The sequence below is a fragment of the Natrix helvetica genome (assembly GCF_964273705.1).
Source record: "Natrix helvetica genome assembly, chromosome: 3".
Taxonomy (NCBI): domain Eukaryota; kingdom Metazoa; phylum Chordata; class Lepidosauria; order Squamata; family Natricidae; genus Natrix; species Natrix helvetica.
The window spans coordinates 151,093,424-151,226,718 of NC_138549.1; the positions used below are offsets into that span (position 1 = coordinate 151,093,424).

General features: G+C 39.2%; 3 protein-coding genes across 8 annotated transcripts; 1 reads left to right on the top strand and 2 right to left on the bottom strand.

Moving 5' to 3' along the window:
* Nucleotides 1–9,041: 9,041 nt before the first annotated feature.
* Nucleotides 9,042–81,257, bottom strand: STK4 (serine/threonine kinase 4). Its single transcript, XM_081947007.1, has 11 exons — nucleotides 81,070–81,257; nucleotides 74,749–74,829; nucleotides 71,826–71,954; nucleotides 67,712–67,826; nucleotides 67,241–67,405; nucleotides 65,848–66,015; nucleotides 63,498–63,635; nucleotides 62,913–63,041; nucleotides 59,588–59,774; nucleotides 44,665–44,816; nucleotides 9,042–10,067 (listed from the first exon to the last, which is right to left on the bottom strand). Exons 1-11 carry the CDS (start codon nucleotides 81,099–81,101, stop codon nucleotides 9,909–9,911), a joined length of 1,455 nt encoding a protein of 484 aa, XP_081803133.1. The 5' UTR covers nucleotides 81,102–81,257; the 3' UTR covers nucleotides 9,042–9,908.
* Nucleotides 81,258–84,326: 3,069 nt separating this feature from the next.
* On the top strand, nucleotides 84,327–96,630 carry TOMM34 (translocase of outer mitochondrial membrane 34). Its single transcript, XM_081947009.1, has 7 exons — nucleotides 84,327–84,559; nucleotides 88,706–88,805; nucleotides 89,786–89,938; nucleotides 90,661–90,827; nucleotides 91,477–91,624; nucleotides 95,238–95,364; nucleotides 95,803–96,630. Exons 1-7 carry the CDS (start codon nucleotides 84,439–84,441, stop codon nucleotides 95,905–95,907), a joined length of 921 nt encoding a protein of 306 aa, XP_081803135.1. The 5' UTR covers nucleotides 84,327–84,438; the 3' UTR covers nucleotides 95,908–96,630.
* Nucleotides 96,631–99,411: 2,781 nt separating this feature from the next.
* PABPC1L (poly(A) binding protein cytoplasmic 1 like) lies at nucleotides 99,412–130,861 on the bottom strand. Of its 6 annotated transcripts, XM_081947000.1 has the most exons (17): nucleotides 130,637–130,702; nucleotides 130,502–130,548; nucleotides 127,976–128,187; nucleotides 126,782–126,975; nucleotides 125,438–125,553; nucleotides 122,854–122,993; nucleotides 121,879–121,973; nucleotides 120,734–120,871; nucleotides 116,079–116,174; nucleotides 113,439–113,705; nucleotides 111,773–111,863; nucleotides 110,718–110,846; nucleotides 109,906–110,045; nucleotides 108,327–108,420; nucleotides 102,782–102,912; nucleotides 100,312–100,400; nucleotides 99,412–99,773 (listed from the first exon to the last, which is right to left on the bottom strand). In XM_081947000.1, the coding sequence occupies exons 3-16, from the start codon at nucleotides 128,166–128,168 to the stop codon at nucleotides 100,317–100,319; spliced, it is 1,908 nt and encodes a 635-aa protein (XP_081803126.1). In that variant the 5' UTR covers nucleotides 128,169–128,187; nucleotides 130,502–130,548; nucleotides 130,637–130,702; the 3' UTR covers nucleotides 99,412–99,773; nucleotides 100,312–100,316. The 6 variants fall into 6 exon arrangements, with proteins under 6 accessions (XP_081803126.1, XP_081803128.1, XP_081803130.1 ...); XM_081947002.1 differs by lacking the exons at nucleotides 130,502–130,548; nucleotides 130,637–130,702 and adding an exon at nucleotides 130,737–130,861; XM_081947004.1 differs by lacking the exons at nucleotides 130,502–130,548; nucleotides 130,637–130,702 and adding an exon at nucleotides 130,817–130,837.
* Nucleotides 130,862–133,295: the final 2,434 nt, after the last annotated feature.

Consider the following 133,295-nt stretch of genomic DNA (forward strand, 5'->3'; position numbering starts at 1 on the left):
GATACATTTACTTTAGAATATCTTCTTTCTTACTTTCATTCTAGCACACAGGCAGGGCAACATTCCCTCTCTCTGCACCAGTTTTTCTTCAGAGTATTTAGTTTCTGGCTGGTTGGTTCATTGCTTGGATGATGATTGACAGTGTTGTTGAAATTCCCTGGCCCAAATAACATGGAGTTTCTTCTTTCCAGATATCTTTGAACCCACCATTAGGGGGGGAAAGGCAGCCTTTCATCAAAAAATTAGATAGAATGGTCAAAATACAAGTTTCTGAAAGAACTACTGAGATTATTGTAGAAAGGTATATTTTTTGACCAAGGAATGGGTTAATGATCGTATCTTATATTTTTTTGATTCATTTATTTGTATCTCATCTGTATTACCGTATTTTTTACTAATAACTCCATACAAACCTTCTTCCTTAACCATTGTTTACATTATTATTATTATTCTATTTTGATGCACAAGATTCCATGCCTTGTGGTTGCTTATAATCACCAAACAACAGAAAACCTTATAAATAATCTTTCAGTAGTCAGGTTCTGTATTAACAATGAGTTTTTCTTGTACAAATAGTACAGCACAATTTCATCCTATGATCCGTTACCTATTATTCCAATTATTAATATAACATCTTTACTTTCTGAAGTTTTTCTTCTTCACTTTCAATACATTTGTGAATTTGCTCCTGTGATTCTGGTAAATTACTGATCATTAAGAGAGTTGAATAATTAGTAATGAATAGTGTTTCTTACTACCTTACACAGGAGTAGCAGAGAAGGCAGATTAGTACAAGAGCTCTGCATCCCAGTGCATCTCTTCAGCTAAAATCTGAAATAGAACTACACTATGGCTGTAGAAAGATGAAAGTATAAAATTCTGTGTGAAACAGAATCTGCCAGCCATAACACATTTATTTATTTATAATATCTACAAGACAAGTCACTTTTCAATTAAACAGATCCAAAATCCATGAACCATAGTAAAATTTACATGGAATGTCATCTTACTTATAGAAAATCTCAGAACTGGTACAGCGCTGAAAACAGACCAAAGACTGCCAGTGAATGATAATAGCACTGTGGCGTAACTCTTGGGAAATCAGTTCCACAGAATGCCATCATATATTTTAGCAACTAGAAATTTTATATGCTTTCAGTTGTGCCTGGAGTGCCTTTATATGTGGAGTTCTATTAAGATTAAATACTTTAGGGGTTCTTGATTTAAGCCTTATAAGAATTGTTATTCTAATAATAAAAGGGAAGATAAAGTTTCCCTCAATGTAGTTCATCTGAAAAACTCCCAGAATGTATTAAGGACGTTACCTGATTTTAAACCAAATGAGCTCTACTGATTTCAAACGTTAGTCTTACCCCTTCAGTCTGATCTTCACCATGTCATAGTGGAATACTCACTTTCTTTTGGAGAAAGCTGAACCAAAATAGAAGTAGTCCTCAAGTCACAACCGTAATGGAGGTGCTCCATTATGGTCGTAAGACATAATGGTCATAAAATGGGTCGGTCACCCGACCAACCTGATTTCACAATGTTTTCTGTGATGATGGTTAAGCAAATGTGCAGTCGTTAAAAACGCCATCATCACTATGGCACGGTTTTGCTGAAAACTGGAAGTGATGGTTTTCATCAGAACCGTTGCAAAATGCAGTCATGTGAACATGACTTGCTGCAAGCAGCCATTAATGCAGCCATGTTGCCAAGGACCCAAGGTTCTGTTGCATGAAAGAGGGGGAAATGGCCTTTGGGACTTCGGATCTGGGTCGCAAGTCCCTTTTTTCAGACAGGTTGTAACTTCAACCTGTTTTGTAAGTTATAGTTTTGTAGCATTCTATTTATAGAGTTTTATTTTTAATATGTTAAGCTGCCCAGAGTTATCCTGTGGTAAGATGGGCAACCTATATATTTGATAAATAAATAAAACCTATCATTAAGCAACTGGTCATAAATTGAGGACTACCTGTAGGTGTTAAATAACAGAGTGAGCTCCCGTTACTTGTCCCAGCTTCTGCCAACCTAGCAGTTTGAAAGCACGTAAAAAATGCAAGTAGAAAAATAGGAATCACCTTTGGTGGGAAGGTAACTGTGTTCCGTGCACCTTCGGCATTTAGTCATGCCAGCCAAATGACCACAGAGACTTCTTCTGGCTCTTCGACTTTAAAACAGAGATGAGCACCGCCTCCTAGAGTCAGGAACGACTATGTGCGACATATGTGTGAGGGGAACCTTTACCTTAAGATGGGCAACCAATATATTTGATAAATAAATAAAACCTATCATTAAGCAACTGGTCATAAATTTAGAACTACCTGTAGGTGTTAAATAACTCTTTTGTTGTCACTATTTTTATTGAACAACTATTACACTATGGTTTTTTCTGTTATTTTTAACATATCCAAAGAACTCTTACTTTTTGCATCCTATGCTAACCTCAGCTTACTCTGAGCTTTCACTTTCCTAACACCAGTTCTATAGGCTATTTGCCTCTATTCTTTGTGATCACTTCCTCTTCCCATTTCCTATGCCTACCCTTTTTTTGTTTGCACATTGTTTTTTTTTTTACAGTCATATTGATGTCTTCTATTGACCATTTTCCCCCAATAGGTGAAATTGTTTGCAATTGTGGTTTCATATTTTCTTCTTTAGGAACTCCCACCCATTTGGATTCATGAATGAAGACCTTTTATCTGGATTGTTACTTGTAATTGTAACCCCAGTAACCACCAAAACTTTTCACGATTCGTTCTTTGCATTGTTGTTGTTGTTGTTAGTTGTGAAGTCATGTCCAACCCATTGCAACCTATGGACAACGTTCCTCCAGGTCTTCCTGTCCTCTACCATCCTCTGAAGTCCATTTAAGCTCACGCCTACTGCTTCAGTGACTCCATCCAGCCACCTCATTCTCTGTCATCCCCTTATTTTGCCCTCCATCTTTCCCAAAATTAGGCTCTTCTCCAGTGAATCCTTCCTTCTCATTAGGTGGCCAAAGTATTTGAATTTCATCGTCAGTATCTGGCCTTCTAAAGAGCAGTCAGGGTTGATCTCCTCTAGGACTAATCAGTTTGATTGCCTTGCAGTCCAAGCGACTCGCAGGAGTCTTCTCCAGCACCATAGTTCAAAGGCCTCAATTCTTTGGCGTTCAGCATACTAATACATACTTTGCATACTAATGACTATATTTTGAATCTCTTTCAAACATCCTCCTATTTGTTCTTGCTCTACCTTGAGCATTGAGAAAAAATAAATCTGCATCCTCAAGTATTGGATGACTGCCATTATGGCTCCACTTTAGCATTCTCTTCTTTAGGCTAAACATAATAATCTGTTCATTTAAATATTCTTGTCAAAATTTATAGTCCAGGCCTTGCACATCTTTTTCACTCTTCTCTAGAGTCTGTCCACATCTTCAGCATCCAAAACTAGACAGTTTCAGGTGCAGCTTGACCAGTGTGAAGCAAAGCAAAACCATCACTTCCCATGGCCTTAATATTGTATCTCTGTTGACATAACACAGTTCCAGACTGCATCGTCTCACACTTAATTTGTGGTCTATCAGGACACTCAGAACCTTCACACAAGTACTATTGTCAAGCTAGGTACTACCAAAGTGTACCTGTGCATCTATGGGGTCCCCCCCTTATCTAAATGCAAAACCTTTAATTTCTTACTATTGAGTAGCACAATTTAAGATACTGTCCAATGTTCAAGATTATCAAGAATGTCCACTGAATATTGAATTCATTTTTCTTAGGTATTGTCGTTATTGTTAGTTGCAAAATCATGTCCAACCTATCGTGACCCCAAGGGCAACATTCCTCCAGGCCTTCCTGTCCTCTACCATCCTCTGGAGTCCATTTAAGCTCACGCTGACTGCTTCAGTGACTCCATCCAGCCACCTCATTCTCTTGTTGTCCCCTTCCTCTTTTGCCCTCAATCTTTCCCAGCATTAGGCTATTCTCCAATGAATCCTTCCTTCTCATTAGGTGGCCAAAGTATTTGAGTTTCATCTTCAGGATCTGGCCTTCTAAAGAGCAGTCAGGGTTGATCTCCTCTAGAACTGACCGGTTTGATCACCTTGCAATCCAAGGGACTCGCAGGAGTTCTCCAGCAATATAGTTCAAAGGTCTAAACTTTTTTGACGCTCAGCCTTTCTTATGCTCCACCTTTCACAGCCATACATTGCAACTGATCTTATGTATTAGCCATCTCCATTTCCAGTACTGTATTATCTATAAAACTCTCACTTGAGCTATTTACCAAAATGTACTTAAAATGTCTTTCCCAAAAGACACTGGGTCCGGGACAGAATCCTGGTACCTCTCTGCATAACTCTCTCCATATAATAGACCCATTAAGGACCACATATTATGTATATTTGTTTAACTGTGAATTCATCTGAGAGTGGAACCATCCATCCTTTTAATCAATTTTACCAAGGAAGAGACTATGGCAATTTTATCAAATGCTTTAAACCTCTTAACTAAAAAGGAAAACGCAGCTAACGTGCCACCAAAGTATGGCAGCAAAGGAAGCACAACCTGCAGCTGTAAAAAGCTTTCTACTTTGCCAGTGTATTTCTTGAACATTCCCTTCCCTTTATTCCAGATTTATAGTTTGCATTTTTTTTAAAAAAAAAAAGCTATGTTGGTAAAATGATTGATAGCCTCCGATGTAATTATTTCGTATTGCTGTCTTTTACGTATTCTACAGGATTTTGTTCATGCATGCACATTAATCATGAGATATAAAAATATACAATCCCTGACTAAAATAAGAGCGCTCCAAGGTTACATTTTGACCTGTGAATCATAAGACAAGCGGCGTGCAAAGACTGCTGATGCATTCTGCCGATCAGTGAAGGAAACTGGGACAGTGACCTATGAAAGCATGCTTCAAGTGAATATAGGCTGCGCCCACACCTAACACAACTAAAATTATTCCATTTTATTTTCTACTATGTTGAATGAATTTAAGATTTCATGGTTAGTTTGTGGTTCAGCGCATCATGTAATTCAACAGAGTTGGACTGAGCGAATCGAGATTAATTATGGGTATGAGTGCTATGAAAACAGCCATTGCTTGCAGCTTTCATTGGTTTATGTGCACAAAATTTCAAATAAAAATGTGCAATGTGTAAATTGGGAGAAGCAAAATCCTAGGTCTAGTTAGCAGCAGTGGTACCTGCTGAAACAAAAGGAGGATAATTGTGTTACCTGCAGGAAATTAGCACATTATTTACATTGTTCCTGATGCTTTCATTTATTTGGCAAGGAGATGGAATAGTTTAAAGAGGAATAGCTTAAACAGGCAACTAGCAGCTATGAGTCTAGGAGGACTCCTAATGAATATATTTTCAGTTCATCTAGACCAGTGGTTCTCAATCTGTGAGTCGGGACCCCTTTGGAGGTCGAACGACCCTTTCACAGGGGTCGCCTAAGACCACCGGAAAACACATATTTTCGATGGTCTTAGTAACCGAGACACCAATTTTATGGTTGGGGGTCACCATAACATGAGGAACTGTATTAAAGGGTCGCAGCATTGGAAAGGTTGAGAACCACTGATCTAGACTCAAAGCCAGGGAACTGCTGGTTTCAAATGATATCAAACCTGTAATCATATATTATAGGTTTGGGCCTGAATGCTGCTGATTATAACTTTCAGACACTGGGAACTCAAGCAATCCCAAAATAATGGGAGCATAAAGAACAAACCACAGGACCTGGGAGCAGTTTCCAAAATGCATTATCCAGTGGTGCTATAGAGCATTTAAATCAGATGTGCTGCAAGAAAACAGTTCTTATGATAGATAAAGACAATATTTTACAATAAGCAGAATAGTTTATTTTGTCCTATAAAACAAATATTTAAATCCAAAACAAGTTTCCTGTATTTAGCTAAATAAGATAAAAAATTATCTTCATTCATATACAAACTAAGGATTTAAACAATTATATACAAAAGAGCGAGATCTCTAAAAAAAAAGAGAAGTTCAAATTACAGCGGCGTAACTTTTATTACAAAACATTAAAGCTACTGGCTTCACATTTAATTTTTCACAGAACTAAAACTAGACAGTGGATTTAAGACTGAAAAAAGAAAAAGGTGAGAGTTTACTCAAAAGACTTCAGTTGGTACATATGATCCATGAGAATGGAATGTATATATACTTTGAAAATACAGCCTGGATGACAAATGAAGTGATATATTCTTGTAAAAGATTCCAAAATAGGAATCAGAATCTCCTGTTACTGCAGAGAATAGGCATTCTGAACATAATCCTCAATTCTTGTAGTTTTCAAAGTTGAGGAAGGAACTTGATTGCTATAATTGCTATACACTCATTCCCTTGTTTTTTTTTCTCTGCATTTTACTCACAAAACAGGCTAGAACCAAAATGGCGAACCTATGGCAAGCGGGCCAGAAGTGGCACACAGAGCACTCTCTCCAGGCACAGCAGCTGTTGCCCGTTGATGTTCCGGGTTCTGGAGCACACATGCGCACTGGCCAGCTGGACTTCACGTGTTTGGAAGCGCTGGAAACCGGAAGAACAGCTCCCTAGCGCACATGTGTGCACTGGGAAGCTGAGCCTCTGGTTTCCGGTGCCCGCAGGCACGACGGACAGTTGGCCTTCACGCACGTATGCGGGCCAGAAACTGGAAGACCAGGTGAACGGCGCGCATGCGCACGCAGGAAACTCTTGCTGGTGCTCCCCCACGTGCATGTGCACTCTCCCATTTCGGCACACTGGGCTAGAATGTAGTTTTGTCAGGCACAGATCTTTTCTTACCATTGCCTGAAGTGAACAATAATCACTGATTACTGTAAAGGCAAATATGTCCAACCAAAGGACCATATTTTCAATTTACATAGGCTTTTAAAGGCATGAGTCACATTCTGCAGAAAAGTCATTACTAAAAACAAAATGTTTTCAATTCAGAAGCTATTTATTTTAATAGTTTACTAAAAAAAATCTTCTCATGTTATTTGGATAGTGGAATTATACAGGAATGAGAACTCTTGGGGGGGGGGGATTGTAAGAATAGAGGTTAAAGGAATAGATGCAAAGAGAATTTAATCAGGAAACATGGTATGGAATTCAATGGCCCAGAGAGCATCGTTTTATTAATTTGAATAGCAAATTGCAATGTTTCTAGTTTTCATGGCAAATTTCTGTAAGCCAGATTGTTTAACTCAGAGAAATTGACAAGCTTAGCTCGTATGTGGTACCTGTCCAACATTGCTTTATATAGAACATAAATACTTCAGTTTATTATTTCACACTTCCTTTTTCAGCTGTGAACTTATACAAAAGGTTTGCTAATGGAAATAGATCAATTATCTTGGTTTTTCCTAAGTTCCAGGATGAATCAATGGTATTAATGGAGAAAGAGAACTTAGTCAAACTGTTTTTGACTGAGCCAATATAAGTATTTCCTTAATATCAATACTGAAAAAAACATGGCTTAATTAGAATTATCATTCTTCTCTGAGAAATAAGAAGGGCATGGCTCAACTCAACTTCCCACTTGACAGAAGGCAAAGTTGTAGAAATGAAGATTTAAAACATCTTCTGAATTTTTGGACCAAACAGTATTCTTCTTCCTAGCTCTGAGGGAACACAAAACGCAGTACATATATGTAATTTGCAATTTGGTGTGTTCACTATCAAATAAATGTTTCCAGATCTTGAACAGCAAAGACATAATCATATATTTCTATCTTGTTCTCGTAGGAAGTTAGACTGCAGAGTCATAAATTATAGACATTAATCAGAACTGTTAGCTGTAAGTCTTCCATACACAAGTATGATATTTCAACCATTCTCTATGCATCCTCTACAGGTCAAAAGAACTGCTGAGGATAAACGTACTAGGCACACGAGGCTGTTGCAAGAATAGAAGAATTTGAAGTCCTTTTTCACATTCTGAACTCCACTTAACTATATAGACCTCTCTTTGTAGTTTGGTTGCTACATTCCAATAGTTTCATATAGGTTGTAGGGGGAAAGAAGGAAGATTTCTGTGGACACTTATGAACTTGAAGCTCCCATTGTAAGTTTCCCATAGTACAAATCCAACCTTGAGATTTTCACAAAGTGCCGTGGTTCCCTGAAAATACAATCTACCCCAAAAGTAAGCCCTAGTTTGATTTTTACACATGCGCTCAATATAAGCCCTACCCCAAAATAAGCTGTAGTTAAGACCCAGCTCATTCCAGGGTGCACGGGGTAGGGTGAGGCGCACAGGTAAATATTAAGCTAGGATAGGGATATGGGGGCAGGGGTTGGAGCTGCCCTATTTACCAGGCCTTGCACATCCCGACACCTGCCTTGCCAGACCACTTCTGTGGCCACTTGCCGCTGTTTATATGCATCACCCCCGGCCTCCGTTTCACAGAGGCCTTCCAGAAAGGTCTCTGCAGTCAAGAAACGAGGTCCAGATTGTCTCCCCCGGCTTCCCTTTCGCCATCAGAGACCCTTCAGGAAAGGCCTCTGCCAGTGAAACAGAGGCTGGGGGCAATGTGGACAAGCGGCAACAAGCGGCCACAGAAGAAGTCTGTGGCTGGCAGCAGGTTCCTGTTGTGCGGGGCTACCAGAAAGTGGATCAGTGGAAGACACCCCCCGAAAATAAGACCTGGTACTTTTTTTTGTGGGAAAAAATATAAGACTGATCAGGGAAACATGATTTCTATTCATGAAGGCAATTGTTTTATCACAGTATTATAGTTTTTTTAAAAACTAAATGGTATTTTGAAAGTAATTTGGGTCTCAAGATCTTTACTTAGATCCTAACTGATACGTTTATTTTTCCAAATAAAAAGAAACGCTTACGCCAGTTTAAATTCAAAACCAGTACCACAAACCTTAGACAAATTCAGCTTGAAGTAGCAAAGAATACAAAATCCAGAATTCCTTAACTATTTTAAATAACATTATCATCAAAAGAGATACTCATTTTCCCTGATCTAGGGGGACTGACATTCTTTTGCTATCACAAAGTCTGAAAAAATACAGAAAATAAAAGATTTGTTATGGTTTTTTATCCAATAGACATCACTGAAAATATATTAGTATTCATCCAGAGTTATGATTCTAGTAAAAATAAAAAACGAAGAAAAAAATATAACACTGAAGAGTAATACTTTAAAAAAAGAAATAAAAAAGCATGGAGCTCTTAGAAGTTTCTAGACTAGATAAAGTTCATATTCCTTTTCAAATGCTGGAGCAGGATAGGTAAACTTGTTAATGAATTATTTCTCTTTTTTAACTCATTTCCACAGTTCATTATACCAATAGGGCAAAATGAAAGTAAGGATTGTTTAACATCAACTGGTTGTTACATTTCAGAGATGATGAATATTTTTTGGATCAATTTAGATAATAGATTAGTGTGTAAGGATTCTGATTTCACAACATTTGTAACAGTTTAATAAAAAAGCAAAAATTTGAATTTCTATACTTCATCCAAGAACAACGTCAGAATTATTGTTCTGTTTACTTGGGTTTTTCATACATAAGTGTACTATACATTCTGATAGATTATACTTGGAACTTCCAATTGCTTGGAACTGAACTGTAAAAACTGTAAAATCTGAGTACCAATTTTATTCAAATCCATTTCCTACTTTTCTATTGATTTGTAATACAAAGTTTAGCTCCCAGCTGAGTCAGGATTTCCCAAAAGCAACATGCAATGTATCTAAAATCTATCTACCATTCATACAGAGCATGATCTCTTCATGAGGATTCCATTCAATGGCATACCTGAGTTAGAAAAGGTGCTATAGCAAATAGAAATAGAAATCCACCTACACAGTAGTCATAGAACAGTTTATTGTAGAACAGTTTATTGTAAGGAATGATGGACATCTATTCTACTGCCAGGTTTTCCTCAGAAGTTCTGCTGGCGTCTTTTCTTTGCTTCAATGGCATCTAGAATTGGTTGCCGCTTTGATTGATATCTTTGGCGAACCTCTTCTATCTCCTGCTCCATCATGGGATCGAGTGTCCCAAGTCGTCTTTGAAGTTCATCAACTGTCCAGTTCCTCAACTAAAGAAAAACATAAGGCAAAATAAATAAAATAGAGTGAATTTGCAACAGACAAAAAGAAGAACAGAAAGAAATGGAAAGATTGAACCAAACATGCATTACACTAAATGGTTTGTTAAAGAGTAATGTGGAAGAATTTACTTTTAGCAAATAAGTGTAATGAAATTTACAGCTAACACTTGGACCTAATTACTGTTCCTACCTTCAACTGCCTTGCCAAAAATGCACTTTTAATCATGATCATATCGTAATACCTAATTCCCAGGTAGTGGGAATATTTTCCCTTTATTATATAAGAAATGATGCACTACTATGCCTTAATTCAGCAGAAAACAACTGCACATCATGTGCTATATATAGTACAATGAATATCCTAAATTGCTAACTAATATTATTTACAGGTAAGTTGTTGACTTACATCTGGTCATTTAACGAACTTCTGAAGTCATAAGGGCCTTAGAAAAAGTGACTTATGAACTGAATTTGCATTTGCAGGTACCTAGAGTCATGTGATCACAATTTGAGTGCTTGGCACCTGGCTTGCATTTACTACTGATTGCAGCATCCTACAATCATGTGATTACTATTTGTAAGTCTTTTTTGCCAATCCCTAGGAAAACATACCCATTAGAACAGGGGTGTCCAAACTTGGGAACTTTAAGACTTGTGGACTTCAACTCCCATGGCTGGCTGGGGAATTCTGGGAGTTGAAGTCCACAAATCTTAAAGTTCCCAAGTTTGGACACCCCTGCATTAGAAAACCTGAATTTACTTAGCAACTCTAGTGATTTGTGAAATAACCATAGAATTCACTTAACCACCACTGGGAAAATTGTATAACTGCAAGAACCGATGGCAGAAAGATAATATTATCAGCCATAACAATAACATGACTTTAGAAAACAATCCTTTAAGTATATTAGACCAGCTAAAATTTTACACTATTCTTGTAATATTTGCTTCAGATCTGACTCTTCAACATGCAACCCTCAGGAACTGAAATAATAGAATGAATTATAATGCAAAAAAAGAAAATATTAATTCAAGATTGAGTGGCGTGTTTTGATTAAAAGTCCCATTGTCTCAAATCACTAAAGAGCTACTAGATGCCTGGCTAAAATATCACCTTCTTCCACCCTTACAGTTTTTCAAATAAAAATACTGAATATTTCCAAGATTAAGCCAAAGGGTCCCCATTTAATACATGCACCGATAAATAGAAGGATTGTTAGATAGGAGCGCCATGCACACACAAAATGCAGTATTCAGAAAGAATCTTGAGTGACTTTTCATGATCAAGCTAATTAAAGTTTCTAGCTTTTTATTTTATTTATTTTTTCAATTTGCAGTGAGCCAGAAATTGCTTTAATGTTGATCTCCTGCAACAATAAGCCAGATTTGCAGGGAGCCAAATAACCATGGCGAGATTCTTGTCTATTTTCATATATTCATACAAAATCCAGATGGGCAGAAAACAAAAACAAACCAGGAGTAAGGAAGTATCCTGGTTTCAGACACAAAACTGAAAAAAATCAAAATAGTGTTTCAAAATTTCTGTTACTAATTGAGGCATTTCTTAAGTGAGTTTTGTCCCATTTGACCACCTTTCTTGCCACAGATGGCAAATGAATCACTCGTTATTAAGTTCGTAACATAGTTGCTAAGTGAATCTGGCTTCCTAACTGACTTTGCTTATAAAAGATGATCACATAAACCCTGGGACACTCCAACCATCATAAAGAGTCAGTTGCCAAGTATCTGAATTTTGATCACATGACCATGGGGCTGCCGCAATGGTCATAAGTGTGAAAAACAATCATAACTCTCTTTTTTTCAGTGTTCTTGTAACTTCAAATGGTCACTAAACAAATTGTCGTAAGTCAAGGACAGCCTGTAATTCATGTCCTCAAGAGCACTTCACTCAATAACATTAAGGTATCATGTACTATTTTGATCTCCAGAGACCATTTTATAACTGCAATATGGCTTTTTTCTCAAGATGGAACGGGAGTATTGAAAGTGTTGCTAGAACTATAATAAAATAGAAGAGCAGGAGACTGAACCATGGGTGTGTGTGTGTGTGTGTGTGTGTGATGCAGACCTCTCCAGATACAGATTAAGTGACACTACTCCATTCCAAATGTGCCATTAACATCTTCCACAGATTAAAGTTTTTAGATCATAAACTAGGTCCTGACAGAGGGCAGACACATTAGTCTATTTCCATTTTCTCAGTAGACATTATTCATACATAAGTTCATTCTGTCTGCTTCTACCCAGGAACAGCACAGAATAAAATACTCAACCAGACTTGGTACACAGATGACTTACTCTCTGGAAAAAAAATACGGTGGAGGTAAGATGCCCTAATACCCATCGGTGTGTATGTTCTGTTAAGATACAGCCTGTTGCGCCTCAAAATGGCTTCTACTGTACTGCCGTAAAATGGCTTCTACTGTACAGTGCAGTGGAGTTGCCATGGTAACGGCTTCACAGTACTCCACAAGGGACCTCCCTCTGGTAAGGGGGACAATCCAACATTAGAAAATAACTTTGGTCCAGATATTTTCCCCCTATAAATACATACTCGGGTAACACTGGGTTATAAGCTAGTTATCTTATAACCAACGGACAAATCTGGAAAACACAATAAAGCTCTTTACTTAATAACACATCCCAATTGTAATAATTGAGCACCTATTCCAGCAGTCAACTTTGTTAATTGTATGAGATTCGCAACTGAGCTCTAGTTGATGAGAAAAAGAAACCTAAAATTCTAGGCCAAGAAGTAACTTTACTGGATTGCCTAAGTAAGGATATATTGAAGAGAAGTTAATAGGCTCAGCTAAAATTGAAACCAGGAAATCTATGGGAAGATAGAATGAAGGAAAAGTTGAAGTTCGAATGAATTATTTATAGACCTTATAGTAAGCTCTACCAGGAGTTAGGCAAGTTTCAATATGTGTGGGAATTTATCTTCATGCTGTATTGTGTGGGATCACAAAAACTCTGTTCTAAAGCATAAACAGGCTGTGTCTAGCCTAGCATGCAACAAAAATTTGAAGCCTTAGTACAATCTCAACAATACAGGTGTGAAGCAAAACATGTTGTATTGAAAAGATAATAACATGCCTATGAGGACAGGTATTAAGATAGCTTAATTTTCCACTATCAGTCCTTATCTCATTGTCATATGGGGGGGGGGGGATTGCATAAGAGTTGTAAAATCATCTCTTTTTTTTTTTTGAAAAGCCTCTATAGAGAAATTTACTGGGTGAATATATTATGTTTTATTCCGAGGCAGGTAGAAATCTTTTTCTTTAAACATTTGCAATATTAAAAACTACGTGAGTGCTTTTACATCTTCCGATATTCCCCCCGTTTTCGTTTTATGTCTCAAATTACTTCCACCCCTTGCTATTATTTTAAATGTTATCTTCATCCACATATTTTAGTACCCCATTATTTTTTGGGCATTATATGTTTTAATGTACCTGCTGAGCATCCAGAAAAAAAGTGGTTATAAAGCAAGCTGGAACTACAATCAATAATTCAATAATGACAATACTTCAAGGACTATAAATGACACTGGGCATGTTTTAATTATCTGTGTTCTAAGTAAGCATCCACATTTAAATCTGCTTTTGAAAATTTTCAATTATGTCCTGAGTTGACTTCCAACATTAGAAATTACATTTGTTCCAACACTGATAATGACCTAAGCATCATACATATTTACCTGCATGCCTGGGAGGTTTTTATAAAAACAGTGAAAGCATTTCCAAAAAACACAAGGTTTCTTTGCCACAACAGCTACTGGGGGAGGGGGGGAGCCAGTGACTTTTAGCTCTTCACAGACTCATAAGCTTCTCTGGACCCAAGCATTGTTCTGTTGCCAAGAGAGCAGCTGGGCCAGTTTTCTGTACAAATTTCACTCAAGAGTTATTTACTTAACATTTGTTCTAAACATCACAGTCAGTGGCATAACATACAGTAGCTGATCTTAACTCTCCTTGGAAAATATACAATAGAGGTTAGTACCTGGATGGGATCAGGAAAACCCAAAGCAATGGTCTAGCCTTGGAAATTAAATAAAACACCCCCAAAAGTGGTAATAGCAAATCCATACTATTGTCAAGCAAACGACGACGACTATATGGCACCTGGTGTGCGGCTTGCCTTTACTATTTGTGAATATAATCTTCTCCAAATCTTTTATCATATACTGCTGTCCTGAAACAACACTGAATGCAAACCAAAAGAAGCATGAAGCCTAAGTTTAGTTCACCAGTTAGGCTTGCTTTATTTATGGTATTGAAGACTGTAACTTCAATCTTAGCCTATATTCAAATATACAGTATTGGCTTGCAGACTTGTTAATGTTATCTTTGCAGGTAGTTCTAGATTTATGACCACAATTGATCCCAAAGTCTCCATTGCTAAGTAAGGCAGTTGTTAAGTAAGCTGCAACCCATTTTGCAACTTGTTTTGCCACAGTTGTTAAGCAAATCATTGGAGTTGCTAAGTGAATCTTGTAGTCTTTAAGCAAATCTAGCTTCCCTCATTGACTCTGCCTTTCAGAACACATAAGCCCAGGACAGTGCAACTGTCATCAGTATATTCCAGTTGCCCAGTGTCTAAATTGGGGATGCTGACCAGTGAACATGGGGATGCTGCAACAGTCATAAGTGAGAGAGCTGGTCATAAATCACCTTTTTCAGAGCCGTTGCAACTTTGAACCGGTCACTAAATGGATGGCTGCAAATTGTGGACTACCTGTATCTGAAATGGTGAGCAGATATCAGCACTTTTGGAAAATACTGGGTTCATATTGTAGCCCACTGTGAGGAAATTTCATATGCTTGAGAAATGTAAAATCATCTTAATCACATATCCCCAGATTCCTATAAATGAGTTATAAAGCTCATCCTTTGAACCTGTTCCATTTGGATTACCAAGTGTTTTATACACAGCCTAAAGCAATTAATACTGGAGTAATCGACTGTACATGGACGGATGATACTTCGTTTCCCTTCATAATTAAAAAAACCCTCTGTACATAATATCCCACTAATTCATATTTTAAATTTTTCAAATTCAGGCACTGATTTCTTTTAAATGTAGATTCGAGTCAGTCATTCCAGTGGTGGTAGTAAGGGAGACCTATCAGGAAATTTCAAGTTTTATGACTGGATGGGAATTTAAAAAACAAACAAACTGAAAGTGCAGCAATAAAAACCTTCCTAAAATAGTATCAGAAAAACGCCATGAATTCTCTAAGAATGTAGCTACATTCAACATATTTTATTTTTATATACATATAAGAATCAGCTTGATGGTTGCCTAAAGCTATCAATATAAAACAATTCATTTTAGTGTAGTGCCTCTAGGCCTGTAACAGTTAAATGCATTAAGCATGTGACTGAAGGAAAGTGTTTTTTATGTAGGATGAAAGAAGGGAACCAAATCCATATCACTAGGAAAAGAAGCTCCTAATGGTTACTGCATATACTCCTACATGAGCCACATATAAGGTAACAAATATTTATCCAACACACTGAAAAATGCACTACCTGCAGATAAGCTAAGTCTCAATATTTTTCTCTGCTTTAATTTTCACCAATAGCTTACCTGTAGGTAATTCACGGATATCCATTTTCTACAGTATTTTGATTAAAAATTCAATGGTCAACTTATCAGTGGAAGGGCTTATACTTGAGGATAAATGGGATATATGGGTAACAAATATACTACCAAATACTTGTGAATAAGCTAAGCCCTATTTTTGGGAGGTGTTTTTTGGCATCTAACATTTTTGGTCTATTTGTGAGTAAATGCAATATGGTAAATAAACAACTTCATAAGGAAGAAATTTCTTAGTTATGCTTAAACATATTTATTAATGCTAAATTTGTGCAATCAATTATCGACCCCTGTGAGTACTTACGTACTCATCTAAATTTAGGTCAGTTTTCATTGCCTTTCTGAGGGCAAATAATTCTTTGCTTGTGTCCCAAAAGCAGAAAATATGAATCGGGAAGTTTTTTGAATTATCTAACTATCCTCTTTCATCAATGCCAACAGCACAGTATTTTTGACGTTCTCTAAAATACAGTTACAGATTATATTCTACAATTAGCAGCTACAAATCTAAACTGGGGATTCTGACTGATTTCCTTTTCGGAGATGGGAACTGCCATACTAGGGGCACTAGCAACTAAAACGGACTTATTTCAACTATTACTTAAGTTATGACTACAGTTGGGACTGGAATTTCTGTTGTAAGTCAGTGCAGTCATAAAGTCAGTCATGATGTGACCACACTCAATTTTACAACCATTTTACCATGGTCCTTAAATGAATCAGTATGGACAGTGAGTGAATCACCATGGATGTTAAATGAATCCAGCTTCCCAATTGAAAATGTCTGGAAAGGTCACCCACATCAAGGTCACATGACCACAAGACGCCACAACTGTAGTAAATGTGAGCTGGTTGTCAAGTGCCTAATTGATCATGTGATCCCAAGAGTGGTGTGATGGTTGTAACTTCCAAGACAAATTATAAATCATTTTTGTCCAAAGGCATTATAACTTTGAACTGTCATTAAATTAGCATGTGCAAATTGAGAACTATCTGTATTGAAAATGTTGCCCCAAATAAAGGAATATTAAAGCAAAGGTGCTCTGGGAAATAACCAAGCATGTTAAGCAACCTTCCATTGACATACTATATGGTTTTTGTAAACTGGGAGTTACAATTGTTTAGTATATGAAAGAGGCTAAAGGAAATCCATGTATAGAACAAGTTGCTAACAAATTAACCCCCAACCTGAAAAATAAGAGTTGAAAAATAAATTTAACAAAAGACAATAAAAATAGTAAAATCATTAACATTTATCATTCTATGTGCTGTTGACTCAGAGACTGCACTGATTTTCCCCCATGACAACTGTCATTCTGACCAAACAGGCATTCCTTAATTGATCTTTTACAGTAAGTAGTACAAAATACAACTCCTCAAATACACAGAAGAAGGTCCTTCCCTGTGCATACCAATAAATAGATTTCTGAACATAGGGGTTTCTTCAAAAGAATCTCTCCCACTGATATCCTTAAAATTCTTCCAGGTGAAACAGGTTCCTCAGATAGTAGGCAGTAAGCCATTTTAGGGTTTCAACATTTAATGCTGTAATTTTAAATTGGGCTTGAAAAGTAACTGGGCACCAGTTGAAAAAATTATTTCAATCTGTGACTTAAATTAAGATTAAATGGTGAAAAAAATTTCCTTGGAGGAGTATTGTGTCTTTTGTACACTATTATCATTGTTAAAAGGAGGTACAGCTTGTTACTCCCAAAGCAATATTCTCAAAAGTTTGATGCACAGAGAAACCAACTCTTCCTTCCTCACAAACATTGTTTTGTAAACATTCAGTCTGAGAAAAGCTTGCTAACTGTTTTTTTGCTATGAAATTGAAACTGTGCATTATCTTTAATGCAACAGGCAAGGTACAAATGACATACCATTATCAAAAGAGAATTTGGTCCAGCTCATTTGCATCACAATGCACGAAAGACAGGACACGTCATTAACCAGGGACTCTACAATATTAACAGGTTTTAGGGATCATTATTCTACTAAGTAAACATTTTTAAACCTTTAGTACACAATCATGAACAGGGGAGGATGTCTGAATCTCCTAGAAACAGCATCATACCAAGTATGAAGTTGCTGCCACATTTGAATATAGATATGACTTAATTTTTGTCTTCGGTGGAAATATGACTATTGCTTAATGTCTACATATCCCCTTAGGGTGAAAAGTATTTTGATTACAAGATAACAGCGGTTCCTGCTTCAGTCACTTTAACTACAAGACTTTTGGAATCAATACATATAATCTCCTTTTCAAATAAACCTATTCTCTTCTAGCAGGGTACGTGCTATAATGTTAGGGAATTTTGGAAGCCGCAGTGCCAACGCAGTTTGATGCCACCAAGTCTGAGACAGTTGATCAAGACTACATGTTCAGTTCAAGTATTGGCAAACAGGTTCAAAAACATGGTCAGCAATTAATATGAACTTAATTCACATTCCAGGAAAAAAGACCAATCCTCAGTAGCACTGAGCCAATTTTTTCAGACATAGATGAGCAGATGCAGAAGTACCTCTGTTTCTTCAATCATTGCATTAGATTTAACTGCTGAAGGACTGCAAGTCATCATTAAAGATACTGTATCTCAGACTGTTTAAATTAAAATTTCGGTCACTAGAGACAAAGGACTCTAAATAATATTGGATGAGATTAATTATCAGAATTATCAGAATCAACTTCCATCAGATTTCATCCTTTACAGAGAAACAGCTTTAACTACTCTTATTAACTAAGTTAGGAGACAGACATGGAAGCAATAATTCTGGAATCTATTCTTGTAGACCTCTCAGCAGTTGATAGTTGCTTTCTTATTCTACACTGCCCTGGTTTTTTAAAACATTGAAAATAAATTTTCTGAAATTTTCTGATGTCACATTTTTCAAAAGGCCAAATTAGTTATTTTAGCCAACAGGATCAGGTCTTAAATATTTATTTGTATATATCCCTTTGTTACAGAACAAACTATGAAATAAGATGATGTGACCAGAAAGTATCACAGACTAGAAACAACTGAAAAGGAACATCAAGTGCTATGTGGGAATTCCTGTAAATTTACAACATGGAAAGCTATTAATATTTTAGAGGATCTAAAAAGTAAAAATCTTAGCATAAGCATTTGCTCTTAATGCAGCTTAATAATTTAGGCTCATTGGGTGAGGAGATACTGTAAACAGCCACACGGAGTGCATTCATAACACTGTACATTGCATTTTGGTTCAGGATATTAGAAAGTGGTGGGGAAAACTTCTTCATCCTAAGCTGCAGTCCCCTTATCAAGGACTGGAAGACTTGAGAGATTTTAATATATGTTAAAATGTGGCATGAAAAACATGGGAATCCATTTAACATATGTGAAAAGATTGTCTAGAATATTTAGTTTGGGTTAAGTAGCAGCTCTCTTTAGAAGACAAACAGCTACCTAATCAGTAATGTGGAGGCACATAATTCTTTAGGCTCAACTAAGCATCCTGATGTTTAAACAAGGGGAGGGACTCCAGATATCCTGGGAAAGAAGGAAAATAGTGTCTGGAGAATTCCTTATGATGAGTTATTTTGTTTTGCTACCAGGCAACTGAATTAGTGTTTCTTCATTCACAGGGGCCCAAGGAGAAAAAAAGTATTAAATATGAACATTTTTTTCCAGTTATATTTACCCAACCCACCACAGTGAGGAGGCAGGGAATGCTACAGGTCCCCGCTCCGAAGGAGTTCCATTTGGAAGATCAAGGATCTTCTCCATGGTGGCTCCCTTCCTGCTGAACATCATCCCTGCAGAGATAAGATTGGTCTCCACTTTGACATTCTTTTACATGGCCCTGAAGGCAGAACTATGCCAACACAGCTGGGGAATCCCGGAGTGATTCAGAGCCCATCAAATGGCTTGGCTGATTGTTGTTGCCAGGGTGGTGGTAGGTTATTGCTTTTTGTACTGGGAGTTTATTATTATTAAGTCACCAGAAGTGAGATTGGCAACCATATATATATTTAAAATAAATAAGCATCATCTAGCTCAGTGATGGCGAACCTTTTTTGGCTCGCGTGCCCCAAGTGGGGGGAGCGCAGGGGGGTCATGTGTGGGCGTGCCGCACCCATAATGCAACGCGCGACCCCCCAGTGCGCATGCGCACAAAACGCGCGACCCCCCCATTTTTGCATGCTTTTTTCGCCCTCCCCAGGCTCCAGAGGCTTTATAGGAGTCTGGGGAGGGCGAAAAGAGCCTCCCCGCCCCCCCGGAGGCCCTCCGGAGGCTTCAGGGACCGTCCGGAGGCTTCCCTGAAGCCTTCGGAGCGCTTAAAACCACCCTCCGAGCAAACCGGAAGTGACTTCCGGATTGCTCGGAGGGTCATTTTAAGCGCTCTGAAGGCATCAGGGAAGCCTCCGGACAGTCCCTGAAGCCTTCGGAACGTTTAAAACGACCCTCCGAGCAACCCGGAAGTGACTTCCGGTTTGCTCAGAGGGTGGTTTTAAGCGCTCCGAAGGCGTCAGGGAAGCCTCCGGACGGTCCCTGAAGCCTTCGGAATGCTTAAAACGACCCTCCGAGCTACCTGGAAGTCACTTGAATCCAGGCACATGAGTAAAGTTACTTTTAGGTCAAATTTAACATGGATTTTGAGAGCAACTTTGAGAGATCCCAGTCATCACTAAGAAATTTCTCAAGATATATTCAATTTATAGGATATCAAATGTGATACTCCTGAAATGTAGCTAATCCACTGCCTACTCCCAAGTTCAAGGAACCGATTTCTCTTGCTAATCCAATTTTGAGAGACACCCTAATATAGTGGCTTACTCAATAAAAAATAGGACAAACAATATGGTTCATTTGAATTTTATGTAGCATGCTACATAACCACTGTTCCAAAACAATGAGTGCATGAATTTGTACATAACTATGTTGAGCTATGAAAGGGCATATAGCACTGTGGAAATTCACACTTCTGATTGTAAACTGAACTGAAATCCTGCTGTGTTTCTGAAAAGAAAACATGATTTACTAAAATCAAGTCATAAAAAGAAAACAGCAAATTAATAGAATATTTATTCTCACTTAAACAGATTGATGCTTCTGTTCTATTTCCTTTGCCCAATTCTTCTGCACAGAAATGTAAATATTAGAATCTGGATTAAAGAAATCATCAACATTTAGATTAAACAGTCACTTATAGTCACCCATGTGATCCAGAGTCATCCATACGTATGATTATTTAGTATTTTGGTTTACCCTCACCTCAGCTGTTAACACAAGTAAAGCAATTATAATACATAGCCTAATTTTGCATTAACAACAAATTGCAATGATAAATAAATTGTCTAGTGTTGTCATTATTCAGCAATCCCAAAGAGCTGCAGGTAGCATATGCACCATGGCCATGCTTTATTTCTTTATTTATCAGGCATTGCCTCAGGAAAAGCAGCAGTGAGTTTTGAGCTCCTGTCTTTGTACCTTTTCATTCGCTAATGAAAAATAGATATCCTAATTTCATTCTCACAGAACTAGAAAGATTTTAAAGTGCATGCTCTCATGACTCATTTCCTTTTCATTTGTAACATAGGGCCCAGACTTTTGATACCTAGGTTTCATTGCAATTCTATGCAAAGAAATCCCAAGAGAATAGAATTTTCTATACTATATTTTTGTATACTATATGAATTAAGTTAAGGCGAAGGCTAATTGTTAGCATTCAAAGATATATTATAGGAATTTTGCCTGGTCTGAACTACCTATTCATAACTACTTCACCTTTACAAATTATTTAACTAATATCAAATTAAATGTCCCTGCTTAGATGCAAAAGTCTATGGAGATTCTTAGTCATCCAGGTCATGGTTGTCCCAAAGGTGCTTTTTTCAAGAGGCAACTGGACTTTCTGATTTTTCTTTGAAGACGTTTCATTCCTCAACCAAGAATCTTCTTCAACTCAGAGCGAAACTTCTTCAAAGAAAACCTAGAAAGTCTACTTACCTCTTGAAAAAAGCACCTTTGAGTTAGATGTAAAAGAAAATAATAATTTTAATACAAGTGTTCGAGGGGAAAAAACGATGAAGAAATGCATGTAAATCCCACATTTTGGAAAACACGTCTTCAATTTGCTCATGCTAGAATATTTTTACATCTGCAAGTACTACAAATTTAATTTCTGCTAGCATTTTGATTTTGATACAAGCTTTCTTGGAAGGGAAGAAATGTCAGGGTGCCTCAACTGTCTTGTTTCACAAAAGCCAATTACAAATATTTCATCTAATAAATCTTTAAAGAGCATCAAAAGGCTTTGATAATTTAATCTAATAACACACAAAGGATGCTGTTTTTCTTCCATTACTCCTACCCTGTAATTGAATTAAAAAAGCAAAGGTCAGCATCTCAGGATCAACAAAAATGAAACACAAACCTTGTTCATATAGCCATTGATTGCACTTGAAGCCTTAAAATACTTACAAATTGAGAAATTGTCGGCTGTTTCATATGGGCATATTTTCTCTTCAAAATAAATACTTCATTTTCTGATTTTAGACAGCAAAGTAGTTAAACTTAACGAAGCAATAAATCAATTTACTAAGCTCTGAACTCCATGCACATGAACTACTTTTAATAACACAACCCTGAAAGAGTTTAGCCTTCAAAAATTTCTGCCCCTATTTGAAGAAAATCAATTTTCTCGGAGTCCTTGAGAAAAATGTTTTTGCTTTACTTGTATGTTGTAGTTATTATTGCTATTCTACTATGCTGTTTACTATGAATTTTATTATTTTATTTATTTATTGTTGGTTTATATTGTATTTTTGTATACTGTTATAAGTCATCAGGAGTCAGTACCGTACAAATTGGACAAATATATATCAGTAACGTAAACAATATAAGCTTTGTGCATTTAAATTCCCTTTCAACAGACAATATTAATCTTCATTTTGTTATTGGGCAGTGCTGATAGATATAGATTATACAAATACTGAAAAGCAAACTTTTAATAGGGGTATTCATAGGACACAGGATATTTAAGCCATAGAAGACTTTGTAAGCTGCAAGAACTGATTCCATAGCATTCACAATTGATGAGAAATCAAATCTTGCAGTTTCAATTTACCGACACATTAACCATATTGAGCTTCTAAGAGCCTAAATCAATCCTCTGCAGGAAAAAAAAAATATCTGGCCCATGGGATAGTTTCACTGAATTGGATTACATTAATACATTCTGAATTACGCATGAGTAATTATGCTTACAGCTGACAGTAAAAAGAAGTCACAGCTAGCCTAGCTTTCAAACTTAGATTTAAGAAAATTTATTTAATGCACATATTTTAAAGATCTCACATTATTTCATATACTCTTTGTTGCAATACTTTTCTTGCAATAATTCTTGAACTACATTAGAAGACAATATTTGTAGCTCAGGGTTGAACTGGGGGGAATCTTTGGTGTTCTCTGAGCTTCATTGTTTTTGTGCAGACATTTCATTTCTAAACAAGATAACATCATAACTGCTGCTTACACGGATGATATTACTTAGGTTGGTAATGAAACATCTGCAAGAAAACAACCAAGCTCAGAGACCATCAGGGACCCCATGGAACTATTATTAATTTCCCAAAACCAGAAGCTTGAAGCGGGGAAGAAATGGGTAAAAATACTTAGGAAAATCTACATACATACAACATTGGAATAAAGACAAATAATCACACTCCTTGAAAATGCTTCACAAAAGGGGGACTTCTGGTTGACGTTGTGGCGCAATCGTATGCAAGGAGCAAGGCTCCGGGAACTTGTGTCGAATCCCTTGGTTGGAGGGCCCCCTAAGGTGCTAAAGTCACCTTGTAGGGGGGACGAAGAGTGGAGGGCTGCCCTGCAGGTTGCGGAGAGTGGCAGCTCCCTGCTTGACCCAGGGCTAATTTCCTCTCATCCAACAATGAAGAGGCAGCCATAATGGCTGCCATGAAGCTGGGGTGAAAAAACAAAAAATGAGCTGGAGCATTGTAGATGAACAGTGATTGGAACTGAGTGAGGTTATTCTTTTTTTAAAAAAAAACCTAAAACCTACCCTAAAGAAAATAAATTCTGGAAAGGAGACTCTTTGAAAAGTCTAAGTGGAGAACAAATACAGAGAGAAAAATCACAGAACCGAAAGAAAAGATTCTAAGAGGAGAGTGCATAACCTTTAAAACATAGAAAGATTGGATTTCTAATTTTTATTGGCAATAAGACATTGTCTGAATTATGATTATTTGTTTGAATAAATACCAACAGAACCTGTCAGACTTGGTGGAACATTCAAAGTTAAGCTGAAGGTGAATGGAATAGACCAGTGATAGTGAACCTTTTAGACACTGAGTTCCCAAACTGCGCATGCAGCAAAGATCCAAAGACCAGCCAGCCAGTGGGAGGTGGGCCATCCCAACACTGGCAACAGAGCAAGAAGTAAGATTTTTTTCTTTCGTGAGTTTCTGTTTCATCATTTGCAGAAAACAGAAGCTCACTAAAGAAATGCCATGGATCTAACTTAGGGTGACGGTGCATGTGCCAGCAGAGGGAGCTCTGCAGACCACCTCTGGCATACATGCCATAGGTTCGCCATCACAGGAATAAACATTATATTCCTATAACCCTGGGAAAAATACTGATAAGACAGAGGAGAAAGTGGAAATAAATAACATCTGGAGGACTGCTTGTGCTATCTACTGTTCTATATTTATCTATCTCATGACTACTGGAGTTCTAATGGTGAGAACACGGGACATCTAAATAAAGTGACTTTCAAATATCAGACGTTATGATTGAACTTATAGAGTGGACTTAAGGAGACATTAGGAAATATTCCTGGATTACCTAAAAATAGCTAATTGTGGGATATAAAGAATTATAATTACTGTACTTCCTGAAGAGCAACGTCAGGATTGAGTAAATGGTTTCCAGCAATGTTCCCTCTAATTTTTTTTCAGTGTGTACTGAAAAGTATAGTGTTTGAGCGGCACATTTTGATGCCTGAGCACCTGAATTTTTTTTTAGCTATAATTGCCATCAGAACAGATGTTGGGGAGGGGGGCAACGAGGGTCCCCTCCCTCTCCTTCAGACCCCCAGGAAGGAAGGAAGGGAAGGAAGGGGGAGGGAAAGGAAAAGAAATGGGAAAGAAGAAAAGGAGAGGAAAAGAGAAAGGAAAGGAGAAAGGAAAGGAAAAGAGATAGGAAAGGAAAAAGGAAAGGAAAAAGGAAAGGAAATGGGAAAGAAGAAAGGAAAGGATGAAGAAGAGAAGGGAAGGAAAGGGAAGGGAAAAGAAAAAAGAAGGGAAAAGGAAATAAGGAAAGGAAAGGAAAATGGAAAGGAAATGGAAAAGAAGGAAAGGAAAAAGGAGAAAGGAAAATAGAAAGGAAAGGAAAAAAGAAAGGAAAGGAAGATAGAAGAAGGACAGAAAGGGAAAGGAAAGAGTGGAATGGATTGGTACTGCTCAAAAATCAAGTCTCAAGATCCCGTGGACCCCTTTGGCTCAGGCGATCCAACTCCACGCTGCTTCCCTCTCTCTGCAAAGCGAAGGGATCGCAGAAAGACTGCCAAGCCCAGAACGGGGCTTCAGACAACACAATGCCCGAGAAACCCCGGATGTGCAGAGAAACACAGGCTACAACCAGCGAATCGTGTTTTCCCAGGAACTGACGAAGCCCCAGAGGACCAATGGGAATTCTCCCTTCTGCAGCATCGGTCTCCGGGCAGAGTCTTCCTTGATTTCCCCAGCACCAGATGGAGGAGAGAGTTCAGTGCAGAGAGAGAAGGAAGGGAGGGGGGATATTTTCAATCATACTTTAAGACATTAAAAAACACTGCGTGGCGTTTGAAATTTGTGTGGTGTTTTCTTGTTACGTGCGCGGCCGTGCGGCCACACAACTTAGAGGGAACATTGGTTTCCAGATCGACTTTCTGAGGTGAAAGATAATTGAGACTCTCAGGTGATGATAGACCATTGACAGACTACAGAGCAATATTTGGACTTATCAAAATAAGACATGATGTTTCAGCAGGGGGAAATAAGTGGGTTGCAAAAGAAATGGTCTTGATGTTTCAAAGCATTTATGATATTATGATAAGGAATCACAGGGAGATAAAGGATCTAACAAGGGATAATGAACAATGATCAAAAAGCCCAAGAAATAGATGAGATAATAGAAAGGAAAAGATAGAACAGACAAATCAACAAATAAAACAAGAAGATGATAAAGAGAAGGCAATATAAAACAATTCAGGGAAAATTCATACTAAAAGACAAAAAAAAAGGTACTGGATAAACAGAAAGATATTCTTGAAAAGAAGATAAGAGTCTTGGGCAGACCCTCTGGAGGCTTGGCAGCAAAAGGTAGTAGCAATGGAAGAAATACTTAGATTAAACAGGAAAGATGTAGATAGAGATAAAGACCCAAGGGAGGAGTTTGGGTGGCAAGTCAAAAAATGAATAAGAATTGAAATATTGGACTTCCGGTTCCGGCGGCTACGGCGACGGGCAAGTTCCTTGCCCGCTCCCGCTCCCCGGTGGGCTTCCCCCGTCGCTGGGGGGGCACAGGACGCCCCGGAGAGGCGTCCTGCCGAAGGAGCGGCTCGCGGAGGACCCTGGCATCGGCGGCGGCTGGTGGGGGCTTCTCCGCTTTGCTCCAGGCATCGAGGAGCAGTCTCGGAGGGCGCGCGTGCGTCTCGCTCCAGGCTGATCGGACGATGCAAAATTGAACGAAGCAGCGGCGGTGTGGTGAGATGCTTCCTCTCTTCATTCCCTTTCTTTTGATTTGATGGACTTTTCAGCAATTTTAAAGCTAAACTTTCGGATTTCCTTGGAGGTGCAGCTGGAGGGAGGGGGATTTCCCCCCCCCCTTGGACAAGCGGCTTGAGAAAATTTTGCTTTTGCCCCCAGGGGAAGGAGGAGGGGGGAGAGCCAACCAATGATGCCTCACCCCTGTAAAAGTGATTTTCACTGGATCTAATTCCAGGACTTATTGATGACCTGAGAACTTTGTGAACTTTTTAAAACTTTACTATGCCTCTGAGCCCAAAGCTGGCAGGGCAAGATGGCACACTTCCGTTGTCTTCATGAACTGTGAAACCTGACTCCACCTGTAAAATTCAGGCTTCCGGTCTTTGTCTCCGTGTCACCCAAAAGACTCTCTTGTGGATTGTTATTTCTTGAACTTCCTGGGGGGGAAAATTCCTCTCTATTGCTAGACTGACTAAAGGAACTCCCATCTACTTGGATCTTCTGCCTTCTGGACTCATCTGTCGGCTCTACTTCTCCAGCTGTCCATTCTCTATACTGACTGATTTCTCTACTTTATAAACTATGTCTCCAAAAAGACCACCCCCTGGAAAACCTGGCTTTGCTACTTCTGCACCGACATCTGCAACATCCAGTCCTGCTACACAGTCAAAGATTACAGAACTGATGCAACCTAAGAGTACAGAGATGGATTTGCAACAAATGCTCCAGCAACTTATACAGGGCCAGGAAGAAATTAAGAAACAATTAAAGGAAATGAAGGAAGAAATTAAAGAGAATCAAGTCCAAATTTATAAGAATTCACAGAGACTGGACCTTGTGGAGGGTGGGGTGGCAGAGGCGAGGGGGGGGGGTAGAAGCATTGCAGAAGGGAAACAAAGAACTTGATATCCAACAAATGAAAACAGAGTTTGAGAGAATGTCCTTTTATCTTAGATTTCAAAATGTTATAGAAGCGGATGGGGAAAATATAAGGGACATTATGACTAATATTTTAGCTGAATACATACATAAAGATAAACAACAGATGGAATGGGAGATAGATCTGGTCTATAGAGTGAATTCAGCATATGCCAGAACACACAATGTACCCAGGGAGGTCCATATTAAATTCCTTAGGAAAAGCACAAGAGACGAAATTCTGGGTATACAAAGGGGGCAAGCATTGACATATCACGACAGGGAGATAACCATCTTGAAGCAGATCCCCCAAAAAATTAGGGAGAAAAGGAAAAATTATTCGCAATTGGCGAATAAATTATACCAGAAGGGGGTGTGGTTTAGATGGTTGATGCCTGAAGGTATGCTGATATTCTGGGAGGAGACAAGAATTAGAATCAATACACCCATAGAGGCACAGGCCTTTATGGAAAAAAACAAAGCAAACCTAGAAAAAACAGAAGACTCTACAACGGTTATACAGGACACGGGAGGGGCCGGAGCTCTGCCAGCGGGGGGAGAAGGGGCAATACCAAGAAAGCTCAGATCACAAAAATGAATAAGAAAAACACATTGTTATAAACAGACCGAAAGTAATAACGAAATTATATGTAGACTTTATATTATAATATATAAATTGATTGAAAATGTTTCTAGAACTATAATGCTTTTTTATATGATTATGTATTAATATTTCATTCTTAGATGTACTTAATGAGTTTGGAGGGAGGGGGCGTCTGCCACACTTGCAACTGCCAAAATTTGTACACCATTCCACCTACCCTTTTCCCTATAAATGTTTAAAAAAACCAATAAAATTTTTTGAAAAAAAAAAAGAATTGAAATATTAAAATGGGCAAGAGTTGATGGACAGAGGAAATGTTTTGTAACACTAGGTTGGCTTTACTAGGAGCTAGAAAGAAACAGAAACAAGAGGGGGAATATTATTATACATATTTCTATATAATATACTAAAAGTAATATCTAGATGTAAAGATTAAATGTTGCAAGATGGTGATACTATATAGCAGCGGTTCTCAACCTGTGGGTCATGACCCCTTTTGGGATGGAACGACCGTTTCACAGGGGTCGTTGAGACCAGCACAACTCTAAAGTTTAGACTCCACCTCGCGTTCCTTGAAATCCCTGCGGATGGGCTCCGGAATGGCCGCACAGAGTGTCGCCACGGCTCCATGTCGTAAAAAACATAGGTGCACACGCACACCCCATAGAATTAGCCTCAGAGACTTCGTAATGGCGGGAAAGTGTTCCTGCGAGGGAGGAAGGGGCTTAGGTTCTGCTCCGGGCTGTAATTGTGTGGGGCATGCGCGCAGCTATGTTTTCCACGCCGCTGCCAGCTATGTTTTCCACGCCGCTGCCAGGTACAAGACCCACCTATTCCAAGCAGCTGGCCTGGCTTAACTTTGATTTAACCATATCGCTCCTGATGGGTTTTTATTGGGTATTTTAATTATATTTAATTATCTAGGGGTTTTTAAATACTGTATTTTAATTGTTTTATTTGTCAGTCGACCTCCTCCTTGTGTATGTCTCGGTATATGTCTTTGTTATATGTTTGTTTTGTCCACATATTTATTTCATGTTTCGTTGTACGCCGCCCCGAGTCCTTCGGGAGAGGGTGCGGCTAAGAAATAAATATTTTATTATTATTATTATTATTATTATTATTATTATTATTATTATTATTATTATTATTATTATTATTATTATTATTATTATTATTATTATTATTTTAACTATAACTAAATCCACAACCAGACCTGTCATCAAGAGCCAAGCTCAGGAGCCCGAATTGGCCCCATTCACACAATGAAAACCTGTTTGCTAAAAGTACCATAAACCATGCACAAAGGAAAAGAGCAAAAAAAAATGCAATGCAAGTAAACAATTTAAAAAATGATACAAGTGGAATTATTAGAAATAAAATGTAACAGAGAAAATGATATGTATGAAAATGTAAAGTTGGATTTCCTGAAATGCCACCCCGAGAACCCATCAGAGTAAGTAAATAAGCAAGGGCAACAATGGAAAGGAGGAAAGATGAGGAGGGAAAGGAAGAAAGGGTAAAGCAGAGGGAGTAAAGGAGGGGAATCAAGTGTAGGAGAGAGGATAAGAGGGAGGAAGAGAGGAGGGGAGGAAAGAGAGAGGAAGAAGAAGGGAGGAAGGAGGAGGAGGGAAAGGAACAAAGGGTAAAAGGAGAGGAAGTAAGGGAGGGGAATTAAGAGTAGGAGAGAGGGTAAGAGAGAGGAGAAGAGAGGAGGATGGGAGGAAAGAGAGAGGAAGAAGGGAGGAAGGAGGAGGAGGGAAAGGAACAAAGGGTAAAAGGAGAGGAAGCAAAGGAGGGGAAATAAGAGTAGGAGAGAGGGTAAGAAGGAGAAGAGGAGGAGGGGAGGAAAGAGAGGGGAAGAAGAAGGGAGGAAGGAGAGGAGGAAAGAAGAAGGCAGAGAAGGGAGGTAGAGAAGATAGAAGGAGCAAGGTTGCTGCAAAATAAAATGGGGTGGCAAGAAAGTGACCCAAACTATATTCTATATATTTGTAAGAAAATACCTATAAAGTGTATATTTGTGAATGAACTTGAAAGAGAAAATAAAAAACTTTTTTAAAAAAGAATAAAAATTAAAAATAAACAATGCACAACGTTTGCCCAATAAATTAAGGTTAAGCTTACCACCACCAAGGTTAAGAGCACTCCTGCAAACAACCCCAAACCAGGTTGAAGATCCATCCAGGAAGGGTAAGCAAGTTTGTGAATGTTACTGTATGTCTCTGTGTATGTGTGTGTATGATTGTGTAGCAGCCGAGGTTGTCCAGCCTCCAGGATGTGATTCTTTTCAGACCCAAAATTTAGGAGCAGACAAGATGTTGGCTTCCTCTATAAAAAAGATGTGAAGACTCTAGTCTAGAAAAAGTGCAAAGAAGAGCAACCAAGAGGATTAGGGGACTGGAAGCTCAAACATATGAAGAACAGTTGCAGGAACTAGATATGTCTGGTTGAATGAAAAGAATGGTGATATAATAGCAGTCTTCCAATATCAATATCTACATTACGATTCATAACAGTAGTAAAAGTACAATTATAGAGAAGCAACAAAAGCACAGGTGGCATGCGGAGCCATTTGTCAGGGCACGCGCACGCTGGCCAGCTGAGTTCAGTCTTTTTTAAAACCATTTTTCGCCCTCACCAGGCTTTAGAGGCTTTAGAGGAGCCTGGGGAGGGCGAAAAGAGCCTGCCCCGTCCCCCCACTCCAGAGCACAAAAAACCGGCCCTATGGGCAAACGGGAACTTTGGGAACAGACTTCCAGTTTGCCCGGAGGGTTGGTTTAAGCCCTCCGGAGGCTTCAGGGAAGCCTCCTGAAGTCCCTGAAGCCTCCGGAGGGCTTAAACCGACCCTCTGAGCAAACCGGTTGTTTTTTGTCCTTCAGAGGCTTCAGGGAAGCCTCCTGAAGGTCCCTGAAGCCTCCAGAGGGCCTCCGGGGCGGGGAGGCTGTTTTCGCCCTCCCCAGGCTCCTATAAAGCTTCTGGAGCCTGGGGAGGCGAAAAAAGCATGGAAAAATGGGGGGGTCGCGCCTCTCATGCACGCCTGCGCACTGGGGGGGTGTCGCACGTTGCATTATGGGTGTGGCACGCCCATGCACGACCCCCCTACGCTCCCTCCCTCATGGCACGTGAGCCAAAAAAGGTTTGCCATCGCTGACATATACCATAACATTTGGGACCAGCTGTGGCTTCTGACTGCTTTTCAGGGAAATTTCATATAGAACACACTTCAATAATACATGCATTAAGAAAATATTGAGAACAATATTGCTCTGCCATACCACCCATCTTGGGGGTGTGTGTGTCAAATATTAAGTCAAAACTGATTTATAAAAGCAGAATTCTAGAATCAAGTTAAATTCAGGACAATGATCCACTCTGCAGGAAAGCAACTTTTTTGTACTAAATAAGTTAAAATATACCGTTCCCATTCCCGTTCGTACTGCTCATTTACAAGATATCCATTTCAAGAATCATTATAGTCCATTTATCAAATCAATGTTTTAAAAAAGTTGGTCTTGAGTCACTCTGTATCTGTAAGATTGGCTTATTTGTAGAAAAAGAAAAGGGGAAAACATTAAAGTAACTTAAAGTTCATCTGAATGAAACAAATGTTACTGCAACAGCACTCTGATGTTATGGCAACAAGAAATGCTGTCTTAAACATTAACAACTGACTCAAAGGTTTTAGACATTAGTTAAAGCTATAATTAACCTTTTTACTAGGGATATTGGGTACTTGGGGAAAATTTGCTGTAGTGGTTAAGGTGCTGATCTAGAAACCAGGAGCATGTGAGTTCTAGCCCTACCTTAGGTATGAAAAATTGGCTGGGTGACTTTAGGCCAATCATTCTCTCCAAGGTAGTTGTGGGGGGGAAAAGGAGGAAGAAGTATTGAGTTGTGTATTATTAAAAACTGGTGGAATAAAAATCTAAACCATGCTTAATAATGGGGTAGGGGGGAAAAGCAATTATTTCAGTAGCACTGCAAAGGGCTAATATTGCTGTTGGGTAAAACTTGCATTCCCACCAAAATTTCTAAAACCCAAGAAATAGAAGACTAAATATTTCCAGTATGGTAGCCAAATGTGCAATGGCACCAGTGGTGGGATTCAAAATTTTTTACTACTGGTTCTGCAGGTGTGGCTTTGGTGGGCGTGACATGGTTTGGTGGGCATGACAGGGGAAGGATATTATACAATCTCCATTCCCACCCACTCCAGGGGAAGGATACTGTAAAATCTTTATTCCCGCCCCACTTCAGGAGAAGGTTACTGCAAAATCCCCATTCCCCCCCGCCCCAATCATCTGGGACTTGGGAGGCAGAGAATGGATGGGAGCGGGGCCAGTCAGAGGTGGTATTTACTGGTTCTCTGAACTACTCAAAATTTCCACTACCAGTTCTCCAGAACTGGTGAGAACCTGCTGAATACTACCTCTGTCGCTCATGCTTGCGTGGCCAAGAGGCCGCATACTGGTAGTGGTCCACAGAGCAGGACTCCTGATTTATGGTGAATGTTTTAAAAATGAAAGAATACCAACGTTTTCATCAGACTGGTTCAGAAATGGGGAAATGCAGTTTGGTGTAAGCAAATGTAAACTGCTGCATAATTAGGAAAAGGAAAAAAAGAAACTTCGGACATCTCCCATATATTGATAGTGATTGTGATGGAATGTGCACCTGAAAATGTGCATGTGGGGGGGGGGGGGAAGGGTTGTGGCAGCAGCACAGCAATTTCCCAGGGAGGAGGCAGTACATTGCAGAGAGAAGCCCAAATAAAAAAAATGCAAAGTCCTGAACTTGATGGGGGAGGAAGGAAGAGATCCAGGGAAACCACATCGCAATATCTCTCAGAATATACCCATTAGGTTAGAAGGTTATAGCTTCAGTCTGGCAAGATTCTGTCTGTTAAGTATAACTCAAATATATATTGAGTTGATTGGATTTCACATGTTGTCTTTGGATTTGGGCCTGACAGTAATTAACCAGGAAAACTAATGTGGATTTTTGGTGGATAACCTGATAATCCATGTTGCTATCATGTTGGGAATACCGTGCACATGACTGTTATAATATGCAAAACACACTGAAGAGCAGAAAAAAAATACTCTGGAGGAAAACTATAGTGATGAGTTTTTCAGACACCAAAATTACAATATTTCAGAATAAAGAGATGGCAAAATAAAGATATATAAAAGTAGGCAATGTGTGAAAGTAAATAGAAAAAAACCTTATTCCTTTCTCAGTACCATTCCTAAAATCTTTTAATGAAAATGAATAATGCAAGACAATTTTGTGCCAGTAAACTTTCAAAAGGACTTAACAAATATATACAGGCTGAGACTACCAGTGACTACCAGTTATTATAGTGATACATTGCATCCAGAATCAGAAATAATATACTTCTGACTACCATTTACTAGGAAGCACAAAAATGGTAACAGTTTTGTTGTTTGCAGCCTAACATAAACATCTAGTTGGGAAATCTGAAGAGAGAAAGTTGGTCTAATTAGATCTTTAGTCTTATCCAGTTGTTTTTGGTTTATATTTCATGTTGCATTCAACCTTACTTCATTTTGTACTTTCTTTTGTAATTGATGGAAAAAGCTGGACTCCGATTACATTTTAAAAATTAGATCCTCAATCATGAAACGCACTGAGTTGGTTTTGTCAATATTCTCATTCCAAACTATCTGGGAGAGCTTTTGTGAGAAATATAACTACCAAAGCCTGCTCTGACATTGCCATTAAACCAAGGAAGTGGGTGGCTGGATTCCTTTTATCCTTTTATATTAGTGATGGTCTTAAATGATTTACAAAGGAAGTAAAGAGTCATCTTTTCAAGCAAATGTCCCTGCTTAGTGATTAGAAGTTCACTGTAAGACATACAGCCAGAATGAGATCACATTTCTCAAGCTTGTAGAACACCTCAATGACACTGCTTCACAAATACAGTAGCTAATTGGAAGCTAGATTCACCGAGGTCAAGAAAAGAGTCTATTTCAAAAATTGATTGGCAAACATTGCAATCAAATCCTGTTAGTCAAACCTATTTTGGAGGCTTTTGCAAGCGACATATTTTGTACCTTTTCTAATTTTTAAAAATTTATTCCTTAGCTTTTTTTTAGATTTTATTATTTTTATACGTATCTTAAGGTGTCAAACATAACATTGAAGAATATAATCTCACTAAACTGAGATCTTAAATTGAATCAGTTCAGCTATTCAAACTAGATTTATAGGAAAACAAAACATTCTTAAAATGACCTGTTATAAACAATATTTAAACACTAAGGGTCTTTATAGTAAGTTGTAAGCAAAAGTAAAAAAAAACAACCCTCAATGAAAAACAGATTATATTTTTGCAAATCGTATCAGTGCCTATCTTCAAAAACCCCCAAAAGTGTTAAGGAAGCACCCCAAGGTCATATGACAACGATTTGCCATCTTCCTTGCCAGGCTTTCCACAAGCAATTAGGGAGAAGCTCGTAGGGAAACTCACAAATCACTCTGTTAAGTGTCCCTGGCTCCCCTGTGCTCACACCAACCCACAAGCAGACAATCTGCTTTGTCTGGCCTCCCTGTACCACAAGCACAAACACAAGTCTGCTTCTCTTGCCCTTCCCGCACTTATGCAGAGCCTGCATCCGTACCCCCACCCCTATTCTCCTTACCTGGTGCCCCCGCTGCTTCCTGTTTTAACAAGCCCCTTGGGGTTATACCAGCAACCTGGATTGTTGAGACTGTTGCTGCTAAGCAATGGATTGTTTGACTTGTGCTTTACGACTGCATTGCTTAGTAACAGCAATGCCAGTGCCACTTGCCATTGAACCCGAGGACTACCTGTAAATATGCTAGTTTTTAAAAAAATGTTTTTAAAAATTAGACATTCATTTTAATCTTATGGAATCCATAAAATTATCCATTAGTATGGAATATTGTTTTCTTCTAATCTCCTAATCACGGTATCTAACCTTTTCACGATCTGCCAATGTTATGAAATGCTATGGGTTCTGACTCTGAAGGATCTTTTCAACTGTTACAAGCTCAAATCATATTCCCATGTCACTTCCGGTCACTGAAGGCGACGGACGTTGTTGTCCGCTGTTCGTCTCTCTGGTGGGCTCCTTTCAAGAGCACAGGGGGCCTCAGAGGGGCCACCTGCCGCAGGGCGGCTTGCTGAAATCCCTCGGATGCGGCGGCAGCTGGCGGGGGTGTTTCCAGCCTCGCCCCAGGAGCCGGGGAACGGAGGGGGGGCAGGGAACAGCATTTGGCTCTCTGCCCTTTCGCTGAATGGGCTCCGGGAGGAAAGAGTCAATTAATGGAGGAGCGGCTGGAATGTGGGTGGTGAGAGATCCGTCCTAATCTCCTTAATTATCATTGATGGATAAGCAGCAGACTATTGTAAGTTCGTGTTCAATTTATTTGAAGCTGGAAGATTAGAGGAGGGTTCCTTTTTTTTCTCCCCCCCCCCCCAGAATAAAGCGGCATCTGAATTATCTCTCTCTCTATTGGAATGGAGAGAGAATAAAGGCTGACTTGTCACCTGCATTAACTATGTGAGAAAGATTCATATCACAACTGCAAGAGGTGATTGCTGAGCTGTCTTCTTAAAGGAAAAAAAAACTTTATGGAAACCTTTGTTCTTCTCCCTATGAAAGGAGGAGCCAAGAGTCTTTGTTTTTGTACTTACAAATGAAGTCTGCCTTTTGAAACTACCTTTGAAAAAATCCCTGGCATTGTATTATCACCCCCCCCCCCCCGAAGTACCTCTGGACCTCTCCTGTTATATGGTCTTCCTGTATTTGATTGTTTGATTTTCCCCTTTCTGGTGTGCCTCCGTGTCTGGGAACTGTGAGGGAGAACTGATTTTTCACTTTCGGTTTTGCCTGCCTCCTTGGATCAGCACAGCTGCGCACTCCACTGACGCCATTTCTTTTGTAAAAGATTTATACCATCTCTGAACTCAGATAAATGGGGCCCAAAAAACCACCAATGGACAAGTCATTGTCGGCTCCCATATCTGCCACCTCCAGCCCAAGTATGCATCAGACGAAAATTACTTCATTGTTACAACAAGAAGGGTCTGGAGAGAGCTCAAAAGACTTATCCGTTACCCAAATGTTTCAAGAAATTATGAGGGGTCAAAATGAGCTGAAAAAGGAGGTGACAGATCTTAAAGAAGAACTCAGAGGTGCACAACACCATATAACAGAAAACAAACAAAGGATTAAGGTGTTGGAGGAGGGGGCGGCTGGGCTAGGAGAGGAGGTTAAGGCAGTCCAGAAGGGGAATTTAGAATTGGAAAATTTTATGGCTAAGATAGAACTTGAAAGAATGTCCTTTTTTCTCAGATTCCAGAATCTACCAGAGACAGAAAATGAAGATCTTAAGGATATTATGAGTACAATTTTAGCAGAATATATTAAGAGAGATAAAGAACAGTTGTGGTGGGATATGGATCTGGTTTACAGGATTAATTCAGCATACGCTAGAACACATAATGTTCCAAGAGAGGTACATGTTAAATTTCTTAGGAGGATCACGAGGGATGAGGTGCTAGGGGCTCAAAGGGGAGGGGACCATTAAAATATAAAGACAAAGAAATTACCATTCTTAAGCAAATTCCAAAAAGAATAAGAGAAGGAGGAAGTATTCCTCCTTATCAAAGAAATTATATAATAAAGGAGTTTGGTTTAGATGGTTATTGCCAGAGGGAATGTTGATCTTTTGGGAGGGAAACAGAATTAGAATTAATACAGTGGGGGAGGCAGAAGCCTTCATTAAAAAACACACCTCTCTCCTAGAGGACGAAAATATGGGAGGTAGTGAAAAAGGTAGTAATGTACAGGATATGAGGGAGGGAGGGGCTGTGGCTCCAACTGGGGACAGGGAGGAGGGAGCAATATCGAAAAGGCTCAGGTCACAAAAATAAATACCTTTGAAATATTATTGTAATTGTTGATATACTAGAAAGTGACAAAAAAGAGATGATTGAACACATGGTTGATATATAACGTAGAACAAGATTCTGTTTTTGCTTATCTTTTATCTGTTATCTTTAACATTGTAAAAATTGTGAGATTTGGGGGGATTTCTACCACTAGCACGGGAGCTGCCAAAATTTTCCATGTACCCTTTTACTTTTCCACATAAATGTTTAAAAACCAATAAAATTCTTTTAAAAAAACATATTCCCATGTATGGTCAGTTTTATTCTAAAGGTAGAACAACATACACCTTTTGGATCTTGGAACAAAACGTCATCGATCTGGAGGATTCTAAATGCAGCAAATGAAAAAAACCTTGTTCATTATGGACATAATGTTCAGCCCACATAAACAACTAAAGCAGGATCACTTACGTCCGGGTGAAATCAATGTTATTAAACCGTTTTCCTTGTTTAAAATATTAACTTTATATTAAAGTTAATAATAATATTAAAACGCACTTAAATTTACAGGAGGAAAACAAGAAAAAATAGTTTTGGGCCGCTGCACGGCCCGTTTTTGTCCTCACAGGCCCCCAGAAGCACTTGGGAGCCCCAAAATGAGCCTATTTTGAGCATAACGGACCATGCGGAACACTGCAGAGTGCTTCTGGGGCCGGGGAGGGCAAAAACACAACGCGTGGAGGGTTTAGGAAGCCAAAATCACCCATATTCAGTCTGTAAGACACACCTAAATTTTTGCCCACTTTTAGGAGGGGGAAAGGTGCTTCTTATACTCTGAAAAATATGGTATTTGAAAAACTACTGTATTTAAGTGTTTGGGTTACATTTTTTCTCTCTCCTTGTAATCAGCCACAGGAAAGGACGAAGACAAAAAAATATCTATCAGTCAGTTACAGTCCTGCTCCCCTCCCCACCCCCGCCTCTCATGCAACCATTTCACATAGGTTGAGATTCTTCCACGATGCTATAATTTGTCTTAGTGGCAGGAGGAGAGTTCCAAGACCCTTTGTAGGAGAACATAAGAGGTAGAGGAAAGGGAAAATCTTTATAGCTTCATTTACTTCTTCAATGCTGATTTCAATGGAAGGCCTTCCCCCAAACTAAGCCTAGAACTAGGAAGAAATTTCCTGACAGTTTAGAACAATTAATCAGTGGGACAACTTACCTCCAGAAGTTGCGAATGTTCCAACACTGGAAGTTTTTAAAAAGAGATTGGGCAACAATTTGTCTGAAATGGTATAGAGTTTCCTCCCTGAGCAGGAGGTTGGACTAGAAGACCGTAACCCTCCAAGGTCCCTTCCAACTCCGTTATTCTATTTTATTCTAAATGAAGTAAGGGAGAAAGGATTTTCCAAGAACTGGATATTGCCATTTTTAGCTATGCCATGCTCATCTGAGAGTGCTGTTTTCCAGTGGGTTGTCATTTGATGTTTTACTGTTAATTACCCAGACCTGACTGACTGGGGCTATAAAATAAAAATTATCTAAACTGTGATTCCTTCGTGAATCACTTCTCTTTGCAGTAATCAGATTTGGAAAAAAAACTTGTGTGGCATCAAACTGTCCTCCAAATTTGATTGCCGTCAAGGAGGATTAGAAGGAGAAACATCAAGTTTATTTTTTAAAAAATACTATTTGAGTGGTGTGTATAAAAAGAAAAGAAGCAAGATACCAAAGCGTTGCAACACACACACAAAAAAAAAAACCACCAGCACAAAAAAGTAATACATCATCAGGCAAGTTGGACATTGTAAACCAGAACATATTTTCATTAATCAATACACAGTAAATCACTTGGCATCTTAAAAGGCACTATCAATCATTTCCATAAATAATAATAGATGTTTCCTCTGTGCAACTGGTAAGACTATTTACATTCTTTGGAGCTCTTCTTAAGCATTTAATATATCAAATCTTAGAAAGTGAAATATGCTTGAGGAAAATGAAAGTTTCATCTAATTGACCTTCGTTACAGGCGGATTCTGTTGTAAAAGTTTTCTACAGAAAACACACACTACTAAAGATTCAAAACTTGGCCTTCAGCATCTGATGTAGTAGGACTAGGAAAAGCTTTAGAGTTGCTGTTGGAGAAGAAACTAGTAGGGACACAAGAATTACTTAATGATCTAATATAAAAAGTGCATAATTTAGCCTGGAAGTTTACAACATATGTTAAAAACCTATAAAAACTCAAACACTATTTAATATTTTCTACAGCCATCTAGGGATCTAGATTGATTAGATGTAGTATTTAATAACACAATACAATACAATAGCAGAGTTGGAAGGGACCGTGGAGGTCTTCTAGTCCAACCCACTGCCTAGGCAGGAAACCCTGTACTGTTTCAGACAAATGGCTATCCAACGTCTTTTTAAAGACTTCCAGTGTTGGGGCATTCACAACTTCTGGAGGCAAGCTGTTCCACTGATTAATTGTTCTGTCAGGAAATTTCTCCTCAGTTCTAAGTTGCTTTTCTCCTTGATTAGTTTCCACCCATTGCTTCTTGTTCTGCCCTCAGGTGCCTTAGAGAATAGTTTGACTCCCTCTTCTTTGTGGCAACCCCTCAAATATTGGAACACTGCTATCATGTCTCCCCTAGTCCTTCTTTCTATTAAACTAGACATACCCAGTTCCTGCAACCGTTCTTCATATGTTTTAGTCTCCAGTCCCCTAATCATCTTTGTTGCTCTTCTCTGCACTCTTTCTAGAGTCTCCACATCTTTTCTACATCGTGGCGACCAAAACTGAATGCAGTATTCCAAGTGTGGCCTTACCAAGGCATTATAAAGTGGTATTAACACTTCACGTGATCTTGATTCGTTCTCTCAAATGTTAAAGCACTAAACTCTCTGCAATAAAGTTCCATGACTAGTCACAGCTTTGATGCTACTGCCTTTTGCAAAGCATTGAAGACCTCGATATACCCCATGGCATCAAGACTGGAGGTTAGTTTTCATGAGACGTTATTGTTCTGCTAAATGACCATGGCATCGAGATTGGTTTTTTGCATTGTTTATAACGTGTTCTTAGCTGCCCAAAGCCACATCTGCAAGATGCAGGGACACTTAAGTTGGTAAATGAAAAATGGAATGTGTAAACGTATAGGTTACTGCAGATTACTTCTGCTGAATGCTGACTGCCAGGTGTCTGCAATTTGGCAGTTCAAATCTCACCAGGCTCAAGGTTGACTCAACCTTCCATCCTTCCGAGATTGGAAAAATGAGGACCCAAATTGTTGGGGGCAATATGCTGACTCTGTAAACCGCTTAGAGAGGGCTGGTAAAGCACTGTAAAGCAGTATATAAGTCTAAGTGCTATTGCTATAGCACATATACACTACTTTCAATATTTTGTAAAATAAGAGCACAAATGACTTTTTTTATAACTGCTGTGCATTTAAAAACATGAACTGCACCTTAGCTCTACAATGTCCAGCGTGGCCAACACTAAGACTACAAAAAACTTTGGGTTTGAAGTAGTAGCTCTATGAGCTAGACCAGATCGGAAAATTGGCTCCGTGGGAAGGCCAAAACTGCATTTTAGTGAGACAGAGCCATGAGGGCGAATCTGTGGCACGTGTGCCAGAGGTGGCACACAGCACCCTCTCTGATGGCATACAAGCTGTCGCCCAGTTCAGCTCTGCCGCACATGCGCGCGCGCAGCCCACCAGTCAGCTGGGATTCGGGTATGTCACACATCTGGGGGGAGGGACGTGTATGAGGGTCATGCATTCATGCGTGTGGGGCATGTGGGCGGTCACACGTACATGCACAGGGGTCGGGTGCATGGGGGGTCGGGTGCACATGCGCGAGGGTGGGATGCATGCACAGGGGGTGCACATTGCATTTGGGGGGGTTCATGTGTGCAAGTGCGCGCCTTGGGCACTCGATCCAGAAAAGGTTAGCCCATTGAGATAGACCGTTGCAAGTCTGCTTAGTCAGGAATGAGTCACTCAAGTCGCTTCCTAACAATGATCTCCTTTCCTTCGGACTTCAAGAATGTCCCTGCCCTTGATGCTTCTGTATATTCCCTTCAAGGCCGTCTCTATGGCTCTCTACACAATAAGAAGCATGTATTTCAGAGCATGGCACTTGGCATGTCTCAGCAATTCCTTAAAGGATCTTGTAGCAACTATGGATGGCAGCCATTCAATCCAGAAGAAAGGATGCCTCCGTTAAAGCAATAGCTGACAGATGCAATAGGGGTGCCTCCCTGTAATTCAAAGCCACATTTCTCCTTCAAATCTGAAGTGCTGCATTGCCACAGGAACCACCAGACCAGTGCTGTATTTGTGCAGTTGAACCAGTATTTAATATTAGTTATTAAAGGTGAATTAAAAGTAATATGCAGCATTGAAGATGTGTAATATTTACAGCATTTATGTAAACATCTAAGTGACTTTGCTGATCTTTTTGGTGGAAATCTCCAAGGAACCTCAGAATTGAAAGCTAGATGAGAAGTCAAAAAACTATTGTTAAAAAAGGCTTAGATTAATGGCAAACAAATCCTGTACTGTTGTCAAGAGAACTACATAAAAATGTCCGGAGTTTAAATTGAATCAAAGAAAACTACTTTTTTTAACTGATGAAATGTAATAAAAGAACACCAGCAGTCTTTAATGTGTTTCAAGGGCTACAAATTTTCTAGAAATGAAGGTAGTTATTCGTAATGGCCTTTCCCAAAAATATTTTTGTCATGTTACAATAAGGAAAATGAAATGGCAAAAAAACCCATCTTATAAAACTAACTTTATGAAATAGAACTTAAGGTAATAAGATAATAACCATAGTTTCCAAGTTCATGTACACATCTAAGCATGAATATTCATAGTGAATACATTTTTCCATCACTATTTTGGGTAAAACTGCACTGTTTCCCAATCCTCTTACATCTCTTTGACATCTCCCAATTTAAAAATGAAACGGAGTAGGCCAAGGTTTAAAGCAAATTAGAAATGCAATGTAAAACTTTTCTATGTTATAAAAATCTGAGAAGTTTAGGAAAGATGGGAAGGAAACACTTACCAACAAAACCTAGTAAATTAAAATAATTTGTTCAAAACTGCAAGGCTGTAGTAATTTAATAGCAAGGCTTGACTAGCATTATATCAGGTTGTGCAATTAGTGTCACTAATTACATAACCTGATATAATGCTAGTCAAGCCTTGCTATTAAATTACTACAGCCTTGCTATTAAATTACTACAAGTGCTCTTCATTATTGTGATCAGTAATTCTATACAGAGAACTCTTCCACCCAACACTTATCACCTACAAATTTTAATGCTAAAGTTTTTCTGTATTTCTTTAACTACTAGCTATAAAAAGTAAAGGTTTGCCTGTCAATCATGTCTGACTTTAGGCACAATGCTCAACCCTATTTCTTGGCTGAGGGAACCAGTGCTGTCCAAAGACAATTTCTGTGGTCATGTGGACAGCATGGCTGTACACCAAAGGCACACGGAATGATGTTACCTTCCCACCAAAGTGGTATACACAATATAACAAGAACATGGCTTAAACAACAGATTTATTTCAGTAACAGTTTAGGTCAACAAGAATTCTGTTTTTAAAAGTTAAGCACTAAGTGGTAAACAACACCTCTAAGAAAGGCATATGACTTTGAAAGAGATGCTTAGATTTTTCATGCAGAACTTGTAAGTAATATCCCTGGTCTGGAGGAGCAGATGAAAAGTTATCTGCCGAAGTGTTAATAAAAATTACAGTCTGAGCAACCAGAAATCTTGATATACAGAATAAATTCTGCAGTTCACAATAGAAATTTATCCACATATAATCAAAAGGGTCAAAAGCATCACAACAATCTTATTCAGATTCTTAAACACTTAGCTTGTCAACACAGATCTAATTTCTTACACCAGCTTCTCACAATCTATCAAGGGTACACAAATTTAGGATGATTTTCCAAGCTCTGTCAATGTCAAAGTAATTATTTATTTATGGCATTCATACCTTTCTTTCAGCCACAAAGACTCCAAGAAAGGCTTACAAATCAATAAAAACAAGAGACAGTTCCTGACCTCAAGTTTACAATCTAAAAAGAATAGGCTGAAAGAAAAAGAAAAAAAGAATGGGGAAGGAGATGGAAAGCAACTAAATCCAGACCCAGGATCTCTTGTGCGTAGCTCTTGTTACAACTATCTAAATTAGCTTTAAAAAGCCAAAGTTGTTAATCTTATGATCAGCTGAAAAAGAAGAGTCAAATATATTTGTGGGCTGCCAATTGTGCCCCTAACTCTAACCCCAGAACAGCCTGCTTCTGAACTCTTCTTGTGCTGCAGTCTATTAGGAAGGGCTGCTAAACAATATTTAGGAGACAGATACAGAGAACTGATGGTTGCTTTGGCCCACTTCTCTGTCTTTAGTATGGCTTGAAGGAATGATTCACAGAAAGATTGTATTAAAAATGCTGCAAGAAACACTTGCTAAAAATCTCCATCTCAATAACAAGATGATCACCATAGCGTCAGGTTCGTTTGCCTGAAGCTATGGTGTTTTAATAAAAATTAGTTCACAGAAGACAAATAACACTGTAACAGCCCAAACAAACCAAGTCAGTTAAATTTAGGTCCTCTTATTTTTGCATCTTTTCAAAATGTATTATAGAATAGAGCAGGGGTATCAAACTCGCGGCATCACAGTGGTGTCATATGATATATTGGGACTTCCCCCCCCGCCTTTGCTAAAGTGGGTGTGAGTGTGGCCAGCGCGTGACACATCTGGCCCATAGGCCGTGAGTTTGACAGCCCTGGGATAGAGTCTAGAATGTGTCCCCTAAATATGCTACCAAGCGATCCCATAAAAACAGTGGTCATAATACCTGTTTCCCTGAAAACAAGACCTCCCCGGATAATAAACCCAATCAGGCTTTTGAGCGCATGTGCTAAAATAAGGCCTCCCTGAAAATATTGCAACACAGCAGCAGCCACGAGGTGACCACGCTCGTCACCTCCTGTACCTCAAAAATAATAAGACCTCCCAGAAAATAAGGCCAAGCGCTTATTTCGGAGGTCAAAAGAAAATAAGACCCTGTCTTATTTGGGGGGAAACACGGTAATTTAGCAACCAAATTGCTATACAGGTACTCCTTGACTTATAATCATTCAATTAGTGACCAAAGTTACAACAACATTGAAAAAAAGTGATTTATGACTGTTTTTCACATGACTGCTGCAGCATCCCCTTGGTCACATGATCAAAATTCGGATGCTTGGCAACTGGCATGTATTCATGAGAGTTGCTGTGTCCCCAGGTCATGTGATCCCCTTTTGGAAACTTCTGATAAGCAAGGCCAATGGGGAAGTCAGATTTACTTAACTATTTTACTAGCTTAACAATTGCAGTGATTCACTTAACAACTATGCCAGGAAGGCTAATGAAATGGGGCAAAACTCACTTAACAACTGTCTTGCTTAGCAATGGAAATTTTAGGCTCAACTATGGACATAAGTTAAGGGCAATTTGTATACTATTTTCACAGTAACTGAATTATTTAGTCATAAAATAACCAGAAAATAAGTATGTTGAACAATGTGTTGATTTTATTTGCATTCTAAATGTTTTTAAATTGTATAGTTTAAATAAACAGTCTTTACATTTTTAAATATTTTAAAGTATTTTCTGGTTGTTGTTTTTTCAAGTTTGCCTTTGAAGTGGCTATTTCTTTCCATATCAGTAAAAACAGAAGAAATTATAATTGAAGAACAGGCCAAAAGTATTTTACTTACGAATTCATAATCACCATCCAGAGGAACTCTCCAATCCGAGGAACATCTTTCAGATACCTGCCTTCCATAGTTGTTTTGCCAATTCTCTTTCTCCTTTTGCTCAAAATAGTCAAGGAAAGATGGTCTGACAGCCTGCATGGTTTCATCTCTCCCTACAAGTAAAGACACATTTATTGATTCAGAAGAGAAGATGTTTCACGTACTAATAACCCCTTTTAAGCAAATTTAATATTCAAATATGTCCATCTTGTGACTAATTGAAAATAAAAATAAATAATAAAAATCTGATTCACAAAGAACTTTGCAAATATGTCCCATCAGCCTATTGGCGAATGTAGTAGGCTTCATTTCACTGCTATTATCACCATAATCCTATACCCATGACGGAGCCATGTTGCCTGGCACACGTAGTATCACCCATTCCTCTTCCAGGTTTCTAGCACGCATGCATGCACAATGATCAGCTGGCCTTTGTGCATGCGGCAGTGCCAGAAACTGGAAGAGCTGGTCTTCCGTTTTCTGTCGTGAGCGTGCATGCCGGCCAGGTGACTGTCACGCATACATATGCGCCAGGAACCGGAAGACTAGCTGGCCGGTGTGCATGCCCCCTGGGTAGCTCCTCTTCTGGATCGCAACTCTTGTACTCTTATCTTGTCCACATTCCAGAAGAACTTCCATCAGGGATGGATTATTTTTCAAATAGGAAATAAATGCTTGATGATTCTAGTAATGGAACATATATATTTTCTTGTTTAGAAGAGTTTCACAAGCCTAATTTAAAAACAGGACAAAAATTGGGAATACAATAATTGTATTGTATCATCTCCTAAAATCACTCAGATTAGAATCTTTAGATATCAATTTCTACAGTTTAAAACCCACATTACATCTACACATTACAGCTAGGTTGCATTAACAGAGGGATAGGATCAGGTTCATGTGAAGCATCAATACCACTTTATAAAGCCTTAGTAAAACCATACTAAGAATACTGCATCCGGTTTTGGTCACATTATAAAAAAGATGCAGAGACTCTGGAAAGAGTGCAGAAACGGGCAACAAAGATGATTAGGGGCTGGAGGCTAAAACATATAAGAACGGTGGCAGGAATTGGGTTTGTCTAGTCTGGTGAAAAGAAGGACTGGAGGTGACACGATAGCAATGTTCCAATATTTGAGGGACTACCACAAAGAAGAATGTATTTTCCAAAGCACCAGGAAGGCAAGACAAGAAGCAATGGATGAAAACCAAACAAAGAGAGAAACAACCTAGAACTAAGATAAAAATCTTAATAGTGACAACAATTAACCAGTGAAACGGCTTGTCTTCAGAAGTTATGGGTGCTCCATCACTGGATGCTTTTAAGAAGAGACTGGACAGCCACTTGTCTGAAATGGTATAGGGTCTCCTGCTTGAGCAAGTGGTGGACCTAAAAGACCTCTTAGGTCCCTTCCAACTCTGTTACGCTATTATCACTGCAATGCCCTGGGCCAGTAATTAACATGTAAAATTAGGATGATGAAGACCCTGATTCAAGTCCATTGTTAGCCGGAGAATCACTGCCTTTGAGCCAATTTCCATTTCCTACTCTAGACTAATCCATAGTACTGTAACTGTTGGGGGAAACAATGGGAGGCAATAATGCTATATGAAGTGTAGAGTTCTTAGAAGAAAGACAGGTTATAAATTTAGTGAATAGAGAATGTTGGGTTTAATTTATAAACCATTAAACTATTTCAGCTACTGTTTTGCTTGTATTCTAAAGATTTTTAAGAACACATTAATGATGTTATCAAGGAGTTGTTTCAATGTCATTTTAAATATTTAGGTATCATTTAGATAATGCAATGTTATTTAGATAACACACTAGGAATTTGTTTTCAATTATCTCCATTTCACACAGAGAAGAATCAAGCAAAACATTCAAGAACAAGGGGAAAATAACGCTGTATTTATTTATTTATTTTACAACATTCATTAGCAATAGCCCACTCTGTCATGAGATGTGGAAGTTTGTGGAAATAAATGCCTCATTCTGTAACCAGTTCTTATTTTAAACATATCCTTTTAAGTTACCAATCCAGAGCTAACAAGGAAAGTATTATTCAGAAGTCTGAGTTTCTCCGCGGAGGCAATGGAATAGTCTCGCCTCTATTTTTCTACTCTACAACTTGATGAAATAGCTGTAAATTAACTGAGAAGGGGCAAAAGGCAACAGAGAATGGAGAGAATGGAATGTCGTGTTTCTTTTCACTCCCATGAATGTTCAATTATGAGGTACACATATATGTGACAACAATCTATGCATTGAACAAAATACAAAGCACTCTCAGAAACATTCAACAGATTTATCTAAACTAACAAAAAGGATAAAATGTTTTCATAAAAGCTTTTTTATTTTTCATAGTTAAATTACCCTTCAATGAATTTTGAGAAAGGTCCACATGATGCTGCCCACCCTTATAACCCACTCCTCTTTCCACAAAATGCAAAATTGTTGTATGATATTTATGATTGCTAAACCTTGGTATCCGTCATGTCAATGCAATTTATGGTTATCTAGAAGCTGCATAATAATGTCAACTGAAGCATTTAGTCTGCAATTTTACATGCACGTATATGTTATGGCAGTGGTTGGGCTTCTCAATTAACATGCATAAAGACTGTTCTAAAATTACTGTATCAGTTTCAATGCACAATATTCCAGATTTTGATGGTTCTTCTCTTAAGACATATTAAAGCTCTTATGTAATAAGGCAGACTAAAAACATAATTTCTGCAGCCCAAAAGGCAAAATGCATGGCAATCTAGAATGTGTACCAACTGCGAAATGGAGCAAAAAGAAAAAAAAAAAGGGGGGGGGGAAGAATTACAATCTTCCCAATATATTTTGGAGTTTCTGTAAAACTCATAAAAAGCTTTTCTAAAGCACAACACTCAAAACCATTATTTAATAGCAAACTGCAACATAGTGCAAAATGTTCATTTTGGGCCAGGACAGATGCAAAGGTTCAATGGCATTTGCAGTGCCAGATTTGTGTTGCCTGCTCAGAAACAAAAAATTTGTTTGATTGATTTTTCCTTAATGGAAATTCCACAAGATCAGCATAACCACTAAAGAAGTATCACTCCAAGTTCTTATTAATCTCTGGAGAATTATTTTATGTAAGACCTTCCCAAACAACATCAATGATCATAGAGAAATCTAAAAGGCTTAGTACTGTCTTCAGTGATATTTTAGGTACAATATTTTCACATTAAAATCACGTCCTATTCCAAAGCCAACCAAAATCCCAATTGTTAAACGTTCTATATTCTTGCACATTTTAAAAAAAGTGATTTGCCAAGAAGCTGGCCCATGTCTCTCTAGAATTATGCTGGCTAGTATGCTGGTCAAATAAAACCAAACTGATATGCCCTACATAACAATGGAATTCATGTAAACCGTTTGTCAAATACAGTAACTGCAAAATGAATCATAAAAAGACACTAAATCATCAATACTCCCAGCTTATTTACCAAGATGATTCATATATAAATGTGATATTGTTTTGAAGAGTGATGGATTTCTGCATATAAAGAGCCACCTACACACATTTCTGAATTTGCTCTGCAAGATCAAATCAATGTGTCCAAATTGTTAAAGAAAAATAACTTACTTCTGAAATCTTGGAGTGTTTCACATACTATAATGTATATCTTTTGAAGATTTTTATTAGAATTTTTAACCTGGTATGGTTAGACATAGGGATTATCACAGGCAGTCCAGAACTTGCATATCAAAAAGATCCAAGTACTGGAATACAAACCACTTTTTAAGCCAGGGGGTGTGGAACTATGACCCATTTTATGACTTGGAGACTTCAAATCCCAGAATTCTGGGATTAGAAGTCCCCAAGTCATAAAAGGGTTATAGTTCTATACTTCTGCTTTAGGCGAATATAAGGCTCACTCACAAACCCATTTTCCCCACACATACTTCCAAAATACAAGTGCAAATATGGTGTATATATGCACAAAAAAACCTCCATCTAGAAAATAAGTAGAAATCCTTGTGTTATTTCTCTTCTCTTATTCATTAGTTCTCCGCCCCTCAATTCAAATGCCCCATTTTCCTGTACCTCTTTACCACTCTACCAGCTGATGCTGTCCAATCACTTTGTCACTGCGTTTATTTGGTTTGCCAGTTGTGCCTACATTCTGAGTTATACGGGTAGAATGAACTGACTTCTTATATCTAAGCTTCACTGTGCATGTCACACATTCTTTTATCCGTCTGCCAAGGCAGACAGGAACTCTCTTCCAAAATGTAATCATTAACTTAGTAAGTTTGTATTTTTATTTTCTTTACAATAAAATGTGTTTCTTAGAATATACCTCGGGTTTATTTTGCTTATTTAAAAAGTATGCTTCAAGGAAATGTCACGATTTCAACTCCTCAACTCCTGCTCAACTAAGAGTTCAAAAGCATACAAAAGCAAGTAGATAAACAGCTACCACTTCAGTGGGCAGGTAATAACATTCTGTGTGCCTCGGCGTATAGTCATAAGGGCCCTATGACTACAGAAATGTCTTCGGACAACGCTCAATTTATTAGCTAAGGAACAGACATCAGCACCGCCCCCTAGAGTTGGACTTGACTGGACAGGAGAAACCTTTTACAGATAAATAAATACATATACCACCAGACATAAAACAGTTGTATCACATTGCTGGACTATTTATTTACTTACGGAAATAAATTAAAACTAAAGTAGCACACAAATGTAAACTTTTTATTACTGTTTCATAGCTGTTCATACTATGAGGTTTCAGGCAACTCATTACACAGTTCTGCTTCATTTTGATGTAACCCTACCTGATTTTAATGTAACTGTGTAAAGGACCTGACTAAGTTTCTTAAAACTTTCAACAAGAACAGAACTATAATGCATAGGGAGAAAACAAACAAGAGATTTGCTTACTCCCTGAATGAGCCAGTCTACCTAGAAAGTAGTGCAACATTTCAAAGAATCAGCCATGATAATTCCAGCTCCAACAATGTATATTAAAGTTGCTGCAGTTAAAAAGCAGTTGGAATTTGGGATTGAGCTGGGAGTCCGACGCAAGGTGGACCAACCTCTGCCTCACAGCGCTCCCCTGATGCTCTTAAACAAGTGCCTTTCCCACCTGAGTTTTTTCAAATAATTCCATTTTTTGTATGTCACAAATACCCTACTGGGTGGATAGCAAACACTCTGGGTGCTATATAGTTGATAAGAGAGTGGGTGCCTCAGAGAGCGGTGATGGCTTTAAAAATATTGCAAATTCTTCCATTATCTGCACAGATAGCTAGCCCTCCACAAAAGAGGCCCTTACCAGGAAAAAGAAAAAAAAAGGTATGCCCTAATAAAATAAGAAATAAATTGGGGAGTGAAGCATTTAGTTTTGGGATTTCTGTAACTTCTTTTCTTTTAATAAACCTGGCTAGAGAAGCTTATTTGAGAATCTTAGTTCAGGATGTACTTGGCTGTCCAAAGTGTTGACACTGTGGGATGAAATCTTCTGGCAAATGAGAGCTCAGCAACTGGCCATACCCATCACTGTAGCCCCTCTCTAAGGTCATCTCCCGTATGTTATAAAACTGTAATTTCAAACGTTTAATGAATCAATTTTTATTATTTGTAATCCTATATGTGTGTTGACAAAGACAGAATGAAAAAAACTTTATAAGGATAATATTCTATTCATGGCAGAGACAAATGACAAAGTGAACTCTCATAAAAAGATGGTCAATTGTTAATATTTCAAGGTATGCAAGGGAGTCTGTATATACAGTCTAAAATACTAATATAAATCTTTAAAATGCCAATAGCAATTTAACTGGCATTCCTAGAAGTATTCAAGTATAAAAGTAAACTATAGATTTCTGAATTATTAAGACAAGAACTTTCTCCTGCTTACTGCAATTTTCTCTTTGAAACTCATTTTACATAATGATATGATAAAGTACCACAGAAGTACAGAGTCAAAAAAAAATTGAATGTCTAACTCAGAAATATCGATCACCATAAGTCTTACATTTGGTAATGAGAGACATGTGCTATTTTATTAGATCATAGTAACAGAGGGATAGCAAAAGTAATAGTCAATGGCTAAGATACTATAGAATAAAGAGAAAAAACAGAAGTTGCAGGGGAAAAGGGGGGAGAAGTATCTGCAGGTCCCAGACTGTGTTTCAATGGTTAGATAGCCTAGACCAGGGGTGTCAAACTCACGGCCCATGGGCCGGATGTGTCACGTGCTGGCCCCACCCCCATCTGGTTTAGCAAAGTGGGAAAAGGTCCAATATGTCACATGACGGCACCATGACAATACGGGTTTGACACCCATGGCCTAGACATTTGTATCTGAATACAGATGTTTTTAAACATTTATATTTTATTGTGTTTTTTAATCTAGGGGTTTCTTTTTAATCTAGGGAAACCGTATTGATCACTCTTGAAGATGACTTCCAACGGGACCTGGAGTACCACCGTGCTGATCCTGTTAGATTGACTCTCAATAGCACAAAGCTTCAATAAGTACTCTTCTGAACCACCTGCAACTGTTGGGATTGAAGCAAACTGTTTTGTAGCAATTCTGCCCTTCCCTAAGCAGTGTTGAAAGTGAAGGAGGAAGAAAGTTCATGGTTCTGATCAGCCCAGTATGGGCTGACCCAAGGCATGGGTAACATTTATGAAAGCTCTGGACAAAATCATCTGTTGGTTAATGTTAAGATTATTATCACTATGCTGATGATAACTAAATCTCTACCTTGGGCTAAAAGAGAAATTAAATGGATGGTCTGACCCAGAATCTGGAGACTGTCAGGGACTTGATGGATCGAAAGAGGCTCAAGCTGGATTCCTTGCAAGACAGAGTGGCTGTTTGTTCAGAAATCTTGTGTCTGAGAAGCTCCAAATTTGGCTCTGTATGTGGTTGTTTTTTCCCTAAAGAAGCAGTTCCCTGACCAAAGACTTCAGCAGAACATCTCTGTTTTGTTTAAATGTTTCTTGTTTGCTTTTGACATAACAAGTATGAAGCCAGTCATTGTGTTCCTAATTGGTGGTTATTCAGTAAACCTTAGTTAAACAAACTTTGACTGTGTAGTGTATAAGTCAGGTCTATCATTAAAACAGAAAGATGTGCTCGGTACAAAGTAACCAGCTGTTATTTATCCCCAACTTCTTATGTACTCAATAAAAAACAATTTTGTGATAAAGTGCTAAATGCTTAGACATCAGATCTCAACTTGTATGTAATATCAATAACGCTATATGATTTCAGTATTCTTAAGCTTTACAACTGATAGATTTTTTTAAAAAAATGCATAAAAAGCCATTCTGGAACAGAAAGAACTTATCTGCAACCATAATAAACCCATTTCTTATAAAAGTTATTTTCAAAACTGGAAACCAGGCATAAGGGATAACAGGGAAAAAAAAACCTGTTATTAAAGCACCTTCAGCTCTCCCTTAAAAAAATATGTGATCAATCATGCTTTGTCTATACATTTAAAAGATGCTGTTCTGAGGCTCCTATAATTATACTGTTTCAGATCTCCAATTTTACTGAGAAAATAGAGCCATTGCTCTGCATGAAAAATTACCAAGTGAAAAGTTTATTGAACGAAACAGATGAGCTTTACTTTTCTAATATAATGATATAAGAGAATGACCTTGGGAGACAAAAGGAAGAGCTACATTTTGCTGTTCTCCCTTAGATTGGAGCAAATTCTGTCCCAGCTGCTGTATTAGTTTTATGATAGCATTCTGTAAAAAAAATAGTTACTTATACAGCCATGTGTTTCTGGTGTTGTAATAATGTTGCAGCTGGGTAATGGGTGGGTGGGTAAGTGTCCCCCGAGGACTGCAGACCATTACAAAAAATCCAATCAAAATTTTGTGCCTCTCTTAAGAAAGCAAATAAGAGTCTTAAAAGACTGGGACTATCTCCCTTTGAGATAGTCCAGACAAGAAGCAAAATGATGAGTCCTACCTCTAACTTTGTTGTAAGATTATGTTAACAGAATTTTGAAGGGTGGGAAAATTTTTCCCCTACCTCTTTCTACTCTCTGGAAAACTCAGAGACTCTCTTCTGGGAGATTTCCCACACCTCCTTCTCATCTTCTGTGGACTGCAACTCTTCCTCCTGTCTCCAATGTCATTCCCACTTACCCAAAATAGCAGCCATAATTTTGTGTATAGGCAAAAGTGAAGGTCATCATTTTATGTATGGGTGCAATGCACAGTCTGATAGTACAGAACCATTAGCTTATGAAAGGGTTCTTGAAGAAGAATCTTTGTGCAATTCAGGGATTGCACAAAAAAAAACCCAATTTCTGTCTCCAAGCTCAACAGTAAAAATAGTACTTTAAAATTTGCATGTTTGTTACTTTTGTGATGTCACAATCTCTTCAGTCTGAATGTCCACTGTAAACATAGGATGTTGATACAAAAACATGAAAATTAAAAAGATCACAGTGAACTAAATACTGTACTTAGTACAGAGGAAATCCACATAATCAGAAAGGAATCTAAATCAGAGTTCAGGGGAAAGCTGGACCAAAATGTCATAGATTTCTTGGGATGTTCAATCCCATAGGTTTGAGACACCCCAAGAGTAGTTTTAACAGCCAGATTGTAGTTACCTGCATTGAAAGGAATAAAATGCTCCCCTAGTTTTTTCCTAGTACATATTACATAGTAGTAATATGAGGCAGTGGCAAACATTAAAAATGAAACTAAAGAACATCCTAATTCATGTCAATAAAACTTATATTACTCTTTCACAACATAATACTTATCGGGAGGAAGCAAATATTTTAATTCACTCAAAGAAGTAAAAAGCATTGAACTGCCTTCTTGCCAAAACCAATAAATATAAAAGAATGTCATTCAAGTACCGACCTTGAAAAGAAAAGTACTAGCAAATATTCCATCTCTTGGTCCAAACAATAGCTAAAAAATAAAGCCAATGAGCATTTTCTTAGCAGGGTCTGTTTTACTTCTCAACATTCTTTCTCTAATACAATAATACAATAGTAGAGTTGGAAGGGACCTTGGAGGTCTTCTAGTCCAACCCCCTTGGAGGTATTCTAGTCCAACCCCCTACATTTCTCTATTTTAAATGTTTTTATACCAGCCTTCATCAAAATAGATTTAAGGATGACATAATCATGGAGGACATAGGCTTGAAGGAACCAATCAGAACCAAACACAAAATGCCAGACGAGGGTAGAATATTCCCTACTATGCCCCATGAATTAAACGTTACATATTTCTGACGAACAAAATTTTCACTGAAAATGTGTCTAAGAAGGGGGAAAAAAACCTATTGTTAGTCCCAACAGATAAACAGCATACTTATTTTATGAAGAAACGGTTTATAATTTATTTCTATTATTTAACATCAGGCGTGAAATATGAGCCACTCTAGGATATTAATGACCCCAATTCAATTGCATTTAAAACACCATTTAGTTATAGTGATCATTTCCCATGAAGAATCCTATACAAGGCTGATAAATTTTTACAGCTAAATCAATTTAATGAAATGTGAAAGAAATTATTACCGCAGAAGTGATAAGCAGAAAAAGAGAGCTCTAGAAATAAATGAATGCGGAACACTCCATGTATTGAATATGGCACAAGTCACCTTGCAAAAAATGATATTCTTTTCTAAATTTCAGAGCCACAAAGACAATTGCAGGTCAGCTTGACATTGGTTTTCAATGGATAGGAAACAGTCATCGTAAACATTCTTTACATACCGTGTTCAACAGTGTTTCTCAACCATAGCAACTTTAAGATAAGTAGACTTCAACTCCCAGAATTCCCCAATTCTGCTGCTTGCACTCCTTAACATATTTGTCTCTACACACTCACATGTCTCTTTGCACATCTATGTCACAATCTTCCTTCTTTTTGTTATTTTATTTCTCAGTTTATGAATCTTTTCACATTCTTTTACTTTTGGGGTTTTGCTTGTTTCACTTGCTAGTACCTCTTAAAGAAGCAGTAACCGCCATGAAATATGCATTTGAGACATGTCAGCAGGATGCAATCTTGTCCGCCCACCCACCCCCATTCATCAACTCGTTAAAAGCATATTATCCTGGGCCTGCATCTAAAGGATGTCCAGGTAAGAAAGCCCAGACACATGTATCCAGACCGTCACTGAAACATCTTTTCTGCTTTGCAGCCAAATAACTATATATATCTCTAGACTTAACATGATAGAAAACTCAGAAAAACATTTCCCGATGAATGTAATACTAACACAGATATTTATTTCAGTGTCTCATTTATACATTGTATGTGTCGGGGGTCCCCAATCCCCAGTCTGTGGACTGGCACTGGTCCGCAGCATGCCAGAAACTGGGCTGCGCAAACAAGTGAAGACTAATCCATGGGATCTAGGCAGCACATGAAGCCCCGCTCCCTATGAACCGCGGAAAAATCTCTCTCCATGGAACCATTCCCTGTGCCCAAAAGGTTGGAGGCCACTGGTATATGTGGTGAAGTTTCTGTCTATAGGCGAAAAACAATAAAGGAAACCGCTTAGAAGTAACTTTTTGTGTCTTTCTTGGTTTTTGGAGCCTGACGATATAAATAAATATTAGGGACATACTGTATATACATACCAAACAATCCTTATGCAATAGTTAGAATAATTCAGTAATTGTTTTTAACATTGTTAGTAACACCAAGTTCAGAGTTAACTTTCTACTAATGTATCATTTGAAGTTATGTTGGAGCTCCCCCTTTTGATTAACTGCTGTCATTGCTGTATCTTTTCAACTCACTACAATCCCTATTAATTTAAAGTAGGAAGATTTACTGCAGAATGCACACATCATATTTAGAAATAAAATATCCTGTAGGCAGGGCCGGATTTTCCTATAGGCTAACTAGGCTTCAGCCTAGGGCCTCAAGATCAAGAGGGGCCTTTTATTTTTATTTATTATCCGTGCCACATTTTTTATAAAGGTTAGTACCAATTACAACATGTTTCATTTAATATATTGATATATATCACAGTAATGATGTTTTTATTATCTCTCATGTAATTTACAAACTTAAAAATGGGAGGTGAAAGGGCCCCATAAGTGGAGTAGCCTAGGGCCTCTTTTCATCTAAATCCGGCCCTGCCTGTAGGCCAAGAAAAATTGAGTGGAAAGTTGCAAATTCTATCATGCATTGAAAGATCACATAGATAGAAGTTAAACAATTTAAATCAAGAGCCTCCTCTTTCATCTAAATCCCAAACTGTTGCACTTTTTGTCAGTGAAATAACATAAACCCAAAAATAAACCATGGACTTAAGGGGGAAAAATCTGCCTAGAGCAGAAAAGACTAAAGACTCCATCTTAAATTCCTATCTTATAATGATGTATTTGAAAATAACTATTTAATAAGGCATTCATTGAGAACATATGCTTTGTTCTCAATCTGGACAAAGCAGAAAATAGTCCAAGCAAGCATTTTATAGCCATGTCCACCCGTAGTATAAACATCTGTAAATGTTCTATGTAATAACCATCTCTAATATCTGTGCTACACATCACTAGCTGTGCTACTATGCTACTCACACTAGCTTTTCCTTATTTAAATTTTGTATTAAGCTCAATGGCAGATTCAGATAGCTGAATATTTTTTTGGTTTTGCTTTCCATTAAGTTTCACAACTTATTATGCATTTTGCACCATCTTAGTGACGTTCTCAGTAACATAACATCAGTAACATTCATACCCAATTGGATGCCTTAGTTACAAACAGATAAACATTTAATAAGAAAATACACTAGCATTATAGCTCTAAAGCCAAAACTTCTGCTAACAGAAGGGCATGGAGTATAAGATATAACTATAGAACTGAGAAAATGCAAGAGGATACAAAAAGAAAGATAAAGAACAGCAATCAAGAGACAAATCACCTGTTGAACTAGAACTAATGAAAGTGAAAGCACCAGAACTATGAAAATAGAACCCACATGATGTTGTAAATGCAATTGTTTTACCAGTTTCTGGTGAGCATGATGGGCACCCAGACTTTCAGACTGAGTCAAGAAATGATCCCTGAACCACTGAAGAGCTTAGTTTTTTTTCCTTATTTAAATTAAGATTAAATACAGTGATATGGTGGTTGTGCAACCTAGGTGGATTAATATTCAAAGAATTAGTGCAAAGTAGAATAACCTGAGTAGACAATTAACAATCTATCTGCCAGTCTCTGGCATCACCTTGGTTCTACATGGGCTAAAAATCAGGTCATGAATTCATGAACCTTGCAACAAAATCAAAACACAGTGGCCAATCCAAAATATATGTCCAATATTCAAGGAGATATAACAGCACCTAGTATAGAATTCAAAGCAGAACTCTTGATCACTATAAGTTCTGCAAGTTCAGATATGGGTAAATCAAAAAACACACTAGTCTGTGTCTATTTGACTATTATGCTTAATAGTCAATAATTTAGTCAATATTTTCTCAACCTGATTTCCCACGTTTATTGATCTATAATTTAACCATGCAGAATTGGCTGAGAGAACAGTAAACTAAAATATGATGTGCTAAATTGTGATTGCTTGGTCTCTTAATAATCACTATTATTTTCCCTTATTCTTGTTTAGAATTGAACCTTATTGAGAACTGCTGGGACCATTTTTATGCTGTCAATCATTACATACTCTAGAAGAAACTCTCCCAATAAGGACTGATTCCCAATAAGCCCTTTTTCAAGGGATGACTTGTTCTTCAAATGTCTATGTCTCCTTAAGCTTAAACTCACAAAATGCTTGGGTTTCTTGAGCTTTGGACATATTTTTCAGAATTAGGTCTGATTATTTAGCCTCCTGTACTTCTAAACAATGAATGGACCTCAGAACTTCAAGATTTTATCTCCAACATTTCAAAATTCTATGGCAAACTAGTCAAATTTCAGAAATATTATTTTCTTTTCTTCAAAATAAAAAGGGAATGCAACAGTGGTGGGTTCCGGATCCCGTCACAATCAGAACGCTGCGATGAGGCCGGGCATCCACCTCAGGCACGCGCGCTACGCACACATGCGCACCCACCACCTTGCGACGCTCCAGCTGTTCACCGGAGGTTGCGCAGGCGCTGTACACTGCGCGTGCATGCGCAAAATGGCCCAGTTGGCTTAAATACACGTAAGGAATGCGGATGGGCCCTCCAAAACACCATTCCGGTACGGTGGCTGCTGCTCCCAGCTGCCACCGGTACATCCGTACCAGGGTGTACCGGCTGTAACCCACAACTGGAATGCAAGTGGAGGGAAAGCATCTACTCTGATCCTAACACACACACTAATGTTTTTTTTTTAAAGGCTGAAATCTTACCACCAACATTTGGTAGCACAGTGGGGGCAGTCAGGCATTTATGGTAAAATTGATGATAGCACTAGAGGTCTCCTGCTTTCTTTCTCACCCCCCCCCCAAAAAAAAACATTTAAAAGCACAGCAAACTGGAAAAAATGTTTAACCATGACTCCTCTTGGGATGTTATCATGTCATCCAGATGTTATTTTGCAGATCAGATTTTCTCATGGTAGAAATGTTTTTTTGGAATATGAATGATGTAATGGGAGTAAAATACTACTTTGAATTTTCATTTCGTTTTCATTTATACAATAGTATTTAACAAAATTTCAGTATGTTAAACAAAAACCAGCAGATACAACTACACAATTTACAAATTACTAAATGGTTTTTTTAAAACTTTATTTTCATAGTAATAAAACCCTCTACAGAGAGACCAATCATGATAAATATGAGCCTGTCTGTCATTACAAAAAAACCATTTAGGTCAAAAGAACAAAATTCTAAAATTTTCCCATGGAAAGACATAATCAGAAGAATTCAAACTATGTGGAGGAAAATAACTTATAACAGCTCACAGGAAGTTAGAGCAGCAACTAACTACATTATCCACTTAGCTTTGTAATTTGAAACCGCAAACATACAAAGCAGCCATCTGCCAGTGGTGTGCCCCAAAAGCCACACTAAGTCTTTGCCCCTCCCCTGGCCAGTTAGGACAGGATATGGGATAGTGGCAGAACCTTTCAGTTCCATCATACCTTAAATTTATATAATGGCAGCAATGACAACTACAAGCTGATGCTTTTCAAATCAGGTTACCAGAAGATACTTAATATCCCACAAACATCTGTTTCAAATATAGTCCTCTCGCTAGCACTTTGAGATGGCTGATATTTGAGAAATATAACCTGATCACCTGAAAGGGTCCTTTGGGGCCATTTGCTGTGCTAGTATTAAGCTGATAAAAAGAATGTTTTACTGTAATAATAACATCATTTTTACCAAACCTGCTCTTGTATAAATGCCTCAGTGGATAAGTCGATCCTCAGTTTTTTAATCAAAATGTATCACAAATGTGCCACTAAGATGTCCTGCATTTTTCATAGCACTTTTGTTAAGGGGTCTGTTATCCACATGCATCTATGGAAAATACAGGTACTTATAAAATGTGTTACCATATATACTTGTAGATCAACCCAACCAGATGTTTTGGGTGCATTTTGGCATTAACAATTCTAAATTTATTCACAATATATACGGCAAATGATTTTATTCAACAGCTAGCACCATATTTATTGTATGCTGTTGCTACATAAAAAGTTCATTCATAAGAGTCTTCTTCTAGACCAATTAAATTTGTGCATCCAAGTGTGACAAGCAGTAGCTGTAATACCTCCTTCTAAAACAAGGAAGTTCTTCTTACCTAGCAGAAACAACCAAATTTACATGAATTATCACCTTTATTGGAAATATATATTTTAGTAATTTTTTTCTATATTGAATTCCTGAACATCCTTTTTCCTGATTTCGCTGAATAATACTTTTAAAAAGGACTTACTTTTCATGGTCCCCTCATCTTCCTCATCTTCTGCATTTATGACCATTGTTCCTAATTGTGATGCTAAAGTGTCATTGTATTCTATCATGGTATTGGCACCTTCACTCATTCCACAAGCAGCTCTGATTGTACCCGACTCTTGTCCCCTTGCTCGAACCATGGTCCTAGAATCAATTTCATCTTCTTCCTGCATTGAGTGAGAAGAAAAACTTCTCATGTAAGTAAAGTAACTCCAGTCGTCTAGAATCATTCAAGGCATCAAGGTTCTTCAATTACCATTAAAACAGAAGTGAAGCAAGAATAGAATTCTTTATTGGACACACAAGGAATTTGTCTTTGGTAGATATGCTCTCTGTGTACATAAGGGAATAAAATACATTAATCAAGAACAAAAAGTTTCAACACTTAGTGATAGTCAAGGTTACTAATAAGCTATCAAATCATAATAGGAAAAAAATAACAACAATATAATTAGAAAGATACAAGCAACATGCTTATAGTCATAAGTGTGGAGAGATAGATACTAGGAAGAAAGATAAGAATAAAAGTAATACATTCTTAGTAAAATATTGACAGTGTTGTGGGAATTGGTTGTTAAGCATAGTGATGGCATTCGAGAAAAAACTGTCTTTGTGTCTAGTTATTCTGGTGTGGTATAGCATCGTTTTGAGGGTAGAAGTTGAAACAATTTATGTCCAGGATGTGAGGGGTCTGTAGATATTTTCACAGCCCTCTTTTTGACTCGTGTAGTATACAGGTTGGTGTAGTATACAGGCCTTCCATGGAAGGCAGGTTGGCAGAAATTGTTTTATCTGCAGTTCTAATTATCTTCTGAAGCCTGTGTCTGTCTTGTTTGGTTGCAGAGCCAAACCAGACAATTATGGAGGTGCAGATGACAGACTCAATAATTCCTCTGTAGAACTGAATCAGCAGCTCTTTGGGCCATTTAAGCTTTCTCAGTTGGCGCAGAAAGAATGTGTGGTTTGTTTCCAAATTTACTTCTAAAGCTCATCAAACAGCATCAGATAGGTAGTCCTTGACTTACGACCGTAATTGAGCCCAAAATTTCTGCTGTTAAGTGAGACATTTGTTAAGTGAGTTTTGCCCCATTTTACAACCACTCTTGCCACACTTGTTAAGTGAATCACTGCAGTTGGTAAGTTACTAACCCGGCTGTTGGGTGAATCTGGCTTTCCCTACTGACTTTGCTTGACAGGAGGTTGCAAAAGCTGATCACGTGATCCAGGGACACAGCAACGGTCAAAGATATGAACAGATTTCCACTTATCTGAATTTTGATCACATGATCATGGGAATTGCTACAAAGATTATAACTGTGAAAAATGGTCGTAGGTCACTGCTGTTGTAACTTTGAACGGTCGCTAAATGAACTGCTGTAAGTCGAGGACTAACTGTAATTTGTTTTCTTTTCTTGGCCACAAATGGACAGTGAAATATTCCTTCATGAGATTTATTTTGTGACTGGAAGAAAAGACAAGGGGATGGCCTCCAGAAACGTGGTTGAAATTACAATGGCAATGGGTACACTATTGGAAGACCTGAAGGACCATGCTGGGGACTAATCATCTTGGAGGAAATTGATCTATGTCACAGGTCTTCAAACTTGGCAACTTTAAGGCCTGGAGAATTCTGGGAGTTGAAGTCCACAAGTCTTAAAGTTGCCAGGTTTGGGGACTGGACTCCGATCTATGTGGTCACTGATGCTAACTTGATGGCCCACAATTCTGTCATTAAACGCCAAGAATGCAAGGCATGGGAACTAGGGATATTAATACATTTAAATTATATCTAATGAACTGTAGAGAAACATTTGTAACAGAGCAATCATGTTTCTAACTGAACTGGCTTCAATATATCAAAATGACCAGCAGGCAATAAGTTAGGGTGGCTAAAACAAAAAAGAGTAGCAAACTTATGAGAGGCAGCAAATACTACTTTTTGAAGTTGTCTCCAACCTCTTTGTTAGAGAAATTAACAAAGTTCACTAAAACGACTGCCTTATTTAGAAAAATACAAATAGAAGAAAAAAGCAAACTTATTTAAGAAGATGTTATACTTCTGAAGTAGATAATATAGCAATAACACTTAGACTTATATACTGCTTCACAATGCTTTATAGCCCTCTCTAAGCGGTTTACAGAGTCAGCATATTGACCCACCCCCCCAACAATCTGGGTCCTCATTTTACCGACCTCAGAAGGTTGAAGGATGAGTCAATCTTGAGCCCGGTGAGATTCAAACTGCCAAATTGCAGGCAGTTTGAAGGTAAGCAGAAGTAGCCTGCAGTACTGCATTCTAACCACTGTGCCACCACAGCTCCATATAACTGATGGATTGCTCACAGTTCAAAGCAGGTGTCAAAAACCTTGCCTTCCTGAGTGCGATAATTGTGCAACCACTATAGTTTATTTGTTTGTTTATTAAACTATACCCATCTTTCATTTGAGAGCTCAAAGCAGCATTCATATGTTCCTTCTTCAGGTGCCTTATGGGGCTGAGCCTTGGCTTTCTAGAGTTTCATGGAACCTGCCAACATCTCATCTCTCCCAATACACAACACGCAAAAAACCTTAGAGAGGTTACACCTACTATCCCCAAAGGAATGATCCTGTTACTTCTCTTCATAGGATAGGAAGGAAAGCGGTGAGGGCCAAAACATTGGGAAAAACTGCAGCAAGTTCATCTTATAGTCTGTTGATGCTTCACCTCTAAAGACGTGATTTTTTTTTAAAGGAAAAGTTTCTACATTTAAGAAATTAAGAAATGCCAGAGCAGGGGTTTGCACTAGAAGCAGTGGTGGGATTCTGCCGATTTAACAACCGGTTCGGAGATCGCGTGCTCCGCGCATGTGCACAGTTTTAACAAAACTTACCTGCCACGTTACTTCTGGGGAGTAACACAGCTGAGACGCAGCAATTCTCTCTGCCATGCGAATCCGCTGAGAGGATATAGGTAAGTGAAGCTCAGGGGCGGGCAGGCCTACCTGATCATCGGAGCGAACTAGTTCGCTCCCCAGCTGATCGTCAGAACTGCCGGTTCGCCCAAACTGGTCCAAACCAGCTGAATCCCATCCCTCACTAGAAAACCTCCAAGGTCCCTTCCAACTCTGTTATTCTATTCTATTCCAAATTAATTACTATGTTGTTTTTAATTTTCAAGTTATGTCACATACTACTCAGAACCGGTCGGAACAGATTGCTACACAAATAGTAGCAATAAATAAATATTAAACAATAGAGTGAACAGTATGGGGAAAAAGTGTTTACAATGCTACTACAGAAAATGTTATGGCTTTATTACTCACTGAATTTTCTTCATCATCATGAAACATGTCCCGCTGTTGAGCCTGCTGCATTTTTAGTTTAATATCCATTGCCTCATTAATCATATCTCGCAAGATGAAAACTCCTTTGGCATTTTTTACAAATGGGTGCTAAAAAAACAGATATTAAATTTTTAACATAAAAGTTAAAGGCAGTAGGGAAAAAAAATCAGATTTCAAAATTGTGTTAATACAACTCTAAAGAGAATGCTAGTAGTAACTTTAATGCAAAACCAGGTCAATTTTGTTCAGCTTATTGTATATAATTTATACATAAAATGAAAAATTGATAACACTATTCTATAATATTTTAATAAACAGAGAAGTCCAATCTGCAGGATTTCAGCATCTTTGGAAACTCCCAAACTCCCAAGCAAAATTCAGAGACATGATTTTTCAAAGTTTGATACAATGAAATTGAAAGACAAAAAAAAGGAAAGCTTCTCATTCTCTTCTCATCCCCATTAAAAGCTTAGAAGAAAACTCTTACTTTGTTAAGCTCTCCAAACATGTACGTGGAGAGAAGGGCTCCATATTTCCTTCTATTCCAGAATAGCAGATACTAACCTGAAGCAATTGCGTAGCAGTGGCTCTTTGTTCTGGACACTTCACAAGACATTGTTTTACAAAATCTGTAAATTCGTCTGACCATAGCTCTGGTTTTCGAAATGTTGGTGGTGGATTTGTTGGAATCATGAAAATTGCCTGCAAATAACAATATTGGTTTTTGCCCTTTGCTCACGTTGTATCTAAGCAAAAAATTGATGCACAAGAAAAATACTTTCAAGAGCCCAAAGGGTCAAAGCTTCCCTATCATTTTTCTGTAGATCAAAAATGGGAATACAACTATTGGCTATACAACATGTGGCTATTTTTCTAATCACAACTACTAAAAACTGGTGGCACAAGTTTCTGCCATACTGACGTTGGAAAGAGATGAAAATTATAGCATTAATCCTGAAGTAGGTATTCAAAAAAAAAAAAAAACCTTTCTCAAGAACCCAAAACCTTCCCAGATGTAAAATGGGTCCATATATAATGTCATTCTTGGCCTCACAGAAAATATTAAAGGACAGCAATGTCCCACTTCAGAGCACAAGGCTGAAACAGGACATTCCTCTAGTCTTCTTCAACATATTAAATGCAATGGCACCCCAACTATCTGAATGGCCCAGATTGGAAAAACTGTTCTAGTGGTCATCCTCTGTTTCAGTATACAGATAGTCCTAGACTTACAACGGTTCATTTTGTGACCATTCAAAGTAACAACGGCACTGAAAAAAGTGACTTATGACCGCTTGTCACATTTACGGTATTTTTCGGAGTGTAAGACACACCTTTTTCCCTCAAAAAAGAGGCTGAAAATCTGGGTGTGTCTTATACACAGAATATAGCATTTTTTGCCTCCTGAAACCCCACTGCCTTCACCAAAATGGCAATGCATAGCTTGTAGGAGGCTTTCAGAGAGCTCCTGGGGGCTGGAGAGGGCAGAAATGAGTAAAAAACGGCCCATTTTTTGCTCAATTTTGCTTCCCCACCCAGCCCCCAGGAGCTGCCTCTATAAGCTTCCTATCCATGCCCTTTTTTTGCAAACGGGTTGTTTTTTGCTCGTTTTTGGCACATACACCCTGAGGAGCACTCTACAAGCCTCCTAAGGGCTAGTCATGCCCTTTTTGTGAAAAAAAACAGGCCCGTTTTTGCGAAAAACAGGCTGTTTTTGGGAGGCTTGCAGAGTGCAAAAACTTTTTTTTTTTTAATTTGCCACTCCAGTACATCTTATACTCTGAAAAATAAGGTACAACTGTTGTGGCATCCCCATGGTCATGTGATCAAAATTCAGATGCTTGGCAACTGGTTCATATTTATGTGGCTGCAATGTCCCAGTGTCATGTAAATCCTTTTGCGACCTTTTGACAAGCAAAGTCAATGGGGAAGCCAGAGTCACTTAACAACAGTATTACTAACTTAGTAACTGCAGTGATTCACTTAAGAAATGTGTCAAGAAAGGTCGTAAAATGGGGCAAAATTCACTTAACAAATTCCTCACTTAGCAGCATAAATTTTGGGCTAACTGTGGTTGAAAGTCGAGGACTACCTGTAATTAGCAACAGCACTACAGTATATTTCAACATGGGCTACTTTACATATTTGCATTCAAATGACTTTGAACTTTACTGAATCCAACTTCCTGCTTGAAGTGGGTTGAAAATGATAAAATTTTATTCTCTAAGAAGACTTATGTTTCACACAGATGTTTCACTTATGCACATAGTCCTCACTTCATTATGGCAATTGGAAACTGCACTTCATCGCTCAGTGACACAATCTTAACACGCAATGTCACGTGTCCACACTGATTTAAAAACAGCAGTTGGCAATGAAGATTGCAAATGGCAATCATGTGACTATGGACATTGTGACATTGTAATTGCAAGCTGAATGCCAAGCACCCAAATCACAACCACAGGGACACAGGAACCACCACAACTATAAGGATTTGTCATAAGTGAATGCGTGGTCATTCAACGAGACTGCCTGTATTGCTGTTTACAAAGGAAGGGAACTTGAGGCTTCAGGCAGACCATTAAAAGTTTTGGAATATAGCTATAGCTATTCTAAGAGTAGACAGAAAACTATTTTTTTTAATATGATGGGAGAAATTATTAAGTGTATGCAGTATAGACATATTTAGTAATCAAATTTAGTTTTTGTTTTATGCCTGCAAAAAGTTAGGCAAATCTACTTTACTACGCACAGTATCCTCATCGTGCACGTGGAATTTTATGAAGCTGGTGTTTAGAGACTACATCTAGCAAAGTAGGGTCAAACCAAAGATAATGAGAACTAGGGCTCAACTTTACTAGTGCATTAAAGCTACAATCATCTTCCTATCTTGGACCAGATACCCAGCATTTACCCTCATTGGATGGATATCAGCATATGGAGGTTTTCCTTCAGCCATTTCAATGGCAGTGATACCCAGAGACCATATGTCTGCCAGACAATTGTATCCAATTTCTTGGATCACTTCAGGTGCCATCCAGAATGGAGTTCCTATCACGGTATTTCTTTTTGCCATAGTATCCTATGAAGGGAGACAAATTTTTAAGGAAGTTAGCTATTTAAAAGGGATCTGGTAAAAGCATCTGCTGATCAATTGTTCAAATGCTTTCAAATTTTCTGTAAGCTATACTATAACCTCATATTACAGATATTGTAAGCTATATTAAACATCTCTGCACCAGATTGGTGTGGTGGTGAATATGCTCTTCTAGAAAACAGGAAACTATGAGTTTTAGGCCTCTCTTAGACAAGAAAGCTGGCTGGATGACTTTGGGCCAATCATTCTCTCAGTCCAACTCACCTCACAGGGTTGGTGTTGTGGGGAAAACAGAAATAAGTTAGCCATCCTGAGTTACATATACATAAGGAAAAGTGGGATAGAAATATAATGGTAACCCATCTCCTAGAATTTTCAACATATTTGATAGTAAAGATGGGCAAAATACTCTGTACAGAGTAGCTTGGCTCAAGTTGCTCATGCCTCCACTGGAACATATAACTTTGTTTCAGGAAGGAGAAGGAGAGCCAAAGAAAAACCCAAAGGACATTAGTGGATAAGAGAAGAGAGAGGCAGAAAGACCAAGAGAAAGGATATGATGCTTCTGGTAAGGTGATAGGACTTTTTGCTGAACTATGAGTGATGCTCCCAATCCAGCAGAATGGCAGAAGGGAGAGAAAGGAAAAAAGTGGAAGAAGATTACAGATAGCCAAGCTGGTAGGATATGCTGGGTTGAGAGCAATGCACATCAACCTTGTCCTATTCAACCTGTCTGGATTTTGTTTCATTCAAAACCTAAATAAGCAAAGCATTCTGAATTTCAATTTTTCTAGATTATGCCTGGCCTGAACAAGTTAGCAAAACTTAGAATCTAAAGGTTCTGGGTTGAAAACACTTCTCCTGCTTTGTGCACATTCAAGTCAATACAGATACATTCAAATGAAAATAGATAATTTCTAAAAATCTAAAGCTTACGATCTTACAAAATCAGATTTATATATGCCAGTAGTTCTCCCGTGACCATCTCATATTAAACAGCAACATATGATCCAGAAAATATACTCCTGCTTGGTTTACATATATTGAACTAGAATGCTTATTTGGATACTGGCATTTTGTGATGTTTGCATCCAGTCAATACGGTTTGTAAAACACTGTTAATACATTACTATGCTCCCAACGGTGGCTTGTTAAACAATCAAGTCTTTGCACAATATAGGAAGAGTTGTATCAGTAGTTCTGCACTTACAGTAAGCTGGCCGGCTACCCCAAAATCTGCAAGTTTAGCATGTCCTTCTGTATTAAGTAATATGTTGCCAGCTTTGATGTCACGGTGTATTTTCCTCATGAAATGTAGGTATTCCAGTCCTTTCAGTGTTGATTGTATTATTGTAGAAATTTCATCTTCCATCAACTGTAGAAGGAAACTTACTAAATGAACAAATAGTCATTGCTAAGACACTATTATTGTCACTTAAAATACATGTCTTCTATTAGGATAAGGGATGGAAAAGGCTGCAAGAGGATAATGCAACTTATTGATTTCCAGTAATAACAAATTTCCAGTGGAACATAAGGAATGTTCAATTTTTGCACTTTCACATTTTTGATCACTTAATAAACCAGGCTAACGTTTATAAAGTTCATCAACTTTTATTCAAACTTTTTATCCAAAAAATCCCCTCAAGCAAATTTATTCAGATCCTAAAGCAGCACATACCGTTTTATTTCGTAGTCGAATTATATCAGACACAGATCCGGCACCGCAATATTCCATTACTATCCAGAGGTCCGTGTTCTTAAAATAGCTGCCATAATATTTGACTACATGAGGACTAAGGAAGACAGAACGTATTACTGAATTGACTCAAGTGCACATTTTGAAAAAAGAAAAAAAAAGCCAGCTATGAATCAACCTACAATCCTAGGATTCGGGGAGCATTAGGATCTTAAGAAAAAGTATAAACTCAGAAAAATTAAATTCCATTCTCTGGTCTTCAATTATGTATTTCTTACTCCTATTTCAAAGGAGAACATTTTTTTTTGCACAAGGCAACTCATGCAAGTGGAAGAGCTGCATGATTTAGCTGGCATGCTCTAAGGATTGAGCTAGCAAGGCAAAAATCTCTTAGCTGCAGACCTTGGCAAGACCATTCTGTAAATATGGGACAGCACTTTCCACATTCTGTTCTGGGAAAACACTCAAAAATTACTAGTACCATGAAAGACAAGTGAACAAGAACTAGGATTTAAGTCTTGAGTGCCCATCTGACTATCTCTTTCCCTCATACATATTTACCCAGGCAAAGCTGGATTCCTGGATTCTAGGTAGCTATGATTTAATTAGCAATACAAGTTTTATTTAATGGTGTTAAGTCTTTGAAAGGTCTGCTGTTATTTAGCTATGACTATGGGAATGATAGCTGAGTATCTGAAGTCATGTTTATCTGAAGTCCAGCACTTCCAATAGCTACCTAATATTTTACAGGAAATATACTGATAAAATAAAATAATTCAGTTCAGGTATGAAATGTTATTCAAGTTGAGAATTTTTATAACCATTATATTGATATTAGCCACAACTTTTCAAAATTCATTCCTGTAGGTTTAGTTTCTTATAATAGTATATGCTGTATATATAATAGTACATTTAACAGAGGAAATTGTGCAAAATATATTTTCATTGTTTTCTACCTGTTATCTTACTAACATTTAAAACATTTCTTTAAACACCCATACATAGTGAAAACAATCAGCTCACACAGAGTTCCCCTGATGTATTGTTCTATAGAAATTCTTCAGTTGTTTTAAAATAACAGCAATGAATGAATGGTTCATGAATGGTTTACATATTCTTGCTGTAGGAAAGGTGAGTCCTCTTCCTACACCCCCTCCCCCCCCACACACACATTCTTGCTTCCTTTGTACACTAGTGAAAATCTGCTCTAAAGCATTTGGGGAGGGGGGGCGATTCTTGTAAGGAGGATAGGCAAAGACAAGGAGAATGTTTTTCCTCAATTCTTTCATCAGATCTCATTCTCTTCAGCAAATGGAATAATCCATTATGAATCAAGTGGGACAGCTTCACAGTTTTAACGTATTTCAGATTGCTATGCTTATTCGTTATTAATCTATTTTAAATGAAAATGCATAATTAAATCATGCAAACTCCTTTCAGCACCAATAGGTTAGGGTTATGGTTTATACATATTTCTTTTAAAAAGATCACATGGACTTTTGTGTATCTACTAATATTCCAATAATTTTCCAAGAAATCATTTCCAATAAAAATATTTTAACACAACATTTAAGCTTTTGTATTTCACCCTTCTTTAAATAAACTGAAAATTTCCGAAAAAACAACATCTAATCACTTTATTACAAGCTAAACATTTAATCACTTTAATTTAAAAATAAATTCCTGTAGTGCAAGAGGATTGTGGGAAATTGACAGAGCTCTCTTATTTTGGGGGGGTTGCCACGAAGAAGAGGGAGTCAAACTATTCTCCAAGGCACCTGAGGGTAGAACAAGAAGCAATGGGTGGAAACTAATCAAGGAGAGAAGCAACTTAGAACTGAGGAGAAATTTCCTGACAGTTAGAACAATTAATCAGTGGAACAGCTTGCCTCCAGAAGTTGTGAAAGCCCCAACACTGGAAGTCTTTAAGAAGATGTTGGATAGCCATTTGTCTGAAACTGTATAGGGTTTCCTGCCTAGGCAGGGGGTTGGACTAGAAGACCTCCAAGGTCCTTTCCAACTCTCCTATTGTATTTACAAAGTTCAAAACAACCTAATGAGGCGAGACTATATAGATCAATATGGCCAATTTAATAAAACATTTGTATTTAGAATACAAATACAAATGTATGCAAATACAATAACTAAAAGCTTCAGTTGTTCAGAAAGAATAGAAGCAATAGAAAAGGACGACACATTTAACTCTTTATTAAAAAATATCCACATCTGCCCTGATATCCAGTAGTGATTTAGGCTCTGCTGTTGAGAGCGTCTCTTATCAAAATAAACAGGCCCTGCTGGTGTCCACTTTTATGATTGGAAATTCCTGACAACTTTCTCCTTCAGAGGGAAGAGACAGAAGAAGAGAACATGCTAAACAGGCCTTGGACTTAACTAACACAAAATATTTGGTAGACGAAATGAAAGCAATGAAAACTTTGAGGAAAGTTACATGATAGTATATAGTTTCTGCTATTAAGAGAAAATAAAGATCAATATAACTGAGTATTATCTTGAACTTCAGATTTAATAAATTCAGAACAATGAAAAGTGGATCTCTGAAAGGTGCTCAAAATGGATGGGAGAAGAAATAAAACACTAAAAGCACAATAATGACTAATTCCAGCAGAAGATAAAGGAAAACAGCAGAAGCACTTTAGGTGGCAGTCCAAACAGTTTAGCAAAAATTAAGCAAGGAAGGAACATATAGAATTAGGATAGCCAAAATTGTAGGTGGTATCAGGAAAGGTCAAGCTCAAAATGAGCCAGTCAGTAAAGAGTGCTAAGAATGACAAGAAGGATGTCTATGGAGATTCTCAGTTATTCAGGTGACTGTTGTCCCAAAGGTGCTATTGCAAGAGGCTGCAGGACTCTTTATTTTTCCTTGAAGACATTTCACTTCTCATTCAAGCTTCTTCACTTCTGACTAAATGGTGGAGAAGCGAAACATCTTCAAGAGCTGAAGAAGCTTCAAGGAAAAACAAAGAAAGTCCAGTTGCCTGTTGGAAAAGCAATTTTGGAATGACAAAAAAGGCTTCTTCAGGTATGGTTAAAAAGAAAATAAAAAAACATTTAATGACTGTTTGGTGAAAATGATAATATCCTAACTGTTAAGAAAAAGAAAAACTGCATAATTCCTACTTTGATTTAGTTCTCTGAGAAATCTTAGAGAATGGGAGATGGGGTCAGCCGAATTCCGTCCAACTACAGAAAGGCAAAATAGAATTCTGAATACTTTAGACCAGGGGTCCCCAATCCCTGGTCCTTGGACCAGCACCAATCTGTGGCATGACAGCAACCGGGCCGTGAAACAAGCAAAGACCCATCTGTAGTTTGCAGGCAGTATGTGAAACCACGCCCCCTCCAGTCTGCGGAAAAACCTTTCTCCACGGAACTGGTCCCTGGTGCTCAAAAGATTGAGGGCAACGGCTTCTGATTATTTCATCTGAAATTTTTAACCTGAAACATTCTACAGAAGATTATAGCGTTTGATCTACAGCATCTAAAAACAGTACTATGGTTTGCCCAAAACACATCTTGCCAGAGTAAACTTATCTAGTAATTTTATTAGTAGGTTGTGAAATGCTATAGACATAACTTAACTTCGTATTTAATGAGAACAAAATCACTAGAGAAATAGGATGAAAATAACAGAATAAACTGTAAGAAAGAAGAATGCAAAGTTCTCAAATTATGAAATAAATTGAAGGTACAGATATTGGTCCTCTTGGTAAAGCACACATGAGGTCTAGTGGAATAATATAACTAACATCCAACAGAGTGACATAGCTGCCAAAAAACAAATGCAATTTTAAGCTAAATCAACAGCTATCTGGTTTATAAATCTCAGGAAGCAACAGTTCCACATAGGCTGTATTCCTTTTAAGTACTGTATGTTGTCCTTTCCCCTACATTTTAAGAAAAATCAGAGGCAGAAAAAGAAAATAAGGGACATTTGATCAGAAGACACTATAGGAACTGACTGTGTTTAGCTCTGAGAAAAATTATGACTTACATCCCCATATGATAACATTTCTAAAATGAGAAATAAGAGATTTCCCACAGGTGAATGAAAATACTGAGTTCTGATACTTACCTATCACATTGTTGCATTATTGATATCTCCTTAATAATCTCCTGCAAATCAGATTCAACAGGAACTTGCTTAATTGCAACAACTTGGCCAGTTTCTTTATGGATAGCTTTGAATACGCTGCCATAGGATCTATAACAAGAAACCCAAACTTGAAACTCAAAAAGGGCAATAAAAGAAGCTTGTTCATTGTGATGTACCACTAGCTGCACCACTACCCCATGGTTACATTCATATCTTATTATCATTTCATTGATTGAAACTTCATTCCAATTTTCTCCTTCAAATAAACTGATAAATTTAAACGTTCAAATATTTTTGCTACACACAAATATGTAAGTTTGGATTATTTTCCTCAAAAAATCAAGGGATTCTTTCCTCAATAAATTAATGAAAATCAATGTTCTGACTCATTTAATTGAGTTTTTAAATTTAATTTTAGAACTTGTATAGAGAACAGATCATATCATCGATCATATATGCAGAAATATTGAAAATGGTTCACCAAACTTTAAAGTACCACTGTATATAAGAAACATTACTGGAATAAACTGTTTTAATACTCCTAATGTGGGGGAAAAAATATTTGGAGGAGAAACATAACTTTTTTTTTCTCAGAAGCTGATTTTTTAGATTTTAGAAGCTAAAAACTAGACTAGCATAAATATTCATCACTAATCAATGTTTTTATTTAGTGGTATACAAGTTATGCACCAGTGACATTATTTAACTTTAAACGTGCCAAAGATTAATCAACTTGTTTCATTACTAGAAATGTACTGGGGAGTATATTTTGCATGATTAATCTTGCTTTTGGAAAGAGTGTGATGTAAATCACGCATGGCACTGCTGGATATAAGAGAAACATTTCTAAATATTTACAGTGTTCTCTCATTCTCTTAACTCAGACTGAGAAAGTGAGGCTTTGCACACAGCACGACTTCCTCAATTGCTAGAAATGGACAACCTGCAGACATAGCAGCCTCCCTTCGGAACCCCTCTAACCACCGCATAGTTTCCTACTGCCTTGAGGCAGGAAACTTGCAGAACCTAAAATAGGCTAAACAAACAAAACACCAGAAATTTGGGGGGGGAGGGGGGGAAGCAAACAAAAAACAATAAAATTTTTAAGAATTCATTATAAGTGCTACAACAACTTGATTCATGTAAAAAGGTTTACTTTGTTTTGGAAAAATATTTTATCTTCTGATTTATTATCTGTGCACTTTCAACCACTTTTGGCAATATGGAATATCTGACATTACAGGAGTAGCAACGGAATGATCTTTAGGTCACACATTGCAAAAGTGAAGATAGTAACAAACACTCTGCGTAGAAATGCCAAAACCATTTCATAGACCTCACTAACACTACTCTTTTAGGTCCCCTCTTCCCCCCCCCCCCCCCGGCCACAGTGGAAAAATCTTAATGGTTTCCTGGCCTGTTTAGAAAAATAGTCTTCAGAATAATAGTGATGGAATCTTTACAGAATTCTGCATGCATACAAGCAGTCTTGAGTTACGATGGTCACCGGCAGGGCCGGATTTTCCTATAGGCTAACTAGGCTTCAGCCTAGGGCCTCAACATCAAGAGGGGCCTTTTATTTATCCGTGCCACATTTTTTATAAAGTTTAGTACCAATTACAACATGTTTCATTTAATATATTGATATATATCACAGTAATGATGTATTTTATTATCTTTCATGTAATTTACAAACTTAAAAATGGGAGATGAAAGGGCCCCATAAGTGGAATAGCCTAGGGCCTCTTTTCATCTAAATCCGGCCCTGGTCACCAGTAGCAGAATTTCTGTCACTAAGCAATGCAGTTGTAAAGCATGACATCATATGACCAGATCTCTTAGAAAGGCAATCACTGTAGTCCCCACTGTCAATTCTTAAGCAAGGATTGGGGGGTAGTTAAGCAAAGTCCTCCTTGAAACTACCTGCTGGATTCTAACAAGCAATGTTAGTGTGGAAGCCAATAGGAAAATGCAAGTCCCGGGCAGATTATAAGCAGGCCAGCAGACAGCTACTGCCAAATGGGAGGTGGAATGAGGGGAAGGCAGGGCTTGGGGTGGCTGCTACTGTGGCACACTACTGAACATAATGCATGAGAATACATGGCATGAGCACAGCAAGGCTTGGAGGGTGCAGAGATTGTCAGGGAGGTGCAGTGTGTGATGTTGGGTTGGCCACACCTCCCAGCCACACCCCCGAGGTCAAACACAACCCTGATGTGGCCCACATTGAGATCGAGTTTGACACCCCTGCTTTACAAGCTTAGAGGACTAGTTAAAATGATCCAGCCCAGTTTTTCTTTTGCAATGGGGAGCTCCCCTGCAGGCTAGTGCACCGAGGTGGAGGAGCTGCTCCGGGATGACCAAAGGGCCGGTCCTATGACTGCTACAGTTCTGGAATATGGGACCAACTTTCCCACCAACATCAGCAACCCACCGTCAGTCTGCCCGTCTTCGTTTTCCTTCAGTCAGATTTACCAAGCTTCTTGAGGGAAGAGGTTTTCAGGTTGTGTACTTGGACCAGGCGCTTTCTGTCGGGCCTCCCACCCGGATGCCTCGCAGCAGCAGACAGGTAGGCCTGAAAGAAGGCTGAGCCCCCCCCCCCCCCCCGTGGTCCGTGGGATTTAAAATTATGGATTTGGTGGTCCCTGAGGTCCAAAAGGTTGGAGACCCCTGTCCTAGTCTACTCTATGGCTGACTTTCTCTACTGCAGTCTAATAAAACAATGTTTTGACCTGAAATAAGTAATCTGGTTTATTTACAGTCTTCAGAATGACTTCTGTTTCAAATCGTTTTGTTTAACTGCACATATGTATCGAGTAATGATATCAATCCTATATGTACAGCTATTATCTATGGTAGCATTATAAACAGTGTGGTAAGGATATTTATGTGGTTTACTTACCCTTCTCCAAGTTTTTCCAACACATCAAACACTTCTTCAGGCTGTTTTGTCAAACTATCTTCATCTAATTTTCTTAGCTGCCTGGAATCAAATAATTAAATACGTTATCAGATTTTGATGATGCACCTTCAATATCAACTTAATTCTAGCATTAAATATAATTTATTAACAAATTTTTCTACTAATACTGAGTATAATCCAGACAGATGCAACACTGTGTGTTTAAAGGACAGATAGAAGAGAGAGTCTCAAAGTTCTAAGGCAGCCTGACATTTGCATCAACTACTTCACTTAATCCTCCAGGGAAAGATTGAAGGCAAAGGAGGTCCAGGCAGAAGAAAGAACATAATGGCTTCAAAACCTAAGGGACTGGTTTGGACAAAACACAGCACCACTTTTTCGTGCAGCTGTTGATAAAAATAGGATCGCCAACATGATCGCCAACGTCCGATGATGGATATGGCACAACAAGAAGAAAAAGTATATCTCTTGTACTACAGTATAACAAAATATTTTTCACCCAAAATGCACTTATCGGTAATGAAATGTTTTCTATACTTTCATGAAAACTAGGTATTCATTTCCTGAATGCAACAATATAAAAAAAAAATCAGCAGCATATGCAAAACAGATAATGATTTTAAAAGAGGAAATATTACTAAGAGTCTGCCCAGGAAATGATGAAACATGAAAACAAGTCTTAATGATAAAGCTTTAAGATTACAGAATATAATCTGGTTTAGAATAGAAAATAGCAAATACATTATCCTTCCCTTTTTACCATTTGGGTAACTGTTAGCCCACAAACTGTTCCAGCTATGCATTTTTAAATAAGCCATAATTGACTATTTTCATAGATCATAGTGTGAATTCAAATGTATTAACTGTGCTCATATACTATAAACAACCAGTTAATTCATTTCTAAATGTTATTGTAACATATTTAGCAACTACATATATTAGAAGTTTTTAAACTTTGTAATTTTATTTATTTGGTAAGTTTATATAGGTAGTCCTTGTTTAGCACAACAATTGGGACCAGGGCTAAATAGGAAATAGCAATAACTGGTGCTTTCTGGATCAAAATTGACAACACTAATCAGTTTCATACCTTTCACTTTCGTTTGCCTCCTAAGCACTTCCCTACCTTTGGAATGTATCCCCTAGTGCTGTCATAATTAACAAGAAGGGAATTAATCTTTTATTTAGACTCATTGTAGAGAAAGATTATAAGATTATAACCAATTTCGTTGTATATATGAAGTACAATTACAATAAAGGCTATACCAATTGCGCCCCTTATTGGACCGGGATGCCTTACGCACAGTCACCCATGCGCTGGTGACGTCTTGCCTAGACTACTGCAATGCACTCTACATGGGGCTTCCCTTGAGATGCACTCGGAGACTACAGTTGGTCCAGAATGCGGCTGCGCGGGTGATTATGGGGAGTACTAGGTACTCCCATGTAACACCTCTCCTGCGTGAGCTGCACTGGCTTCCTGTGGTCTATCGGGTGCGTTTCAAGGTTTTGATGACGATCTTCAACGCGCTCCATGGCACAGGACCTAGTTACCTGCGGGATCGCATCCTGCCCCATACATCCCTACAACCAATCCACTCGCACAGAGAGGGACCTCTCCGGGTGCCATCCACTAAACAGTGTCGGGGGGTGACACCCAGAAGCAGGGCCTTCTCTGTGATGGGCCCAGCCCTTTGGAATGACCTCCCCCTTGACATCAGGATTACTTCCGATCTCCGCTCCTTCCGTGTAAAGCTCAAGACCCACCTTTTTCAATTATCAGTTTCATCCTATTCCTCCTGACGGTCTTTTTTAAATTTATAATTTTTAATTTGGGATATTTTAATTGTCAATTTTATTATTATTATTGAATCATGTATTTAATAACTGTTACCTCCTCCGTGTACGTGTATGTGTATGCGTGTATGTGTGTGTTTATTTGTATATGTGTATGTGCTCTTGTTGTACGCCGCCCTGAGTCCCTTGTGGAGAGGGAGCGGCTAACAAATTAAATGTATTATTATTATTTATTACCAGTGATGGTGAACGTTTTTCTGCTTGGATGCCAAAAAGGTGCGCCGATAACACAAGTGCGTGCCCACACCCATAATGCAATGCCCTTCCCCTGAAGCATGCGTGCCCCGCGTGCTCTCCTCCCCATGCAGGCCTCACTGAAGCCTCCGGACTTCGGGTAGGCCTGCTGGGACGTTTTTCGCCATCCAGAGACTAGAGGCTTTCCTGAAGCCTGGGGAGGGTGAAAACGCCCTCCCCCGCCCTCCAGAAGGCTGAAAATCAGCTGGCCAGCGCACAGATGCGCGCTGGAGCTAACATAGGGCAACGTCCCGCGTGCCCTCAGATATAGCTACGCGTGCCACCTGTGGCACTTGTGCCATAGGTTCGCCATCACGGGGCTATACTATACTGTAAGAGTAAGCAGGCACACAAAGGGGAAATACCCATGAAAAGCAATGTACTAGCATCAGCAGGTGGGAGCATACAATGAAAGTATTACACTGTATATTCTCTGTTGCGTGCCTATTTACTCTCTTATAATCCCTTTCTCTCCAATCTTTCCACTCTGTAGGAGAAGGGGGACAAGCAATTTCTCCTGAGTCTGATCCATTCCCACTCCTTCAAAAGGGGAGAGATTGGAAGGTAAACAGCATATTGCTTTTGACGTGTATTTTCCACTGTGTGCCTGTTTATTCTCTTGTAATGTTTTCCTCTTCAATCTCTCTGGTCTACAAGGGAGGGGGGAGGAAAACAACAGCTCAGGCACGAAATGCCTACTAATGGCAATCACATAACTGTGGCTATCATATAACTGAAGGACAGCATGGTTGTAACTTTGAACAGACACTGAACTAGGCAGTCAGTAAGTGGGGGTTACCTGTGCAGCTGCCCATTTCACAAACATGACTCTGGATAGTCATCATCCACAATTTTAGAACACCTCATATACACTCTTTGGGTATTACTTCATTGAGTAATTGAAATATGACCAGTCAACTCACATATTAGAGATTAGATATTTTAACAGAAAAACATTAACCCAATTTTAAAGTCACTCGTTCCTATAAGATCATTGACTGAGTTCGGCGGATATAGAAAATTGAATAAAGTTGCTGAAAACATGATTACAAAATGTCACAATCAACCAGCATATTGTATGTAGGTAATACAATTTAATGTATACAGCTATAGACTAATAATGAGATATTTATCAAAATAAGGGAAATGTTACAAAGCAAGTAATACATCAAGTAAAATCCCAAACCTAAAAGGTTTAAAAAATAATTGGCAATAAGAGGGCAAAAGGGAAACAAATTTGAGACTCCAAACTTCTTGTGAATATAAATATGGAAAGGCTGAGATGATAAGACACATATGCAAATTTCTCTCTCTCTCTCTCTCTCTCTCTCTCTCTCCCTCCCTCCCTCCCTCCCTCCCTCCCCCCCCCTCTCTCCCCATCACTATTGTGGAACAAATGTACCACAAAAGAAACAAGTTCTTTTGCTCAGCATGCAAATGCATTAATTGAAAGCAGTTGCAGTCTTTGATAACAGTTTAAAGTTACAGAAATTCCTTCTGACCTCAATTGTCTTTAACTTGGGTTTGTGTTCCTATTGCAATGGGTAAAGTATAGGTAGTCCTCAACTTACAACCATTTGTTTAGTTACCATTCAAAGTTACAACAGCACTGAAAAAAAGTGATTTATGATTGATCTTCACACTTACAACCTTGGCAGCATCTCTGTGGCCACATGACCAACGTTTGGGTGCTTCACAATTGGTTGATATTTATAATGGCTGCAGAGTGTCCTGGGGACATGTGATCACCTTTGCAACCTTCTGACAAGAAAGTCAATGGGAAAGCCAGATTCACTTAGCCACCGGGTTGCTAACAACTGCAGTGATTCACTTAACTGTGGCAAGAAAAGTTGTAAAATGGGGCAAAACTCATTTAACTGTCTTGCTTAGCAACATAAATTTTGCACTCAATTGTGGTCATACATTGTGGACTACCTATACTATATTTTTGTTCTCCAGATACTGAGTTGCAACTCCAATTTGTCTATGTTTGTCCATCCATCCAATATAGAGGCCACTTGATTTCACAGAACTTATATTACAAAATAGTAAGACAAATATATTGCTAAGTGCTTACACTTAAAATATTATAATTTTATGATATTATTTTGACTTTCCAGGCCTGCAAAGGTTATAAATGTTAGGATTGGTTGCAAAGTTATTTTTCACACCACTGTAATTGCAAACAGTCACAAAACAAGGCAGGCAGTAAATTACAGTTCTTTTTTATATAATCTTTACTGTTTTACTTTTATAAAGATATTCATACAAACATTATACCTGCTTTCAAAGGGATTTTTTATAATTTCATACCTAAAATATACAAAGCTGAAAGGCACTTGTATAGATTATACATGACTAGTGTGAGCTAATATCAAGGAGTATGTGCAAGAAGTTTTATTTTAAGATGGGACAAAAATCTATAATAATTCAGTAAATTATATAATTTGCAGTCTACATATACAGAAATTTTTAATACTTTAAATGTTTAAGGCACTGTTTAAGCAATTAAAACTGCACAAGAAATGAATTGCTAGTATTTCAGGGTTTTGACATTTTAGAACTTCCCTTTATGCATTTTTAAGACACCTCCTTTATTTATTCACTTCCCCTTAGCATGTTTTTAAGCAATGAGCTTTGGTAACTAAACATACCAACTTCCTCTGTAGACGGTGTCTGAAATCCAAAGTACATCAAAATGCATACATGCAAGCTCATAATATTTTGGATTTCAGTTTATGCTTTATCTTCTAGAGAAAAAGCTATTTCTAAAAAGACAACATATTACTTGGAAAGCCTTGCAAATCCATAAAACCAAAACGTTTACTATTCACTTCTCTATTCTTCTGTTGATGGGTTAACCCAAACACTTGGAAACCAACCTGAACTGTAGGAAGCCCCGTTTTAAATCCCCCGGCAGAAATACTTAGGCCCAAGCAAGAGACAATCTTTGGAAAACTACTAGAATAATCAATATGGGATTTCATCCTAGGCCTCCCTGGCTTGAGATGACAAGTTTGTATCTTTTGATACACAACAGAATACTGTATGCCACCAGACTTGAAATTTTGGGCTTAGACAACTTAGAACTTTGCCGCCTTCGATCTGACCTAAGCATAGTACATAAAATTATCTGCTACAATGTCCTTACCTGTCAATGGCTACTTCAGCTTCAACCACAACAACACACTAGCACACAATAGATACAAACTTATGGTAAACTGCTCCAAACTTGATTGCAGAAAATACGACTTCAATAACAGAGTGGTCAATGCCTGGAATGCACTACCTGACACTGTGGTTTCTTCCCCAAACCCCCAAAACTTTAACCTAACACTGTCTACTGTCAACCTTACCCCATTCCTAAGAGGTCTTTAAGGGGTGTGCATAAGCCCACCAGCGTGCCTATGGTCCCTGTCCTAATATTCCCTTGTATTTGTATTCATTTCATGTATTCATAATCATGTTTATACTTCTTTCTGTTAAATAATAATAATAATAATAATAATAATAATAATAATAATAATAATAATAATAATAATAATAATAATAATAATAATTATTAAATTTCTAGACCGCCCCCTCTCCCCGGAGGGACGGCGAGAGGGGGTCTAATTCATGCTTGATTAAATAAATAAATAAATAAATAAATAAATAATAAATAAATATTGTGATATAAGTTTTATCACAGTAACGGGACCGCTGCATTTCTGCTCCGATTTTTATAGTGGGAAAAAGAACACGACTGAGGAAAGCAGATACTCAAAATACACAGAGGTGGTAACCCAAAATGGTAGTCTAGGGATTATTTCAGGTGGAACTTAAACACAGAGAAAATAGTTGGGACTAAACGCAGACTCAAGAGAGGGGCGAACAGCTGCAAAACGCAGACCCGACTAAGCCAATAGGAAACGAGCCGGGCACCCCAGTTTGAGACAAAGAATTAGAGAAAGACGCCGGTCCTTGAGCACAAGGTGCAGGCGAAGCCGGACCGGCGGAAGACAGCGGAGAAGGGTCAGGGCTTCACCAGCGGAGACGACGACCAAAAGAGCCGGGCTCAAAGGCGAGAAAAAGCGCAGTCTGCGCGCAGCCTCTCGTCCCCCGCCCCGGCTTTGCTCTGTCCCCGAAGAGTCTTCCCCCATCCTCATTGCGCGATCACGCCCTTTTCTCTACCCCCCCCCCCACTCCCCACAATGTCCGGCTTCTCACCGGCGCGGGTGGCGCAACTGCACGGTCTCCATGGCCGCAGGAGCAGCAGCAGCAGCAGCGGCGGCGGCCGGTAGGCAGAACCGGGAATGATGCGGAGAATCAAGAGAGAAGCGGCAGTCACCGGCGCCCCATCCCGCCCAGCTTTCCCGCAGCTCTTCTTAACTCGCTCCGACTCGCGGAGCGGCCCCGCCTCCCCCAAACAAGCGGCTTGCACTTCCGCCTCGGGAGCAGCCTATCAAGGCGATGCCCGCCGGCCTCTGCAAAAAAAACAAAAAAAACCTCACCGAAGCCCAATACGGACCCCGCCCACCCGGCAGCTGGGACTGACGGGCGACGGCGCGCGAGGTGGTGGTGGGCGGGCGGGAGGGGGGGAGATGAAATTCACAGCCCGACCCACGTGGTTCGCGCCAATTCTCTCCTGGCTTTGGAGGGCGTGGCTACGAGAGGTGGGGGCGGATAATCGCATCCCTCTTTTTAGTTCTCATTTATTCACGAGGGAGGGCGTGGTGGGCACGCGCCTTCCCGAAGTTTGAGTGAGATGTGGCAAACCCGTTAACTTTGGAAGTGTTGGCTCCACATATTGCATGAAAATATTAAAAACAATATATTGATTGTTTCCCGATTGCTTATTTGTACCCTATGACTATCATTTATGTACTTTATGATTCTTGACGAATGTCTTTATGTACACAGAGCATATGCACCAAAGACAAATTCCAAGTGTCTTCAATCACACTTGGCCAATAAAGGATTCTATTCTATTTATTCTAAAAGATGATTTTTTTTCAATCACCTTGGCAGAATTTATTCCTTTCGCTGATTTATATCCTTATGACCGGTTAGTTCGTTTTCTTGACGGCCAGGATGTGTCAATAGCATCACAAAACTAAGTAAAACAGTTTTTTTAAAAAGTCCTGAAATATCCTGAAACTCGTCTTCTAAGATTTCAGGCAGGAAGTTTAAAAAAAGGTGGGGGGGGAGTACATCAACCCCTAAGATTTTAACAATTTTTGAAAATATATGAAAACTGAAGCATCACAGTGCAGGGTAAACATTGGCTACCAGCGATCCCCTGAGATTGACATCCATTAGACTTGTTTGTCACAAAGCCAAATTTCATGGCTTATATTCCAATGTAGTCTGCAAACACAGAAAATTATGTTAAATCAGCACATTCACAGTAACTGGCCCAAAGTATCCTAAGCTACCCAGGAAAAAAACATTTGAGCCTACAAATATGTTAGCTTTTGTCAGTGAGAATTTAACTAACTTGGTTGCAATAGCACTTAGCCTTATATACCGTTTCACAGCCCACTCTAAGCGGTTTACAGTCAGCACATTGTCCCTAACAATCTGGGCCCTCCTTTTACCAGGATGGAAGGCTGAGTCAACCTTGAGCTGGTGAGATTTGATCTGCCAAAATACTGGCATCCAATGATCAGCAGAAGTAGCCTGAAGTATTGCATTCTAACCACTATGCCACCGCTCAATCTTATATATAGGGATATTTGTGAATATTCATGATTAGAATACTGTAAGCATATGGTAGTAAGTATGCTTAGTTCAAAAGAACAGTCCAGATTATTTGGGATTGTTAGTATCTGGATTCAGTTTTCAATCCATTTACTTGGAAGAAAGCTCCTTTGAATCAAATGAATTGTGTTATAATTGTTAAAATAATAGAGAGAATTAGGGATTATTTATATATCACAGCACGCACTGATTTAAGCAGAATGATTTTACTGAGGGCAATTCTAGCAACTCCCAAGAAAAGTATTTGACATTTGAAATTCCATCAGAAAACTAAATTGTCTGTGGCATAAGCTTATTAACAATAATCTGTTAGCCAATTATGCAAGAGTGGGGCGAGGTAATTGGTTAAGAACTAGTCTGAGTTTTTTTGTAGGTTTGAGGAAAAATAAGGACCAAACTGAGTATGTATTACCTGGAAAATTTCAGCTTTGCTGGAATTTTTCAAAAATAAAATAAGTACCTTAACTGCAAAGATTAAGGTGCTCATTTGCTTTTAAGAATGGTATATCATGAGGAGTCCTAGTCTAAAAGACCTCCAAGGCCCCATTCAGTGCTATGATTCTGAATTTTAAAAAAGATTAAAAGGGGAATTCTGAGGTTAGAAAAGGCTATGAGGGCCACTAGGAGGCTGTTTGTAGTCTGCAGACATCTTTCGGTAATGAATTTGGGCTGGGTGGCACAAACAAATGGGTATTCTTATATATAAATCTAATTGCAATTAAATAGAGCTCATATTATTGTCATGTATTTAATCATCCTCCCTTCTGTTGCATTATAAATCTCATTAGTGTAACAAATTTGGGTGCAATTCGTGAATCCCTTTTGTAAAGTCCCTCATGGCTTAAAACTTCAGTGCAGAATCCACTTCCTTTCTAATAGAAAAGCATTCTGTCTTGGTCCAGAATTTGCACTGTTCTAAATTCCCATCCCACGGATACTTTATTATAAGGTAAAGGTAAAGGTTCCCCTCACACATATGTGCTAGTCGTTCCCGATTCTAGGGTCGGTTCTAGGGTCGGTGCTCATCTCTGTTTCAAAGCTGAAGAGCCAGTGCTGTCCTAAGACATCTCTGTGGTCATGTGGCCATGCACCAAAGACGCATGTAACACTGTTACCTTCCCACCAAAGGTAGTTCCTATTTTTCTATTTGCATTTTTACATGCTTTTGAGCTGCTAGGTTGGTAGAAGCTGGCACAAGTAACGGGAGCTCACTCCATTATGTGGCGCTAGGGATTCAAACCGCCAAACTGCGGACATTTCTAATCTTGCCATTTCTTGCTAGAAAAAAAAAAACACTGATATGGCTCTCCCCACCTTTTAATACAATACAAACGCCACTACCAGTTGGAAAGTCTCCCTCTCTCTCTCTCTCTCTCTCTCACACACACACACTCTTCAGTTTAACATCAACCTTCTCTCTTTCTTACTGAAACTTCAGTTTCCTGTTCAATTCACTTCTATGCAGTTTTATTGGAGATTATAAATTTACTGGGAAATTATTCCAGAATGAATGCAGTGGGGTTTCCTTTCACAGAAGGACCTCTAAATACTCCATTGGGTTCACCTCCCGGTGAATAAAGGGCCCGTAGTCTAAGGAGGTAGCATCATTTCTGCCCCCCACCTCCGCCCCCTCCCCCCATAACTGACTTTGTAACCAACCATGCATGGCCTGCAGCGCTGGACCTCCGGCGCACGGGCGTTTCTAAAGGAAGGAGGCGGGGCGTAGGCCTCTTGCGCCGCCCCTAATTAAATCGAGCACGGAGGAAGTAAAGCGTCTCCTGGTTTCTACGCCGCCAGCCGGTGCCGGCTTTTTCAGACCTCCCTCGCCCCGAGTTCATGGCTCCTGCGTCGCGGATCGCCGACCTTAAGCAAGCGGGCAATGAACAGTTCCGCAATGGGCAATACGGCCAGGCGGCTGCGCTCTACGGCCGAGCTCTGGAATTGCTGGAAGCGGCAGGTACTGGCGAGGAGCGCGAAGCCCCCGCAAGGCCTCGCTCGGTTGTCCGGGGCGGGAAGTCCGGGACGAGAGACCTCGGGTTAGGACTCTGAGGCAGTCGGCTCATTGCCTCTTTTAGAAACCCTTCGATAGGCATTGAAAGGGTGTTGTTGTGTTTTTTAACCTTCAGCCATCGGGTCGATACCGGCTTGTTCCCCAAGTCTTGACTCCATTTACTTCTTTCGTGTTGTAAATGAGTTGTAAGATGAGGTGGGAGCTGGGCTTCAAAGCCACAGCCGGTGGAGGGGGCGGGGGGGGGAGTTGTGTGGATGGGGTGACATTATTTACGTTTACATTCCACATTTAATTTGCAAAATCACGAAGGGCCTTTACGGATTCTCTCAGAACATCTCCTGGGTGATGACTTCACCCATTTCATAGGTGGGTGAAACTGGGGAGGAGATATTCCCTGCAGAGATGAGATTTGAATCTGTTGAAACAGCGATTGGGCATTAAAGTGTATGGGCCACACACTGTCAAGAGACAAGCAGAAGCTTAGAAAGAGACAAAATTCAGAATTCACTCTGTCCTGGGCTTATGAGAGTAATGCTATATTTCAAAACAAGTTCCTAGATGAATTCCAATTGATATCAATGCACATTCTCTTTGGGCTTAAGTCCTGCCCAGACTTTTTTTCAAAAAAATCATGCTAGGGACTCATTTTTTAGATTATAGAACTAGAACCAAGCTTGAGGATTCTGAGGTATAAATGCACAAAACAAACCAACAAGGATGTTTGTGTAAATGCACAAACCAAACCAACAAACCCTGCTACATAAATGCAGACAGCCAGAATATTTTAAACATTACCTGATGGCAGAATATAAAAACTCCATCCCATTAGCTGGCTTTGAGCTGTTCTGGGCTTTTTTTTTTACCAGCTTCTTGGGTAGATAAGAGGTACTTTATGGTCCTCTGGATTAAAATGGAACAGCATTCTTTCTCTTGCTACATATTCTTGGAATTGCAGCCCGTGGAGTACATAGACCAAATGTGGCAGATTGTGGTGGACATGCAAGAAGAACTTTAGGTCTTCATAATTTCCTGGTCTTAAGTTACTGGGAGCCTCTGAGGCCCCTTTCATAATAAGCTTTAGACTTATTATGTCAGCAAAGCTATCTGCTTCAGTCACAATGAGAGATTTTTGGCCACTAGCAGAAATGAAATTTATGTGTGGAGTCAGAAGTTGGATAGCCCTAGTGAAGCACTTTCTGTTTCTTTTCCTTTCTACTGCCCCAAGCCTCAGAGCTTTAATAGGAGCAATTCATTTTAAAGTATTTTCTGATTGTTTCTGTCCCCTGTGTTCCTTATGGACTCTAAGGTGAGGAACAGAAACTTATCTAATTACCTTGTAGCATCAGCCTTATCACCCTTTCACTTACGCAGTTGTAGCCCATGGCCTTTCCTAAACACAAGAGATAGTGAGTGTGTGACCTTCTAAATAGAAAGCAACATTCTGGAATGATAGAACATAGTGAAAGCCCTAAGATATGCAGCAGATAAATGAAAGAAATTAGAGAAGACTTAAAAAGGCCTTTTGTAACATAAAGACCATTTTTAAGGAGCATTTCTTTATGTCTTTATAAAATGCTATTAATGTATATTCTGAGAAAGAATTTTAAATAATAAATAGTTGTAACAGTTGTTTGAAGATATCATATAAAATTAAAGCATTTCCATATTTTGTTTAGATATCATATGGTATTTTCTTTATTAATAATCATGTATGAATAATGGATACAAAGATTTACATGCTACCTATTAAAAATAAGGTAAAAAGTTGTTAGCTCTGTGTCTTTCCTTGAATAAATTCTATTTTAAATTGTATACTGTACAAGCATTATTTAGGGACCCAGTGTATATAAAACAGCAAAGGTAACTTCATTTTTGAATGTGTATATTTATATTTTTTGATATTTGTATTTAATTATAAGGAAATTTACAGACCATATTGGTTATTTAGCCATGTTGATCGGAATATTCAACAGTGCTTTGAAAGGCAGTATATAAGACTGAGTAGTGTTGAATTTCATATCAAGTGAAACCATTGATCCATAGAGTTTAGTAATACGATTCGAGATGCTGGTATATCTAAATGCGTGTAAACTACATTTAAATGATCCTTACCAAAATTATATATACATACATACATGCATACACTTATATACATACATACATACATACATACACACACACATACACATTTTATATATATAAAATGAATTTAGGTCAGTCATAGATCAGCTAGGATGGACCAATTCAGTTTCCAAATAAAAAGACATTACTGATTACTTCAGTTATTTCACAATTGACACAAGATAAAATGTAATATATTAATGATAATATACAGGTGAAACTCAAAAAAAAAATAGAATATCGTGCAAAAGGTCATTTATTTCAGTAATGCAACTTAAAAGGTGAAACTAAAATATGAGATAGACACATTACATGCAAAGCAAGATAGTTCAAGCCATGATTTGTCGTAATTGTGATGATTATGGCGTACAGCTCATGAAAACCCCAAATCCACAATCTTAGAAAATTAGAATATTACATGCAATCAATAAAACAAGGATTGTACATAGAACAATATCGGACCTCTGAAAAGTATAAGCATGCATATGTACTCAGTACTTGGTTGGTCCCCTTTTTCAGCAATTACTGCCTCAATGCGGCATGGCATGGAAGCTATCAACCTGTGGCACTGCTGAGGTGTTATGGAAGACCAGGATGCTTCAATAGCGGCCTTCAGCTCTTCTGCATTGTTCGGTCTCATGTCTCTCATCTTTCTCTTGGCAATGCCCCATAGATTCTCTATGAGGTTCAGGTCAGGCGAGTTTGCTGGCCAATCAAGCACAGTAATCCCATGGTCATTGAACCAGGTTTTGGTGTTTTTGGCAGTGTGGGCAGGTGCCAAGTTTTGCTGGAAAATGAAGTCAGAATCCCCGTAAAGCTCGTCTGCAGAAGGAAGCATGAAGTGCTCCAAAATCTCCTGGTAGACAGCTGCGTTGAGGGAGGCGGGGCTGACGTCGCTACAACACGACATGCAATCTTGGTACTTCAGGATTGCTGTTGATATCTCTGCTGCTGGACGGTCCTTTTTGGACCTAAGCCGTCCCGAAGAGACGGTGATAGAGAAGGGCACGTCCTGCGGATCTCAGGGACATCGCAAAGCCCCTGATTGATCCAGGAGAAGCTCTTTCCTCTGGCTACAAGAGAAGTAGCCATTGAAGCTGCATAAGGTTGGGACAGACCTCTGAAACAGAAGCAGAGCAGGAGAGAGAGTGTGTCAAAATTGGTGTGGTGGCTCTTAATGCACTGACTCCAGCCTCAGTCCACTCTTGTGAAAGTCCCCAACACTTTTGAATGGCCTTTTCCTGACAATCCCATCCAGGCTGTGGTCATCCTTCCACATAACTTTCTATTAATGTGCTTTGATACAGCATTTTGGGAACATCCAACTTCTTTTGCAATTACCTTTTGAGGCTTTCCCTCCTTATGGAGGGTGTCAATGATGGTTTTCTACACAACTGTCAGGTCAGCAGTCTTTCCTATGATTGTGATTCCTACTGAACCAGACTGAGAAACCATTTAAAGGCTCAGGAACCCTTTGCAGGTGTTATGGCTTAATTAGCTGATTAGAGTGGGACACTTTGAGCCTAGAATATTGCACTTTTTCACAACATTCTAATTTTCTGAGATTGTGGATTTGGTGTTTTCATGAGCTGTAAATCATAATCATCAAAATTATGACAAATCACGGCTTGAACTATCTTGCTTTGCATGTAATGAGTCTTATCTCATATATTAGTTTCACCTTTTAAGTTGCATTACTGAAATAAATGAACTTTTGCACGATATTCTAATTTTTCGGGTTTCACCTGTATAATGTGATAGAGAAAATTTTATTACTTATAAGCCACACATTTTACTTGATTTTTCCCCAGTTGTGACTTAAGGCTAGGTAGAAATTAGTGGACTCGAAGTTTTATGTTGACAGCAAAAGGTATCTCAAAAAAAAGAACTCAACTGTACCTTTTCATAAACAAATGCTGTTCTATACTTAGGATATGTTTGTTATATTTTAATACTTGTCTTTATACATAGGGGATGTGAATACAGAAGAAAAAAGTGTTCTCTATTCCAATCGTGCTGCTTGTTATTTGAAAGATGGAAACTGTAGTCTTTGCATTAAGGATTGTTCTGCGTAAGTAGCTGCTCTCAAAAGGAGAATGAATGCATACATCCCTGTTTGTTTGTTTGTTTGTTTGTTTGTTTACTTCTTGGCTATTTAACAGTTGGAAGTTTTTCATAATCTAGTTGGGATTGTGAAATAAAGAAAGTAATGCTGCTTGTTCAAAACACTGAAAAATTCTCTCACATTTAACTTTTCTTCTTTGTAGAGGTTATGTATACTTTTTGTGTATCCGGTTGTCAATAGTTTTTTACTAGAGGGCGGAGGAGAGGAAAGATAGCATCCATGATGATTAAATGTATATTCCTTTAAGTGACAAACAGTAGGAAAAGTAGGAGAGATTTAAAAAGTGGCTTGCCATGCGTCCTTAAGATAGCAGCAGCCATCTTAACTGCTGACTTGGAGTTATCACTACACCTCTTAGGTCTGGGAAATGTAAATATTTAAAAAATGGGAATGTCATATTTGTTATTTAGGTACCATTAAGTTGGAAATCATCCCTGGTGATTATCTGGACAAATGCTTCCCCTGTCTGTGCAGCTGTTTCAGTTGAACAGATTTGGCATTCCAATTATTTGATAGGTGATTCAGAAGAAAAAAATTATTTTCACAAGAGTGGAAAGTTAATATTATTAAATAAATATTATTCAGCATTAGTAAAGATGATAAACAGCTATTTCTGAGGTGGGGAGATTTGTAACAGAGTAGCTGGTCTTATATCGCAAGCATAATATTTATATATCATACATATTTTTATTTTCTCATATACCTTGGAAACATTTGTGAGAGACAAGCTCTATAGAAATATTTTATACTCTTCAATCAAATGCTTAAAGCTGTTTGGATAATTCAGCCAAATTTCAAATATTAAATTAGGTGAATTTAAATATTATTTGTATTGATGGTACTTCTATGTATATAATCTTTCTGGGAATTAAATATGAATATTAACTTTTCTGCTCCCATGAATTGTTTTCTCCTCTGCTGATTAGCGCTCTGGATCTGGTCCCTTTTGGAATTAAACCTTTGTTGAGGCGGGCAGCAGCCTATGAAGCCCTTGAGCGATACAATTTAGCTTATGTGGACTACAAAACTGTATTACAGATTGATTGCACCGTACAGGCTGCACATGATGGAGTCAATAGGTAATCCCTTTATTTATTTATTGTTTATCTAATGAGCACACAAAAGTGATTGAATGATTTACCAATCTGATGCTATTGAGATGAATGGGACTGCACTCCTACAGTCTGTGATTCTAGTCTAGCCCACAGCGGCTGGGAGTCATGGGATATGACATTCAAAATACTTAGCATGAAATTACGTGGTCATATTATAGATTTCTCTAGCCTCACTTAGGTAAGAAGTACATGCTATGTATAGAGATGTGTAAAATGTTATGTAATGTTTTGGAACGTTTATATAATTATTTGGTTTATATTCTGTCCTCCAGGAAGTCAAGATGGCACACATTACTCTCCCTCCACCAATTTCCCCCCTAGCACACATGAGATAGAATCCTGTCAGTATTAAGGTTCTTGTCAACAGGGAGGCCATCAGATGTGGAGGATAGGCATAGTATAAAGTAAACCAGCTCTTTCTTAGGAATACTGTATTGAATTAAACATTCTAGAAATGGCCATAACTATTATTCCATAATTATTAATCAGTTTGTTTTAAGTGCCTGCCATTAAATGGCTATTACAGTATATGACCAATAAATGTTTCTAAACTTATCAACCAACATCTTTCTTTGCTTATTTTCTGACAAGAGACATACATTTGTTTACCAAATAACATTTTAAAAAATATATTGCAGCAGATAATACGCATCATAATAAGCTTATATATAGTTTCCTTCATTTAGAATGACAAAGGCTTTATTGGAAAAAGATGGTCTTCAATGGCGCCAGAAGTTACCCCCCATCCCAACTGTTCCTGTTTCTGCTCAGAGAAGGTGGGAGCCGCCTACTGGAAGCCAGGAAGATACTCCAAGAGCCAAAGCAAGTAATTCTGTTTCTGCAACAAACCAAGGTCAGTAGCCTTCTTATCTACTAAGTGGTAAGTGACTAAAGCATCTTTAGCTCAAACGCATATACTTTTCTAAAAGATATTGTCAAATAGTCACTTTCATTTTTGTTGTGTCGTGTTTCCAAGGGTAACCACAAATGCATTTTGGAATGGCTGTTGGAGTGGAGGAAGAGAGCATCTTTTTGGGTAGAAAATAACTGATAAAAACATGTACAAAAATTGCTATCTGCACATACCACATCAATAAATAAGCATGTGGTTATTTGTGTTCCTGTTCTGCTAAATAGTGGGAAATATGATTTTTTTTAACAGAGAATAAATAGAGAGGCATTCTATATGAATTGATTTTAGAAAGAAGAGTGCAAAATCTACTATTCCATGCAGTACAAGCGGCTTCTACTTCAGATAATTAATTAATTCCAAGTAACTGGAAAAACATTGGGCTTGTTGATAGTTGAAGTATCATATTCTATAGCAACATGGTTAATTCCTGAAATCTTAAGTACTGTCATTCAAAGTCCCAAGCATTCAAGACTGGATTTTCATTCCTGATATTTTTTTTCTTATTATATATTGCATAATAATAAATATGCAATGAAATCTTTTCATTTTAGAGTTAGTTTACTGTTTTTTTCTTGAATATGAATCCCAGTGCCTAACGCTGCCTCAAATGAACGAGCAAATATGCTGAAACTGGAAGGAAATGAATTTGTGAAAAAGAGCAACTATAAGAAAGCTATTGAAAAATATACAGAGAGCATAAAACTCCACAAGATGGAATGCACAACTTACACTAACAGGTAATGCTTATGTAATCAAATGAAAAGTAACTTCAATAGCTTGACTGTTAAGTAATCAGATGATGCCACTGACAGAGTTGACATTACATGTTAAACCATAGTTTGATTAATTGTATACAATATAATTATTCATAAGTATTATTTTACAAATTGACATTTTGTTCAACTTTAAATAGGTCATAGAAAGGAATTATCCTCAATATATGTATATATTGAAGATAATATGTCTACATATATAGATATATGTATTAGCCAGCACCAGTATGAGCAGCACTCTATGTAACTCTTAACATAGCTTGCTGCAATTTTTGGAGTTACACAAGGATGATTGCTGTTTAAATGATGATACTGGTATTGGTACTCGTACTGGTCTTTGAGATTTACACATCCAGTGATGTAATAAATTCCAGTCTGAACTGAAAAGAAAAATGATGGCCTCACTAAACTCCATTGAACTTCCACATTACTTTAGATCATTTATTAGAAATAACAAAACATAATTCAGATATGTCACTATGATGAGGAACATGAGAATTTGGAACAGCATCTCCAAACCTTACACTCCAAGGACAGAGAAAATGATTTCCTTATATAACAAATATGCAGGTAGTCCTCAGGTTACCACTACATTTGAGACCAGTACCTCAATTGTTGAGTGAAGAGGTCATTAAGTGAGACACCCATATGACTGCCTTGCAGAATAACCACAATCCCAGCCTTCCTGGTTGTGGTCGTTAAGCGATCTCCCACATTATTATGCATAGAAACAAAGAGCTGCCCACTGAGTTTAGTGCCCCTCCATGTGTGGAAGCAGACTGCCGGATTGGAGCTCAGATCTTTGGGCTCTGAGCTCTGTCCTGAAGAGTTCAGCATGGAAGGAAACTATTCCGGTGAGTCGTGAGTTTGGATCTGCCAATGTTTTCTGTACAGGTAGTCCTTAGCTTACACCCATTTTTCTATCATTTATGACAGCACTGAACAAGAGGGAAATAGAGTAATCCTTCAGCCATTGATTGCAGTGCTGGATGTTGCAGCCAGCAATATTCCCTGCTGACTTCCCACAAGCAAAATCAACACGAAAGGGAGTCAGATGTTGTAGTCACGTAACATTGCTTAACAGCAGCAACCAAAACTGCTATTGCTAAGCAGCGCAATCATCTGTCATTGTGCTTTATCATTGTATCACTTAGCTATGGCAGTTCTGGTCCAAATTGTTATCATAAACCGATGACCGCCTCTTCCATGTGGATGTCTACAATGTCGTGATAGTCTGTCTCCTTAATGCAAACATTTCCAGATGTTCTGGATGGTTTTTCGTATAAGTGTTTACTTTTAAATAAGGGCGGAAATCAAACGGCAAATAGCAAAATTATTTTTCAGCTCCATCACATGGAACAAAAAAAACAAAAAAACCCACAGGAAGATGGAAATGCATCTGATCAGTGTACCTTATTGTATTTTATAATATAATGCTTATATAATCTCCATCTCTTACTTTGCTATTATAATTTGAAGCACTATAATGGATATGTTTGTTGTTTTGAAGCCATTGTAAAGTTGACTGATTGATAGATGTTACAGCTTTGCCTGATATATGAACCAAAGCACTGTATATACTGTATTTTTCAGAGTATAAGACGCACCGGAGAAAAGATGCACCAGAGTATAAGATGTACCAAGATTTGAAGAAGCAAATTTTAAAAAAATGTATTTGCTCTCCCCAGACCTCCAAAAAATGGCCCATTTTTTTGTGAAAACAGGCCCGTTTTTTGTCCAAAAAAAGGGCATGCATAGCCTTTAGGCAGCTAGAGTGCTCGTGGGTGCTGGGGGGAGGGCAAAATTGAGCAAAAGCAGCCTGTTTTTCACTCATTTCTGCCCTCCCCAGCCCCCAGGCACACTCTGGAAGCCGCCTAAAGGCTATGCATGGCCATTTTGGTAAAAGGGGCGGGGTTTTGGGAGGCAAAGAATGCTGTATACAGTGTATAAGACACACTCAGCTTTTCAGCCTCTTTTTTGAGAGAAAAAGGTGCGTCTTATACTCTGAAAAATACGGTAGTGTCAGGAACTGGAGATGATTTGATTGTCAGCTTAAAATCCTAAAGGAAGAACACCTTAGTAAATACTTTATTCATGGAAAACACACCTGCACATGTCCTTTCTTCCTTCTGTAGTTCTTTATTTCAGAACAGCATTTTCCTGTTCTACCTACATGGCATAATTTATCTGTCTTTCATATATAGGAAAAACATTTTCCCCATTCTCTTCTGAAGGCAGTTTAGATCCCTAAGTTAAACTGGGCCTGTGAACTGAAAAAGACCAGCCTCCCATTTGCATTATGTAAGAATACTGAATCAGTAAAGCTGTGGACAGTACTAATAGTCCAATAGATAGCAGTTCGCAAAGGGTGTAATGCAGTGGTAAGAATCCTTTTGGTAGAATGCAGTTTCATTTTTATCCTATGTAGGGCTGTGGGAAAATTGCTGGTGATGTTTATTTAGTTTATATGCCATCTATCCAAGTAAAACACAGATTAGTAAAATAGCTTTGTTTCTAAGTTAACGCAAGAAAAGGATTACATACAATTATGTAGCATAGCAAACAAAATAAAAAAGGATATTATAATAAGGGATTATATAGTGCTGTTCTGAGAGCCAGCATGGTAAGAAGTTACGGTGTGAGAATAGAAGTAGGGTAATCCAGTTTCTTGTCTTCCTTTGGGCATGGAAGTTGGCAGAGTGATTCAGTCCTAGAAGTTGAAGAACTTCTGCCTATCAGCCAGCATTGGATCAACATGGGGGATTACATAACCACCAATAAAAAAGCCTTCATCCTGTCATGGCTGATGCTGGATATTGGCTTTCAAACTTGGCAACTTTAATGTGTGTGGATAAGGGCTTCCAAAACTTCACACTTCTTAAAATTTACAATTATGAAAAATGCTGGTTTATGATTATGATAACAACAACAATGAAAACAGGATCAAATATTTCAGTTTTCCATTTCTGTTGTATTTCCAAACATCTTAGTAATATTTTTGAGATGACGCTGAAAAATAGATTGAAAGTTCAGAGTTGCTGTGAATAAATGCTACTTGGAGGGGCTACAGTATATTTGTAAAAAAAATTCTGGAGAACTGTTAGCTATAAAATTGGATTTGCTGGAATATAGCATTCGTGTCACTTATACGCATGAACAGAAAGAGATATATTGTAGCAATTTTAATAACAAATCTAGAGCAACTGGTCAGGGTATATATAACTGCAGTATCCTCAGTTAATAAGTGCATAGTAACAGTAAATATGTAATGGTAGTGAATATACAAATAAATACTGTACTGGTGGTGACATAATGCCAAATAATTACATCCATTATAATTTCAGGGATATGGAAACAGATTTGGAGGACAAGCTTTTCAGAAATTGTAGATAATGTTGCGAGATATGTAAAGCCTTTTAACATGTGCATTGTATAGGAGTATAATTAAAGCCAAACATTTGAAAATACAAATGGAACATTTGCATCATTAGTCTTCAAGAGATGAATCAATACCTTGAATCCTAGATTGTAACCAATTGTTTTTGAAGATATTTATAGGTTATTTTCTATATTTCAGGGCTCTTTGTTACCTGAATCTGAAGCAGTACAAAGAAGCAATTGTGGATTGCTCAGAAGCCCTTAAAATAGATCCTAAGAATGTCAAGGCATTTTACAGACGAGCACAAGCATATAAAGAGCTTAAGGTAAAACAATTTTTTTTAGTTTTAGGTAAATGCACAGTCAACATATGAGACTTAGATTTATATTAATCAGTAAGAAAATATATCCATTGGGTTCTCTTTAAGATTTTCAGGAGATAATATTCCTTGCAATGTAGATCATTTTAACTGCATTGCAGTTAAAGACCCATCTTGCAAATTTGGAACTATTGGAGCTGCTTATCATATTTTTCTAGGGGGGCGGGGGTTGTGATTTCTTCTGTCTGTAAATTAAAAAGACAATTCCAAACAATTATTTCTTTGCTTATAAACAAAGCTTATAAACTGTATGGACAGTACATACATGGGCAGGTATTGTCTACCCTTAGAACAGTATGGCTGCAACAAAATGAAGTATTTTAATCCCTTAAATATATATTAAAGGTATTTTTCTCAGAATTGTAATTCTTTCTGTTTCTCTAGGACTATAAATCCAGCAAAGCAGATATCAACAGCCTCTTGAAAATTGAATCAGAGAACAGTGCTGCTAAGAAGCTACAACAAGAACTAAACAAGCTTTTAAAATAAGATAACTAGAACTTTGTGCTTTTCTGATATGTTTTTGTTTTTTAAAAAAGATTACTGGGATGCGTTTGCAAAATCCTAGGCCTGCTGATGTTTCTCTGGTTCCTTCCCTTATAAAAAGTGTCCATTCTTCCTCCTGCAATTCTAAAAATTCTGTGTTATCTCTTGAGATCTGCAAATTATTTAGAAGAGGAATTCTAGAGAACTGTTTTTAATTAGCACACTATTTGTCCAATGTACTCCTAGTGTGTTTGCAGACAGAACTATTATAGTGGCTGATTGATGAGAGTCTTGGCCTAACAAACAGGCAGTAAGACTTTCAAGATCCTGCTTTGCCTTAATTTTTGTGGACTAGCTTTGATGGAGCATTTTGATCTTCAATGTGTTATTTGGAAATCTAAAAAATGCTTTTGTTGTTTACTATAGAATGGCATGTTGTCCTTTCTTCATTCTATCTATACCTTTTAGCAGTTTACCTCTTCAATTCTTGGTAACTAAGCTTAATTTCACTCTCTGAAGTTAAATACATGTTGAAATATGTTGTTCTTTTTCCGGAGATACTTTTTTTTTTTCATTTTAACCTTGTTATAAACTAAAGTTCATGTTATAGTGGAGGAAGGAAAATATAATCAGTTTAGAATGGCCCAATCTCAGGGCTGCTTTTGCATCTGCTTACAGTTGCTTATCTACAACCTAGATTCTTGCAAGCCAAAAAAAAAAAAAGAACCCTCAGAATGATAATTCAAAAAACATCTCTGTAGAGAGGAATGAGTCATGTTTGTTGGTATGTTGTATCTTTCACATTGGCCTTGTTTAGATGGGTCTGTTGGGCAGGTGTAATTTGGCAACATCTAGATCAGTGTTTCCCAACCTTGGCGACTTTAAGTCCTGTGGACTTCAACTCCCAGAATCCCCCAGCCAGCATAGCTGGCTGGGGAATTCTGGGAGTTGAAGTCCACAGGACTTAAAGTCGCCAAGGTTGGGAAACACTGATCTAGATGACCGCATATTTTTCTTTCCTGCTATAGAGAAATAGATTGCAGATGAAAAAAAAAAACACTTTTTTTGTATTCAGCCTACTATCCTGATAACTACTTGAGTAGGAGAATTGAACATCCACTTGCTATTTGGTAAAAATGCTATTCAAGATTTACCACTGTGTCACCTTAAAAAAATCCTTATATCTTCTTCAGTACCTATACATATATTGCTACTCAAATTATGCTATCTCTGCAGCTTTTCCAAGGTGGGTCTGTAGGGAGTATTACTACTACTTGTCTTAGTGAGAGAAGAGTTTTGCCTCTTACTACAGAGTAGAGACTTATGCACCAAGCATTTTGAGAAGATCCGTTTTCAATGTACCGAGGAGTATCATTTGTTCCTAGAAATTTTAGTGAGAGAGAAAATTCTTTCCTTGGTCCTTGTTGCAAGGAATAAAGCTTGTTGCTTACAGTATCAAATTACCTTGTTATTTTTAACTTTCAAAATAAACAAGCTGTTATGGATATAAATTCAGAATGATCCAAATCTCTTCTTTTTTTTAGTGTTATAAATACTGGGCATCTCTTCTTTTTGAAGGAAACTTATCCTAATTTCATCCCTACATTGTCATTGTGTTATTTCATTCCCAAGGAGGAATGGATTTATACCAGGAATACATGTAGCATCTATACTTGCGAAGCAATACTATCCGCTAAAAATAAATGTAAACCCACTAAAATCTCATAATCTGTGGAAGTTTCCAGCTTTGTGGAAGGTGGGATGAGATAGTTGAGCCACCTTTTCTTTGAGATACCATTGTCCTACAAAATTTTCAACCAATCTTCCTCCCTCATTTTTTTGGAAAGGTGGAAAAATTGATTAGGCTGCAGCTTCAATAGGCGTTGAAGAAAGTAAATTATTGGTTTTAGTATAGCACTGACATAGAATTAATTATCCAGGTGGGGGTCTAGAGAGGATGGTGTACCTATCCTGGCCTTGACTGCCTTTGAATAGCACGGCATTGTTTAAATAAAAATCAGTATATTAAGGCAGATGGAACATCAGAGGAAAGAGCCATAACTCGTATGGCATAAATACAGCCTACATGAATACCCAATTTCCAGACAGGATCTTTAGTCTTCCCTTCCTCTTTTGGAGCCAACTGGAACTGGATTACATATGTCCACAAACTAACTGCAGACATCGGCCCAAATGGTAATATTAAATGTAATTCCGGTAATATGAATAATGGTGCCATACTAATCAGGAAAATACAAGTTTATATTGAGTTTGGTTTGTGGCATATAGTATGCCATAGGCTGTATGCCGTAGGCTGAAAGACCCAGGGCTCTTCACGCTAAAGAGAGCATTTACATATTTATAAAAGCCCAATTTCCTTTTTTTGGTCACCCTCAACTGACAACTCAGTCAAGATATCCTTCTAAACCAGCTCCTGGATTAGAAGACTTGGTTCACAGTCACTCATCTGGATTAACAGACCATGCTCTAAATGGGCTTCCTTGAAGGCGACTCAGAAGCTACATGTGATCCAGAATTCAGCAGTTATGGGTGCACCTTACTATACATATATAATACCATCCCTGCATAAGTTGCAATGATTACTGGTGTATTTCTATTATTCAGAGGGTAGGTTACTGTGTACAAAGCCCCTTTATGGCACAGGGCTAGAATATTTGAAGAATTGTCTATCTCCATTTCTCTGCTCATTCAAGAATATTAGAAAGGTTTGGCATATTCCAGGTTACATCTATTTAACAGTGCCAGCATGAACTATTGTGGTTCCTATTAAATAGAACACACTTCTATTTAAGACTGTTCTAAATCTTAAGAACAGTTCTTATAAACACCCAGAGATCCAGATGGTTCCAACACTGCAAGATTTCAAAAAGGCCTTCCCACAGTCGGCAGGCAGGTCAGGGTGTTCCATGAGCATCAGTCTGTTAATCTAGGCAGTCCTCAGATTCAACTGTTCAAAGTTACAACAGCATGAGTGGTACTTATGAGAGGTCCTTGTAGTTCTGACCACCACAATGAGTTGCAGTTCTAATGTCAAAATTTCTGATGTTTCCTGACAGCTTCCACAAGCAAAAGTCAGTAGGGAAGCCAGCAGGAAACAGGCGGTCACAGCCATGTGAGGTCCTCACTTAAGGAGCCATATGGTTGTCATTAAACAATGGCAAGGAGGCCTGCCAAAACTGCCATTGCTAAGCTATGATGGTTGATGATATCACACTTAGCAACAACAATTTCAGTCCGGTGAATTTTGATGAGACAGATCTGTGTGCTTTTTAATGGTATTTTTCCTCTTGGATTTTTATTATATTCCTTTGCTTATTTCAATGTTGCTAGTGGCCAGAATTACTTGCAAGCGGACAGTCATATAAACTGAATAAAATAAATACAAAAAATAAGCATTTGAAGAGTTTTGAATCCACCACAAAACAAAACGTTTGGTGGTTGTCTACAGTAAATGTGAAGAGTAGCATCTAAAAAAGGAGACAAAGATTGGTGAAATGAAGTTTCAGCTATTTTATCAAGTCAACAGTAGGAATAAATAAAATATTGTTACAGGCTCTCAAGCTTAAGGTTACCAAAAAAGAACCAGAATTGAAAAATAAATTTGCAAAAAAACAACATAAGAGAATCATTTTGTTCCAATTTCATCTTCCTACTGCATCATTATCATATATTACCAGGATTACATAAGGGGGGAAAGTTACTATAATAGCTATTCAGTGCAAAAAAGAAAACAATTCAAATCAGGCTAGATTTTTGCAAGAACAACTAGTTTAAAGAGATATTCACAAAATCTCTGGTAACATGATGGTTTTGTCCTCTTCAGTGGGGATGTCTGTTTTCTTTTTTTCCTGCAACGACACATTTTAGTTTTAATTGGAGAAGCCAAGGCTAATTTTCTTTTTTCTTTTTACAAAATGCTGCCAGTTTTAACAGGTTTTCAAGAGCTTTTTTTTTTAGCTTCACACCCTCAGCAACAAATTCTTTTTAAATCATTTTTTTTCCCCATTTCAATGTGAAAGCGAGCATTTGCATCCAATACCTCAATTGTAAATTAGGTATGCCCCCCCAGACAGGCCTTCCTGCAGCCTTTGTGCACTTTAAATCTATTATACCATCAACATTCATTTCCTGCTAAAGCTGTGTTTCTCAGTCATTTCAACTTTAAAACGTGTGGATATCAGCTCCTAGAAATTATGGGAGTTGAAGTCCAGGTATTTTAAAATTGTAGAGAGTGAGCAAACATTGTGCTAAGGCGTTCTATGCAATGGAAAGTAATGCTTTTAAGTGGGGAGGGGGAAGGCAGCCGAAACAGAATATTGGCTTTGTAAAATCACAGACACTGGAAATGGAGAGCTAGGCTCAGCAGGTAATGCTCACTCAGCGCACCTTTGTCAGGGGAGAAATGCCATTGAACTGCTCTTGTGGGTTGCTTCAGAGATTTGATGGGCTTGAAGCACAGCTACTGCTTCCTCGATCTAACAAAGGCAAAGTAGTCAAAGACAAGATTGGAGTTTAGAACAGCTGGTTGCAGAATTTGAAATATCACTGTTTCTGCATCCAAAGAATCCAACACACAGTCAGGACAAAAAGAGCTTTAAAAGGAAGCTCCTCTTGAATTTGGCTGGTACAGTAGCGCATGCTTCTCCAGAGCCCTGCTGATGCTTTGAGATCAGCAGTCCCAGAATTCATTGGCTCCAATTTCAATTGTCTTGAAAGACCCCAAGTTGGAGAAGACTATAATAACATACTGAGACAACTATTTCACTACTTTTGTGAAATGGTCCCTGTTTAACAGATCTGGGAAGTTGTATTTAGAGTCCAGTTCATCTGTTTACTTGTGGGATCTCGCTCTCTCTACTTGGCACTGAACCCACCTTCTGATGAACCATCTTGCTATAAAATATTTGAAAAGGGGCTAATAATTAAGAACAATGCCACCCAAAGCCATTTAATTATTTCCCATTCAAATTCAATGGTTTTTTTTTAAATCTACACTTGAGCTTTTGAGATAGATGAAACTAATGCAGAAGAGGAAGAAAACAGATGGGACTTGGTACAGAGATAAAGCAGCCCAAGTACTTTTATTAACTAAACAATTAATAAACAATAATAAACAGTGATATGTTAAGACCAGACCATGAATTAAACTACTCTACAGGTAAGTCCTCAATTTACAGCCATTCATTTGGTGAGTGTTCGAAATTGTAAAGGCACTGAAAAAAAGCAACTTATGGCCAGTCTTCATACTTAAAATCACTGCAACATCTCCCAGATCGAGTGACCAAAATGTGGGTACTTAGCAACTGGAATGTATTAAATGACAATTGCACTGTCCTGGCATTATGGGGTCACCTTTTGAAATCTTCCCAATTGGCTTCTGACAAGCAGGGTCAATGGGGAAGCCAGTTTCACTTAACAACTCTGTGACTCACTTAAAAACTGCAGTGATTCACAACTGTGGCAAAAAATGGTCATAATATGGGACACACCTCACTTAAACCCCCCCCTTGCTTAGCAATGGAGATTTTGGGCTCAATTGTGGTTATACGTCGAGGATTACCTGTGCTCAATCTGGCCTTTTAGGATCAAACCTGCTCCAATACAGGTACATGAATATGCAGTAGGTACTGTATATAACAGAGAGGCTATAAAAACAAACACCTTGAAGAATACATCCTTACAAGTTTAAATGTTATTTTAAATGCAATCCTTCCCAACCTTTTGTATCACTCCCATTATATCTGCTCAAGATTTCCTGTCTTGTCATAGTTCCTTCACACCACCTTTTAAAACAAAACTTGCATTTTCACAATCTATCATGCTTTCTTCTGACCACGGTTCTGATCATTCTTAGAACTTATCATATTCATGGTAGCACTCCCATATCATGGTAAAATAGATCAGGCCAGTAATGAATACATTACTGCTACATATGGAACCGCTAGATTTCCAAGTCAGAAGTTTAGTAGTTAGCTGGAGATCAACTACCATTGAGTTCTGTTTTGATAATGTCATCCTTTCTAGAGGCATCTAGTTGGCCATTACATGAGCAGAACAATGGACTAGGTGAACATTTGCTATCACTCTTCCAGTATCCCTATGCTCATAAGGTTGAAACAGGAACGAACGTGTGTAGGAATGAATACTCCACAGTTAATATCTCTAGGCTATTGTTCTTCCCTCATGCTATCATTATAATGGATCACTATTGAAAAGTTAAACCAGATCTGTATCGGTAGATCCATACAACAGTTAAACAATTAAAGGTAAATGTTCCCCTTGCACATAGATGCTAGTCTTTCCTGACTCAAGAGGGTGGTGCTCATCTCCGTTTCTAAACTGAAGAGCCAGCGCTGTCTGAAGACGTCTCCGTAGTCATGTGGCCAGCATGACTAAACGCCGAAGACGCATGGAACACTGTTACCTTCCCACCAAAGGTGGTTCCTGTTTTTCTACTTGCATTTTTACATGCTTTCAAACTGCTAGGTTGGCAGAAGCTGGGACAAGTAACGGGAGCTCAGTCTGTTACGTAGTGCTAGGGATTCAAGCTGCCGAACTGCTGACCTTTCTGATCGACAAGCTCAAGGTCTTAGCCACTGAGCCACTGCGTCCCAAAGGACAATTACATAACCCCAATTTTGTACAGTACCACAAGGAAGAATCAGGAGGTGTAAAAGAACAAAGCAGGTGGAAAATCAGCCTGCTTAGGAAAAACTGAATTGAAAAACAGCCACGGAGATGCTATTGAGAGAATTTAACCATGCAGACCAACCTAACACAAAGTAGGATAGTTCATTTCACCTGAAAAATTTGAAATGGCAGAATTAGGGCATTTTTAAGCATGGAATCCCAGTACCTTAGACTGAAGGGATTCTGGTGACTCCAGCATAAGTAGCAGATCAGAATTATCTATCTCCAACAGCATGCCTGTAATCTTCCCAGCCAGGGTAGGGTGCCTTGCATGAATTAGAGGATAGAGACGTTCACCTATGCACAGCAAAAAAAAAAAAAGGATAAAAAAAGGAAGTACTGGGAAACCTGAATTTTTCTTGTGCTTTATAACGTCCCCAGCCACTTCTATTTCAGCACCTAACCTTCATCCAGCCCATCAACACAAGACTAAGAGGTCTGAGAAGTTTCCTACAATCTTTGAAATAGCTAATATATAGTGATCATTGTCAGGTACTATGGAAAATTTTAAATGGCAATTTCTTAGCCAGCCATTTCATGAGAGACCCAAAGCTAATCTCTCCATGCTAGGGAATCCATATCTGAAATGTAGATTCATTAACATGGGAAGTAGAACCTCAGATGGACCACCATTGCGTCAGACCGAGACCTGTCAATGTTCTGCCTTTAAGCTGTTGGGTAAAACTGAGCTGGCAGATTTCATCCTCCGCTGAACCCATGTGCTCTCCATAGCCACCAGAGTTAGAAGATGATACATAGATAATGCAGACAACCCAACTGACAGTCTGGTGTAGTGGCTGAAGTACTGGACAACAAAACGGAAGGCTGTGAATTCCAGTCCTTCTTTAGGCCCGAAAGTTGAGCTGGCTGGTTGTCTTTGGGGTCTCTAATTTTCTCTCAGTCCAACACACTTTACAGGGTTGTTGTTGTGGGGGGAAATAGAAGGTGAGAGCATCATGTATACTGTCTGAAGCTGAACAAATAAAAAGGCAGGATATAAATCTAATGCTATTTTTAAAAATCTTTGAAGACTACACCGAGTAGGTATTTTTCTCATATCATACTTCTTTAAGTAATACTTATTTGTTACTTTTCTGGCTCTCTACATCTGCCTCAAGGCCTAATGTTGTTCATTAGATATTTTAAACCAGGGGTGTCAAACCAGGGGTGTTTAAACCAGGGGTGTCAAACTGCCCGTAGCCCAGATGCATCATGAGCAGGCCACGCCCACCTCTGTTCTGCAAAGGCAAAAAATGTGATATATCATGTGACATCACCTGACCCAATCAAGTTTGACACCCGTGTTTTAGACCATACACTGATCATTCTTTTACATAGCAAATGACTAGACCAGCCTTTCCTATCCTGGTGCCCTCCATCTGTATGAGGACTGAAGTCCCAACACATCTGGAAGTTGCCAAGTTGAGAAAGACTGAGATGGAGCAATTCTTCAACAATGTAAAACAGAAAGACAGAAAAAGTGACCATCACTTAGGTGCACACACCTCTTGCATTAACAGATATTGCATTCTTTTGTTTTTATAAATATCCGTAATAAATAATATTTGGATAGAGATATCATTTCTTACAGTGCTTTGTGTGCATTAGCAATAGGTACATTGATTTGCAAACTGCTAGGCTGTTATTATTCCCTTAGCCCACATATTCTAGATCAGGGCTATCAAATTCCTGGCACGTGGGCCAGATGCGTCACATGCTGGCCACGCCCACACCTGGTTTAGCGAAGGGGGAAAAAGTCATGATACGTCATGTGATGCCATTGTGACGCTGTGAGTTTGACACCTCTGTTCTAGACTCTTTGGGAGAGGGGCGTCATAAGATCATATACATCACATTTTTGGAAGACACGTGATTCTAACAAGACTCTAACCAGGGACTTCTTGATTTATCATATGGTTTCTTATATTCTATGACTCACCAGCCAACCCCTTGTTTTTACTGTCCTATTATCATATCTTCGGTAGGAACAACTAGATGACCTAGACCCATGATGGCGAACCTATGGCACGCATGCCACAGGTGGCACGCGGAGCCATTTCTGAGGGCACAGGAAGCGTTGCCCTGTCAGCTGATTTTCGACCTTGATTTTTGGTCCTTTCGTGAACGTTCGGGAATGAACTTCTGGTTTGTGCGTTGGGCTGCTTTTCGCCCTCCTGAGGCTTTAGGGAAGCCTCCTGAAGCCTCCGGAGGGAGAAAAACGGCCCAATGGGCAACCCAGAAGTCCATTTCTGAACTTCCGTTTTGCGTGCTGAGCTGTTTTTCCCCCTCCCCAGGCTCCTAGAAAGCCTCTGGAGCCTGGGGAGGGTGAAAAATGGACTGACTGGGCCCACTGGAAGTCGGAAAACAGGCTGTTTCCAGTCTCCGGAGGGCCTCGGGGGGGGGGGGGCTCCAAGAAAGCCGTGTGTGCATGCACAGGGCAGAGGAGGGAACTGGGTGACACTCGCACATGTACAGGGGGCACGATATGGGGGGGCATTACATTATGGGGGTGGGCACATGAACTTGCACAATAGCGCACGCACACGTGCTTTTGGCACCCGAGGCAAAAAAGGTTCGCCATCATTGACCTAGGCTGATCTAAAAAAACTAAATAGACTTCATCTTGATTAAAGTCAGATAGGTAGGCTCTAAGACAGTGATGGCGAACCTATGGCACCCGGAGCCATTTGTCAGGGCACGTGAGGCGCTGCCCTGTCAGCTATCTAGCGTGCATGCGCGCGCTGGCCAGCTGAGTTCACCTTTTTAAAGGCTATTTTTCGCTTTCCCCAGGCTCCAGAGGCTTTATAGGAGCCTGGGGAGGGCGAAAAGAGCCTCCCCCGTCCCCCCCCTGGAAGCTTCAGGGACCGTCCGGATGCTTCCCTGAAGCCTTCGGAGCGCTTAAAACCACCCTCCAAGCAACCCGGAAGTCACTTCCGGTTTGCTCGGAGGGTGGTTTTAAGCGCTCCGAAGGCTTCAGGGAGGCCTCCGGATGGTCCCTGAAGCCTTTGGAACGCTTAAAATGACCCTCAGAGCATCCCGGAAGTCACTGAAGCCTCCGGAGAGCCTCCGGGGAGGGGGGAGGGGGAGGCTCTTTTCGCCCTCCCCAGGCTCCTATAAAGCCTCTGGAGCCTGGGGAGGGTGAAAAAAGCATGTAAAAATGGGGGGTGTCACGCGTTGTGCGCGCATGCGCACTGGGGGGTCGCGCGTTGCATTATGAGTGCGGCACGCCTGCACACGACCCCCCCTGCGCTCCCCCCACTTGTGGCATGCGAGCCAAAAAAGGTTCGCCATCGCTGCTCTAAGAAGTGTTTAGGCTATAGATTACATTGAGTAGACGACAAAAGCACCCCAGAAGACTACTTCTGCACTATTACAAAACAAACCTCTACATCGACTGCTTATAAAGGCATTACAAATTAAAGATAATTTCAGTAAGCTTTATCATTTCTTTACCAGGTGATTTAAACTGGAAAACTCAAGATTTGACCAAGGTAATACTTCTCCCTCTTTTCTCTCCAGTACTTGCTGTAACAATTTCATCCCTTTTGCTTGCTTTATTCTAAATGCTATAAAGTGCACATGGGTGGCATTGAACTAAGTCATGAAGCTAGATTTTCCCCTGAGAGTGTTTCTTGCATCTGTATTGTCCAGAAGCACTGGGGCAGAGGAGCAAAGCAACAAAGACTGACTCCAGGACTCAAGTGTGGTAGCCAGAAACATATAATTCAGGGTGAGACTCAAAAACTAAGCCTGTGTAGATAACAGGATAATAACCCTCATCTCTTGCAATAGAAAAGAAGTTGCATCTTATCAGCTAAAAGATGCATCTCTTCCAGTCTTTTTACCACAATTTGATTTATTCTGGTTTATGTCCCACATACAGAGTTGTAGAGGATTCATCTAAGAAACTAACCTTCTAAAATATTACATTTGCTATTAGTCTATTAGCATATGGCTTTTCAACAAATTCCCCAATATTTGGAAGCTACCCACTGTATTGGGCTTTAGGAGAACTGTAAAGACTTGGCTCTTCACCCAGGCCTTGGGCTAGGATAGAAATGGGCTCAGCAAATGCAAGAGCATGGAAAGTTATGTGATGTTGCAGAACTATGTATATTTCATTTATTCTGTTTTTATTTAATGTTGTGAGTTACCTAGAATTGTCTTGTATCAAACAGGCGGCCATGTGAATTTCTAAACAAATAAATAAAAGCTGTAGATAATTTGTAGGAAGCATTATGATAGATTTTAGAACTGGTATAATACAGGGAGTCATTGCTTAGCAATCATTCATGGAGTGACCATGATGGCATTTGAATGAGTTTTAGGATTGGATCTCATAGTTGCAGCCATTGCAGAATCTCTGCGGTCAGAATTAGAATAGAGCTGGAAGGGATCTTGGAGGTCTTCTAGTCCAGCCCCCTGCTCAAGCAGGAGACCCTATACCATTTCAGATAAGTGACTGTCCAGTTACTTCTTTAAAATCTCTAGTGATGAAGCACCCACAACGTCTGAAGATAAGCTGTTCCACTGGTTACTTGTCCTTACTCTTAGGAAGTTTCTCCTTAATTTCAGGTTGCTTCTCTCCTTGGTTAGCTTCCATCTATTGTTTCTTGTTCTGTCCTCTGGTGCTTTGGAAAATAAATTGACCCCCTTCTCTTTGTGGCAGCCTCTCAAATACTGGAATATTTTATATAGACTGCCCATGTCCCCCCTAGTCCTTCTTTTCTCTAGACTAGCCAAATCCAAATCCTACAACTGTTCTTCGTGTTTTAGTTTGCAGGCCTTTAATCATTTTAGTTGCTCTTCTTTGCACTTTTTCCAAAGTTTCAACTATCTTTTTTGTAATGTAACAAAAACTGGATGCAGTATTCCAGATGTGGCTTTACTGAGGCTTTATAAAGCGGTACTAATACTTCATGTGATTTTGATTCTATGCCTCTGCTTATACAACCAAGGATTGAATTAGCTTTTTTGGCGGGGGCTGCACACTGAGTGCCACAGACAGGTGGTTGCAATTCAAGCCCTTGCAACTGGCATGCAATTACAATGGTTGTAGTGTTTCACGGTCATCTGGTCCCTATTGGCAATCTTCACAACTGACTTCTGACAAGGATCGTAAATGGGAAAAGATAGCAGGAAGTCACAAATGGCAATCATATGACATTGCATGTAACAACCAGGAAGGATTTTGTTAATTTCAGCAACCAGAACTGCAGCCATAAGTTGGTGCAGTCACATGACATCACATTTTACAACCACGTTGCTTAGCAATAGAGTTTTCAGTCCCAATTACTGTCATTACAAGCAGTACATGTATATCCATTGACAAGAAACAATGGATGGAAACCAACAATGGAGAGAAGCAACCTGGAATTAAGGAGAAACGTCCTAACAGTGAGAGCAATTAACCAATGGGACAGAAGTTGTCTTCAGAACTTGTGGGGGCTTCATCACTGGAGGTGTTTAAGAAGAGATTAGACAGCCGTTTACCTGAAATGGTGTAGGGTCTCTTGCTTGGGCAGGGGGTTGGACTAGAAAATCCCCAGCTCTATTCTGATTGGTTGAAGTACATCCTTTTCTAGGAAACATTGTTTTCTAAGCTGAACTATGGTAAGCATAAAATATTTGATTACAACTTTTTCTATGAGAAAGTCCTGGCTGAGGGGGAAGTTCCCAGTGCTGCCTACTAGAAGATGCATACCACTCACCAAGTATTTGTTTCTGTTCTTGAGGAGGGGCTGCAGCCAACATGGATGTGGTCAAAGGCTCCTGTCCATGGACATGAATGATTGGTTCTACAGCCTAAACCCCAAGAAACAAAATACACTGAGAAGAGCCCTTCCATTCCTACCGAACAACTAATATCAACTGATGACTCTCTGTGAAGTAGCCATTGGTTAGAGCTTTTCTCAAACTCATAGAGCAGCTTTAATACAAGCATCTGTCCAACTCAAATCTTATCCAGTGAAAGAATTTATTCTTCCTCCTGGCCATATTAAAGAAACAATAAAGTACCTTTGATTTCTGTACACTATGCAATAATCAATATATATCTTAAGTTAACTTAAAAGATGGAATGTTGTTGTATAATATCTCCTTTTCATACAGAAAGCCATAAACCTAAACCTCAATTTCTGAAAATGGAGTTGTCTTAAAGGATGGAAAGCTGCTGTCAATCATTGTAGCCCAAAGATCCCCACTATGTTCTGACCACTGGGCAAACACTGAAAGTATCTTGCAGCGTCCTCTCAATCCTATATTTGTATTTTTTTTAAAATCAAGGTATGTTTTCGTGTAATCAAATGCAGAAGAGAACAATCTTGTATTTTGAGTATAATAATAGCACTAGGAATTTCAGGAGTGTAGTGCTCTCCATTTCCATCTAGAGAGAAACACAGGAAAGGAATGTTATTGGTAATCTGGTCACCTTATCATCTGATCAACGAAGTGTGCAAACATGAACTGGATAATAATCTGACTTGTTGGTTTCTCTGTGAGTGAGTTCTCACTGATATCCAACTTAAGACCATTCCCAAATTAGAATCCCAGCTCTACATCTCTTGGCTAAAGGTAAAGGTAAAGGTTCCCCTTGCACATATGTGCTAGTCATTCCCGACTCTAGGTGGCGGTGCTCATTTCCGTTTCAAAGCCGAAGAGCCAGCACTGTCTGAAGACGTCTCTGTAGTCATGTGGCTGGCATGACTAAACACTGAAGGCGCATGGAATGCTGTTACCTTCCCACCAAGGTGGTCCCTATTTTTCTACTTGCACTTTTATGCGCTTTTGAACTGCTAGGTTGGTAGAAGCTGGGACAAGTAACAGGAGCTCACTCCATTATGCAGTACTTGGGATTCAAACCACCAAACTGCCGACCTTTCTGATTGACAAGCTCAGGGTCTTAGTTTCAGTTTATTAAAGTTTCAGTTTATTAAATTTATAAACCGCCCCCTCTCCCCTGTCCCTTTTATATCTCGGCTACAATTCAGTACCTTCCCACTTAAGTGGTTCCTGTTTTTCTACTTGCATTTTTAATGTGCTTTCGAACTGCTAGGTTGGCAGAAGCTGGGACAAGAAATGGGAGCTCACTCCGTTATACGGCACTAGGGATTCAAACCACCGAACTGCTGACCTTTCTGATCGACAAGCTCAGCGTCTTAGCCACTGAACCACCCTTTTATATTTCGGCTACAATTTGCCAAATTCAGTATCTCAAAAATAACCCATCTAAGAGCAGTTAGGTTCTGCATCTAAGTGTGCATTTTAACTGCAGAATGGAAGAGTAGAGACCTGTTGCATTGGCAGAGACGTTACTGCGCCCAAAGGGTGGACATTCCTCACAGCTGAAGAATACTTGTACTGCGAGATACCACGTGAGAAAGTTGGAGAAGAGGATGCTCTTGCACTAATGGTCTGGGTTCCAATGTTGACTGGAATGAAACCAGAAATATTTTGAAGACAGGCTTTAATTGTTTCACAATATTACATGTTTATTTTTTAAAAAAAGTTTAAAATAGCACAATTCTACATTGCACCCAAACCTGGGAAGATACAGATCTGTAATAGCCTTGCCAGATTTCACATGCATGATACATGGTACAAAAGTAGAAAGATATACCCGATGACACTCCGGGAAGAAAGATTACATCAGACAGAAACTCTTGTTGAGCCTTTTGTCCAGAACAGGCTCCCAAGAAGTAACATTTTCACCAGTCTGCTGTCAATACATTTAGGCCAATTAAGCCATAAATTTAGTTTATTGGGTTACATTTAATATTAAAAGCCATAATGTGCCTTAATTGCTTTAGCTTTGTGTAAACCCATTCCTTTTGGCTAGCCCCCATGGGTTTGCTAAGTAAGCCAAGACAAAACCCAGATTAAGCATTACATAGTACTGTATTCTCAGATTATATTTTCCAATTATACAGCAACAGGCTTCCAAAAGTTAGGTTTTATGTTAAGAAATAAGTAGCACATTGTAGAATTTATTGTGCAAACTTTAAGGTCCACTTTCCTCCCTGTTTCCGGTCAGTGATTCAAAAACCAAGGCAAACCCATTCCCTTGAGAGATATAATTTGCATTCATCTGGACGAAAACCTACCCACTCTCTGGCCAGTGGATGGTACTCTGGGAACTTGAGTGGAGGCTGGTCTCATAGTGCTGACACTGGAGAGGAGGCGGCGAGGGGGTCCATTGGGTCTTACCATTGGAGAAGCTGCATGATAGGATGCTAACAACAATTAAAAAGCTTCACTCAGATACCTGATTTATGGATGAGATCACAGCAGTAGTTAATAACAGGATTCTGGTTCATTCTCATTACTGAGTTTACAATTAAGGCTACCAGCCATCACACTCCCCCACCATATTTGAATCATAGTTTGGTTCAATGGTGGGTTCCTACTGGTTCAGACTGGCTTGACCAAACCGGCAGTGGTTTGGTGGCCTGGGTAGCTGGAACCGGCAGCAACCCAGGCCTGCCACGCCCCCAAACTGGTTCTCTGGGTGATGCCAGAGGTGCCGCCATTTTGTTTTTCACTTCTGCGCATGCACATAACAATTTTAATTGCACTGCGCATGTGCGTGCAATGCGCACACGGGTAAACTGGCAGTAGTGCCTGCCAGAACCCACCCCCTGGTTTGGTTGATATTTTAAGAACATTTCTTCATCCTACACCAGTGATGGCTACCCTTTTTGGCGCCAAGTGCCGAAAGCATGCCTGCGCCCGCCCATAATACAAAGCGCACATGACTCCCTGCGTGCACCCCTCCATGTATGCGCACATGACCCTGCCCCCCCATGCACCACAATGTGCGACCAGCCCCCTGCACCTGCGCATGTGACCACATGCTCCCCACGCCCGTGCATGCACACACATCTCCTGCATGTGCCCCACATGCAACTACCGCATGCACAGCAGAGATGACAAAACCAGCTGGCCAACGGGAGGCATGGGTGCATACGTGGCAGAGCTGAACTGGGGCAACAGCTCCCGTGCTGGCAGAGAGGGCTCTGCGTGTCACTTGTAGCTCACGTGCCATAGGTTCATCACCACAGTTCTACACCGTGACATTAAAGGAAGAACTTCACACCTACACAACCACAATTCCTAACATTCACAGGCATATTTTCTGGACAATGACATTTCAACTCACAAGGATGTCTGGAGGGCTGCGTGTTCCAGCGTGGGGCTGGGCGGACCGGGACAACTGGGCTAGGACTGTAGAAAGTAGCTCTAGTTTGTGGCTGACAAGAAAGAAGAGAAGATAGCATGACCATATATAGGTATAAACTAACAAGGTATTTATTTTTACCTCATGAACAGCTTGAAACATACGAAAGAACCAACATCGGGATTCTATAAGTTCTGTGATATTTTTATTGTTGTACTTTCAGTATTATTATAGATCAGAGATGGCTAACCTTTTTGCCATTGTGTGCCAAAAGTGGGGGGAGCGCGGGGGGTCATGCATGTGCATGCCCACACCCATAATTCTATGCACCCTCCCCTTGTGCATGCATGTGTGAACCCCCTGCCTTCCCCCCGCTTTTGGTGCGTGACGGCATGGTGGACCCGTTTTCTGCCCTCCCCATGCTCCAGAGGCTTTCTAAGAGCTTGGGGAGGGTGAAAACGGCCTCCCCAGCCCCCCTGGAGGCCCTCCAGAGGCTGGAAATAGTCCGTTTTCTGACTTTTGGGTTGCCCATTGGGCCGTTTTTCTCCCTCCGGAGGCTTCAGGAGGCTTCCATGAAGCCTCCGGAGGGAGAAAAACGGCTAAAAATCAAGGTCAAAATCAGCTGGCCAGCATGTGCACGCCCGCTGGAGCTGACAAGGTAATGCCTCACGTGCCCTCAGAAATGGCTCCAGGTGCCACAGGTTCGCCATCGCGGTTATGGATTGTTGCTATCCTGCACTAAGGTTATACGTCTAGGCAATTTTTCCCAATCTGGTGCGTCCAGATTGGGAATTTCAGATCTAACTCAATGATTGATGATGAATTCATTAACATATCCAGGCAGACTTCATGGCAACAATATGAAAATGGTTTGCTATTGTCTTCTTTTTATTTCCCAGTCTAGGCTTCAGTTATATGCCTAATTGAATAATGTTACTTGCTGGAGTTGACTATACGAAGCTTTTTTCAACCTAGTGAATTTCAAATGGAATGGATCAATCAGAGCATGCTGAATGAAAAATGATGAAGCTTCTCTTCACATGCAACAATTCACTTTGTTTTTTTATTTGAAACAATCCATAGCTTGTTTCTCAGACTTCCCTTCTAACACTAGAACTTGAGGGGGATTCAAATAAAGCTGATTAGATTTTGACAAACCGAAATAATACTTCTTCACAGAGTGCATAATTACCTTGTGGAAATAATACCCATAAGAATGATAATAAGCACTAACAAAATTTTAAATTAGGGTTCCATGGTACCAAAAATCTAATTTTCCCTCCAATTTTTCATTGAAATATTTTAAGGATTAGACAAACCACTTATCTCTCTGTGAAGATTCAAGGGAATGCACCTCACTCCCATCTCTGTCCCCAAAACAAAAAAATGTTCCCAAATGATTGTCCTGTCTACCTGGTGATGCCATGACATCATTGGCATGTTATTAGGCTTCCAGGAAGGCACAAAGGCAAAATAGAGCCACCCTAATTACTCACAGGTATAAATTTGATTCTGATGCTTGATGGCACATTTTAAAACATGCATCTCAAGGGAGAAGTGTTTTCCAATTCCTTGAGTTCTAAGCCGTCAAATGCTATTAGCTTTATTTATGCATCTTTAATGGAAGTGATATTCTTATAGGTCTTACCTGTGGAATTGAGGGCATGAAGTAGCCCGCAGAAGGCTGTAAAGAATATAGGAGGGGACCAGGAAAGGTCCTCATGGTGGCCAGCCTCTGCATATATTGATTGGTGAGAATGGCTTTTCTCTCCTCTTTCCGTTGGGCAAGAGCGACATACAAAGGCTTAGTGCTGACGATGCGTCCATTCATTTCAGTCACAGCCTTGGTCGCTTCTTCTGGGGAAGAAAAACATACAAACCCAAAACCTTTGCTGTGTCCGCCATCCGTCATTACCTGAATGGAAAATTAAAACAAAGTCCACTGAGCCCATGACTCTTCAGCATAGAAAGGGATGTCCACCCTGGACAGGATGGTCAAACCAGTCAAGGTGATACTTACAACAGTGCAATTAAATTTTATTTTATTTACCATATGGCATCTACAGAGGTCATGCAATCACGGATATGCAACACTAATACGCAAATATGCATTTACATAAAGCTGTGTGTGTCTGTGTGTACAATACATTATAGGAAATAAAATATTACATTAAGGTAAAACCATGACAAAATCCTCCTAATGTGGTACCATAGAGTCACAATAGGATAGATGTTCCAATTCTATAGCTAAGGAAGTTAACCATCTAACTGCTTCTGGTGTAGCTGCAATGAGATCATCCCAGGCCACAGAGGTGAGCTGCTCCCGGTTCGGCCCGGATCGGTGGAAGGCTCTGCCCACTCACCCGGATGATTCTGCGCATGTGCAGAAGAGTTGCGTGCATGAGCAAACCGGTAGTAAAATAATGGAAACCCACCACTGCCAGGCCAGGTGTATGAAGGTGTATGCTCTCTCCTAACAGAGTGGCTAAAAGTCTATACACATCTCAACCAAACCGGATACTATCTCTTACTGTCAAAAATTAGAGAGGCAGCAATTGGATTGCAACAGTTCTTTTGATGACAAAAGATATTGGACCCCAAATCCGTAGTTTGCAACTAAACAAAGAAGTGCAATCAAAGCTCCACCTCTTTTTATGTAGGTTGCACATAAAAAGAACAGTAGAGCATCACTTGCACTTCTATGGCTATCATCTTGATTTGTTGACCACAACCTGCAGACACCCCATGCATAGAAAAAGAAATGGACCCAAGAGAATGAACCAACTGGCAACTTTTCCAAACTGGAAAAGCAAGCTTTTTAAAGCAGTTTGTGTGGATTAGGACTACACAATTTCACATTTGGCATACAGAAGGTGGGCTAGGTGTAAGGGCTAATAAAAGTAGTGATTCCCAATTCATGATGAAGCCGCAACAAAGTTATTTTTGATTTGGGGTTGTCGTTGCATGAAATGCAACTAATTTCCTCTCTCGTCATGTATTTAACAGCTTTCTTCTGTTATATTAACAGTGGCAATTAAGGAAGTTTCAAAATATTAAAACTCTAATTTAAATTCTTGTTTTCAAGTGAAAGCTAATAGCTATATCAAACAATATGGAACAGATTTCTCTTCACACTTTCCCAAGCAGAAGTCCCAGATTTTTTCCAAAACTGCAGAACAGATTTGAAGATGTATTAGAGTTAGAGTCAGCCTTGCTGGTAGAACACTATATCCCAGGGAAATGACGCTAGTTGATTCAATTCTAAATGTCCTTCTCCAGCCCTTATTACAAGCTTCATATTATACTGTGCCCAACCTGTTACATAGCTTCTAACACACAGTAATCAATGTATTAAATTGGTTTATTATTTCAAGATTGTATGATGTTACTACCCTTCCATATTTTCTCCCCCAGAGAGAGAAAGACAGAGAATTTGCAAAAACTTGGTTATATTGGTATATCTATCAGTAAGCCATATAGTTATCCAGTGGTAAAATCTAATTTTTCCCCCCACTGGTTCTGTGGGTGTGGCTTGGTGGTGGTGGGTCATGTGACCGAGTGGGCGTGACCAACTTTGTTTCACTTTTTAAAGCATTTGTTTTCCTGCCGGTTCGCCTCACAGTTGAGTCGCACGATCCTTGGAAGCTTTTTTTTTTACTACCAGTTTGCAGAATCAAGGACAATTGTCCCTACCAGTTTGGCCAAACCAGGCCAAACCGGGAGGATTTCACCCCTGTAGTTAACCCTCTGCTTTTAACCACTGTACAAAACAAGTGTTGTGTTTTATGCTTTCAGGCAGAAAAATTAGATTAAAATATTTTAAATAAAAAACATACCAATCAGAATTACTGCAGAAAATACACAGCCTAGAGAGGGGTAATTAATTTATAATTACATGGAGACTGACTTGGGTGTCATTAAATGAGCTTTGGTTATTGAGTGGTTTAAGCATATTAATAAATAGATCAATAAAATAATTAAGGGAGAATTATAATGGACTGCGCTGCAAGTAAAACAGGGGTGTCCAAACTTGGGAACTTTAAGACTTGTGGACTTCAACTCCCAGAATTCCACAGCCAGCACCCCTGAAGTAAAAGCTCCCATGATTATTATACCTTCCATATAATGTAATGTATTAAAACATTCACTAGTTTTGGTAAAGCAAATCATGAAACAAGTTCAAGCTGCATTCTGAAACGATACAGCCCAGTACTATTTTCAATTGGTGAGAACAACTAGCAAGCATTCACATCAAATATGCAATGATACTCAGGCATTGGAATCTGACCTTGGCACTTGTTATGGTTCCATAAGGTGAGAATTCTTTTCTCAAATGCTCATCATCAATGCCATCATCCAAGTTCTTTACATACAAGTTTACTCCCTGAAAGCAAACAAGCACAGCCATTTTTTGTCTCTTCACCATAAATGATATTGGATAAGACTTTTGTAATTTATTTATTTATTTATTTATTATTTTACCGTGCTTCTAGACCGCCCCCTTTCCCGAAAGGGACTCGGGGCAGTGTACAGTCCATATAAAGAATATATCAGAATACAATCAATAAAAGAATTAAGTATGTACAGTTAAATATGGAGGAGGTTAAAATCGAATTAAAAAGAACTGTACAGAGCAAGTATATATAAATATAATATTAAAACCCCTAGGACACACACAAATTAAATTAAAAACAATACCCCTAAAATAACCAGTTAATAGTACGTTTACCAGGAGGAACAGTTGTAATTAAGCCAGGCCTGCTAGTCGGAACAGGTGAGTCTTCAATTTTTGCCGGAAGGAGCGGAGGTCAGTGGTGGTTCTGATGTCTGGGAGGAGGTCATTCCAGAGGGTTGGGCCCATCACAGAGAAGGCCCTACTCCTTGGTGTCGCCCGTTGGCATTGCCTAGTGGACGGCACCAGGAGAAGCCCCTCCCTGTGTGAGCGAATTGGCCGCAGGGAAGTATGTGGGAGGGTACGATCCCGCAAGTAACTAGGTCCTGTGCCATGGAGTGCTTTAAAGATGGTAATCAGGACCTTGAAACGCACCCGAAAAACCACAGGTAGCCAGTGCAGCTCGCGCAGGAGAGGTGTTACGTGGGAGTACCTAGTACTCCCCATCACAGCTGCGTTCTGAACTAACTGCAGTCTCCGGGCGCGTCCCAAGGGCAGCCCCATGTAGAGAGCGTTGCAGTAGTCCAGGCGGGACGTCACCAGCGCATGAGTGACCGTGCGTAGGGCATCCCGGTCCAGTAGGGGGCGCAATTGGCACACCAGGCGAACCTGGTGGAACGCCCCCCTTGCCACGGCTGCCACATGGTCATCCATTGACAGCCGGGCATCAAGGAGGACGCCCAAATTGCGCGCCCGTTCCACAGGGGGCAATTGTTCTCCCCCTATGGCCAGCGATGGAATCAGCTGGCTGAACCGAGGTGCCGGTAGCCACAGCCACTCAGTCTTGGAGGGGTTGAGTTTGAGTCTGTTGTCCCCCATCCAGACCCCGACGGCTTCTAAACACCGGGACATCACTTCGACAGCCTCGTTGGGGTGGTTTGGGGTTGAAATGTACTGCTGAGTATCATCAGCGTACAGGTGGTACTCAACCCCAAAACCACGGATGATCTCACCCAGCGGCTTCACATATGTGTTGAACAGGAGAGGCGAGAGGACCGACCCCTGTGGTACCCCACAAGTGAGTGACCTCAGGGTCGACCTCTGCCCCCCTGTCAACACACATTGCTTCCGGTCGGAGAGGTAGGAGCTGAACCACCGCAGAACGGTACCTCCGACTCCTATCCCCTCCAACCGGTACAATAGGATACCATGGTCGATGGTATCAAAAGCCGCCGAGAGGTCTAATAGGACCAGGATAGAGGAACAACCTCTATCTCTGGCCCTCCAGAGATCATCGACCAACGCGACCAAGGCTGTCTCCGTGCTGTGCCCGGGTCGGAAGCCGGACTGGCGTGAGTCTAGATAATCGGATTCGTCAAGGTGTCGTGGAAATCGCTGCGCCACCACATTCTCAACAACCTTCGCTAGAAAGGGAAGGTTGGAGACTGGACGATAATTAGCTAGCTCCGTTGGGTCGAGTGAAGGCCTCTTAAGCAAGGGCCTCACCACCGCCTCCTTCAAGGCGGTTGGTAAGGATCCCTCACCCAATGAGGCATTCACCAGGCCCAGAAGCCAGCCTCGGGTCACCTCCCAAGATGCCAGTACCAACCAGGAGGGACACGGGTCCATTAAACATGTGGTGGGTCGCAGCCGTCCACGCAACCTATCCAAATCCTCGGGGGCAACAGAATCAAACTCCTCCCAAGATGGTCTCACAAGACTCACTGTTGGCGGCCTGTCCGGTCCACTGAAGGGGGCCCATCCGCTCCGGATCTGAGCGACTTTGTCCTGCAGATATTCCCCAAACTCCTCTGCTCTGCCCTGCAAGGGCGCCCCCTGCATCCTCTGTGATAAGAGGGAGCGGGTCACCCTAAACAGGGCGGCAGGGCGGTTATCAGCGGACGCAATAAGAGCGGCACAATATCTACGTTTGGCCGCTCTCAATGCCACAAGGTAGGTCCGTAAATAGGCTCTTACCTGTGTTCGATCAGATTCGGAGCGTGAGGACCTCCACCTGCTCTCTAGACATCTCCTATGGCGCTTCATCACCCTCAGCTCCTCGGTATACCAAGGAGCTCGGGTGGGTCGCTGCTGCAGGAGAGGTCGCAAAGGCGCAACCCGGTCTAAGGCCCCAGCCGCCGCCCTATTCCAGGCGGCCGCTAGGTCCTCCGACCGAGCGCGGGTCAGGGCTACAGGTAATGGCCCAAGCTCCGTCTGGAACCTATCCGGCTCCATAATGTAATGAATATATGTGTGTGTGGCATCATCCAGCATCATAAGGATGAAAGAACCTTACATGTCATCAAGAACAATAACTAGAGTTTCAGATTAGCTTTATCTGATAAGTGGTCATGCAAGTCAAAGATAAAAAACAGTTATAGTTGAAAATATCTAGAAGACATTCCTCGGGGGAAGGGGCTGCCTTAGATGTTAGCTTTCAAATTCATGAAGTGAACTTAACATTGACCTAAGCTAACTTCTATTATTTGCCATTTACCCAGCACCTAAATCTAGAACACATGTTATTTTTATTGAATTCGTTCTCTGGTCGTTTATATCTACTACAGTTCACATGATGCTAATGAGGGTCATAGCTACTTACAACCAGAAGTAGCAATGCAACATTAATATAGCAATGACAATATGCAACAAAACAGAATGACAGCACCCTGAGGATCAATTATAACAACCAATTCATGGCAGAATGATCCCTTTAATTATCTATCAATCGCAATCCTTTCAGGAAAATGTTAACAGTTTCTGAAAAAACAATGAGATGGGAGCAAACCTAATCTTGAGAGGAGGACACCAACTGAGAAGGTTCAATCTTAAGGTCTCTAAAGATGGCATTCCTTAAGAGAAAGGACTTCCAATTTTAATGAGTGGATGGAAGCCACAGGTTGAAGGCAATCCATAGACATCCAAGTCCTAAACTATGCAGCCATGTACATATTTTACAAAAGAAGAATAACTGGTTAGAAAGGCCGACCTAGATACTGTAAACAGTCCTTACCCAAATGATCCCCAAGTTCCTCCTGACTCCTGGATTACAATAATATCATTCTATTCATGTAACAAAGATAAGAAAGAGCTTATCTTTTTTTCTTAGCAGAAAAACTGATTAACTGAAAAGTTCCCCATTTGAGAAATGTGAGGAACTTCATTTGAACCTTGACTCAGCACTTTCTGGGATAATCAATACATTTTCAAAACAGGAATATCCATTAAACCCCCTAAGACTATATGGATAAGCTAGACAGGATTGGCCTCTAGAAAAAGTTTTTTAAACTACCATATTTGTTAGCTTCCAATCCAGTTACATCTTTCCAACATTTATGGTTTTTGTTTGGGCAAAATATATACCTTAGAGTCTGTAACATGAAGCAAGAAACTGGGTCCAAATTAAAATAGATAAAATACAAGAAAATGAGGTTTGTCCAGAGTTTGAGAACTTTTCTTGGGAAAAGGCACTCTGCTCAAAAGGCATAAAAAAGAGAGACATCTCTACACTTATTTAGTAACAATCTGACACTTGCTGTTCAGAAACCTCCAAATTTAAAGTCCATTCTTCCTTCAGGCAGCCTCCATCCTCCAGCTGCCTCTGTCTGACTGAAATCAACACAGTAGAGTGAACCTAACTGCTAGAGGCATCAGAAAACATCTGAAGTATTGGATTAGCCAACAACAGTCACTTAAACTCAATCTTTTCCAACTTTTTGTTCAATAGGCCCTACTACAGAATAGAAAAGGGGCAGAGAATGAGTATGAGAATGGAGAACGTTACTGTAATAAAATATGTAACTGAGGGACTGAATCAAATCAGAGTCAACTATAATACAAGATGAAGAATCATAGCCAGCGATAGATGGGACATTTGAGCTCATTTAGCAGAAAAGGGGAATTTAATTCAATTTTCCTTCTCTCACTCCCACTCCTGATACTGTTTCTTTCATCAAGATCCATGGTGGTGCAGTGGTTAGAATGCAATACTGCAAGCTACTCTGGTTGACTGCCAACTGCGTGTAATTTGGCAGTTCGAATCTCACCAGGCTCAAGATCAACCCATCCTTCCATCCTTCCGATGTCGGTAAAATGAGGACCCAGATTATTGGGGGCAATATGCTGACTCAATAAACCACTTAGACAGGGCTGTAAAACACAGCTTCGCAGTGTGTAAGTCTAAGTGCTATTGCTATTGTTATCTCTATCCCTTCATTCAGTCCATTCATTCTAATACAGGTGTACTTTGAAGTCCAACAACAGAATGCGGGGTTTTTAAAAGACATCCAATGGTTCTGTACCAATCACTCTTTGCCTTCAGCTCATGTTACCTGATATCGGTTCATTCTTTCCTGCTTGATTTGTTCAAATTTACGCTTCAGCTCATTTTGTCGCTCCATCCTTTTTTGGGCTCTGCCAACAAATACTGTTCGTTCATTGATCTCACTTCCATCCATCTGCTCAACGGCCTGCGGTGAGAAGATGCGACAGGCCAGGCTGTAAATTTATTTCACAGGAAATCACCTCATACTTTATCATTTCATTACAGGCAATCCATGACGTACAGCCACAATTGGCATCAGAATTTCCATTATTAAGCAAGGCAGGTTGTTAAGTGAGTTGTGCACCATTTTTCAACTTTTACCATGGTTGTTCAGCAAATCACTGCAGTTCTTAAATGAATCATGCAGTTGTTGAATCTTGCTTTTCCCATTAATCTCATTTGTCAGAATGATAATCATATGATCCTCGGACACTGAAACTGTCCTAAAACATGCTGGTTGCCAACCATACACATTTTGATCATTTCACCATGGGGATGCTGCAACAGTCGTGAGAGTGAGGACCAGTTGTATGTTGTTTTTTTCAGTGCTGTTGTAACTTCAAAGAGTTGCTAAATGAAATGTTGTAAGCAGTGGTGGGTCCCTTATCCCATTGCAACCGGTACAGTGCAATGGGGATGGGTGTCCACCACATGAATGTGTGCAGTGCGCGCATGCATACTTACCACCCATGACGCTCCACAATGCCTCTGTGACGCTCCAGCTGCTCGGCGGAGCATTGCGCAGGTCCCGTACACTCCGTGCGTGTGCGCAGAAGCCCCGAAAACCTCAAATATCGGTAAGGAGCGCGGGTGGGTGGGCCCTCCGGAGCACCATACCAGATCGGTACCCGGTGCTCCCGGCAGGCACCATTACGCCCATACCGGGGCGTACCGGGCGTAACCCATCACTGGTTGTAAGTCACGTACTAACAGCATTTATTATTTTAATCAAGGCCTGCTTTGAACTAGCTAGATGTAACTAACTAGATGAAATGCTATCCTGCCACAGCCTGAGGAAATAATTGGAACACTAGTTCAACCTATGACGAGATACTAGCTTTTAAATAGACTCTTAAAGTCTTATTATATTCCCCAAATCTTTTCCCCTACCATTACTCTTTAATAGAGAAAGGAGAACAAATATCAACTTGCCTTCTGAGCATCTTGATGCTTCTCAAAATTGACAAAACCAAATCCTTTTGAGCGGCCAGTATTATCTAACATGACCTTGACACTCAATGTTTTTCCTGGAAGTAGAACAAAAACTTTTAGGCTAATACTACAAGAAAGAAAATTTTGATGGAGTACTGAGGCACAAGGTGCTCAGCTCCGTTCATGGATAGTAATGGATACATGCCAATAAGTACCACATTCTTCTATTACATTTAAACTTTTGGCTCACAGAGAAATTTTACTCCAGGGAGGTATTTTTCATGTCTTCAAATTCTGCAATAGAAAATTCAAATTTGTTTCATGACAGTTTGTGTGACCCAGAGTTGCTTAAATCAATGGCTAGCCATACAAATCAAGTTATTATTTCCTAAACACTATAGTCATCCTTGTCATTTTATATATCTTACAATGAAGTCTTCCTCTTACCAAGTGCATCCACTTACTAGATAGCTCAAGACAAACAGGTCAGGTGTTCTGCCTATCATTAGAGGGAAGGAATTTCTAATTGATATTGAAAAGGAAGCCATTTTTAAACCAGCTTACATTTAAAAATGTAGCTTTCCATAATTCTGTACCCTCAAAATATAATGGTTATCAGTTTTCATTCCTTAGGGATATTAGACAAATTCAAAAGGATTAGGGGAGGTGATGAGCACTGTATCTGAACAGCAACAGATGGAGAAAACGTCCCAAAATATATCCTTAAAAACAGATGCAAAATTGTTGGATCCTTATGGCTTAGGTTATGATTTCAAATTTTTACTTCACAATGGAATGTTTTTACCTATATGGAAGTAGGTTAGATCACATTACTGGCCATATCTTTTGCACAAAAAAACTGAAACAGCATCTAAGCCATGGTGGCTCAGTGGATAGAATGCCATTCTGCTAAGCTGTTAAACTTATGGTCACAACCCATATTTTATTAGCAGTATTTTTCACTGCCACCCTTACCAAATTTTGAGAATATTTCTTGCAGCCGCTCATCAGTCATGTCCTCTCCAAAGTTTTTGATGTAGACATTAGTGAATTCCATTGCTTTGGCTCCATATTCTGCTTCTCGCTCTCGGCGGGACTTAAAGTGGCCAACAAATCTGCAGGATCAAGACAGGACATGTGAAGCCATCTCTTAAAAGGGTATTGCAGGGCAGAAGAGACCTCCTACTCTCTTTTATTCAGCTGGCAAATCATGCAGCTGGGGCAGCTTCTTCCATTCAGGTCTGCAAAGCTAAAGCTTGTCTTCTCAGGTGAATCTTTTAGAAGCCAAATTTCGATAAAATTCAGAAAGGGGCAGGATTGTATGCAGGGGTGGGTTCCTGCCAGTTCTAACCTCTTCTATAGAAGAGGTTCCACAAATCTACAGTGCCATTTAGAACCGGTTCCAGCTCCTTCCCCCCGCCCGTTCGCACATCATCAAGATGAAGAGCAAGAGGAGGAATTCTGGGAGTTGAAGTCCACAAGTCTTAAAGCTATCAAGCTTGAACACCCCTGGGGATTTTTTTTCTAAAGGGTTAGGGGTGCAAGGGTCTTGTAACTTGACAGCTTTAAGACTTGTGTGCTTCAAATGCTAGAGTTTCTGAGCCAACATTTTGGTTGCTAAGCAAGAGCGTTGTTAAGTGAGTTTCACCACATTTTACAAGTTGGCCACGCCCACCCAATCACATGGCTGGCAAGCCACTCCCACCCGGTCACATGGCTGGCAAGCCACTCCCACCCGGTCACATGGCCAGCAAGCCACTCCCACAAAGCAGGCCACACCTACAGAAGAAGTTCTAAAAAATTTTGAAACCCACCACTGATTGTATGCTTTGGTATGTTTACAAAGATATTTTCTTTAGGGCAGGGGTCCACACCTCTGGGCCTCAGCCCACTTCCGGTCCATGGCCTATTCGGAATTGGGCCACATGAGTGGCTGGCTGGAGCACACATGCATAGCTCAACTTGTGCAAACAGCAGGCCAGCAGGCAATCATATACATCACACCAGCCTGTCGCTAATACAAGTCAAGCTGTGCGCATGCACACCAGGCCATCACTAGTGTGGCCCAGTTCTCCTCTCCTCCTCCCCAGCCAGGCCTCCAAGCCACAAAATTTGGGGAAGCACTGCTTTAAGGAAATCCAGAAGTTAAATAATGAGATTGAGATTTTTTTCTTATTTCATATATTTTTAAAATACATATTTCACCCTTAAAAATAATGTTTCTAAGTGTGCAATACTTTAAAGTCAATTTTAAAAAAAGAGAGCAAAAAAAGCCAGTAGGTTTTAAGAATGTTGCTTCATAGATTTAAATTATTATATATAAAAGGAAAGAATAAAAACTGCTTTACTACATTCATACTTTGTATCACATATGTAGATTGATTTCAAGATGTACAATATCAGTTTTAAAAAAGCTATAATTTGAGATTTTTAAAAAAATCCAAAACATTATCTGCAGCATTCAAGCGAGAACCATAGTTGGCTTTGGGGAGAAATCACCAGGAGTTATTCCTGGTAATTTATTATTAAAATATCTGTGAAACCAATATGAAAGTTAATTTTAATATTAAAATTTCAGTACTATAAAATAACTTTCCTCTTTTATTTCCGATTCCGTTCTTCTAGTACACTTTGAATTGAAATCTGATGGCAACTTGTAGAGAGAATCTGGGGGCCACAATCAGGGATCTGTGGGCCACCAATTGCTGTTGGCAATTTAGAATAGAATAGAATAACAGAGTTGGAAGGGACCTTGGAGGTCTTCCCTGCTTAGGCAGGAAACCCTACACCACTTCAGAAAAATGGTTATCCAACATCTTCTTAAAAACTTCCAGTGTTGGAGCATTTACAACTTCTGGAGGCAAATTGTTCCATTGATTAATTGTTCTAACTGTCAGGAAATTTCTCCTTAGTTCTAAGTTGCTTCTCTCCTTAATTAGTTTCCACCCATTGCTCCTTGTCCCACCCTCAGGTGCTTTGGAGCATAGTTGGACTCCCTCTTCTTTGTGGCAACCCTTGATTTCTGATGTAAAAGGTCAAATCTGATCCCAATTGTGATTAAACTCCCAGGCAAAATACTACAGTAACCACTCCAGGATATAGAAAACACTTCATGCCAATTGATGTATTTGGTAAACCTGACTGACTTCACTCTGTCAGCCCTGTCTAATAAAGGATCTACTAAGTTTCAAAGATTCAGAGATTCTTGCTTCCCAGGAGATCCTAGAACTGAACCTGGATCTTATACATTCAAAGCACACACTTACCATTGTTTCTTTAAACTATACAGTAGAACCTCTGGTCACAGCCATAATTCGTTCCATAACTTTGGTCACAACCCGATTTGGTCATGATCCGAACCTAATTTTGGAAATTTGGCGCTTACAAAAAAAAAAATGGTGCAGAGGGGAAAATCGCCTGCAGGGTGGGGGTGGGGAGTGAATTTTTTGGTCAGAATCCGATTTAGACGTGCTCAGAAGTGTTCATGACCAGAGGTTCTACTATACTAGAATTGCAGGGAAAAAAAATCATTGCACCACCTGCTCAGGCTTCTACTTACACCTTGCGATCATTTAGCAGCATTCCATTCATTGTATCAATTGCTCTATTTGCTGCCTCGTGGGTCTCAAAATGGACGAAGCCATAACCCCTAGATCCATTCTCGTCACAAACAACCTGTTAAGAAATTTAAGAGACGGGTGAGAGAAAGAAAAGGAGGCAAATCAAAACGTGGAACTGATCATCAGTCCATCGCTTGCCTTTCATATTCCCAGTTCTTCTCAGTTGCCTTTTATATTCTCAGTTCCCCAAGAATAATAGTTATCACCTGCTTAACCCGAAGCCATCTACGAATGTTGGATTTAGGTCACATAATCTCCAACTACTAATCTGTACTGTTGATGCTGGATGGAGATTATGCGGATACTGAATGGTAGCATATTTGGAGAAAGATCAGATTTTATCAGGGGTCTCCAGCCTTGGCAACTTTAAGACTTGGCAAACTGGCTGAGGAATTCTGGGAGTTGAAGTCCACAAGTCTTAAAGTTGCCAAGGTTGGAGAACCCAGGTTTATAAAGTTCTAGAGCTCCCAGTTCCAGAGAGAAGAGGAAACAATATGTTGAATCTAATCTAATTCTCTCCCTCAAAATCAGCTGCTCTTCTGGAGCCATTCTAGTAATTTTGACAACTGAAAAACCATAATCTCTTGTCCCATCCTGAAAAGATGCTGGGAGAAAGTGGGGAAATGATCAAGATCAGGGGTGTCAAACTGGCAGCCCCTGGGCCAGATGCATGATGCGCAGGCCACGCCCACCCCAGCTCCGCGAAGGAAAAAATGTCATGAAACATCAATGTGACACAGCAAGAGTGACACCTATGATGTTTCACCCAAGGGAAAAATAATTGAAAGCCTTGTTAAATTGAAAGCCATCAAACAATAACAGATTGATACTGCAGCTGAACGTTGATGAGAAAAAGTGACACAAGCATTGTTAGAGTGTGAATTTTGCCCTGAATTAAGGAGGTGAGGATCTTGGCATTCCTTGTAGCATACTTTTGAATAAGCGAAACTAAACCCGAAGCAAGATCTAATAAAAAACATTTTAATGTAAAAGAAAATAAAAATACAAAAGTGCTAACTCAATTAACTACATTTTGGCAAGAGCTACGTGCCTGCCTCCTGGCAAGCGAACAAAAGATCAGAAGAGAAAGTTAAGGAATGTGAAGGAGCATGCGTACTAAATCACTTGTCAGATAAGAACTGTGACCTGCGCAGTAAATTTTCAGCACAGCTAGCAAACCAATTAACGCAGTGATAACCATGAATATATTTCAGACTTCCGAATGAAAATGCATCATAAAAAGGAGAACTATATTTCATGATTTCTGAAAAGGTTACACCTACTTTGCAAGAAAGAATATTTCCAAAAGCTGAGAATGTATCATATAAGGCTTTGTTATCAATGGAATCATCCAGATTCTTGATGAAAATATTTCCGACACCTGATTTCCTGAGTCCAGGATCTCGCTGGGACCACATGATACGAATGGGCCGACCTTTTATGACTTCAAAATTCATGGTGTCCAAAGCCCGTTCAGCTTGAAGAAGGAAAAATAAAAGCACATTCATTTACCAATAAACCAAACACAAACTTGGGAAACACAAATTGCAGTGCACCAACATCTAACTTTTCAAATAGTTCATAATTATCAACATAGATTATCTTCAAGAAAACAAGAGGTGGGATAAGGGTGTAAGAAATCACTGGTTTTCATGGAGTTGTTTGCATGTGAAAGCCTAAATGTAAAATGATCAAAATGAAAACGGCAATAAAGAACTGAGTAACATGTAAATATATCCTTCTGCAGCATATTCATTGCATTTTGTTATTTAACAAAACTTTTTTTCTGATGAAAAGCTTAAATTGTACACGTTCAATTAGATGTTTCAGACATTATTTTGGGAAAATAAAGGCCCTGTCAGAAATTATGAATTCAGAGTGATGTTGACAGGTTGAATTTATGATCATTAACATTTATATTTGATCCATTGTTGGTGTCTGACACCATTAATAAAATCCATAAGGACAATTTTGTGCGTTAAAAATTAATATTTGCATTTGCAGATTATAAGTAAAAGAGGTGGTCCTTGTTTCAGCAGTTGCTTCCTCAAGACAATATTATTTTTAATCATTTTTTTAAAATTAAAAGCATTCATTCTCCCATTTCTTCAGATTGAAATAGATCAACAAGTGGCATTCAGATTTCTAACAGGAGAGCAGAGACTGCCATTAAGAGGTGGAGAAATAAAAACGTCACATTTTAAAAACGGATAAGCAAGTCTGAGTGTTAATACAATTACAAAAAATAAGAAATATTGATATAAAACATATAGGAAACATTAGTTCAAAGTTACTAGCCTTGAAAAGGATATTACACCCCTCCGCCATCGGAAAAAGGAAAATAAGACTGAAGAGGAAACCACATCCTCTCAGAAAAGACAAACTATTTGGAGGAAAATAGTAAAAGAAAGTGTATTTTAATATGAATTGCATTTGTGTACAGTATCAATATTAAACCAAGCAAAGAAAGTTCTTACCATCAGCAGGCTGTTGAAAATTTATGTAAGCATAACCTAGAGATCGCCGTGTGGAAACATCTCGACAAACTCTGATGGACATGATGGATCCAGCAGGCGAGAACTTCTCGTACAACATGGCTTCAGTAACATCTGGATGTAGGTCACCCACATAGAGAGAGGCTAGAGGATATCCTGGGCCACTAGCATTCATGGCCAATCATCTAGTGTAACTTTGGAAGTGAAGCAGAACCTAGTTACTACTAAGTTGCATAATGTAGACTTTTGAGACACAAAAACAACATGGGGTTAGAATAGCTAGGCTAGCACTCAATGTAACTTCTCCATGTGCATCTGACAACAGGGCAATGAACAAACTCACAGGTCTATCTAAACTAGAACCCTATCCCTTTTCCATAATCTCCATTATATTGCAATAAGACTAGAAGGGGGAGTAAAGGAATTCAACTCTCTATATGCAGAAAACAAGAAATGCTAGTTAGAGAATTCTGGGAGTTGAAGTCCACATCTTATAACGTTGCTGATGTTGAGAAACATTGCAGTAAACTGACTTGGTACTTCTTTGGAAACTATTTTATCTTTATATGTTCTTAGTGAAGGACAATGGGCTGAGGTTATACTAAGCTCATTATACTTCATGATAAGTTATTATCCCAAGATTGCTAAACTGGAGTAAGTATCCCAAGGTTGCTAAGTTTTATGGCCAATTTTTAAAGCCAGATCACACTATTCAAAAATCCAACAGTATTCTCAGAAGAGGTCATTGATAAAATGATTTTACACTGGAAGAAGAAACTAGGTCTTTCCCAAACTGAGTTCTAAAACTTTTTGAGTCTTACAATGGCTTCCCACATTAGTGCATAGACATATGTGGGAGAAATAACATATGAAGCATCTTATATAAACTTTTCACAGTAGACAAGTCATGAGACAAGGACTTTGGTGAAGTTTCACTTTCTCTATAGGCTATTCACTACTAATCTCAAGTTTAATGTTCTGAAAGGGAAGGTTTAATTTATTTCTCATATTTTCTTCTCTGTAGGATCCATTTTAGCTTCCTCTGCTTAATGCAAACAGTTATTATATTGATTGTTCATTTGCAGAAAAAAAAAATCATTATGTAGTTAAAACTTACATACCTCCCTTGTTCTTCCAAAAAAGAAAGATAAGAAATTACAAACTCATAATGCTTAATTCTTGCTGCAACTTTTTTCTGTGCTTTTATATAGTACAAGTAGTGAAGAGTTTTAAGAGAAAGATTGGGCAACATACTAATGCCATGCTTCTTTAATATTAGAGGATTCAATGCTGTACCAGTTATTTCCCTAATTGTTCAAAACTATTTCAAAAGAGAGCTACAAAAGTATTTAATCCTAGGAAAATTATAAGAGCACCCTGGATTATGGATTCTGTAAAAATGATTTTAGGTTTAAAAAAACATCTCAAATCTATCAATAGATAAAATAATATTTTACATTGCCAATAGTTCTTAATTCCCTCTCCTTATCATTTCTATTAACAACCTTCAGGTGGTCAGGTTAGGTTGAAACTGGTAACAAACGGGAAGAATCCAGGTTATGGAAAGTAGGCAAAATGTTTTGATTGGATGCGAAACTATTTTTAAAATGGCCACTCTTTCTGGGTAATTAATTTAGAAGCAACTCAACAAAGTTTTTTTTTTTTTAGGGAAGAGCTGTTTGTTTCAGTTCATTACCTATGCAAGTATACCAGTTATTATTAATATCATAGATTAGTCTTTCTCAATCTGGTATTCTCAATCCTACAAATCTCAGCCCAATATAGCCAAAAGATGACAGACAATGCTGGGAATTGTAATCTCAGTTGGAAGCTATGAGTTTGAAGAAAGTATCTCCAGCCACATCTTTCCAATTCAGCTCCGAAAGATTGAGAAGGGAGATGGCAAAACCCTTTTACTTATTTCCACATTTACCTATTTCAATTTCAAAGACATAGAGATTAGGTACTTTGCTGCCTGCATCATTACCTAAGAAAAGCACATATATGTTTTCAGTAGATGAAAACAGCTACCACAACTATTTTTCAACAATAAACATAAATAAAAGAAAGCAAATGTATGCCTTAGGACCAATGTTGATTTACTCCTTACCTTATTGTACTAATCTAATTCTGTGTCCTCCCTGCCCCTAAAACATAACTTCACAACCCCTTGCTTAGCCTGAATAATGGGATGACTGGGCCAAAGTCACACAGCTGGCTTGTGTAACTGAGGAGAGATAGCTATGTAGGCACCACACACTGGATTATATCTCAGTCTACTACATTTTAAAACAGCATGTTGCTTAAATCCAACCTATGCAGTTATGTTGTGTGTGCCCCAAAAGTAGTTTAGTTGAATAAACCATGGTTAGCTTAATTACAGACAAGCATTTTTTACTGGCTACAGGGCAGTCATGGGAAACCAGTCCATTGCAGGACAGAAGGGCTCTAATGGATCTGGTCTATTCAATACAACACACATTTGAGTTAAATAGTTCCACGGCTCACCTGCCTGTAGTACCTCTGTTCAATTTACTTCTGAAAATTAGTTTCTCCTTTCAACAAAATGGATTGCTATTTGAGTAAATATGCTGGGGCTCAAATTCCTGGACCCACCCCGCTCTCCATCAAGCACTCACTTACAGCAATGGAAAACCACCAGCAAAAAGCTCTCCTCTTGCACAGGTCCTCTCTAATGTGGATAAGGTATTCAGAATCCCATAGCCCCACCCCTTCCACTCACAGAGCAGCAGGTGTGACCACCAGACAATTCCTGTTCCCAACACCCTAACCAAGCTGCTAGTCTTCTCCAATGAATCTTACAGGAGCAGATCAAAAACTTGTTCTTCTCAGCAGCATGGAGATTGGGGTTGGGCAGTGCCTTCTGGCAAAACTCTAGCTCAGGGGTGTCCAAACTTGGGAACTTTAAGACTTGTGGACTTCAACTCCCAGAATTCCCCAGTCAGCCATGCTGGCTGGGGAATTCTGGGAGTTGAAGTCCACAAGTCTTAAAGTTCCCAAGTTTGGACACCCCTGCTCTAGCTCAATGTCTTCTTACAAGAAGCTTCAAGACCCACATTTTTATCTGTGGTTTAAACCAATGAGCTATCAACCCGAGTGCAAGTAGTCTTTGACCTACAATCACAATTTTTGTTGCTAAGTGAGACTTTTCTTGTGAATTTTGCCCCGTTTTATGACTTTTCTTGCCACCGTTGTTAAGCGAATCCCTGCAGGGGTTAAATTAGTAACACGGTTGCTAAATGAATCTAGCTTTCGCATTGACTTTGCTTGTCAGGAGGTCGCAAAAAGCGATCACATGATCCCGGGACACTGCAATGGTCATAAAAGTGAGTCAGTTGCCAAGCGTGTCAATTTTGATCACGTGAGCATGGTGATGCTGCAACAGTCGTGTGAAAAGAGTCATGGCACTTTTTTTTAGTGTCTTCAAAAGGTCACCAAATGAACTGTTGAAAGTCAAGGATACATGTATACTGCCATACAATGTTCTGAGAAAGATGTTCAGGAATGGGGATTTTAAAAATGTCACAATAGCAGCTGTGACTAAGTATTTAAAGCCATGCTCCTTTTTTTATGTGTATGTACAGTGCACATAAGGGGAAAAAAAGCAGGGTTTTGGTGGTGATTGCCATCTGGAATACTCCCCCAAGGATGTTCCTAGCGTTGGGGTTAAGGAATTGTAATAGGAGCTCAGAAATTCAAGGTAAAGTTCCTTTTCAACCAGAGAAATTCATTGGGTGATTTGGGGTACTTGTTTCTCGGAGACCAATTTATCCCAGAGCTGGGCTTAAGAGGAGGAAATGTTAATATACGTTACCTTGAACCCCAGGAGGAATGGTAGGGTATAAGCCTAACAAGCCACATTTTTGTCTGATATGTTAAATTCCATCCTTTGGGTTAGTGTGTCATGAAAACTATTCACAAGCACATTGTTTTGACTACAGCCAATGCTGTTTATGATAACAGTGAAATTTTTTAAATTCTGGTATTTTGAGGACTAGACTAGATATTCCTATATTCTAGGAATAAGAGGACAGAAAAATAACAGATCCTTGTTGTAAGCAATTCATGTGATGAAATACTTTAGATCCAAGGCAATTCACTTTTCAACCTTATTTCCCATGAAATGTAAGTACTTCAGAACCCATTTTTGAAAACTACTTACTCTCATATACTGTATATGCTAAACTTTACAAAAAAATATGTTGAATAGAATCTCTATGGAAGTGCCAACAATATTTGCAAGAGCTGAATTTCACCGTGTATGCATTATAGTTAAGTCTTAGTAACCAATTACCCTGTTTGGACAATGAAGGGATTACAAGAGGGTTAGTAGGCCCAAATGGGAAATACACATAAAAAGCAATAAGCTGCCATTGGCAGCTACAATAACGCTATGCAATGGGTGGGAGAGTGGGGGGAAAGGAAAACAGTCACGGTCATGTGATTTCCCATTTAGCGACTTAACAAGAACTGCAGGTCTCAGCTGTGGTTACTGAAGGAAGACTACCTATATCTTTCTTGCCTCTCTAGTTGATATTACAATGGACGCAGTATCTTTGACATACTAGTGTTTTCAGCAAAAATAAACCATTCATGTACTCTATAAATGAGATATGCAGATTGTTTGTTATAGAACAGGGGTGTCAAACTCCATTTCATTGAGGGCCACATCAGGGTTGTTTGACCTCAGGGAGCTGAACAGACATGGCTGGGGTGGGCGTGGCCAGTTCAATGTCCTGTCGTCTGGGCGCAGTCCTCTTGAGCTGTTTTTGCTGGCAGAGGGCAGCAGGAAGCCATCTCAGATGAAAATGGAGCTCCGTTTTTGCTGGTGGAGGCACCGCGAACCAGTCTGTCACTGTTTCCAGGGCAGCCCTGTGGGCCAGATCTAAGCACCCTGCAGGCCATATCTGGTCCGCAGGCCTTGAGTTTGACACCCATTATAGGATGATCAAGCCACTTTCCAACTTAACAGTTCTAAAATATAAAACTCCAACATTCTAGGAGGCTAGAACCTCACTCACTGAACAAACTGAAAGAAAATCTTGCAGGCACTAACGTGTGGAGAATGGGGTGGGACGACACATGCATGACTTTCATATTTGCATTGGACATTATACAGATATGCCATGTCTTTATTATGGCTTGCTAGGATGCCAATGCTTGGGATATATGGCATATCTCCTAAAATACGATTGCTAAATCTGAATGAAATGTAAAATAGCATAGTTCATCCATTGCTAAGGTTTATCTTTTATCACTAAAGACACTTATCACTATATCT

What these genes read in the sequence shown, in the direction of transcription:
- PABPC1L (XM_081947002.1), bottom strand. Translation starts at nt 128,168, where the DNA reads ATGAATGCTAGTGGCCCAGGATATCCTCTAGCCTCTCTCTATGTGGGT. An exon ending in TTTTCAACAGCCTGCTGATG is followed by an intron (nt 126,976 to 127,975) that starts GTAAGAACTTTC and finishes TCCTTCTTCAAG; the next exon opens with CTGAACGGGCTTTGGACACC. An exon ending in ATCCACTGGCCAGAGAGTGG is followed by an intron (nt 110,046 to 110,717) that starts GTAGGTTTTCGT and finishes GTTTCATTCCAG; the next exon opens with TCAACATTGGAACCCAGACC.
- TOMM34 (XM_081947009.1), top strand. Translation starts at nt 84,439, where the DNA reads ATGGCTCCTGCGTCGCGGATCGCCGACCTTAAGCAAGCGGGCAATGAA. An exon ending in GGAATTGCTGGAAGCGGCAG is followed by an intron (nt 84,560 to 88,705) that starts GTACTGGCGAGG and finishes CTTTATACATAG; the next exon opens with GGGATGTGAATACAGAAGAA. An exon ending in GCACATGATGGAGTCAATAG is followed by an intron (nt 89,939 to 90,660) that starts GTAATCCCTTTA and finishes TCCTTCATTTAG; the next exon opens with AATGACAAAGGCTTTATTGG.
- STK4 (XM_081947007.1), bottom strand. Translation starts at nt 81,101, where the DNA reads ATGGAGACCGTGCAGTTGCGCCACCCGCGCCG. An exon ending in CAGTTGCGCCACCCGCGCCG is followed by an intron (nt 74,830 to 81,069) that starts GTGAGAAGCCGG and finishes ATTTGATTCCAG; the next exon opens with GCAGCTAAGAAAATTAGATG. An exon ending in CTGATATCCATCCAATGAGG is followed by an intron (nt 63,636 to 65,847) that starts GTAAATGCTGGG and finishes TGTTATTTGCAG; the next exon opens with GCAATTTTCATGATTCCAAC.